At 40.6% G+C, this 144,179-nt stretch overlaps 1 long non-coding RNA gene across 1 annotated transcript; it reads right to left on the bottom strand.

Annotated features, from left to right (window-relative positions):
- Positions 1-53,298: 53,298 nt before the first annotated feature.
- On the bottom strand, positions 53,299-124,407 carry LOC127049081 (uncharacterized). Its single transcript, XR_007773876.1, has 3 exons — positions 124,280-124,407; positions 108,103-108,378; positions 53,299-53,545 (listed from the first exon to the last, which is right to left on the bottom strand). It is a non-coding gene; the product is annotated as an uncharacterized LOC127049081 (long non-coding RNA).
- Between the last annotated feature and the right edge of the window lie 19,772 nt (positions 124,408-144,179).

Below are 144,179 nucleotides of genomic sequence, written 5' to 3'. Positions count from 1 at the left end.
AAAGATGGGGTACCAGCATGAATTCCTCTAAGCTCAATTAGCAGTTTAGTACTTGTAGCGCTGCCACCAACCAGGAATTCCAGTGCCTGGTACACTCCGGTCCCGCCCCAAAACCTTGCCCGGGGACCCCCCAAGACCCAGTCCTTCTGGATCTTAACACAAGGAAAGTAAACCCTTTCCCTCACCCTTGCCTCTCCCAGGCTTCCCCTCCCTGAGTTACCCTGGAAGATTACTGTGATTCAAACTCCTTGAATCTTAAAACAGAGAGGAAAATTCACCTTCCCCCTCCTCCTCTCTCCCCCTCCCAGACTCTCCCTGAGAGAGAAAGTAATCCTAACACAGAGAGAAAATAACCTTTCTCTCCCCCTTCCCTCTTTTCTCCCCACCAATTCCCTGGTGGCTCCAGACCCAGTCCCCTGGGGTCTCACCAGACTAAAAAAAACAATCGGGTTCTTAAACAAGAAAAGCTTTTAATTAAAGAGGGAAAAACAGTAAAATTATCTTTGTAAATTTAAGATGGAATATATTACAGAGTCTTTCAGCTATAGACACTGGGAATACCCTCCTAGCCTAAGTATACAAGTACAAATAAAAATCCTTTCAGCAAAATACAAATTTGAACTCCTTCCAGCCAAATACACATTTGCAAATAAAGAAAACAAACATAAGCCTAACTCGCCTTATCTACCTAGCACTCGCTATTCTGGACATATAAGAGACTGTATCAAAGAGATTGGAGAGAAACCTGGTTGCACGTCTGGTCCCTTTGAGTCCCCAGAGTGAACAACAACCAAACACTAACAGCACACACACAGACTTCCCTCCCTCAAGATTTGAAAGTATCCTGCCCCTTGATTGGTCCTCTGGTCAGGTGACAGCCAGGCTCACTGATCTTGTTAACCCTTTACAGGCAAAAGAGACATGAAGTACTTCAGTTCTATTAACCCTTAACTATCTGTTTATGACAGGCTCACAATAATGTTTTGCAAAATGCTTCTAGAGAGTCTCAGATGAAAGGTGAAATGCACAACAAGGGCCAGCAGCAATCATTATAATAGTTAATAGTGTGGTATACTGTTGTTGCACACCTTTAAAACAGTTGATTTTTTTTTCTCCCCCGCAAGAGGTGATACTGTTCACTGTTGGATAAAAGAACCTTCCTATAGTGTTTGTTATCACATTTGTACACCGCTTTTTTGGGTCTTTTCTGATGAAAGGTGCTATATAAATGTAATATACATTAGTAATAGTAGTAGTGTTAAATATACAGTAATTGCTGAAGCCATACTTTAGAAATTGAAACTATTTTGGACTACTATCCAAACTAGGTATCTCTGAACAGTGTGCACAGGGAATTATGGGGCCTGAAGTAAGTAGACAGAGCACATTATATGTGTTCTAAGAGCTTTGACATGCTCTTCATTGATTGCTGTCCCTGACTTAATGTCATCAGGCACTAGGTGATTTACAACACTCTGGGTAATAAGGCAGAGGCATGGAAGCAAGCAGATAGTGAGGTTTTTTTTACTTGCTTCCCTACAGTTCATTCGTTGTGTAAGGCAATGCCATGGTGATAATCAGCATGTAGCTGAATATAATGAAAAAATGAAGCACTATGGGCAGATTATGCAGAGAAAAAGAAACCTCTTCTCATTGACTTGTAATCAATATTGTGTCAAGCAAACAGGAGCCAGTGTTTTTGAGCTCTCTCTGCTGCAGCTCTTACACTCCATTCAAAAAGTCTGAGATGACTTGATGTTCCATTGATGAAAAGTTACACTGGAATCACAATGAGAAACAACATCTCTTCATTTCAAAGAAACTAGAATTCTATCAACAATGCAATTCATAAGGCAGATCAGAGAGTGAGGCAATAAACTGACTTTTCAGTGGGTTCCGTCATATGCTTGTATACACAGGAGTGAAGTAGCTGATGATCTGGACAAAGCTGGAAGGTCAGAAACACAAGCTGGAATGAGAATGGTTAATTGACATCCTACCAAGGAAAATATAACTGAAATACATGGCTGAAAGATAAAAGATCCTCTGATAGCAATGCATCTAGGAAAATAACATCCAGTATTATGAGAGTGAGGACAGGGCACACTGCTGGAATGAAAATCAATAGAGAAAGTGTCAAGATACAGGGCCGCCCAGGGGGCAAGTGGGGCAATTTGCTCCAGGCCCAGGACCCCACGACCCCTGGCCCGGCGGCAGTCTGGGTCTTCAGTGGCATTTTGGCAGCGGGGAGGCCCTTCAGTCACTCCCAGTCTTTGGCGGCATTTCAGCAGTGGGGGGCTCTTTAGTGCTGCCGAAGACCTGGAGCCACTGAAGGCCCCCCTGCCACCAAAATGCCGCCAAAGACCCAGACCGCCACCGGGTGAGTACAAATGCCACAGCTACCCTGCTTTGCCCCAGGACCCCTGAATCCTCTGAGCAGCCCTGTCAAGATAGAGTCACTCAGCAAGATGTGTTGGGAGTGGGCTTTAACACCTGCCCACACTTTTTTGAATGTAATATTGTAAAGAAAGTGATGCTGTTCTGATTGGACCTTACAAAGGGCCCTGTAAAATTCGTTTTCAGACTTCATGGCCTGATATGATTATGATAGGTCAAGACAAAAACAGTGCAAAGAAAAGTAAGAAACTCCTTTTGAAATGTTGTAGTGTGTTTGTTGCATAAAACTTCTCAAATAGAATTATCAATTCGCCCTATCTGGTATTTTAGAATCCCATAGTTTTTCAGTGTTGTTTACTAGATATCCCCAGTACTCTAGGAAGTTACTTGAGGATGTATGTAATTCTCTTTTTCCCATCCCACATCCTGAGAATTTGTCACTCACTAAACCTGTATGTTATAAATCTGTGCTGGTGTCAACATACAAAGCTAGTGTTAAAATACAGACAAAAAAAATATGTAATATATTTGGAAATAGGAGAAAAGATGCTAACACCAGAAGTGACTTCTGTGATCATCTAGTCTGGCGTTCTGTGTGGCATAGGCCTTAGGACTTCCCCAAAATAATTCCTAGAGAAAATCTTTTAGAAAACCGCCCAATTTTGATTTAAAAATTGTCAATGACAGAGAATCCCCCGCAACCCTCGGTAAATTGTTCCAGCGATTGATTACTCTCACTGTTTAAAATGTATGCCTCATTTCCCATCTGAATTTATCTATCTTCAACTTCCAGTCATTGGACTGTGTTATATCTTTTGTTACTAGATAGAAGAACCCATTATTAAATATTCAGTTCTCATGAAGGTACTTAGACTGTAATCTAGTCACCCCTTAACCTTCTCTTTGTTAAATAATTAAATTAGGTAAAATAAACTGACAATTAAATTTTAAAAAAATTAGGAGAAAGGATCTGATGTATTCACAGCCCATTTTCTATTTCTTAAAGAGTTTTTTATATAGGACCTGCCCAAAAGCCAGCTCTTTAATGAAAGGAGTGAACATGGAAACAGTAGGTCATTTGAGTCTCCAGAGTGAAGTTGCAGACTCATCATTTCTCCAGTTCCTTGCTGGCTCTCAGACTTAACATTACCAAGGACTATGACTGATTGGAATATGTCACCGCAGAACACTAGAAAAATTAGGTTAAACAAGAAAAAATCTCCATTTTAAAAGCTGAGAGAAAATGATAGCAAAATACAAAATTAAACTATTATTAATTGTCTAGCTGTGACACTCATCCCTCTTTTAGGATGAGATTGCCCATAGTCTTATATCCAAAAGAATTACAATTTTCCTTTACCAATTAGATTATAATAATTCACATATGCTGCAAACAGACCAAATAACACACCATGACTCTGTCATAAACAGATTATTAAGGGTTAATGTCTCTTGTACCTGTAAAGGGTTACAAGCAGGGAACGAGACACCTGACCAGAAGACCAATCAGAAGACAAGATACTTTTAAATTTGGGTGGAGGGAAGCTTTTGTGTGTGTTCTTCGTCCGTTGTGTGTTCTTCTCTCGGAGGGTCTGAGAGAGACCAGACATTACTACAGGCTCTCTAAGTTTCTTTTCAAATAGTAAGTAAAAACAAGCGGTTTAGGCTTTTTGATTGTTTTACTCTATTTGCAATTGTGGATCTGGCTGGTTAACTTTTATATGTGTAGTTGCTGGGAATATTTTGATTTGTATTGGTACTGGGGAGAAAGTCTCTTTCTGGTGTCTGTAAGCTATAGGACCCTGTATATTTACATCTTGAAGTTACAGATAAGTCTTTACTTTTTCCTTTCTTTTATTAAAAGATTTCTTTTATTTTAGAGAATCTGATTGATTTTTTTCCCCTTGTTTCCCTTGTGTTATTCCAGGGGATTGGGATAACTCATCAGGATGGATGTAGGGGGGGAGATGGGAGGGGGAGAGATAGAATCTCTCTTTGTTTTCCTTGAATCTGTTTGCCTCTTTGAGGAAGGGAAGGGAGATGCTTCTCTGTATGGTGATTTAAGAGGTTGGATCAATATCTCTCAGGATAGCCCAGGGAGGGAAATTCTGGGAGGGGAAAAGGTGGGGGAATGTTTTATTTCTCCTTGTTTTAAGAATCCAAGGGATCTGGGTTCTTGGGGTCCCCAGGGAAGGTTGGGGAGGTCAGAGTGCCCCAAAACACTATATTTTTGGGTGGTGGTAGTGCTATCAGATCTAAGCTGGTAATTAAGCTTAGAGGATTCAGTGCTAGTATCTCATTTTCTGAACTCTAAGGTTCAGATCTGAGAAAGAATGCTATGACAGACTCAAACTTCCCCATAGTAAAACCATATTTTTAAAGTTTCCCAATCACAAACTTCAGATTTGGGTATACAGTGCCTATAGCATACTGTGGGCCTGATCTGGAATATAGTCACCCCTGTAATATAAAAATTATGAAGTGTTGCCAACATCTGGTAATTTTATCAAGTCTTGTGGTAACTGGTATTTTTCTTAAACCCAACATGGAGGCAGGTTATTATATGAGAGCCTCAGTTTTCATTCATAGCCCTAATGATGGCAGAGAAAAGTTGGAATATGTGAACCATTAAAGACTCAAAAACCAGAATACAGACAAAGAGAACACCACATTAATTATTTTAAAAATTTCATTATTTTTAAACTAATTTCATGATATTTTAGGCCTGACTCATGACATTTTGGACTTGCCTTGCGATTTTTGGTAGCAGCTCCAGGCATTGTCTGCAGGGGCTGGTCCTGCAGACAGGGCCAGCTCCAGGGGTTTTGCCGCCTCAAGCAGCTCCCCCACCCCACCCCCCTCAAAAAAAAGCCGCAATCCTGATCTGCGACAATTCAGCGGGAGGTCCTTCACTCCGACTGGGAGTGAGGGACCCTCCGCCAAATTGCCGCTGAATAGCTGGACTTGCCACCCCTCTCCGGAGTGGCCACCCCAAGCACCTGCTTGCTAAGCTGGTGCCTGGAGGCAGATCAGGGAGCTATCAGAATCTTCACGGGGTCCTTCCTGTCTCCTGCACTGAGTGGTGTTTTAATGCAGGAGCGAATCAACCCCCATATATACAACAAGCATTTAGACCCAAAACAAATGGTATGTAGTTAGCATTTTAGAAGTCCTGATGTAAGGTGTTAGGATTTCCCAAAGCAATATGTAATCATTTACATTTTTATATGTTCTCACTAATAACAGATTCAAGAGGTTGGGTTTTTTTGTTTTTTCGGGGGCGGGGGGGGGGGGGTGTTGGTACATAATTAAATTTGAAATAAGGATCATTCTGCTCCTAGGTGGCTTGCTTTTGATCCCAACCAAGGGGAATAGTGCAAAATAGGAATTTAAAATGCCTTACCATTGCATGTGCTGTTTTGCCTTGTTTGTTTTCTTGTTTTGCATAAGTAGTAACGTAGTATCATTATTCAGTATGTGCATCATTTAAAAGAGGGTGGTTCACTGGTTACTTACTGGCTGGAAGGCAACTCCATCACAGCAGACTAGGCATTACATGCAACTGGAATAGGGCATTGATTAACATAATCTTCTAAATTTTTATCATGTATTATAAAAATGTTGTTGAATCAAATGTTTTAAATTGTCTTACTTGTTTTATATAGTTGGCTGTACATTCTTTACATCAGTTTACTTCCTTTTTCTTTTCTCATTGATATTCTAACTCAGGCATTTTATGAGTTCGTAAAAACATATCCTCTGAATTTCTCTGTGAGTTCATCACAGAATGTAGAATGTGTTGGTGTAAATGTTTATTTTTTCAGATTAAAGAGGGATATACAACTATTCTGCTTGGTAAGAAATATAATAACCATCTTAGCATGTTGCTTAGCGTACTTGTGAGAAAGAGGATGTAGCTAACCTGAAGAGCAGTATTGAAATTGTATTAAGACATACTGCAGATGGGTATAGGAAAATGTTCCCTTTTATAATATCAGATCCAACATATAAACTTTTTCAGATGCTTTCAAGATTTTCTATACTTAGATAAAATAGCAACTATTTCTCCTAAAAAGATGTTGGGGGGGGGGTGGTGAGGAAGTATAAGGACAAGACAATCCAGGCAGTCAGAAATCAAACCTGTAATTATCTACAAGTCTCACTGTCATGACTCCTAACCTCTGGAATGCCAGGAAACCAAGAGTCATTACGTGAAGAATGCCTATAATGTTCATATAATGTAGGACTCTCTGACCTGTGATTGCAAATTTATTGAGAAAATGGAGGAACAGAAATGATTTTGCCAGGGACTTACTTATTCAAATACATTATTGTTATGCATCTTTTTAGTGCTTAATTATTTTCAGTAAATATGAATTTATATAGCATCTGAGAATAAGGAGTAACTTTCATTTCAATTAATAATCTAGGCTTCAATTTTATTTTATTTTTTACTTTACAGTACATGTGCCTAAGAATAAGATCGATGGGGAATTTGCCAGGAGAAAACAAATATTTTCCATTTTAAATATTCGGAAAATTGGCAAAAAGAGATAATTTGCTGGTTTATTTGACTCTTGTCATATGGCCTTATTCAGAAAACTGCAATTTACTTCTGCTTTAGTAGAGCTTTGTGTAAAGATCATGGAAGTTAGCAGGATGTGGCACTCATACGGAACATTGTTAAAAGGAAAGTCCAATCTCTGCTGGCTGTATGGAAATCAAGTCTGTATATCTCAAACTTGGGAGGAAAGCTCTTTTCCTTCAAGGACTGTGCACTGTAAAGGTAAACCCCAAATGTGAGGAACCTAAACAGGACCTGGGTGCCTTTCTGGGGGGATATGCTCTAGTTAAACACAAGTTCAACACAAGTTATTGGGCTCGATTCAGGGGGAACTGGGTGCAATTTAATGGCCTATGATCTACAGAAAGTCAGATTATCTAATGATCCCTCCTGGCTTTAAGATGTATGAATTTTCCTGTTTTTGCTGTCAGATCTCATGGATGTAGGGCTATACTCACGTGGAACTGCTTGCATGATTATGGAGAATTCAATTCAATGGAGAACAAGAACCTTAAACCAGAAACTGCTGTATTGACATAACATGGTGAATCACACACGATACTTTCAAGAGTTCTTCAGTGTACACAGAGAGAGGGGTATTCAGGACCCCTTGTTAAATTGCAGCAAACAAAGGACCCCTTGGAAATTCCAGCACAAAAACTGTTTCCCAGTTGCTTAAAGTTGCTAAATGTGAATCTGTAACAACATTTATGAAACCAAAGCAGTGGAAACAAGTCTATGAATAGTTAAGGATATCATGCATCTTATATTTTCTGGAAACCCATTATTCTTATCAAGTATAAACAAGTACATACCTCCTCACAATGCTATAAGTTAAGAGGGCTTACAATGAGTGATGAAAGTTTTGCTGGATCTCTTAAGTGTTCATTTCCAGACTTGGCAATGATTGATTTTTTTTTTCAAGTGTTCAATTTTTGTAAAGACTGTGTATGATTTGGTAGATGTTACCTAGACTCCATCAAAAAAGAATAATTGAAAGCGATGACATTTTTTGTTTGGGATGGGTATAGTATTTGTATGAGTTTTCATTAATCTATGTGCTGAATACAATAATATTGGTATTTCTGGCTTAAATGTAAGCAGTGTATTGAAAAATTACAGACAACAGAATAAATGACGATTTATGTGAAAAAAATCAAAATAATTGTTCAGCAGGTTTAGAAAATGAAAGATTTTCCATTTATTCAAGATTTAGAGTTATTTCTCTTTCCTATTTTTCCTTCCCCATTTTTCCTTTTTTCCTCCCATTTTTTTTTTCATTTTTCCATTTGAAAAAAGGGGACAAAGGGAAAGAAGTGTAGGATGAATAACTAAAAAATTAAACATCTTTTTTTCTGATATTTGTTGGGGAAACAAAAAAATTCTAGTGAACAAAGAAAAGTACTGATTTAAAAAATCATAATTTTCCATTGAATTTGTTTGTTCAAAAATTTTCTACCATCTCTTGTCCCAAAAAAAACATTCTCTTGTGGCACCTCCATCCCAATATTTCTGATTAAAAAGACTGTGATGGTTTTAATAAGGTTTGTAAAAATTCAAACTTTTGCTGCTTAACTAAACCAAAACTTCAGAAGTTCATATATCATCACTAATCAAAACACCCTGAATATTCAGAGACATCTGTCCTCAGATGTATTGCTTTCACGTCTAAACTATCAGCAACAATGAGGTTGTCTTTATATCTTAGGTCTCGGTTTACACTTACAAATGAGATTGATGTAGCTGTGTCACTGAGGGCTGCAAAAAATTTAGTGCCCCATGCAACACAGTTAAGTCGATTTCAGCACCACTGTAGACGCAGTGTGGTCGATTGAAGAATTCTTCTATCGACTTATCTACTGCCTCTTGTAGAGATGGATTAATTACATTGATGGAAAACCCCTTCAGCTGATGTAGAAAGCATCTGCACTATGGCACTATAGGGGCACAACTGCAGTGCCAGAGCTGTGCTGGTGTAGCAGCCATAGCATAGACTTACCATAGACTGCAGTAGAGCTGAAACTCTTCAGCTTTGGATTCATTGTGCTAGGCACTATGATCTGTGCTCTTGTGGTTCCCTGTCCTCAATGCCATTTGTCACTTGTAATTTTTAGTATTCTCTGTTCTTTGACCCTTCTACTCTGTAGTGTATTCTCAATGTGACCTTTTTATGTCTGAGATTTCCACAATGTATTCCATTTAAAACAGGCACAAGACCCTCTACTCTTTTAGTCTCATCTTTCACACACTTCCTCCAGATGCCCATTCAGCAATTTAGGACCAAATTCTGCCTTTGGCACACATGGCTATTTTGAGTTCAGTTGCATCTACAAATGTGCATCATATTTGTGCAGATGTGACCATTGGAATCTGTAGTTGGTTTTCCCATCTAGAGAGCCATAGCTACTCAACACTTGTTTGGGATCCATGGATTTAATCTGTTCATGGATTTAAAAGGTCTTTTAACAAATTATTTGATTTTGGAACTTAATTTCAGGTGGCTTAGATATTGAATGCCCTAATGGAAAAGACATGTATCTGTTTCAAAGAACGAAGGATAGCTGCCTCGTAATCAAACAGACATCACAACATCCACCTCTATTTCTGATCTGTTTATTTCTTGCAATGCAATGATAATAGCTTTCATTTCAGCTGTGCAATTCAAGCTGATATATCCCAGACTAATGCTCTTTCTTGTACTCTCTCCATTAGGACACGAGATGAAGATACCACCATTCTTGAAGGATTTATCTGATGAAACATCAGTATACACGTCTTGTAACTGATACTGTTGGTTTGTATTTTCTGCAATTTTCATTAGTATAGTCAGGTCTGTATGTTCCTTTGAGCAAGGTTCCAAAAGGCAAGAGACAGTTACTAAAGTAATACGTTCACATCTTTCAAAACAAGATGATTGTTTCAGCCTTGATTTGGTGTTCCAATTTCTAAACAGACTTAAACAGCGATGACATTCAGATAGGGAACAAAGATTTCCATACCAATTAGTTGTTCTTTTCTATCATTCTCAAGAGGTTGAACATCAGACACTTGTTCAAAAATTACTATTAAAAGTGGATCTTGCAGCTCCTGTTATTGTGTGAACTGCAAACAACTGTACAGTGTCAGTCCTGGCCAGGTTACTGGAAGCAGTATGTAACCAGACATGATGCATATTCAGGTATTAGGTGAACTGTCGATCAATATGTTGTTTTTAGTGTCTTAGTACATGAAACCTAATTGGGGTCAGCGATACATTGTTTAAGTTTCGGTCTCTGCTTTGGCTGCCGTCTCTCTAACTTGTGGTCCAAACCTTGTGGTCCATGGTCACCCCAAGATACGATGGGGTTTCAAAAGCAATACCTTTTCCGTGCAGTATCAGTTTCAAACAGTAGTTGAACTGCTTGTGGTTTGTGATGAAGTAGGTGGACTTTTTGCTGATTTCAACTGAAATTTGTCACTTTTCTTAATCTAGTTGCAGTTCTAAATATTCATTTAATTCATTCTCCAATACATCTGTTTAATGACTTGTGATATCATATGCATATGTGCATACAGATGATTCCAAGCTGCCTGAAAATCCCAAAGAATACTGCAGGAAAAGAAGAGGAGTTAAAACTGAGCCCCAAGGAACTACTGCCCTAAGTGGCCTTGTCTTTGAGAAAGTATCATTTAGTCTTGCTGTTATTTTTCTTTACCGCAGGAAATTTTTTTTTATCCAGAGGCATATTTTGCCACAGATTCCCACCGAGTTTCTAAGACCTTATCATGCCAGACTCGATCAAATGATACACTGAGATCCAAAAAACTCCTGTTGATGACTGTGGTGGCTTTTGTTGGAATCTATCAACAATAGGCTGATGGCAGCACACCAATAAGTCTGAAATTGAGTGTAAGTGCCTGTATGCAATTTAGGTAGATTATGTCTTCCCTTCTTTTAGAAGTCACCATACAAATCTTGATTGTACCATTATTTTCATTATCTTGCAAAGGTGACCGGTTAAAGATACAGGCTGACAGCTGCCTAGAAAAGAGGGATCCCTGCTAGTCTTAAGAAAAGGAACAATAACTAATGACATCAGCAATTAGGTACCTTCCTTTTTATCCAGGATTCTCTTATGATGTCCAACAACATCACAATGTGGTGGATTTAGTTGTATTCCCAAAGTGCTTTTATCACATAGCCACAGATGAAGTCCAGCCCTGGAAACTTGCTTTGTTCAAGCTTCTTTATTGCATCTTCTTGCTCATATATGAGAGACATCTTTCTGAAGCCAGGGCACTCCGTTGGATTGGTGTGCAAGTTTTTCAGTTCTCTTTGTCTTTCATCTTGACTACTTCATTTTGTGTATTTTGCAACGATTCTACCCTCTTCTTTATACATGAGAATGCTAGTCTTAATATAATATTCAACCAGTATCTTTGCAGACTCTTTGTCATCTAATGCTTCTACACCTCCATTTTTCAGAATATTAGTGTACTTTTGACTGCAAGTCTTTGTCAGTTTACTTTCAATTTGTTTCAGCATCTTACGTTAATCTTTACGTCTGTTAGGATCCAGACTTTCACAAGTCTTTCACAAGTCTTTGTTGTTCAGCTATTTTCACAGCAACCTCTTTCAAGACTTCGCTCTATTTTCTTCTGGCCTCTTTGTTTCCGAGGTTCCATCTAAACTCCAATCTAACTTTATTTTTAATAACACTTAATAACACTTTTTGTACCAATATCATTCCAAAGTGGAACCCATTTCTTCCTCTTACCTCTTAGGATGCTCTCTTTTGCTCATTCTGGACAGCAGATTCAGATAAGGGAAGATACCTAATTGTTGGATGTCATTAGTTATTGTTCCTTTTCTTAATTTCAGAAACACGTTGCTACTGTGTACAGGGAAACTGATGTATCATTTCCTGTGCTTTCTGGAGAAGGTATCAATAAATATGCTAAAGACCCTTTTAACGCCACATATTTGAATATAATTGGTATGTGGAACCATATTAGGGAAGTTGAAAAAGTTTGTTGTGAGAAAAATAGCCATGTTGCAGCCATACAAGAAACAATGTTTTCTAAGAGACAAAGTATATCCGTTGTAAGTTTTGACTGCTGTTTATTATCAGGAAGACACTCAAATATGAAAGATAATGGAAGTGTATGAGATGCACACAGATACCGAGTTGGACTGCATCACTATCAAGATTGGAGTGAGGAGGGGGGAGAAGTGAGGAGCTAAGAGTTTTAATGTCTACCATTTTGATGTTAGCTCAATTGATAAAAAGAATTTTGAAACAGCATTTGGAAATTGCAGTCAAACAGTTATCTGTGGAGATTTCAATGCCAAAATTGAATTCTGGGGTTACAGAGCCATTGATTGGAATGGAACTTTGCCACACAACTTCACTGCTGACAATGATTTAGTTGTCTTGATTAATGAGACCGTGATTATACATCAAGATCATATGGCACATAGTTGGCATTAGATGCAACTCTGGTGAGCAGCAGCAAGTCTGAGCTTCACATGGACTGTGTTGGAGGATGATGGAAGTGATCATCAACCTGTTCTCATGTGTTGGAATAGGAAGATAGTGAGCTTTGACTTGAAAAATAGGAGGTATAATTTTCATAAGGCTGATGTGTCTCTGAAATAGGACCAGCCTGAGAATATTATTTCTCAAACACCTAATCAAGTAGGCTTGGATCAAGGGAAGGGGGAAATGCCACACCGGATAAGCAGTTGAGTGGGGATATCTGCTGTGTAGGCAGTGGAAGAAGCCCTCTGAGTCAGAGCTGTTAAGAGATCCAGGTGGCAGAACCTGGTCTGATTGACTGATCTTAAACTTTGATTATGTTTGAATGTTAAATGCAACCAAGGGGAAAGGACATGAAATAATGACGCTGGTGGGAGTTACATTTACACAGCTGACCAATGAGTTGGCCCATTGACTTGCACAAGTGGGGAAGCTGAGGCAAAGTTGGGTTTTGATGCCAGGTTTGGGAAAACCATGTTATATTAATATGCAAAGACATTGGAAAAGAATTTCCAACAGCAGACGCCCACCAGCAGGAAAGGGCCAGGGGAGAAAGTGAAGAAGAATATTCATAATCCAGATGCTGTGGACACTCTCCAACTAATTCATCATTGGAGTTAATGGGACCCTTTCCTGAGCAGATGTAGATCCACTAGAGGATAGAAGGAAAAACTGTCAGTGGTATCTGACTTTAGCATCTGACTTCAAACAGCTACTTCAACATTAGTTCTTTTGCCCACTGTATTAAAACACAAACATAAGTGCAAGCATTACAACAGCATTTACACCAGGGATCAGCAACCTTTGGAATGCAGCCAGTCAGCAAAATCCGCTGGCAGGCTGGGCCGGTTTGTTTACCTGCAGCATCCGCAGGTTTGGCCGATCGCAGCTCCCACTAATGGGGGTTGCAGGAAGCAGCGTGAGCTGAGGGATGTGCTGGCCACCGCTTCCCGCAGCCCCCATTGGCCTGGAACGGCAAACTGTGGCCAGTGGGAGCTACGATCGGCCAAACTTGCGGTAAACAAACCGGCCTGGCCTGCCAGCGGACTTCCCTGACGGGCTGCATGATTTATTCCCACATAGAGACTTATCTTTCAAAGATCTTCCCCTCATCCAAAGACAGACACAAACACCCTTTCAAAGTCACTCCCATACCTAGACAAACACTCTATAGAAAGGCACATGCCACAAAACCAATGAAAGTAATATTCATACTGCTGAATCCAGGAAGACTCAATGACAAATCCCCTGAGAACCACAAACAACAGCAACATCTATTTTATTTATTTATTTATTTAAATTCAGGGGAGAAAATGTCCCAAACATCTAGGAAATGTTTCTATACTAGTCCTCAGCATGATCAAGGAGAGATTTCTTTTTATTGCTAGAACCATCCAAATCTGTATCGTCTACCTAACCGCTCTGTAAGTGTGAATTAATTGTTCATGTGAACAGGTATCTGTCATACAATTGTCCCACCCAATCAGCACTTACAAAGGTTACACCTGGTACCCTTTAAGATCTTTCCATAAAGTATCTTCAGTAAGGCTAGCCCATGAATTACACATCATCATCATCATCATCATCATCCTATATTTTCTCTGCAAACAACATTTTTATATCCTGACTTGTAGGGTCTGATCTAAAGCCCTTTGAATTCAATAGGATTCTTTCCATTTGCTTCAATGGGCTTTGAGTCAGGCACTATGTGGTGAACAATTTAAAAAGAGCTCCATTTTTATGTAGTGTTTCTTACTATTTATTACTTCTATCAACATCGCAGCACGTGTTGTAATTCTTTTATTCCTTGTTTCCTTTCCTTATACATAATTTCCTGAGCCAACTTTTCATTTATTCCAAAACTCCCACAATTTAGACGTCATTAACCTCAGATGTGTAACTTTGTCAAAAATGCTTTCCTAAAGAAAAAATAGCCTTTGTCATTTCATTAGAAAATTTGCACTTGGGTTCAGAAAGAATTCTTACTTTAATCCTCTTTTAATCATCAAGGTTGCACTGTCTTCCATCATAACCTTTGTTTTCTGAGAAGCAGCTAAAATAATTTCCTTTGCACAAAATTCTGACATATGAAGTCCTTGTCATGACATTAATTTAGTTATTGAACTCATGATGAATTTATGTAGGTGGACTTTTCTTTTAAAAAAACTTTTCCCCAGAGAAATGCTCAGAATATATTTACATATTCTTCCCAAATAGATTACTTTACACCTTGTTAAGGGTTTAGAAATAGTTTTGGGTTTTTTTTCATTTCCTTTCATATTTAGACTCCCCTTCACTAATAGCTGGTTTTCACAGAATGATGACCTGGTCCAAATTATGAAGATGTCCCTTTCATTATTTCCTAGGCTACCTCACTCCTCCCCATGAGGTTTCTGCATACAAGAGCAAACAATCTGCATGTTTCAACTCACTCTTTCCTTAGAATTCTTCCTCTGGGAGATGAGATGAGAACACTGGGCTTTGCCCCCTATCAAGATACTTACATGTTTACTGTTGCATTTGATCATCACATCACATCATTAACATATTTGTCTTCACAACAGCCCTGTGAAGTAAGGACCATTTTACAGATGGGGAAGTGAAGCACAGAGAGATAAAAGGTACATCTACACTGGAGGTGTAATTTCCAGTTCAGGTGGACATAAATGCACTAGCTTCGATTAAGCCAAGTATGTACCTAGGATCTCAGACAGAAGTGTAGCTGGGGGCAGCTAGCTCCCATGCTGCCACAGCTACCCTGCTATTTTTAGTGCACTAGCTTCCTCTAGTACAGTTCTATCTGAGACCCTAGGTATATACTTGGGTGGCTAGACAATCCCACCACCTTTGCTATGTGTCTACACTGCTATATGATCAAGCTTGCACTCTAAAAAGCTAGTGCGTAATTATACTTTCAGCTCCAGTGTAGTCGTAAGTCCTAAGTGACTTGCCCAAGGTCACACAGGAAGTCTGTGGTACAGGAGGGGAATGGAATGCAGGCCTCCTAAGTCCCAAACGTTAACAACGGGACTATCCTTCCCATGAAAGGAGCCAAAGATTACCCTCTCTAAACCTATGTATTTGTGGGTACTGCTGGTCAAAAATTTGCCTTCAAAACTGTTTTTGATAGAAAATTTAGCTTCTAACTAAACAACTTTTTTCACAAAAAAAGTGCCCACTTCCTGCAGATTAGGCCTCATTTCCTGGCCTGTCATATGATATGAATCAGTATTATTACAGCAAACATTTTGGAACAATCCATATGCTGAAAGGAAGTTTGCATAAAACAGTAACAAGATAATTTTGAAGTATGAACAAATTTGTAAAAATCTAAATCTGTACATGGAAATTTGTAAACAAAAAAGCTAAATTCTATAAATAAATTGTTTGCTTATAATTTTGCCAGTTCTAATGCTAACAAATAACTTTGCTGAGAGAACTAACTTAACATGATGGTTTAAGAGATTTCCTTTCTTCAAAAACAAACATTCAATAGTAGTTATCTTAAAAAATAAAACATTTTAAATGCTTTTTCCTGGAATTCATATGCAGATAATTCATATTATAAAAACTTCAGACAAAGGCCAGTATGTGTATTATATTCACATAAAGAACAATAGAGGTGGAAGGTTAGCGATCATATTAAAACCAGATTGGGGACTTTGTTTGCAACACTTTAAATGAAACTAATAAATATGCAAATTAGATTATTATTATGTAAATTGAACAACTTCAATATTCTGGTGAAGAGCCATATCAACAATTTCAATTAAAAATTACAGTTGTCTACGTATTACAGTTTTTGAGCAGGAATTACTTGACAGCATCTGAAATGTTGAGAAATGATTATTTCTTTATTACATTCCATTTTACATCAACTCCAATCAGAAGCTAAATGCTATTACACAAATGAATGTAAAAGCTTTACTAGACAGTTATATTTCTTTCAGCTTCATTCATCATAGAAAGTGTCTTATGAGATGAATCTCTTGAAGAAGTCAGGAACTTTACTGTTGTCCTTCTGGTAAATTCTCCTTCAAGGCAAACATTTTCTGTCTCTTAGAAAAGTTTTCATTTCTTCTTATTTCTGTTTGAGAAAGAAATGCAAACAGTAATAATCGGGATGATGTTTTAATAGGATCTTTCTATTCGGTTATATTCAAATGCATTTTAATCCCACTCACAATGCCTCAAAACATTTTCATAACAAAATGGGCTAGTCTTCGCACCCACTGAGAAGTGTTCATCTAAATATTTTCATGAAATCTTTAGAATGTTGAAGAATTTCATATTGATGGCTGTGCTATGGTAATTAATAGCAATTAAGGCATAGTCTGTAGTGGAAATCAAGTGATACAGTGAGCAAAGAATACCAAAATTGTATTGATAGGAAGGTGACACTGAATCACTGGCGGAAGATAGTTTATTATTTAATGGCAATATGAGTCTCTATGTTGCCCTCTGCTGCATTATGTGCACGGTGAACAAAAGCGTGGAAACATTATGCAAAATATGAGCGGTAGGCAAGGCAGAGGAAACTGTTTGTTTATTATTTCTCCACTCCCACCAAGTAACCTCATGCAGGGTCACTGCTCCATTTCTGCAATAAACTGGACGCAGTAGGGAAAAAGATGAAGAGAAAGGGAAAGGATCCATGGAATATTCTGTTCTACAAGTTATAGTCCCATTAGAAATCACTAATAGGATCACAGTAGGATCTGCTGGCAAACTATTTAAATTACTGCTGCTCTGAGTAGCATTAATTCACCCTATGTGCCACTGGTGGGCTCATATGATAGTAGGTGGTCGGACAGCTAATGGTATCAGTTTGATTTTAATAACCATGCTGTTGTTGCTAATGATGGGATTAGGAGGGGTTCAGAGGCAGGGAACTTGTGTAGATAATCCAATATACAAAGATCTTCCTCCACTTTTTACCTCAGCCTAATGCACATCACCTCGGCCTTGCCTCACTATGGGGATGGTGTGGAAAAAGGAATATTTTGATCTCCTAAGGCCAGGCGTTCCCTTCTGTGCATTTTGAAATGGAAAGGAAAGATATCTCATGACAATTTAAAAAATGTTTGTGAGATCTGTGAGGCTAATGTCACATGTTTCAGTTCTCATGTTCTACATACCTAAGGGCCAACCTCTTTCAGACTACATACCCACACAAGCTAAAGAGGGAGTAAGAAAATCTGCATGAGTTACCTGGAGATTAGGTTCAGGCATGAAGGAATGAGTGTGAGCTGGGCTCTGAGCCAAATTCTCTCTTAGGGCTACTGTGGAGAGTGGTATAGCTTATACAAAACCCCTTAGTCCAAATTATACCTAAGGTCAAATATCAGTCCACTCTTCTGAGTATTTAGTTTCAAAAGATCATGGTAGGAATAGTGGCTCTGGAATAAACAAGTTAATTTGCATACTGATGTGTAAGTGTTCACTGTCAAATCTAGTTGCAGTTTAACGAGGGCATAATAGTCATAGGTTCAGTTAGCAGGCCAGTTAACTATATGGCTTTGCTATGTAAAGTCCAACTCATTGAGCTGTATGTGGGGCACTGTAGTAATAGTTCAGGGATATCAAGGACATGATAGGGCTTGGTATGACTAGCAAGTGTAGCTATTGAAGATAGATTTACAGTCATATTTGCATAAGAAAGAGACAGATGCAACAGGAGCAGGCAGATGAGATTTTAGGTTTAAAGGGTGTTAGTAAAAAAAAAAAATCATTCCTTTAGTGAAATCAGCTTGAATAATACAAATGTTGATTGGTCACTACACTTATCTGGGACAGAGGGAAGAGATTGTATGAGCTAATGAGTGAAGATTGTTATCAATGGCTGTAAAGGTTTTCCAGAGATTGCTTTTTTCAGCAGCAATTAACCCTGAGTGTAAAAAGCTTTGCCCAAATGCCACTCAGATAAAGGTGCTAATACTCTTTCAAGGAAAAATAATGAACTTAAAATACAGAGATCCTTCATTGCCACTTAAGCTTTTGACTAGAGGTAGATGCTGTAAGATCATTTGTATGTTTTCAGAGAGAAATGCAGGACAAAAGCACTTGGAAAAGGAACAGCGTAATCAGTAATATGAGTGAGATTAATGTAGTAAAGATAATCAGCAGTTTCTGTCTGTTGACCAAACCAGTGAGGATTGGATTTTACTGAAGAAAAAAACACCAGAAGGACAAAGAGTACAAAAATAACGGCTACTTAGAAATGAAAATAGAAGGTATAGATCACGATTGTCTGATAGGAATTTATACAAGATAAAGAGATTGGCAGCAAAAGAATTGTGAAACTGTACAAAACATGAAGATGACTGAAAAAAAAGCATGGAAAGTAGGTAAAGAACAGAATGAACAATCAGCAGAGAGTCCTGTGGCACCTTATAGACTAACAGACATACTGGAGCATGAGCTTTCGTGGGTGAATACCCACTTCATCTGTTAGTGTATAAGTTGCCACAGGACTCTTTGCTGCTTTTACAGGTCCAGAGTAACACGGATACCCCTCTGATACTTGACAGAATGAACAATGTGTAGCTTACTTCCTTCATTTCTTATGCAAATATGGAAGGGAAGGATTTTAGGATCCAATTTAAGAATATGTTCTGAAACCTACTGGTGACATGCAGATGCAATGACAACACTAATCAATTATGAGTTTTATTATTAATATTATGCATATCAAAGGATTTAAGTTCCAACTCTAGACACAGGAAATCTGGATTTTCTCTGCTCTGCCACAAACTTCCTATGTGACCACAGCCAAGTCACTGAGGTTATGTCTACCCAGCAGTTAAACACCTGTGGCTGACCCATGTCAGCTGACTGGAGCTCACAGGGCTCAGGATATGGGACTGTTTAAGTGCAGTGTAGATGTTTGTCCTTGCGCTGAAGCCCGGTCTCTTGGATTCTCCCCCCTCACGGACTGTCAGAACTTGTGCTCTCACCCAAGAACAAACTTCTACACAGCAATTAAACAGCTCCACAATGTGAAGCCCATGAGCCCCAGTCAACTGACACGGGCCAAACGTGGATGTTTAATTGCTGTGTAAACATATCCTTAGGGTAATTTTTTCAAAAGGTACATAAGAGCCAAGTGATACTTGGGTTCCTAAAGTCCTAAATCACTTTTAAAAATGGAACTTAAATGCTTTTGAACATTTTACCCTAATTCTTTCTGGGCCTCAGTTGTTAATAGTGGTGATAAGAGCCAACAAAGTACCTGGATAGACAGAACCAAAATATTTTCAGTGAATTCTAAGTTCATTAAAGCATGCATTTTGGGGGGCACAGAATTATCGCTGAATTTGGGTTCGATTCAGAAATAGTTTCAGCCAAAAAATACTGAAAACAAAAAAATTTGAAAATATCAAAAGTTTGTTTTGAAAAAAAATCAAAACAAACTGTTTCAAAAAGGTTGTTTAAAAAGTCATTTGACTCAACATTCAAAATGTTTAATTTCGACTTAAATGAAGATTTCAGTTTTGCATTTTGTCCAAAAAAATCAGTTTCGGTTCAAAACAATACATCGCCCTCCTCTACTTTTTTTTTTCTTTGGCCACAGGACAAAGAAAAATCATATTGTTTTGTCTGGTCTATTCCCAACAGAGCAAATAGAAACCACTTCCTAGGCTTCACAATTTCAGATTGAGACACTGCTACCATAAATTCTCACATTTATGAAAGAGAAACTTCTCTTTTCCTTTTCTGTGGTTTGGTTTACACTGAACTAAGGAATGATGATTTCAAGTTATCATATTTAAAGTGCGAGGAAGTAAGAACTCCAACATTATTTTGAAAAAGGATTAAGAACATAAGAATGGCCATACTGGGTCAGACCAAATGTCCATCTAGCCCAGTAGCCTGTCTTCTGACAGTGGCCAATGCCAGGTGCCCCCAGAGGGAATGAACAGAATAGGTAATCATCAAGTGATCTATTCCTTGTCGCCAATTCCAAGTTTCTGAAAAACAGAGGTTAGCGACACCATCCCTGCCCATCCTGGCTAATAGCCATGGATGGACCTATCCTCCATTATTTAGTTCTTTTTTGAACCCTGGTATAGTCTTGGCCTTCACAACATCATCTGGCAAGGAATTCCACAGGTTGTCTGTGTGTTATGTGAAAAAATACTTCCTTTTGTTTGTTTTAAACCTACTGCCTATTAATTTCACTTGGTGACCCCTAGTTCTTGTGTTATGAAAAGGCCTAAATAACACTTTCTTATTTACTTTCTCCACACCAGTCATGATTTTACAGACCTCTAACAAATCTCTCCTTGTCTTTTTTTCTAAGCTGAAAAGTCGCAGTCTTCTTAATACCTCCTCATAATAATTTTGTTGCCCTTTTCTGAAGTTTTTCCAATTCCAATATATATATTTTGAGATGGGGCAACAACATCTGCACACAATATTTAAGATATGGACGCACCATGGATTTATATAGAGGCAATATGATATTTTCTGTTTTATTATCTATCCCTTTCTTAGCAATTACCAACATTCTGTTAGCTTTTTTGACTGCCACAGCACATTGAGTAGATGTTTTCAGAGAACTATCCACAATGACTCCATGATCTCCTTCTTGAGTGGTAACAGCTAATTTAGACCCCATCATTTTATATGTATAGTTGGGATTATGTTTTCCAGTGTGCATTGCTTTACATTTTTCAACAATGAATTTCATCTGCCATTTAGTTACCAAGTCACCCAGGTTTGAGAGATCCTTTTGTCGCTCTTTGCAGTTTGCCTGAGATTTAACTGTCTTGAGTAGTTTTGTGTCATCTGAAAATTTTGCTGCCCTGCTGTTTACCCCTTTTCCAGATCATTTATGAATCTGTTGAATAGGACTGGGACACCACTATTTATCTCTCTCCATTCTGAAAACTGACCATTTATTCCTACCATTGGTTTTCTATCTTTTACCAGTTACTGATCCATGAGAGCACCTGCCCTCTTATCCCATGAAAGCAAATTAAGTCAAATGTCAAAGAGCAATTAATATTATATTTCAACAATGTCTAATTTAGAAAAGAAGGACTTTTGCTTCCAAAGGCTCCTAAATATAGACTAAAATTGTACTGGATGGAAGGAAAAAAATCAGTTCTAAATGCCAACAATATCATTGGGAACCTCCTTCCTATGTAAACTTTAAAGTGTCAGGTTTCAGTTGCTAGGTGTTATAGGGGATTGTTATTCTATCCTGTCCTCTGAAAATAGCTGATCTTCTATTTGGCTTTTCAATATAATGTAGTAGGAAATAAAATTATAGAGAGCCCTTTATAAAAGTTCTGAGGGTGTTTTAAATAAATAAAAAAATACCATTGCAGTATTTATTCAACTTTGAAGGGCTCTGTCTTACTCAGTTTCATCTAGGAATGGAATCCATAATCAGCAAGCATAATTATTACCACAGGTGTGAAATCATTTCATAATATTTAGTATAGTGTATTAATAATTCTTTAGGTATAATTAGTATACTATTGAAAATGGTCTTAAATCAGTAATGAGAACGTGACAGATAATCAGCAGTAGCAGATCTGTGAGAATGGATGGGGCAAGGGAAGGTCAGAGAGGAAAATAAAAACACATTCTCAGTGGAGGTTTTGTAATTAAGTAAAAGCACCTTAAAATCAACATGGGATTTCACTGTGCACCTATGGAGAGATGCAAGGCCAAGAATTACATTAGTGCAGAATCAAGACAAACGTAAATTGTCGTGTTCATTTGCTGAAGCCCATAGATGACATCCTCTGGGACACATGCAATGCTAAAATCTGGTAGTCAAACCTAGAGATGACACAGTTACATAAAGTTATGTGACTTCCAGAATTATACATTATGGAGGCCATTATCTAGGATAGAGACTGCAGTGTAGGGGTTGAAAGAGTGCAAAGCAGACTAAGCTGTCATAGACCTAGCCATGAAAACCAGAGTACATTAATGAAAACTCCATCAAATGGCAGTCTATCAGCATTGAAAAGCATGGGATCTACAGCAGCCTTGTGTGTCATGTCAAGGCACAATTAGTATTGATCAGACGTAAACTTACTCTAAATAGAGGTAAATTAGAATCAAACCAGACAACAGCTGCACCAGCAAACCCCACGGTGCGTTGAAATGTGGAAAATTCTATGGCTGACAGCATCAAATGCTGCCAAGAGAAACAATGGAAGCTAAAGACAGATAAAGAAGCATTAAAAACTTGGGAAGTGGCAGAGGAATCTTGAAATCAAATCTTTTCAAGTAAGCCACAATTTTAAAAGTTAGAATAACTTGGAAAAGGGGACCCAGATTACCCTTGAGGACATTGTTCTTCCTGCACAAACATACATATGCTTCAGATATTGCTATTTCCAATTAATCAGAAAACACCAAGGACCAGATTTAGGGATTTAGTCACCTAAATAGGCATATGGGTGCCTAAGTCCACAATGCAGGTGCCACTAACATTTTCAAAGCTGCAGTTCAGGTGCTACCTAAGCCCCCTAGGTGGCAAAGTTTCCACCAGTCAGCATTTGCAAAGGAACTTGTGCCCTGCTGCCACTCATAACAAGCTGCTCAGAGTCCTAGCTCAAGCTGCAGTCCCAGAGGCTCTGAACCAATATTTTTTAAATTAGGGTAGGGTATGCCTATCTCACCCAGGGAAGAACCTGCCGCCAAAGAATTAAGCGGCAGCGGTAGAGCTGCTGCTGAAGTGCTGCCGATCACAGCTTTTATTTTTTTTTTTGGCTGCTTGGGGCAGCAAAAATGCTGGAGCCAGCCCAGGACACCCTACAGCCAGAGGGCAGGAGGCAAGCTACTGATAGTTGAAGGGGCGGCACAGCAGCACCCTCACAAAAGACAGCTATGGACACAGGAAAATATAATGCAAATGTTGGAGAGGTATCAAGTCAGAGCAGGAGTTATAGAGAGATGGTGTGACTCTGGGGAGCCCCTCAATGCCAACTAGCAAATAATTCATCCTCCCATACTGTAACTCACATCAGGCCTGGCAAACTCATTGCTCCAAGTGCATGGTTGTCATAACAAATATATCTCAAAAGTATCACTTGTAAACTGGTGATATGCTGGTCCTGAAAATCATTACAAAAGGTATGTATGGGTTCTGTGAAAAGAGTCATAGATGTATGCTGGAAAAGTGTTCTTCACTTGGGTTTGGGAGGCATAGACTCATAGACTCATAGACTCTAGGACTGGAAGGGACCTTGAGAGGTCATCGAGTCCAGTCCCCTGCCCTCATGGCAGGACCAAATACTGTCTAGACCATCCCTAATAGACATTTATCTAACCTACTCTTAAATATCTCCAGAGATGGAGATTCCACAACTTCCCTAGGCAATCTATTCCAGTGTTTAACTACCCTGACCACCCTGTCCCACACAAAGGACTTGGCTACACTTGCAGATGTAGAGTGCTTTGGGTTAAACCAGCCTTCGGAGAGTGCACTAGGGAAAGCGCTCCAGTCTGTCCACACTGACAACTGCAAGCGCACTGGCCTGGCCACATTTGCGGCATTTGCACCAGCATTGGGAGCGGTGGATTATGGGCAGCTATCCCAGCATCCAAGTGGCTGCAACGTGCTTTTCAAATGAGGGAGGTGGCATGAAGTGTGTTGTTTGTATGTGGGGGAAGAGAGACAGTGGGTTTTTGGAGTGCTGAGAGTGTGTCTACACACTGTCTTGCAAGTTCAGATCCCCCTAGCCCCTGCCTCTCACTCAGTCACTCAGTATGTGTTTGCTTTGCCCTGTTGCAGATAAGCAGCGGCTGTCTGAAACAGAGCTCTGAAAAGGCACTTTCACGCTTCTCAGCCGATTTCACAATGAAAAGAAGAGAGGCCACTTGGCTTAAGGGAATTATGGGGCATTTCTGGAGGTCAATCAGAACACAGTAACTTAACTCCCCATTTACACTGACCCTGAAGCGTCTCACCCAATACACTACAGTTGATAATCCTCTTGGAGAGGTGAAGTACCAGGAGTGCTCCAGCCAGGGAGTTCGAGTGCTCTACGTGCCTTGCCAGTGCGGACGGGGAGTAAGGTAGAGCGCTCTGGGAGGATTTATTGTGATATAAAGTGCCAGTGTAGCCAAGCCCAAAGGAATGAATGTTTACTTCTCGGACTAGCTTGGTTACAGATGGAGAACAATGGAAATACACATGCATATAAGTGAACAAAACAAGAGGGGGAGAAGACCATTTAACATTCACACTGGGGAACAGAATCTGCACCCCAGGAAGCTGTCATAACATTTTTTCCCAGATCTGGACCTTAGCGTCCAAAATATGGGTGTTAGCATGAATTCCCCTAAGCTTAATTACCAGCTTAGATCTGATAGTGCTGCCACCAATCAGGAATTTTTAGAGCCTGATACCCTCTGGTCCCCCCAAAACCTTCCCTGGGGGACCCCCAGACTCAGATGCCTTGAGTCCTACAACAAAGGGAAATAACCCCCTCCCCTTGTTTCCTGGTTACTTCCTCCCAGGCTCCCCTCCCTGGACGACCCTAGGAGATTCCCTGCTTCCAGTCCTGGAAACACAAGTACCGAAAGAGCTAATCTCTCTTCCCCCTTACCCAGAGGGTATGCAAAGTCAGGCTTAGTAAATCTAACACAAAGAGATTTTCCCCCTGACTTCTTCCTCCCACCAATTCCCTGGTGAGCTGCGGACTCAATTCCCTGGAGTCCCCGCTAAAGAAAAACTCCAACAGGTCTTAAAAAGAAAGCTTTATAAAAAGAGAGAAAAATACATTAAAATAGTCTCTGTATAAGGTGAAAATATACAGAGTCAATTGCTTAAGAAAAAAAAAAGTGAATAAACAGCCTTATCCAAAAAGAATACAATTCAAAACACTCCAGCAACTACACACATGTAAATACAAAAGAAAACAATATAAACCTATTGTCTTACTATCTTTGTACTTACAACTTGGAAACAGAAGATTAGAAAGGCAGGAGATAGAAAAATCACTCTCAGAGCCGAGAGGGTCAGACCCAAGACAAAGAACAAAGAACTCACACCCAAAACTTCCCTCCACCCAGATTTGAAAAAGTCTTGTTTCCTGATTGGTCCTCTGGTCAGGTGTTTCAGGTTACTGGTGTTACCCCTTTACAGGTAAAAGAACATTAACCCTTAGCTATCTGTTTATGACAGAAGCCTTCCTGGCTTTTGAGGCAGAGACAATAGATTTTGGATAGTATAATAAGGAGAGTAAAAAAAGACATTTTAGTTATCTATCACTGAGGAGACATAGGGTATAACACCCACCGAGCCTGTGGAATTTAGATTCCCTAGTCTGGGGGCTAGGGGTACTGATAACTTGATTAAGTAAGAAAACTGCTTAGGCAAAGATTGTAACTTGCTAAGATTTAGTGTTAGTTGTTAGTCTTGTTTTGTTTTGTTTGTAACCAGACCTGCCTCTTTTTCTCTTGCTTAGCAACACTTAAGTCTCTGTTCTTTGTTAATAAACTTTTTTACAAAACTATCTCAGTGCTGTGCATTAAAGTGAAGTGTGACTCTTCAGCTAAACTAACAGGCTGGTGTGTGGGCAGAGAACTTAATAATTTCTGTGAGCGTCCAGTAAGAAAGACTGGATACTGCAGGGAAATGTCTCTGGGACACTCAGGAACTGGGGTTCACTGATTATTATTTGCAAGGCAAAGGTTTGACTGTCAGAGTCTTGAGGAGTTTGCTTGCCAGGCAGACAGGCTGATACAAAGATCAGCAACCTTCAGCGTGCATCTCGCCAGGGTAAGCATCCTGGCGGGCTGGGCCGGTTTGTTTATCTGCTGTGTCCACAGGTTCAGCCAATTGCGGCTCCCACTGTCCGTGGTTCACTACTCCAGGCCAATGGGGGCTGCGGGAAGTGGTGCAGGACAAGGGATGTGCTGACCACCGCTTCCCGCAATCCCCATTGGCCTGGAACAGTGAATCGTGGCCAGTGGGAGCTGCGATCGGCCAAACCTGCAGATGCAGCAGGTAAAGAAACTGGCCCAGCCCGCCAGGGTGCTTACCCTGGCGGGCCGCGTGCAAACCGTTGCAGATCCCTGGGCTTCTATGACAGGGAACTGACACACAGCAAAGCACCCTCTTGCTGAGGTAGAGAGGTAAAACAGTGGCTCATAGTTCTGGGTGTCCTAAGTACTATGTCATAGATGGTTTTGGTTCCAGGGGCATGGACTCTCAAAGCAGCTAACCTGGTTTATGTGGTTAATTGCATGAGATGGTTTGCAGCTGAGGATCACGAGAGAAGAGAAGTGTCTTTCTCTGGCCCATCAGCCTGGTGAATCAAATCAGCCGCTTAGGCACTTAAGCTCCTCTCCTCTCCCTGCACCCCCGCCTCCGCATTTCATTCCTAGTTAGCATAGGTGGCTCCTCTCTCAGCTGGACCGGTTTCTGAAAAACCTTTTATTAGGCATTTAATTGTCCCTGTGCACGTTACAGGGAGCCAAGGAGGCACAGAACTATCTAACTCAGGGCTGAACATTACACTAAGTGGTGGGGCAACTAAAGGTTCAACATTTCTCCCTAGGCTGCCTATAAGAGTCTACTGAGTATATATTTCTGAAGTGCACATCTGCAAACTTCTCTCACAGCTCGCCCACAGCTAGATCTATTGTTAACAATACTCTGCTCTTAACAGTTTGCCAAGTTTATCATAAACAGAGGTTACTGCATTACCTGCAGTATTCTCAATGTTTTCCTGCAGATAGCACCTTAAATATTGATATAATATTATATATTTATCTGAGACAAGTGACAAGATTTTAAGTGACCGTGGTAATCTTTAGACAAGATTATAAACTGTTTTCAAGTATTAAGCTTCACAATACCTCTGTGAGTAAGTAAGCGAATAAGAGATATGTAAGTTTTGCCACCCTCATATAATTTTAGAAATCTGATGAAAATGTTCTCAGAAGCCAGGACATTTAGGTACAAAAGCATTAGCTGGAAGGGATTACAAGGAGAGCCATGTATCACCAAAAGTGCAGAAATTGATCCAGAAGCCAGCTTAATTGTTTTCTAATATCCAACCTGAGCGACTTCATACGAGTTTCTTCTCTGTAAATGAACAAGCTGTATCAGTAGGAAAGGGCATTCCATCATGAGCCATTTAAATTTAAAGATGAGAAGAACAATAATGTAACACGGAAGAAGTTGCAGAAAGGAAATCTTTATCTCACCATCCACATGGCTGGAAATGAAGTGAGGCAAAGACATAGGGTCTGATAATGGTAAACCATGTCTTGAATGATAACTTTCTGGGTCTAGGTGATCAGTAACTCACAAACTACATTAATGAAGTGATAATGGTATATCTGTGAGGCAAATCTGGTCCATGGTCATTGAAATAAAAAAGTATAGCTTGTAACAAATTTTAGATGTGCCAGGCTTTGTTTAAATCATACTGAGAATACCTTCTATACCTATTCTTACTAGAAAGGAAATGAATAAAACCTAAAAAAATCAAAAGTTTTTCCCCAAATCTTGTTTGAAAATTTTGTTTTGGAAGTCACAAGTACTGCTGAGGTCCACTATCATTCATATAGTCCAGGCAGGACCACTCAGTATACAATGATCATGGTCAGACAGTGGTGGTAACGGGGGTAGGGAGACATTCGTAGTGCTCCACTCCAGTGAAAGAGTCGTAAGTAGGGCCCTATCAAATGCAAGGTCCATTATGGTCAATTTCACTGCCATAGGATTTTTAAATTTGGTAAATTTCATGTTTTCAGACATGTTAATCTGAAATTTCACCATGTTGTAACCTTGGGGGTCCCAACACAAAAGGGGATTGTGAGTGGGAGGGAGCAAACCTGCTCTGAAGGGGGTCATGGGATTGCCACTCTCACTTATGTGCTGCCTTCAGAGCTCAACTCCGAAGGCAGCAGATGCAGAGCTTCCTGCAGCCACAGGAGGTTCCCAGAGGTGGAGGTAGGTCTGAGCTCCCACCAAGAATGGCTGTGCAGGGAATGGACATGTCTTGTCCCTCCCCAGCCCAGCCAGAGATAGGAGCCTCCTGTCTGGGGCACTCCTAGTAGCAGAGGGAGATTGGACCCACCTCCACGAGCCTCTTCCAGCTTCAGAAACCTCTAGGGCTGCTGCCCAGTCCCAGAGCATCCTGCAGCAGGGGAAGGCATCTGGAGATTAGGAGGTGGGTCTGAGCTCCTTCCCCCTCCCCCCACTCCTGAGAGCGGCTGTGCAGAGGATGGACAAATCCTTCTCTACCCAGCTCAGCAGAGCTAGGAGCCCCCTGGCTGCAGTGCTCCTAGCAGCAGGGGGAGATCAGATTTCATGGGGAAGGCATATTTCATGGTCTGTGATGTGTTTTTCACAGCCATGAAATTGGTTGGGGCCCTAATCATATGGAATACTTCAAAGATCAGGGAAAAGGGAGGAAATAAGTGGCTTTATAAATTGTCTGTACAATTATATTCTTATAGTACTACTTTGTCAGGACTTCAGTTCTAATGAACTAATCAAAGAAGATATCACACATTAGGCACCAGCTCAGACAGGATGTTAAAATATAAAATATAGTAAGATTCTGCAGTATGAAATTTCTCCAGGTTTATTCGTAGAACTAAAGCAAACCAAGTGAAGACACCTTGCTATATTTGTATGCATCTTTTAACCATGACAGCTGGTCCTGTGTCTTCCAAGTTGTTCAATATTTAAAAGCCATCAACACCTAAAGTGTTGGAATTCTAGTCCTGAAAAGCTTAACTTGGTTTGTTCTTTCTGCAGTCATAACTATCAAGAAAAGCCAATATTTTTTTCAATCATGTTCATTATGTGTGCAACAATGACATGATTCATTGGCATGCTTCATGACTCATGAAAAAACAGCGCCTGTTTGCTTCCACCAGGCAATTTTAAACTTCTAGGGTATATTAGTATCTCTATTGTTTATTTGGAATAGATGGAGCCTTCCTTGGAACGACAAACCATATAAATAAAATCAGTTGATGTACCTGCAATAGAGTGTAATGACAGATGACAACAATCATACTGGAATTCAGTATCAACAACAAATAATCAAACACTGAATGAACCTGACAGAAAACCTTTAAAATGTTGCCAAACTCTATTTGGATAAGTTGAATGTTTACAGCAAGCCTAATGATTTCATCAGTCTTAATTATTACTGTGGCTTGGTGAAAGACTCACATGCTCTAAAAGTAATGAAGAATGTGTCAAATGTTTGAACAGGAACAATTAACTTCTGCCCAAATGTTTATTGTTTTGCAAATAATCAGAAACTGGGAGAAATGATGGTAATTGCAAGAGAAAGTCTATTCTATTGTCTGCACTATGCCAAAGTGATTCCCTTACACAGCAGGTTAGAGTAATACATTCTAGAGTTATAAGCATTGTGTGGTCTTTTTCCAGCCTAGAAACTTATGTAAAGTAAACTTTAATAACTCTTATATAATTAAAATAGAAATAAAGTGTTCAAAGCTGACAAGCTCACATAAGACATTTTACTTCCCATGACACATACAAGTGGAAGCAGTATGTTTTGTAAAGATGAGGAAAACTCCTTTTTGTTTGTCTTTATCTATGATCTCATTTGAAAAAAAATAGTGGTCCAGTTTTTATTGCTACCAATCCTCATTTTCTGTATTAAACTCCTCAATTCTTATGTTTTCCTCCTCGTCACTTTTGTAAAGGTAGTGCTCAGGGCAACAAAAATAAGTCTGTGCACGTGACTGCAGACTGAGAAAATGCTGCTGTATTTAATTTCATCACAACCCATTTCAGGCAGGGAGAGAACTTCCACTAAACAAACAGGAAGTAAGGGTTGAGGAGTGGAGCCTGGCTCCAACCTATAATATTCTAAGTAACCCCGTTAACCCCTTGATCATTACTATAGTATGGAGCACATTTGGAAGGATTCGACTTTTGTAAATTTTGATAAATATTGATTTCACAATACACACAAATCGATGAAAAAATATTTTAATGTATAATAATAAAAACTTACAGATAGGCACAGAAAAATGCTGTTTGAGAACTTATTGATTTGATTTAAAGATATTTACTTTGTGCTCTTTGATGTAATCTTGACAATTTATTGTTTAACAGTTATAAAATTTTTACTTTTTGAATCTCAATGGCAACTGTCATTAAATAATTATTTTCTGACCCCTTCCTGTTGTCTGACCCCACCATAATTTCCTGCAAGTGTGAAAATTTAATTCAATAAAAATAGAGAGGGGGAATAATTAAAAATAAACTACCAGGAAACTAGTACCATGTGGATGAAGGTTTCTCTATGTACTATTCTGATCAGGTGAGGTGTGTCTGTGAGTATGGACAAAAGTCCATCTGGGAGAACAGAAAAGAAACTGGCAGAGACTCAGAGATAGAGGAAAAAGCTAAGCCACAACTTGTAAGCATGACCCTGGGAGAAGCTAAAAAAAGAACTTTTGGGTTTGGTGCTAACTAAAGAGATTTGAGGCTGTAAGCAAAGAAGCTATCCCCTGATTTTAGTTCCTGCTGTGCATGATGAAACAGGTCTTTGTACGTGCCTTCAAAATAAACAAAATTGTATCATATAAAATACCAGACTCCATCATCAATTTCTATTCCAAACTGGAACATTCCCAAGGCCCTGAACTTTGACGCGGTGCTTGAGTCAAAAAGGGGCAAATTTGTTAATAAAGCTGGAGGAAATATATTAAATTTGCATGCACTATTAAAAATACACATTCACGCCCTAATTATAAAATTAATCTTCTTCCTCAGGCAATATAAAAAAATGCATGATGGTTTGCTGTGGTACCAGCATAAAGGTTTTATCAGCATGAGTTTAGATGGCTCCATTATTCACCTTAACTCATCTCAGCTGTTGGGAAAGAACATCAGGAAAGAAAAAATTTGTCTGTTTTAGCTTGTGATTATCTTAACACTGGAATTCAGTGCAGACTACAGAGAACAAATGTAATATTTCCCAGGCAAGAAGCTTTGCTACATGAGTGAATGTGACATTCTGCATTAGATGAAGATTCCAAGTAGACATCAGGTATAACTCTGAATAGAAAAGATTTAAGTAATCCAAGATGAAGGTGATGAAGGTATAGATGAGTATGAAGTAATCTGGACCTCAGAGAAATTCACACTCTTTTTGACAAGCCCAGATGGAAAAACAAACAAATACACTGTGATGGGTTCGGTCACAAAGACCCCCTTGGGACTGTCACCTGATGCACTGAAATTACCTCTGAGCCCATTTTCCCTGCTAGCTTGGGACGTCCAGAACCCTGTCTTGTTGAGCCAGAGACGCTAGCTTGCTGCCACACAGACCCAGGATCTGGTCCACGCCCCCAAAGCTGCAGACTAAACTGAAAACAGCTCAGCAGGTTACCTGCCTCCAGCATTCAGACACCCAGTTCCCAATGGGATCCAAACACCAAATAATTCTGTTTTATTCTATATAAAGCTTATACGGGATAAATTCATAAATTATCCACCCTCTATAACACTGATAGAGAGATATGCATGGCTGTTTGGTCCCCCAGGGTGTAATCACTTGTTCTGGGTTTATTAATGAACAAAAGTTATTTTATTAAGTATAAAAAGTAGGATTTAAGAGGTTTAAAGTAATAACAGACAAAACAAAGTAAGTCACCAAGCAAAATAAAATAAAAACACACAAGGCTAAGCCTAATATATTAAGAAACTGATTACAGATAATATCTCACCCTCAGAGATATTCCAATAAGCTTCTTTCATAGACTAGACTCCTTCTTAGTCTGGGCCCAATGCTTTCCTCTGGTACAGTCTTTGTTAGATTCAAGAGACATCTCAGGTGGCAAGCAGGGGTTTTCTCATGACTGGTAACCACTTTTGTCCTGCTCAATCCCTTTTTATACCTTTGACACAAGGCGGGAATCTTTTGTCTGTGTTTGTCCCCACCCCTGCCTCATCAATTGGAAAAGTACAAGGAGTAAGATGGATTCCAGTATCATGTGACATGGTCACATGTCACTGTAAGACCCCTAGTCTCCATTCTTCCTGGGTTGACCCACATGTACACGAGAAGGTTTGCAGATAAATAAACCATTTACAACCAATTGTCCTAGTCAATGGGAGCCATCACGATTCTAAACCACCATTAATGGCCCACACTTTGCACAATTACAATAGGACCTCAGACTAATAATTCATATTTCTAGCTTCAGACACAAGAATGATACATGCATACAAATAGGAGGAGTATATTCGGTAGGTTACAACCTTTGTCATGATACCTTACAAGAGACCTTTTGCATAAAGCATATTCTAGTTACATCATATTCACATTCATAAGCATATTTCCATAAAACATATGGAGTGCCTCATGTTGGATCTCTGCACAGAGGTAAATTTCACCCATTGGGGTTTGCACATGCATATGAGCTAGCAGAATAGGGACATATCTTTTATGTCTTTAAGAAACATGGTGAGAGGCAGCAAAGGAAATATAAGCCACCATTTTTCTAGTAGAGGCTTAGCTATTGCAATCATTTATAAAGCCATAAATCAATACATACAGTTGTTGCTCTGCAATGCAGATAATAAGGCTACAATTCTGAAAGGAAATGATTTGTGCTGTTAATATTTAGCAGTTTATATTCAGTTCAACATCCATGCCTCAACTTCATTTTATATTTTTACATAGAATATTGCTTTAACCCTTAGAACATTTCCTGAAAGCAGAAAATATTTTCCACAACAAATATGGTGAAACTGAAACTCAATTCTATAAACAAAGACAGAAAACATGACTACATTAAAACAAAAGCATGTGATAATGACTGACATGACAAGCAAACGTGAAAAAAAAATGCTGTAGAATAACCTCATACCACCAAGAAACCCCTAGAGCATTTTTAAATGTCTGATCAGTATGAATTACGAATGTTTGCTGTTTTTAGTCATTTCTTCTATAAGACTGATCAATGACCTGCCTAGCAAATGGCTAGCTGTGTTTGCACAAGGAAAATCTAATCACAAAAAATACGGATGCAGCATTTGTACAATCCAAACCCTTATCGAAGCTAAAGGAGAAAGGCTACAACTTCCCTAGTGGAAAAATTTTAAACACTTATCAGCCCTCTGCAGGAGAGGACTCTGCTGCCTCCACATTTGCTAGAAAAGTCATTCAATCTCAGCTCCTTTAGTTGAGCTGTGTTCATTTTTCTATATAAAAATAAAAGGCTACAAGTAAACATAACAGTGCAAGTCAGAAGCCAGGCAGTAGTAAGCAAACTATTCATGATGAACAGAACTTCATAACAAATATAACTGAGGGAGTTATAGCAAATTAAACACCAGTTTGCTATTGCGAGCCACTTTTCAAATGCAGACAGACACAGACAGGAGCGTGTGCAGGATAGTGGTATATAAAAACCAGAGAGGAGGAAGACTCCTTTCCACTGAATATAAGAAATACTGAACACTAGGTCAGCAAATAATCCCCTCTAAACCAAAAATGAGGATACCAAAATAGAAAAGTAACTGGCAAACTCATGGGTGAGCTACCTACTCTCGTTCCTCTCTAACAAGCATAATGGTAAGGCAACATGACTGTTCATGAAACAATCTCTCTGGCTAAGTATTTCAAAGGCCCTTGCTCTCTTTAAGCAGTATGGCAATAGGGACCCATGTTGTAAGTAGAGTGTCCGTCGGTAGGGCAACAGGGCACAAAAAGCCTTCTTCTGTTGTGCCCTTTTGAAGCACAATTGCAGTCCCTTTGAAAACCCTCCTGAATCCTAACCATCTCCAAAAAGGTGAGGAGAGATTGGCAGCAGACTGGGACATACCCACTCTCTACACTGGAGTGGCATGCAGGGGAGAGAGTGCTGAATGCCTTAGAGGCCTGGATCAACCTGCACACTCTCCCCGTGTACAGGAGCACATGAGGAGATATTGTTTCTCACTGAAGCACATTGCTTCCTGGTGCTCCCATGGGGTAGTGCAGCTCTGTGCCACACACAGCAAAGCTGGTCACATCAGGCACAGCTGAGCCCATTATTAGCATTTGAATACTCTTACTTGGCAATGGCAATATTGCCAATCTCCAAAATCATGAGTTTTAAAAATAAATACACTTGGGGTTTGTTTTACTTGCCTTCTGGTTTTTGAGCCTTAAAGTATACCAATTCATGTTCCCTACCTTTTCACAGCCATGAGGGCTAGAAACTTACTTCTTTAAATCAAAGCTTAGAATGCCAAGCAATCACCTGACTCCATAAGCTGGAACTTTAATTAAAACAACAAATATTGTGAAACTCACCAACTCGCACAATTTCATTGCAACCCCTCATTCGCAATATACAAAGGTATTTTAAACACAAATCCCCAAAATTTTAGAGCCTTAGAAATTGGAGGGAGATTCCCTCAATGGGAACAAATTGGAAATAATGGCTAGCAGAAGACTGCCACAGCTTTAGAGGCATTTAAAAGAAAAAGCAAAGATCACACCGTTCTTCAAACTGCTATGAGGGCTTCCTGGCAACTTATGTTGCTTTAATCATTCTAATCCTTGTGTATTTTAGAAGCTTTTGAAATTTTGTTTGTAATATTTTGCTCAGGGTGTTTTAAGCAAAAAAGGAACAGAATTGTGATGAAATTGGAATGAGTTCAAGAAGACTTTTCTTTTAGAATTTCTAAGTGGTAGATTTTAATATATATTTAGAATCTTGAATTCATTCCCCATGAAGCTATACCAGTTTTAAGACAGATCATAGACCTTGACTTCTTGATACTGTTTTTAAATATATATTTAATTTTACTGGATTTAATGTTTAAAATACAAAACAAGCTTTCACTTTGCCTTTAAACACCAATTAAAATATCAGACCTGATCTGATATATTAATAAAACCTAAAGAAATGTGAACATTTTAAAGAAGCAAAGCAGTAATTTAAAGTGGTGGTTATAGCTATTACCATAGCAACAATGACAAGAAAAGGAAAGCTACCTCTTCACTTCCCATGTTGGCGTGCTTATAGAATTAGCTTTAATGGAATACATTATGGTTTATTTCACTCCATTATAAAAAAAGAAAGAATGCAACTTATGTTCAGATCCTACCAATCTTTGTTCCTTTTTGAATTTCAAAACTATACATAAGTACACTAATTCTAAGCTGTAAGGTGCATCTATTATATAAGGGCTTACTTTTTTTTTTAACAATAGCATTGAAGATATTGATCATGTTAGAATGCATAATTAAAGGACATAAAAGGGAAACTGTTAATGTCAGGTTATAAGTTCACTTGACAAGCTAAAGCAACACTAGAGGCCCAATAGCTACCTGCATGCTGAGCACCCTCAACCACCAATGCACATCCACTCCCAACTGACATTTTATAGATTCATAGACTCTAGGACTGGAAGGGACCTCGAGAGGTCATCGAGTCCAGTCCCCTGCCCTCAGGGCAGGACCAAATATTGTCTAGACCATCCCTGATAGACATTTATCTAACCTACTCTTAAATAGCTCCAGAGATGGAGATTCCACAGCCTCCCTAGGCAATTTATTCCAGTGTTTAACTACCCTGACAGTTAGGAACTTTTTCCTAATGTCCAACCTAAATCTCCCTTGCTGCAGTTTAAGCCCGTTGCTTCTTGTTCTATCATTAGAGGCTAAAAGGTGAACAAGTTTTCTCCCTCCTCCTGATGACACCCTTTTAGATACCTGAAAACTGCTTTCATGTCCCCTCTCAGTCTTCTCTTTTCCAAACTAAATAAACCCAATTCTTTCAGCCTTCCTTCATAGGTCATGTTCTCAAGACCTTTAATCATTCTTGTTGCTCTTCTCTGGACCCTCTCCAATTTCTCCACATCTTTCTTGAAATGCGGTGCCCAGAACTGGACACAATACTCCAGTTGAGGCCTAACCAGCGCAGAGTAGAGCGGAAGAATGATTTTTCATGTCTTGTTTACAACACACCTGTTAATGCATCCCAGAATCACGTTTGCTTTTTTTGCAATAGTATCACACTGTTGACTCATATTTAGCTTATGGTCCACTATGACCCCTAGATCTCTTTCTGCCATACTCCTTCCTAGACAGTATCTTCCCATTCTTTATGTGTGAAACTGATTGTTCCTTCCTAAGTGGAGTACTTTGCATTTGTCTTTATTGAACTTCATTCGGTTTACCTCAGATCATTTCTCCAATTTGTCCAGATCATTTTGAATTTTGACCCTGTTCTCCAAAGCAGTTGCAATCTCTCCCAGTTTGGTATCGTCCACAAACTTAATAAACGTACTTTCTATGCCAACATCTAAATCGTTGATGAAGATATTGAACAGAGCTGGTCCCAAAACAGACCCCTGTGGAACCCCACTTGTTATACCTTTCCAGCAGGATTGGGAACCATTAATAACTACTCTCTGAGTATGGTTATCCAGCCAGTTATGCACCCACCTTATAGTAGCCCCATTAGTTTATCGATAAGGATATCATGCGAGACCGTATCAAATGCCTTACTAAAGTCTAGGTATACCACATCCACCGCTTCTCCCTTATCCACAAGGCTCGTTATCCTATCAAAGAAAGCTGTCAGATTGGTTTGACACTATTTGTTCTTTACAAATCCATGCTGGCTATTCCCTATCACCTTACCACCTTCCAAGTGTTTGCAGATGATTTCTTTAATTACTTGCTCCATTATCTTCCCTGGCACAGAAGTTAAACTAAATGGTCTGTAGCTTCATGGGTTGTTTTTATTTCCCTTTTATAGATGGGCACTATATTTGCCCTTTTCCAATCTTCTGGAATCTCTCCCGTCTCCCATGACTTTTCAAAGATAATAGCTAGAGACTCAGATACCTCCTCTATCAACTCCTTGAGTATTCTAGGATGCATTTCACAGGGCCCTGGTGACTTGCAGGCATCTAACTTTTCTAAGTGATTTTTAACTTGCTCTTTTATTTTTATTTTATCTTCTAAACCTACCCCCTTCCCATAAGCATTCACTATGTTAGACATTCCTTCAGACTTCTCAGTGAAGACCAAAACAAAGAAGTCATTAAGCACCTCTGTCATTTCCAAGTTTCCTGTTACTGTTTCTCCCTCCTCACTGAGCAATGGGCCTACGCTGTCCTTGGTCTTCCTCTTGCTTCTAATGTATTGATAAAAAGTTTTCTTGTTTCCCTTTATTTCCATAGCTAGTTTGAGCTCATTTTGTGCCTTTGCCTTTCTAATCTTGCCCCTGCATTCCTGTGTTATTTGCCTATATTCATCCTTTGTAATCTGACCTAGTTTCCATTTTTTATATGACTCCTTTTTTTGGTGGTAATGTCATACTGTAATGTCAGACACTTTCCAGGATTGCGGTACAACAACTTTTTTCTTTTTAACTACATGTCTAATCTTAAAAGGAATACTTCTACAAATACAGTTGTTACCATGAAAAAGTCAACTCTGGTTCCTCAATGATCACGGTTGTGTTACCCTGGGTTCTTTCAAGCTCTTGGTAATTTTTACTCTGTACTAGGTGGTGTCAGGAAATAAATCAGGGGAGACATGGCAGTCCGACCAATAGATGGCTGGCACAAACAAGACAACATAAGGGTTCTTTCACTTAAAGCTAAACTTTACTCAGTCTCAAGCACTTACACACATCCGCAACAGGTTAGTAAAACACCCCCAACCCTCGATAATTACTGAAGGTGAGTGGCTCGAGTGGCACAGCAACAGCCTTCTGGTGGCCAAATCTTCCGTCTGCCGGTGGAGACCGCAAGATGTATGCAGAGGGAGAGTCCAGTCCTGAAGAGTCTAAGTACCACAAACTTTTCCTCCTTATTCATACATTAGTAACACAGTGACATGTCCCTTAAAGAAAACTTGTTAAGCAAGCAGTTTCAATGCTCAAGCAAGAGGTTTCCTTCTGATTATTTATTAACCAGGTGTGGGTTTTTCCCAGAGTTTGCAGCCTTGAGGTCCTAATAGACATTCCTGAGAGCATATCCTGCTCTTCTAAAATGCATGTATCACCAACTTCAACACAATTCTTATCAAGAAGGATGCGGGCTCAAGCTGCCCTTTCTGTGGCACCCAAAGCCCCCTCTCCTCCTGCCTTGGTTAAGCTGAGGCTGCTGCATGGCCACTTTACAGCCTACTGACTTGACTGCTTTTAATAATAATCAATAATGATTTCAGGCATTTTACTGGTTGCTGAAATCTCCCATACAGTTGCAACCATGGTAAGAGTTACAGTTGAGCTGAGAAAGAAAACATGTTTCAGAGAGGATTCTGAGACTTCAGAATTTGTTTTTCTTTTGATTTGGCATGAAATTCAAACATTGTTAAATTCTCCATGAAATGAATTTAAAAAAAAATCCTTTCAGATCAAAATGTTTCATTTCCATTTTGACTTTTTCATATTATACTGTGGAATGTGATGTGGATGTGATTTGTTACCAAAATTGTTATATTGGTGCAACGCCTAATGTGGACGCAGTTATATTAGTTTAAAGGTGCTGTATACAAGTGTAGTTTATTTCCCTTCCTGTATAGGAATAGCGATGTACCAGTATAACTAGCAGGGCTGTACTGCTTTGACTATACTCTTGTAGTCTCCATTTTATTTAGCTCTTTGATGGTAAACATCCAGAGTCACAACAAACATCTCATGTATTTATTCGAATGACTTTCTCAGACGAAGACTACTTTTAAAAATTAAACAGAAAAAAATGACTATGCTTTGTCGTCACAGTTTTCACTTACACCAAGAAGAGCTGACAGCAATGTTATCTGCTATGTACTTGTGTTCTGCAATGCCATTTCCTTAGCCTGAATGCATAACCTACTTCCCTGCCTCCTCAGTTCTGGCTCATCAAGGTGATCTCTTCTCTTTTTCAAAGATATCTCGTGGCAATACATTGTATTTTTTTAAATGCCTTTCCACTGCATAGGGTGTAGTTATTGATATTTGTATTGCAGTAGCACCAAGAGGCCAGGATCCCATAGTGCAAGGCACTTACAAACATATGTAACAAAAAAAGAATCCCTGCTAAAAAAAGAGCCTATAATCTAAAGTACATACAAGGATATTCCATTCCCCTTTGTAGTAGCAGAAAGCGTAAATAGGAGTGTTCATCTGACTTTCTCCATATCATTCATTATATTGCATACTTCAGTAATATCCCCTTTTATTCAAGTCTGATCTAAATTTCAATCCTTCTTCATAAGGAAGTCTTTCTCCATGTAGAATATTTTTGTTATCTGCAGTATCAAGCTCATTGTTGCAACTTTCACAATCCTGGAGACGCTGCCTGCAGGAATGTCCACTTGCATGTGGACTACTGTAACTTACGCAGTAGCTAACGGCCCCAAGAGGACAATACTATAAACAGAGATCAGTGCATCAGAAGGGTGTCATGGCCACACCTCCTTTTCTCTACCTCTGCCTTCTGTGCTAACAGCAGGGATAAGGGTAGCATGTGAGTCTATAGGTTTACCTCTCTACACTGTATAGCCAAGATCTTCCCCACAGTGACGGAAAGATAGTCTGCCACCTCAGAGGATCCGATTCACAAAAATTTATTATACAGCATAATGTTTTCCTTATGATACTTTATCTCCCTTGGTCTGTGTATGTGTATGTGTGCGCCTGGCACACTCACATGCTTGGGGTCAGGAGGCCTCTTGACATGTGGCTGTGGTACCAAAGGCGACTGAGACAGAAATGCAACCCTAGACACTCAATTTCAGGTAATTTTGTCCTGAACATCTTACCCTCACTTTTTCTAGTACCAAAATATGGGAATTACATGATTCAATGTGGGTATGTTGGTGATAGCCATAAATTAGAGGTTTCAGTACTACAGCTATACCAAGGGCTAGTTTCTTTCTTTCCTTTCCCTTCCAGAAATAAATCCCAAACTTATAAATGTTTCTATCTTATTGATTCAACTTGCCTTTCAATTCTGCACTTCAAAATAGCATAGCAGGCAAACTAACCTCTAGCTGCTAGTTTGGACACCTGGAGGAAATTGACATTGTGGCCACCATCGTTGGACTTTGCTTACTCTGAGATGGTTCCATGAGATACCAAGCACTTCCTATTATGCTCGGCGTGCCCTCAATGCACGTTGATTTTAATGGAATTGAAGGTGCTCAGCACATTACAGGACTGGGCTTTTTCTGCTTCTGCCTGAGGTTTTGTAAAATAGATTGAAGATAATCTCTTCAGCCATTTTCAGTTCAGTAGGTGTTCATCTCAATACTGCGCATGGAAGGCACTAATTCAATCCCATACTCTGTGGAGGTAAAACTTGTGGATTTTGTCCCGCTGGTTTTGTATCCAAGCTGTTGTTTTCCTAGCCTAGAGGTTTATTTTAACTGCTTCATGATTTTTTAATGCCACTTTCCTCTAATCCTCCTTCAATAAACTCAGCAGGTTAGCCTCCATTCAAGTAAAAATCACAGCAGTCCAGAATTTCTGTTCAAACTCTACACGTTCAAAAATAAGCTTTTCAAAATTCATAGTAGAACTAGATTTGGACTGGTGGTTTGGGGCACATTATTCAGTACTTACTCTTGAAAGACAAGTATAATTTAAAACCAAAATAAATTCTGGAAATATAATCATTGTCTTTCTTTTGGCATGTCTGTGGAAAGCTGTTGCTTTTCTATTACACTTTTGCAATACTTTTATTGAAACTCCTATATTTTTGTACAAAGAACACTCTTAAACAAAGGCCTTATAGAAGAATAAATGTGTTCACAGAACAAACTTTCTGCATTTCTATTTCTGCTACATTGAACTGTGTATGGAACTACCAGGCATAATTTAACTAATGGATGGTAGAATAGCTGCCTATCCATACGAAACATATCTATTTTATTATTCACTGGACTAAGGCAATTCATTTAAAGAGATTTCCTTTTGCCTGCTCCTGCTCCATACCCTCTTCCAAACACTGGTGGAACATAATTACTAACTCTGTCTCTTTTAATCTTTTGCTGAGACCTGAGCTGGATTATGGCTAGGTCACAATAAGCACAGGTCAAAGGTCCAGACTTCCAGAGTCATGTGACAGCATCAGGATCTAAAGCTGTAATTGTAAAGAAATTGTTTCTGGCTCTTTGAAACTGTGTCAAGTGTTATTGATGCAGTTATGTACTCCTTAGCAATTTCCAGGAGAAGGAGGAGCATCACCTACTAGAGCCATGGAGAAAGCTCTCTGGCTTGACACCCTGCTCCAGAAGACACCAGAACCCCTTTATGGGATGGGGATGCAGTTTGCTTCTGTTTGGGGGTGCAAACACTGTTGGCACTAGTGGGAGTGTCAAGCTGTCTGGAGAAGCATATCAACATTAGTGCCAACCTCAGGGAAGACTGTTACAAACCAGGGCACAAACCCCAAATTGGTTATGTGTTTTGTAATTAGATTTCATCAATCAAATATCAAGTGTGATCTCCTGAAGCACTGTAACAGCCTTAACATGGAATCACAGACAGTCCCTTTGGGCACTTACAGTCTATCTTGCTACCAAGGCAACTTACACCAAAAAGTCACAATAATATTTAGGTTACGCTTTGTCCCAAAGGACCAGTTACTTTCTCAAGGTCAATTGCACCTCAGATCACACACCAAAGATAATGTTTATAGCCAGTCCTGTAATAAACTAATGAAAGATTAATAATTAAGAAAAAGAAACAGGAGAGCTATTTACAAGGTTAAAGCACATAAACATACACATGCAAATGAGTTACTCTCTTAAGTTCCAAAAAGCAGTAGAAGCTGCTGTAATGTGCAAGCTCTATATGTCCTTTAGAGCTAACACAGCTTGGGGATCCCTTGCTTATGCTTAGAAATATTGTGCTCTCCAAATTCAAAGCAGCATAGTGATACAGTCCCTTCTGGTCATGGATTTTTATTCTCTTCCCCCTAAAGTTCAAACTGTGATGGGATAAAGGTTTGTGCACATTCCCTCTTCCTGGATGTACAGAGAGAAATCAACAAAGTCTTTTGTCCATTGATGTTTCATAATGGTTCATGTGGTGTTTATAGGCCTTCTTTTGCTGGGCAGGAGATAATACTGTGGTGAATTAGCATTTCACACTTGGCAATGCTTCTTTCCTGACTGAGGGGATTTCCAGTTTCATAGAAAACACTTATATAGTTACAAAGAAAACACTTAAATATTACCTTATAACATGGAATACAGTTATAAGTGAGATTAATATATGCAGCAACTCACAAGCATTTAATCAAGTCCAAACACTTTCTTACACACTTAACATATATTTTAAGAATGCTAACACACAAGTGAGCAAGAATGGTTTCCAGCTGTGTATTTGTCAGTGTTCAGTGAGGCCTAGGGGTCTTAGCATGAGGTGGCACTAGGTCTGTCAGTGTCACAGGAGAGTACAGAGGGCCACCACAACTGGTCCATTTTCTGCTGGGTGTAGCCATGGGAAGCCTACATGTTGCATGTTGTGAATCAGTGCCCTGTACTCTCCCTTTGCCTGTTCCGTCCCTATAAATAGGTTTACCTGTGAAATTGCAACAGGTCTATCATTCATTTACAAGATTGAGAAAACTGTGTTTTTAAAACACTGTTTCAGTAAAACTTCTTACTATTAGTGCTTTTAAACTATCTCACTAGCCACCTGTACTTGTATGAAGAAAAAGAAAATTCATTTACTGTTTTCTTTTCCTTTAGTAAATTGGCCTTTAATGTAGAAAAAGGACAACAGAAGTATCCGGTTCAGCCTATAACTAAAGATTTCCACCCTTCCCATTGACTGAGAAATTCTAATCTCTACGTTCATTTTAGGATATCATTCGTTAAAAAGATTAAGTTTGGTTTAATATCCCTTATGGTTTCCTGCAGTCACCCAATAATTCATTACCTTGCCGAGCTTTTTTGTGATTGATGCTATAACGCACAATAGGCTGGATTCATCAAAGAGATAATGAGGAGAGTTTGACTTCTGGAATATTAATGAATACATGGATTTCCCATTCATTAATTTCAAACACTGATAACAAACCAGTAGCTGTAGTGAGAAGTAATGGACAACTGGCATCCAGTTTCTGTCTTGCAATGGAAACGAACACATTTCTAGATAAGAGCACATTTTGATACCTATTAAGTAAGTGATGGGTGTTTATTAATAAGCTATATTCAACTATATGAAAAACAATTATTAATATAACCATGTACCTGTTTTCAGATTTTAATAACCAGAAACACTATTTATACAGTAAGGGTCAGTGAGTGACGACTAGGCACTGGCCGGCATTGGCACACAATCCTTCCTAGAACACATGCAGGGGAGTGTACGTGCCCTATCTCTTTCTAAATGGCTCACACCTCAGAATGCACTTGGAGGGATCAGTCCCTGTGCTCTGGTAAATGTTGGAGGTGGGGGAAAGAAGAGGGACAATGTGAAGTGATACATTGCACTCATTGTTTCCAATTTGGGAATTATATCTAGATCCATAATTAAGCACCTATATGAGGCCTGGTTTTCAGAGATGCTGACTGCCTACACTCACACAGTCTCCAGATTAAATCAGGGGGAGTTGGGGTTGCTCAGCATTGCTGAAAATCAGGACAATGTGCCCACTCCAACCTTTATGCTTTGACTTTGGCAAGTGAGTCTTTGGCTGGCTAGCTGGAAGAAAAGGAGTGTTACCTCTTTCAGGGCTCCCTCACAGCAGATGGGGAGAAGGGAGAAAGTTTACAGAGATGGGCAGGATAAGGAAAGTTGGGGCAGGTTAGGACATGATCACTGCTTTACCCTTCTTGATGACCAGAAGAGGGGGAGGATATTTGTACCCCATGCAGCCCTATAGAAGCCCACTTTAACAGGATCAGACTAGCAGCAAGAGTATCTACAGTAGCAAGGATTTGCAGGCTTCCAGAATCAGCAGCTTCTCCATGTGAAAGCAGCCTGCCAGCAGTAACAGATGGTGTTGTCCCCACTTGTTGGGGTAGGAATCATTAATATGGAGGGAAAAGAAAAAGTCAGATCCCCCTCAGAGAATGTTAGTTCATGGGATAAATTTGCCATTTGGGAAGTATCCAGGAGGCTTCAGGACACTGAAGGTTACATGGAGGTTAGTTGGGAATGTGGTTATGTAGGAGTGTGGTATTCATTCGGTGTTCACTGTCTCTGTAATACTAAAGATAAGATATTGAGAGGTGAATACATAGACTTTTATCACTGCTACACAGGGATGCTATGGCAAATAGTAAGATGGGACAGGACAAGCAATGCAATGACAGCCAAATCTCCAAGAGTGGTTAGATCCTGGGAAAATTGGGAAGTTATAAGATTGGAAAGATATAATTACATAGGCGTATAATATATTTGAGGGCAAAGCTTGGTTTAACTATGATCAGCAGTGTAGACTGAGGGCTGCAACACAGGCTGGAAGTCAGTGGGACATCCTGCATCACTTGCTTTGATTAGAGTGTATGACACCACAGGAGGCAGGTGTTCACGCTGACAGCAGCCTATTTATTACTCATCAAGCCCAACAGAGACCCTGTGCTCTGAATAAAATTTGCTGGGCTTTTAATGAGGATGGATGTTTTCAGAGCATCTGTAAATTTAATAATGCCTGGGAGATGTGCTTCGGGGTCCACACAGCCCACAATTGCTATAGCTTTCAAGGGAGGCCCCTACATGATGGAAAATTTGTGGGGTAAATCTAGCCCCCCTTTGCCCCAAGGTACATGGACCAAATGGAGGTCAGGGCACAGGAAAGAGGGGCAGAGGAGCTGGCAGCAGGAGTAATCAGAAAAACTTTGTCTCCAGTTAATATCATAGTGGTTTGGGATTACCCCAGCAAGACAGGTGGAGCATATTTATGGGAATGGTTTACTTCGGGGCATAGGATTCTCTATATTGGGGTAAGAGATCATGTAATGTCAAAAAAATTGAAGTCAATAGAAGGGTTTGTGCACATTGTATAAGGAAAAAAAGGATTGCACAGGAAATAAATGCTAATAGAGTTGCAGGGCCATTCAGTCATTTACCTAAGAAGAACTTCTAGGTTTCTCCCCTAAGCTTGGTTTCTAAGAAAGCACCTGATAAGTATTGCTTGGTCTACTACCTGTAATATCCATGGAGTAGTTCAGTTAATAATGCGAATGACCCTGAAGTATGTATAGTTCACAATTCTGCCTTTGATAAGGCTGTGTGCATGATTAGGAACCATGGCACAGGTGCATGATAAGAACACATGGCCTGGGAGTGCTTTTGGCAAAATATGACATCAGGCTGGCTTTTTGATTATTGCCAGTGCATCCTCCTGACTTTAACTTTTTGAGTTTCTGCTTTGATGGTCAGTTTTATTTTGATAAGTCAATTCAAACAGGATTGTCCATCTCCTGCTCACTGTTTGAAAAAATCAGTACTTGTTGATGTGTAACTCAACTCAACAATGTGCATCATGACAGGAACTCTCCAGCCGACTCATCTTCCATGGCTTCTAGTTCAGCGCCACATCGCTCCCCCTTACATCAGGAGGGAGATTGCAGCTGGCAAGCTGCTTGAGAAGGTATGTGACAACTCAAGCTTGTTCTTTTTCAACAACCGTTTTAGCCCACCAGCTACATGTCTTTCACCATGACACCAATTGTGGTCAAGGATGCCATGCCAGGACATGACAGTAGAGTCCCTGTGGCTGGAAGACCGGTACTTAACATCAACCACCAATCAGTTCCTTGTCACAGACCCCACTGCACTCCCGCCCAGCTTCGAACCTGCCACATCATCAGTGCCCACTAACCAAATCCAGTGGCAGGCTCCAAGAGCTCCACTTGGCCACTAAGAACACTATTGTTGCCTCAGCGAATATGCAAATGCTAAATAAATAAAATTGAGCATCTTAACTTTGTATGATGAGAGGTGTTCCCTGGGGGAGCAGGAGGGTGCATTTTGCACCAGTTGTCAGCTGTCACTGTAGGAGTAGCAAAGCCCAGCCATTTTATAAAGGTTACTAAAGAGGTGGAGGATGATTTGGGGGGTTGGGAACAGTTTATGAATCAATCTAATGGAGCATCTTTTTGGAGAAAGGAATGGATGATAGAGGCAGATTTAAAGATTAATTCAGAGTCATCAGGAGGAAAGAGGTTTTGGAGTATTTTGCAAAGACAGGTGAAATGCTCAGAATTGGCCCTCAGATTGGATACAGAAATGTATAGGAAAGGGTATAACATTACTGGAATTTTTTTCCTTTTTTGGTAACAGTAACTATTTGATAAACAGATTTTGCAAACAAAAGTGTGTATTTTTGGAGTTGTCGTGACTGCACATAAAAATAAGGTATTTGCACATGTTGATGGAAAGTTATACATATACCTTTGTGAAAACATACATTTTGCATGTGCAGCTGCAGTAATTGTGTTTGAAATTTAGTGTAGCCATAAAACAGAATGTATGTTTTTACTTTTGTATTTGAACGGTTGATATTTAAACATCATGTTTTAAAAATGAACAATAAAAATAATAATAGTTAGCTTGTACTATAAATAAAGTTTTAAATAATAAAAAGACATATCAGGTTCAAAAAACAGGCTCAGATTTTCATAATCAGTGTTGTTCTTTTTAGGCTTGTTTTTTGGCTTTGCCTAATATTAAAATTTAATACAGTTTAAAAAATATAGACAATATAGCTTTTTCTGCTTCAAAAATCTCATTATGATAATTACGATGTGCTGTTGGCCAATAATATTGTGTATTCTATATTGAGAATCCTTAATGCTTATTTTACTCCAGTCTCTTCAAGCTACATATTTGCTGTTTTACAATATAAAATCACGAGTCTCAAGCTTTATGACTAGTCTCCATTTAAAATATTTGGTAGTTATCTTCTTATTTTTATATTTAAAACATTAGACTCTAGACACTTAAAATGATATCTACAATTAGGCATTTGAATTGTGATAGAATATAGTTTCAAAATCCATTTTGTGGGCTAAGATTATGTTTGGGACCTTATGGACTAAATTTTGTTTGGTTTGCATTTTCTTCTAAATGGGACTTTCAGTGATAAAGCAAGATGTCTGCTCTGTGAGGTGCATTATGAAAACATTGCTTAAAAGCACAACAAAGTCAGGAGGATAGGGATCTGATAAGGAGAAAGCTCTGTGAAAGCTGAGGAAAGAAGCAATGAATTATTGAATGTAACTGTGGGTGGTAGATTTACAATGAGTCAGCCTGGCAGGTGATGAAAAGAGCATGGTTCGTGATGTCACTATAACACCGTGAAAATAGCTCCTCCAAACTTTGATGTGGCAGGGCACCAGTAAGGTCTACGGCAAGCACATAACCACTTGGGACTAAGGAGCAGGTAGGCCTTGAAAATGCTGAAAATATTTTTCATGATAAATAAAATTTGCTATCTAGGCAAATTTTCCAAAGCTCACATATATCTAATTTTTCTTCCGTCATCAGTCATTTCAGGGCTCTGATTGGGTGCGGCTCCAGGCACCAGCACTCCAAGTGTGTGCCTGAGGCGGCAAGCTGCGGGGGGCACTCTGCCAGTCGCCATTAGGGCGGCAGGCAGGTTGCCTCCAGCGGCATGCCTGCAGAGGGTCCGCTGGTCCCGTGGCTTCAGAGGACCTCCCGCAGGCATGCCGCCAAATCCACGTGTCAAGGTTCCTTCCCTACTCTGAACTTTAGGGTACAGATGTGGGGACCTGCATAAACACTTCTAAGTTTAATTACTAGCTTAGATCTGGTACCACTGCCACCATCCAGAATTTCAGTGTCTGGATCACTCCCTGTCCTCTCAAAACCTTCCCCTCCTTGGGTAGCCTTGAAAGACTCCTTCACCAATTCCCTGGTGAGTCCAGATCCAATCCCCTTGGATCTAAAAACAAGGAAAAAACATTCAGGTATTAAGAAAAACGCTTTTAATTAAAGAAAAGAAAGGTAAAAGAAAACCCTCTGAGAGAGATTAGCATACTAGCTACTCTCACAGACAACAGATTCAAAACACAGAGGATGTTCCCCTGGGCACAAATTTAGTTACACAAAAAAATACCCAATTTGATTCTACCTCTATTTGCATAAGACAGGTCACAAAGAAATAAACATAAATCTATTTATTCCTTTCTAAAACTTACTACTCTGATAAGAGGCTGGTTCCTTGATCTTTTTCTCTCCAGCTGAAACTGAAACTCTAAACAAAGGGAAAACTTCCCTCCTTCTTTTTGAAACATCTTGTTCCCGCATTGGTTCCTCTGGTCAGATGTTAGCTAGGCTAGGTGAACTTTTTAACCCTTTACAGGTAAAAGAGGCATTAACTCTTAACCATCTGTTTATGACACTACGGGACCGGGGACCTCCCGCAGGCAAGCAGTAGAAGGTAGTCTGCCTGCCATGCTTGGGGCGGCAAAATACCTAAAGCCACCCCTGGCTCTGATTGGTTTGAACAATCTTCTCGCCTTGTACCCTTCACGCTCTCTGCTGCAGTTAGCTTTCACGTCATTAGGGCTGGTTGAATAATTTCAGATGAAGCATTTTCCATTTGAAAATAAGATTCCATTTCAACAGAAATTTTCCATAGGAAAAAATCGATTTTGAAGAAATTTGACACTGGGAAACTTGAAACATTTCAGTTTATCACCCAAATCAAAATGTTTCATTTCTGCATCTGACTGAGTCACCACAGTGCCTCATGGTAGTTGTATTCTTAGATCTGTCATGCCTCCTTTCTCTTCTATGGGCTGGGTTCCCCAGCTGGACTGCATTTCTCATGATGCAGAATGGTCTCTCCCTTTTCTACAAAGTGTCAAGGAGCCTCACCTACTATGCCTTCAATCTGTTGTGCATCACTGGAAATACAATCTGACAAAGAGAACTGTGCTCAGAGGTGAATGGGGACTTGAGAGACTTAGAAGTGTCAAAAAAAAAAAAAAAAAAAAAAAAAGGAATTAGCTACAGGAAGGAAATTACCTTTTCCAAACAGCTCTACTACTTAATTTTCTCTTTTCTGCCTGGGAAATAAGAAAATAAATGCACATGACAATATAAATTTTCTACCATTAAAATTACGTGTTTCTTCTGTTTCTCTATTATTTTATTTCCTTCTATTTTCTCTCCTTCCCTCTCCATGCAATTTACTCCCATATTTTGTGTTCCCTTCTTATACCATTTTCTCTCTTTCCCTGTGATTTTCCTTTTTCCATTTCTCCAAGATCTCACCCACTCAATGTCTCTCTTCATGACTTCCTCCGTACCCGCATTCTCATTGCCTTTCCCTTGCTTGCCACATCCCTCCTCCTTTCTGTATCCAGCCCCCAACTCTCACTTTCTTCTAAGTCTCTGTTCTTGTAGTTGATGAGAGTAGGATGTCTTCCAGGGAGGTAGAGAAAAAAAAAACAGCCCTGGAATACGCCACTGTTATGCCAGGGAGAAAAAGACCAAAATGCATGTAGAATTCAAATCAAGCATGGATACAGCAACGCAAAGAAAAGATTAGATTATTTAAGTGATGGAATGGATGCTCTGGTATTACAATCATTGATAAATTCAATCATTAAGTCAGATATAAAGTGCTGCTTCACCATAAGGATTTTGAGATCTTTAGAGAATATTACCACTCTTCACATTATCTGAGATCATATTATAAGTGGGAATTATTAAAATGGATAGGTTTCTGTCTAGCAGACACACTCAACATGTCTGGATTTTTTTTATTGATAGTGATTAACAAACTGTATATAAGAAAAAATTAGACCAGTCCTCCTGGATTTTTCACACCCCTGACTGACATAGTGATACTGATATAAGTTTGAAGTATAGATCTGGCAGGGTTCCTGCTTCTGATGTAGTGAACTTAAAAAAAAAATACTGCTAATTTTTGTGTCTTTTGCTAGTTGCTCTTCAAATTCTTTTTTGGCCTGTCTAATTAAACTTGCATGCTTGATTTGCCAGAGTTTGTTCCTCTCTGTTTTCCTCGGTAGGATTTGACTTCCAATTTTATCTTTTTTTCCCTCTAACTGCCTCTTTCATTCTGTTATTTAGCCATTGTGGCTTTTTTCTTTCTTTCTTTATTTTTGGTCCTCTGAATGTTGTTGTTGTTGTTTTTAACTTCGGGATACATATTTAGCTTGAGCCTCCATTACAGTGTTTTTAAAGTTTTAATTCAGTTTGCAGGCATTTCACTCTTATGACTGTTCCTTTTAACTTCCATTTTATTGACCCCTTCATTTTTGTGTAGTTCCCCTTTTTGAAGTTAAATGCTACTACAGTGAGCTTCTTTGGTATTTTCCCACATACAAGGATGTTAAAATTAATTACATGCGTAAAGCCAATTAAAACATAAGAATGGCCGTACTGAGTCAGACCAAAGGTCCATCTAGCCCAGTATCCTGTCTACCGACTGTGGCCAATGCGGGGTGCCCCAGAGGGAGTGGATCTAACAGGCAATGATCAAATGATTTCTCTCCTGCCATCCATCTCCACCCTCTGACAAACAGAGGCTAGGAACACCATTCCTTACCATCCTGGCTAATAGCCATTTATGGACTTAGTCACCATGAATTTATCCAGTTCCCTTTTAAATGCTGTTATAGTCCTAGCCTTCACAACCTCCTTAGGCAAGGAGTTCTACAAGTTGACTGTGCGCTGCGTTAAGAACTTCCTTGTATTTGTTTTAAACCTGCTGCCTATTAATTTCATTTGGTGACCCCCAGTTCTTGTATTATGGGAATAAGTAAATAACTTTTCCTTATCCACTTTCTCCACATCACTCATCATTTTATATACCTCTATCATATCCCCCCTTAGTCTCCTCTTTTCCAAGCTGAAGAATCCTAGCCTCTTTAATCTTTCCTCGTATGGGACCCTTTCCAAACCCCTAATCATTTTAGTTGCCCTTTTCTCAACCTTTTCAAACAAAAAACATTTGACATGTCCAGAGCATTTTTTTTCCTGAAATGTTTCTTGATGGAGAATTTTGGACTTTTCAGTTTTCTTTCCAACTGGAAACAAAGTCAGATTTTTAAATCTTGAAATCCTTCACAACACAGAATTCTCATCTTCTACCCAACTCTATTAGTGACTTTTATTTGTTGTGTTGTGGTGAGAATTTAGATTGAAAGTTCTTTGGGGTAAAGATTGGTTTTGTTTGTTTTTCTCTTTGGGGGAAAGACTGTGGTTTTATTTGTTGTGGTCAAGTGGTAGCTAATCAACATGATTTTTGACCTTCAGTGAAAATGTACTATGTATGAGCCAGATAGATTCTAACTAGCCTTGATGTAAGTGTGCTTTAGAGTAGAGACATGGCTCAAGAAACTTGGCCACCACAGAGGATGGTCTATCATAGCCTGCACTCCAAGAGATAGACTGCTCCATACCTACTCCTTTGGAGGTCTGTGGCACTCCAAAAGGAGTAGGAAGTTGGCAGGGCCATCTCCTCTTCCCAACGTATTAGTTTATGAGGCCAAATTAATGTACAGAAGGGAACCGGGATGTACTTCCATAGAGAACTATAGTAGTAGGTGAACTCTGGACACCAGGGATGCCTCACTGTGCTGCCCCTTTGGTGGCATAATTCTGCATATATCTTAAGCTGAGCTGTGTTTTAAAGTCATTACCTGGTCCTTTATATATATATATGTATGTTTCTCAAACATATTTTGCAGATATACATGCATAGATATGTATACACCTGATTTCTAAAAGTGCTGAAATACCTGCTAATCCTATTTACTTCAATGGAATTTGTGCATGCTTAGCCCTTCTGAAAAATAAGCCTCTCTATATATTTAGGCTTATTTTTCAGAAGGGCTAAGCATGCCGATATATATATATATATATATATATATATATATATATATATATATATATATATATATCTTAAAGAACTAAATGAGAACATTAGTCTATTGAATTGTGTAATCTGCTCCTCACAGCTGTTAGCAAATCGTGGTGAGATTATGAGAATTGCACATTAGAGTGCAGATATTTTAGAAATTGCAATTTGATTAACCATAAGAATGCTAATTTGTGTCAGTTACCTAAAGATAAAATACTTGCCAATAGAATTCAATGATGCTTTCCTTAACAAGATTTCATGATTATATAATGGCTAATTAACTGATTATTACAACTATTTAAAATACAGACTCTGCTATACATGTAAAAGTTACTTAACATGAGGAGCAAGGCATATTTTTTTTACTTCCTTAAGATATGGCGTACTTTGTACAATGTTACACTACAAAATAAAACAAATGTCAGGCACTTAAAGCAGCCAAATGGTGAAATTCTTACACTGCTCTTACTAAATGGCAACCTCTCCAGGATATTAAGCTTACAGTAGTATTTCTTGAGTAAAGAGTATGAAAATTATGCTTTCTTGAAATGCAAATCTCAGGGGTTCCCCCCGCCCACCTTGACTTTTTTTAAAGGTGCTGATAGCACAATTAATGAATCTATGGGAAATATTTGAGGGTAGGAGTTGTGTATAATAGGCCAAAAATCAGCTGGGTTTAAGTGGACATGACCCCATTGGCAAGAATGGAATGCATTGACTTTCATTTGACCTAGTGCGTTTATAGCACCAAAACCTAGCCTTAAAGAATGGCAGATTAATTTTGCACCGGCCATGAAATCTGGAGTGATTTCCTGGAAGACATTGTGACAGGATGTGATTCTGAAAGTCATTATTTCCAGTGGACCCATATCTATTTCAGCCACTGACAACTGATGACACACAATAGGTCCTAGAGGAATAAAATGCTGTGGACAGACAGTTTGAAGAAACTTAACTGTCAGAAGGCATTGCTTACCCACTGAGCAATTTTGCTGGTGGCTGCTGATCAAACAAACAGCAGAAAGGCATCCAAAGATTGTAGAGAACATCAAGAGAGAGTCACCACAGGGCATAGGAGCTGAGACAACGATGCTTTCAGTTTCTGAGAACTTGTCATGCAGGCAGGTAGCTACTTCGCTGCTGCCATGATATGCACCATGGTGGAAGAAAAGGCTTGAAATGCATCTGTTCATTGGTATGTATCCATGTTCATTTAATGCCAACCTTGGGAAAGGGAAGTTGCTGGAGCTTTAGCTGATTTCTCTAAGAAGAGGAAGAGAGACGGGAGCAGAAAATAACTTTTGAATTCTGCAATGTCAAGTATTAGTCATCGTGCGAAATACCCGAGGGCCAGTGAGGCACAGGATTACAGATGAAATAAAGTAAATAAATAGTGACTAAGAGCCTGGACCACTATTTTGTTGTTTCAGTTTTAGACTGAATTTTGATTTTACATTGATCTGTGTCGCCCTGCACCCACATGATTTCAGTGGGACCGCCCATGAAAGGAATCCATGAGCAACTCATTGCAACATTGAAGTGTTATATAACTGGAGTAACACAGTAATGAATCAGGCCCTAAAATGGTAAAAATCATAAAAGTTTTTAAAAGGCTTAATTTTACCCAAATACATTCCATATGTGTGCATGTATACATAGGAGAAGCAACTTTGCTATGCACTTGTCTTTTGACAATGAGCAGTCTGGAATATACTTGTCTCATGCAATGAAACCATTCCAGTCAGTGAGATAATTATCTGACATATGTATATGTGCCAATAAGATGAGATTTGGTTCAGTGAATGTAATATTTTACTGCAGTCGTGTTTTAATAAATTTGTTGTGATCAGTTTATGCTTGGTGATTGTTATTTTCTTTCCATTTATGCCTACATCTTTTGACAAAACAGCAGTTTGGAAGGCTATCTTTTAGTAAAACACATTTCAGTAGACCTTGCTGGGCGGTGGCCCTGCATATTTGCAGTTACCATACAGATTTTAGCTATGCGTTCATTGTAGTTTAGGAGTGGTCCCTGACATGTGGGATGTTTCCCACTAATTTCTACTATGCTATCTAAGGCCGTGGTCCCCAACCTTTTTGGCTGGCGGGCGCCAGCCGAAGGACCACTGTGGCGGTGGAGCACCTGCTGAAATACCGCCGAATTTCAGCGGCATTGTTGACAAGCGACATCAGTGAGAGGCATTGATGTCAAAATTTGGAAGCGACGCCTCTCAATGACATCACTTGTCGACGGCAAGCAGCGTCATCGAGAGGTGTCGCCGCAGAAATGCCGGCGGGTGCTCTCCTGGGGGCCAGGATGTGGGCGCATTAAGATGCCCCCGCGGGCGCCATGGCTGGGACCACTGATCTAAGGAAAGGCCTTTGTGAAAAACTAGAATTGCCAATAATGAACTTTAATTTTAGGTAAAGTATCTGAAATTATTTTAAGCAACCAAGTCATGGCAGAATTAAAGAAAATGCATTGTTGGCTGAGCCCATATGTATGATAATGCTCTGAGTTGTCTGTATCTCTGCCAATTGGTAATAGGACTTCTGACAGAATCAAAGTCTGAATCAAACTCTCCTTTTATTCCTATTCAGGATAACAATTAAAAAAATGAAATGCATGTCTGTCTTACTCTCTCATATATATCATTTATTTCCATTGTAAGAGCTGATAACAAGATGAATTTAATGCTAATGCCCTCTCATTTTTCCTCATTAGGATTGTTGGCTATTTTATCCTTACTCTTGCTAAAGAATTACTTTAGGGATATAGCCGTCTTGCCATTCCTCTTCATTAAACTGGAAGAGGTAGAAGTATGTAAAAATCACATTGTGTCAGCAGTCTGGATGAGGAGTTTAATGGTTATAAATGGGCTATCTCATAAAAATCTTTCATATTATGTAACCTAGCACGGTTGTATATTGCCTGCTTTTGTTTACATGTTGATACACTGTGTTTCTAAATGAGTTAAATGTGTCTTTAATTTTATCAAGATGCAAACACATTCACCCTTTCAGTTTCAAAAATATGAAATGGGATTCCATTCCAGCAGAACTGACTGATGAAACAACATGCGACCGAGTCTTCAAAAGTGCTCACCATTGGCCTAATTGACTCTCATTGGAGTAAATGGTAAATTTCCCATTAACTTCAAGTAGTTAAGTGAATGCTGAGTGCTCTCAAAAAACTTCATCCTAAACATTTATAATTTAATACGATCTTGTATTTATACTAATCAATTAATTGCAACTGAACATCCTTTTCCTTTTATTGCTGACCTTCAAATCAACTTGTGCTACTGGAATAATGCATTATACACATGTTCTGAACATATATTTCCCAGATCTATGTCAACAAAATAATCCAGTTCCTACAAAATGACTCCACTAAACACTCTCCCTTGATCATATTTGTATCAGTGTGGCCGTCCCTCTTAGGGCCACAGACCTGAGGCTAGTCAGCTCTGTTCACTAATCAGATGCAGCTGAGAAGAGGTAGCTATAAGGGGCTGAAGTAAAGAGGCTGGGGGAGGAACTGTAGAGTGAAGCATCAGGATGAAGCAGTTTCCTGGAGCAGTACCTGGAGGTGGGGAAATACCAGGCAGTATGCCCTTCAAGTTGTGATTGTGTAGAAAGCCCCAGCTGGAAGTTTGTTTTTCTTTTTTGAGTTTGTGCTTCTTTGAACAATACATTGATCCTGAAGAGAAGGACTTGGGTGGCTGATAATTCCCCAGTCTGGTGAGGAAGGTTGCCAGTATGCAATATTCTTATAACTTCAGTGTCCATTAATATTATTACATAAAATGAACAATAAATAATGTGAGATAAGATGTGTGAGGTAATACCTTTTATTGGACCAGCTTCTGTAGGTGAGAGAGACAAGCTTTCAAGCTACACAGAGCTTTTCTATATATAAAATGCACTTGTGACCAAGATGGAATCTTCTCTGAAGGCAGCTCCGGCCAAGAGAAGGTGCACGCAGGAATACAGCAGGAAAGTCCTTTCCATCCCAGGGGCACCTGTTCCAACCCCCGCAGAATGAACACACACACGCACACAGGAAAAGTACAATGAACATAGGCAAGGAAAATATTTATTAACAGAGGGATGAAAGGAGAAAAGCAATAGGGGAAAATATAGGGGGAGTGGTAAAACAGGGTTGCATTCAACTCACAGCCCCACAGGCCCAGTGGTAGCACAGTCTGGAGGGGCAGACACTGAGCAATGTGTCTGCACACAGAGTTCAGGAGTCCTGACCAAACATCCAGTCCAGTGGTGAATCTTGGGTGTTCCTGATCATCTTCGGCACCAGTGAACTTTCCCCAACAAACCTCTCCGGTGCCCTCTTCTGCCACTCTCTGCAAAGCCACAGAGGGCGACAACCTCCCCATTTAACTAGCTAACAGCCTCCCTCCTTATTCCCAATGCAAAGTCACAAGCCCCAGGACGCATGGCCCCATACAGCTCTGGGCAGCCATGATACTGAATCCAGATCTGGCCTGTCCTTGTCGGGTGATTCCTCCCTGGCACAGTCCTGCTTCACTCTGTGAGGAGCTCCAGATACATACACCTTCCTTCTGGAACAATCAGCACTTCCTCCACTTAGGAAAAAGATTTAAAGGAGCCATGCTCATTAAATCCCAAACGTTTATATATACATACATCTCTACCCTGATATACCATGAACTGATATAACATGAATTCGGATAATAATGTGGTAAAGAAACGCTCCAGGGGGGCAGGGCTGTGCGCTCTGGTGGATATAACGCGGTTTCACCTATAGCAAGGTAAGATTTTTTGGCACCCAAGGACAGCGTTATATCAGGGTAGACGTGTATATATATATAACTTCATAAACACTATTGTAACAATATTTTACCAAAAGAAGAAAAATTCAGATGGTAACATTTGAAGAAAAGTAAATCCATCCTTTAGCCTTTTCATGTATGTTACCCACTGTTATAAATTATGTCACTATTAAATATAGTGTGCTATAATAATCTGTTATTTCATCCCAAACTTTATTTGCATATCCCAATTGCACATTTATAATAGTTATGTTCATTCTTCACTTTTATTTGAAATGTAATTTAGTTAAAGGCATAAAACACAGATAAGAAGCTAGCTTGAAATATAGGAGTGCTTAAATTAAATGAATCAGGATTAAAGGGATGCAGAAAAAAATCCACAGCATTTTCTCTCCTACCCCCTGCTCCACCCAGAGACACACCAAAAAGTGTTCCAAAAATACAGATATGCTGTGAATAGCAGTGGACATCACTTTTTTTTTTTGAAGCAGCACTTCAAGAAATAACATTGCAGGGTCAGCAGTGCCGACCGACCAGAAGCATGTTTTACAACTACTTTCTTCTGGTGGGGCTGAATCAAGGAAATGACATCACAGAGACAATATATTTAACAGAACTAGGTCCTTTGGGAATACCTTGTGACATTGAAAGCACATATTTCAATTCTGACTTGTTACTATTAGACTTTTCTGAAGAATGATAAATATACTAGGGCAACTTTTCAAAGTTGTATTTTAAGGTCGCACTTAGGCACAATATCGTACAAATTTTTTTTTTCAGAAGTGTAATCAAGCATCTAATGCAGCTAAATAAAGACGTTCCTATTATCCAGCTGCACACTTAGCATCCACTGAGGAACCTCTCCATTGACTTCAGCAGAAGTTGGATTGGGATTCATATAATATGATCTTTGGAGATCTTCAGATGTCATGGAGTTTAGCATAATAAAAATGAGAGCAAAAGAGATACTGAGCACCAGGGGCGGCTCTAGGCATTTTGCTGCCCCAAGCACGGCAGGCAGGCTGCCTTTGGCGGCTTGCCTGTGGGAAATCCTCGGTCCAGCGATTTCAGCGGCAGCCTGTGGGAGGTCCGCTGAAGCCGCGGGACCAGCAGACCCTCCACAGGCATGGCACCAAAAGCAACCTGTCTGCTGCCCTCGCGGCGACTGGCAGAGTGTCCCCCGCAGCTTGCTGCCCCAAGAACGCGCTTGGCATGCTGGTGCCTGGAGCCACCCTTGCTGAGTACTCACTATTTCAGGTTTTTGGAGCCTCTGGTTGTCCATGAAATTTATTATCAGTTTTTCAACAAATTCAAAAGTTTGGGGTTTGCGAACACCTTGATCCACATCATCTTATTGATTAACAAACACTTCCACTCCTATCTCTGCTTATTTTCACGCTGTAAGCAGCTTCTAATAGTTCCTTTTCCCTCTTTGTTTAAACAAATGGCAGCCTTTGAAACAAAGGGCGTGTCTATTTGGTGAGTTAGTGCATACCAAGCCAGGGTGTGAACCTACAGCACATTAACTTGCTGTGTACTAACTTGCAGTGTGAACCCTGCTACCACACACTAAAAGTTCTGTAGTGTCCTTTGATGTACTCTGTCCACATGGGATCACATGGCAAGTTAGTGCATGGCAAGCTGCTGCACCATAGATTTACATCCTGGCTTGCTGGATGTAGACAAGCCCATGAAGAAAAATTACAAGCAGGTGAAAGCTTATTTTTAAGGCTGCTGAGCCAGATTTACAAGAATAGCTGGGTCCCTAAAGATACAAGTAGGTGTTTAATGGGATTTTTGAAAATGCCTAAGTAGGATAGGCAACAAAGGGAGTCAGCCCCCTTTCCTATTTAGATACCTAAAGGAATTTACAAAAGCACCTATCTATGTGTTTAGGCTCCCAAGAAACTTTGTAAATCCGGCCCATTGTGACCAAACTAACATTTAAATAAGCTTGTTTTCATCCATCTCTCTTTTATTCCTGACATACATTAATTACGTTTTCTCATGCTTGGTTATGGAATTCATTTCTGAACCTTATCAGCTGAGCTAGGTAAACATTTCTATTTTTTCCATTACATATGGAGCCTGACACTGATCCCCTTGAAGTTGGAGGCAAAACTCCAGTTAGGCCATTGATGAAAACATAAGAGGCCAGATTTACTCCAGAGGTTCCATGGCTTTAGTATCGCAAGCATTCAAAAATGTGACCCCCAAAATCACAAGATGTTTTAAAATAATAAATGTTACATCTTTACATTTAGGTCTTTGAATTTGTTTTCTTCTTCTTGTTTTTTTTTAAAAAGCCTCTAGCAGTCACATTCGCAAGCTTTTGCTTATGTTTATGCCAGCCAGCTTTCTTCAGGCAAAGCACCTGCTAAGGAATTGAAATAAACACTGGATAATCAGTAGAATATAAGAATTATGCCTTTTCTTTTCTTTTGACTTTGATCAGCATGAATAACCATGCTGAAAAGAGAACTAAAAGGATCTTTAGTAAATTATACACAGTTTTGGAGGCTACTGTTAAGTGCCACGTTCTCTTTCATTATGTGTTCATTTAGAGACAAATACACATCAGGATTTTATACTGGAAAGGCAATTATTCTTATGAGGTCAATCCAGCTCCTATTTCCATGTAGTGGAGATTCCAAAAGTTGGAAAACTGCTGCACGTTTGCAGTCAAAAGTGGGGGTTAGATTATGCATGTGGGATGCAGCCCACAGCTTTTTTGGGAGTGGTCATAACTGAGCTAGGGGATACACTAGTTACTAGTACATAGATTCTCCCGTCCTCCTCACCATAGAGATGCTTCAAAAGAACATTCAGAGTCTACACTGGTAATTGACTTGAGCAGACTTTTCAGAGCAGCTCCACATCTACTCTTTGGCCTGGGATTGTTCCCATCTGTCCTTGAACATCTTTTCAGAGCCCAGTCCAGCAGTTTGAGCCAGCCAGGGACTGGGGTCTGGATAACATACTATGGATAACATTTTCAAAAGTACCTAAAGTGACTTAGCCATCTGAATCCCAACGAAAATTTATAGGACTTGGGCTCCTAAATCACTTAACTGCTTTTGAAAAATGTTCCCCTAGATGCTTGATTTTCACAAACACAGGCATGCAATTGCACACACAAATCAGATACCTTCATGTGCAAATGGCCAGCCCTTAGAATTTTTGGTTGAATTTTCAGATACCTAAGGAAGTTAGGCACCAAGGCCCAGACCCTCAAAAGTATTTAGATGCCTAACTCTCATTGATGTCAGTCTCTTGGGCACTTTGAAAATCCCACCACACATACTCACAGTTTACGCACCTGACTTTTTTGACTGTCCTCTCAGTGTGTACGTATAATGTATAATATTCTTCTTAAAATGGCTAAGAATCCTGAATCTAGTCTGAGTTTAAAAAAATGCTGTGTTATATAGCTCCTAATTTCAAGACTGAATTAGAATGTGAAATTGACTAGATTTGATACGCTATTAAAAACAACATCATAAATAATAATACAGTATGCAAATCAACATAAAAATACTTTAGATACAAAATGATTACAGTACTTGTATAATGGAGCTCACCAATCCAAGAGCTGTGGTTGTAAGTTGTCCGGTTATCTATCAGGTCCTACATGTGACATGGAAGTTACAGCCATTCTCTAACTGCTCCATTCTGCCTGGATTTGGCATAGTTAAAATAAAATAATGTGGCAAACAGCTGGCATAAATAACAACTATTATTCTTGTTAAACAACATGAAGCAAGAAAGCAACTTTTCAAATTTTGTTTCTAAACCATAATTACACAGCTCATGCTGACAAATTAAGAAGCAAAAGCAAACAAAGCCTATTCACATTCAAATAATAGGTTTCCAAACTGGAAATGTCACGCACTTCCTTATGAGGAACACTTCAGCCAGCAACTGCGTTTGTCAACTCACATATTTTTTCACTAATATAATAGGAGGACATGCCAACAGTGCAGCACACAGTCTTTTTCCCTTATAAAAACCACTGAAAAATATATTAATTATCTTATGTGTTGAAGTAGACTTTGCCATTGAGTGTACACTGTTGGGTTTATTAAAAATAAACCATAGTAATTATGTAAATGTAATTATTAATGGTCCTTTTGCGTCTTGACCTGACAGGAGCTAAACACAATACAGAGAGATCTTTGGGGCAAGGGCCATTTATTTGAAAATATTGGTACACTGTTTACACAAATAGGGTTAGATTTTGTCTGGGGCCATAGATATAACATAACGATTAAAATAACAATTTAAAAAAATTCCCAATAAATTGAAAGGGAAATTTATAGGAGCTGAATTCCACAACTATTCAATATTGGAGCTTGGTGACATTTTTTGACAATCAACTTTAGCAAGGGAGCTGAAATGTGTACTAAGGTTAAGGGATGGATACTGCATAAATAATCTCCACCTTCTAGTCCCCTCTCATTACCACTACAGTTTTCTGTGTGTCACTAAGCCAACTTCTGCTCTAAATTACACCTGTGCAACAGTGCTAAAGGCAAAATTTGCCTCACTGATTGCTGGAATATCCCCCTTCACTTTTCAAAATACCTTTAAAAGGTGATACTAATTGCAAAATGAATTCTAAATTTCAGAGGGGAGAGGCTAACATCAATGTCTTAATTCACCTAGTTTATGCCACTTCCTACCAGCAATAAACAGGGTGCAGGTTCCCTATCAGCAAAGTCCATCAGGTAAAAGTTGCAGCGGCACCTCCCATCCATAGCAGAGAGTCACTGCTGACCATAGCTGTAGCATGGCTTGAATGACCAGGGAAAGTACTGGATCAGCAAACCACCTTGGCAGCCTTTGATGCTGGACATCCTTGGAGCTGTTAACAGAACTCGAGAGGGAGCAATGGAAATAATTGCTGTTGTTCCCACAGGGAGAATTTCCATCATATTGCAGAGGGCCTAGCTGATGCAGGGATAGGTAATATGCACCTTCCTGTGCCAGGGAGAAGGACGTCAGCCATTTTCTCTTTTAAAATGCAAAACAGTGTGAGGTATTTATTTTAGAAAAGACATATTGTAAGGATATACTTAATGTTCATGTGTATCCATAACTGGATGGAATCAGAACTGACCCATTGTGTGTCCGATGTCCAGCAGCTAGAGGAACTTCTCTCCTGCTATGTCTGTGTCCTTAAAATAGTCCCCATTCTCCCTGAAAGACTTAATATCCCAATGATTTTACTTCATGAAATTCATTTTCTAAGGGTTTTTCTAAGTCAGTGAATCAGGGAACACAGACAGTACCTTTGACTTAATCATAATTTGAGACAACATACTCACTCAATACAATACAGGTCTCCCCCATTAATCATTATGACACACATCCACATCAGTACATTAACACCGCTAATAATACCATCTTTAACTCATTCACTTTCAATTCTCTAGTACTATAACCATCAGTGCACACATCAAGGAAATGAAAATCACATGGCAGTGCAAAATCTGTACCTGTTATGGTTTCAAAGAAAACTTCACACATAAGAATCAAGTGTTGCTGATGCAGAGAAGTCTTTGTAGCTATGTCTACACTGCAGCTGGGAGTGAGCCACACTGCAGCTGGGAGTGAGCCTCCCAGCCCAGGTACATAGATTTGTGCTAGTGGGGTTTGGACAAGTGTTGGCTGGGATTGAGCTTGAGTCCTAATAATGATGGTATGGATGCTCTGGCTTAGGCTAGGTGCAGGTTCCCTAGCAGCAAAGTCATTATGTGGGTTCTGAAGGCAAGAGGTCAGGTGGTTTTGAGAGGCAAGACTTCTGCACAAGTTGGAACATCCACATTGCTATTTTTAGCATCCTAGCTTGAACGCTGCTAGCTCAAGTCTGTCTACCTGGGCTGAGAGATGCAGCGTAGACATCTTCTGTGAGATCTGCAGAGTCCTGGAAAAATAGCTCTGAGAGGTATGTACTGCCCCATTCACTTCATTAACTGAGATGCTCAGTAATCAATTAAATGTCAACATTATTAACTATTTCATCCCTTATATAAAAAAGGAGAGGAGAGAGCAACTCATAGATTTACTGTGAGCAATATCTCATCTGGTGAAACAAGAGGGTGATGCTCACTCCCTCCCTCCCTAGCCCCAGCCCAGCCTCCATCTCCATCAAGAAGGAGCAAAGTCCAAAGAACCTGTCAGAACCATGAACATATTGAAGTGTCACTGAGGAGAAGGCAAGATTAAGGAAGGCAGATAGCTGCATGATCATATTTTTAACATCTGCACAATCTGTTGTGAGTGGTGTTCCATTTTGTCAACTTACATGGGCAGAGTTTAGTTTGTGGGCAATGCTTAGAAAAGCTCCATCACCTTTTTATCTCCCTAATCTGACCCCTGAACACACTCCACTAAACAGAACCATTCATAAATACTGTTGAAATGCGCATATGCACACTGTTTCATATGCCTATTCATAATGTGATAACAAAACAACACATCACCAGCTCCAAACCCCATCCGATGCACCACAGAGCCAGATTTAACCCTCACTTTGAATACCTCAAGAACTACCTCGCCCTCTGCAATCCAGTGAGAGTGCTATGATCTATAGGTTTACTCTGGCTGACTGAGTCTGGAGAAAGCTCAGATGGGATGGGTGTCAAAGACACAGTTTTCTTGGTGGAGAGCCTGTCATAAACAGATAGCTAAGGGTTAATGTCTCTTTCACCTGAAGCACCTGACCAGAGGACCAATCAGGAAACCGGATTTTTTCAACTTTGGGTGGAGGGAATTGTGTGTCTGAGTTTTTGTTTTTCTGGCTGCCTGCTTTCTCTGAGCTTTGGAGAAGTAGTTCTACTTTCTAATCTTCTGTTTCTAAGTGTAAGGACAAAGAGATCAGATAGTAAGTTCTATGGTTTCTTTTCTTTGGTATTTGCATGAATATAAGTGCTGGAGTGCTTTGATTTGTATTCTTTTTGAATAAGGCTGTTTATTCAATATTCTTTTAAGCAATTGACCCTGTGTTGTATCATCTAATACAGAGAGAACATTTGTATGTATTTTTCTTTCTTTTTATATAAAGCTTTCTTTTAAGACCTGTTGGAGTTTTTCTTTACTTCAGGGAAATTGAGTCTGTACTCACCAGGGAATTGGTGGGAGGAAGAAGTCAAGGGGAGATCTGTGTGTTGGATTGCTAGCCTGACTTTGCATTCCCTCTGGGGGAATAGGAAAGTACTTTTTGCTTCCAGGACTGGAAACGGAGAGGGGGAGTCACTCTGTGTAGTTTCACAGAGCTTATGTCTGTGTATCTCTCCAGGAGCATCTGGAGGGGGGAAGGGAAAAAGGATTATTTCCCTTTGTTGTGAGACTCAAGGGATTTGGGTCTTGGGGTCCCCAGGGAAGGTTTTTCAGAGGGACCAGAGTGCCCCAAAACACTCTAATTTTTTGGGTGGTGGCAGCAGGTACCAGGTCCAAGCTGGTAACTAAGCTTGGAGGTTTTCATGCTAACCCCCATATTTTGGACGCTAAGGTCCAAATCTGGGACTAAGGTTAGCCATACACTATAGAGCAGGGATAGGCAAACTACGGACCGGGAGCTGCATCTGGCCCTTCAGATGTTTTAATCTGACCCTTGATTTCCTGCCAGGGAGAGATATCTAGGGTTTGCCCCGCTCTGCACAGTTCCTGCAGCAGCATGTCCCCGCTTCGGCTCCTACGTGTAGGGGCAGCCAGGGGTCTCCACATGCTGCCCCCACCCCAAGTGCCACCCCAGCAGCTCCTATAGGCCGAGAACCAAGGCTGATGGGAGCTGCAGGGGCGGTGCTTGCAGATGGGGAAGCACGCAGAAACTCCTGGCTGTGCCTCTGCATAGGAGCTGAAGAAGCGACATGCCACTGCTTCCAGGAGCTGCTTGAGGTAAGCGCCATCTGAAGCCTGCGCCCCTGATCTCCTCCAGCGCCCCAAACCCCTGTCCCAGCCCTGATCCTCCTCCCTCCGAACCCTTCAGTCCCACCTTCTTGCATTCCAGAACCTGTCCTGGGGGCAGCTGCAGCCCTTACTCACCACCTACACCTCAACCCTCTGTCCCAGCCTGGAGTCCCCTCTCACACCCTGAATTCATTTCTGGCCCTACCCCAGAGCCCGAACCCCCAGCCAGAGCCCGAACGCTCTCCCATACTCCAACTCCCAATTTCGTGAGCATTCATGGCCCACCATACCATTTCCATACCCAGATGTGGCCCTCAGGCCAAAAAGTTTGCTCACCCCTGCTACAGAAGATTCTTCGACTGGAAGTCATGTTGGGCTCATTTCTCATCTCATTCAGGACACAATGCAAAACTTGTCACAGTAGTGAGGAATGCTGCAAAACGATCTGTAGCATTCTTCCTTGGAATATAATGTCTATACCTAATGTAATGTAAACAAGAGCAAAGAATGGAGTCCTAGTAGCAATGATGTTTGTATTAAATGCCTAGATACCATGGTAATATGTATGGTAGGCATAGATAGATAATCATAAAAGCTTATTCTATACTCACATTAAACATTTACTTTCACTTTGCCAATATATGTTAATTATAATAAATATTCCTGTAGTAAAACAAGGAACAGGAGCAATCCAAACATTTAGAAACAGTCAGGTTAGCACATATTATTAAGGTTGTGACAATACTCTAAGTATTTATCTTGTCCACTGAAGTGGAACTCAGAATCAGCAGTTTGCAAGTGCATTTGTCATTTGTCATCCTTAAATCAATCTGAAAACTACCACCACAATAAGAACTACAAGCACAGTGCTCAAGATGTGACATTCCACATTGTGAAGACCCATTTATAAACTCTCCAGGAGTGCAAGAGCAATCACAACCACTTTTAAACCTACCTTGTAAAGCCTTCAACAATAACCAACTCACAGGGTCACCCTTGCTGTATGGATGCCATGTGCTGTAAATGGCTGTGGCATTCTGAAATGCAAGCGAGGCACCAAGCAGCTTTTGCTATTTAATTGAATGGATGGATACTGAGTGAATTGCTGCTGGCAATGTTGAGCTATCGAAGATGGCTTCTGTCTAGCTATGCATCACTTTCAGCGTAACACAATCTCTCACTACAAGAGAACAAGAGCATGGCTTTTCTAGTTGACAGCTGAAGAATCTGGGAGCTAGATGGTGCCAAGTCCCACAAGGCTGAGCAAGGTGGAAGAGAGAGGGGCAAGCAATGGCTATATGTTGAGGCCAAGCACAGTTGTTGTCTGTTCACATCCCTGCTGCAAGGATTCTGCATCTGCCTTACACATAATGTCTGCAGCCTATCGGAATCATTGTACCCGCCTGCTGCACAATGGTTCCAGGGGGTTAGTGCAGGGCCCCTGCTACATGGATATTCCTTAAGGTCACATCTCAGACATAAATTTACAGTACAGGGAAAAGAAGGAATTGCAGTTGTGATGTACAATGATGTAAGTATTTTCCTATTTTGCTCATGTGTTAGTCTCTCAATAATCCCCATCTATTCAAAATGTATTTAAAACACACATTTGTTTCACATGCTGAGATTTTAGGTCACTCTATATCTCAGAGGAAAAAAATCTTGAAGTTTGTCTAGAGAATTCTGAAATTTGGAAACCACTTGCATTCTAAGCACACAGGGCCACAGCACCTGAGGCACTCGAGCAGTGCAAAAGGGCCAGAAAGCTGGCAGAAGTAGCCAACTGGAGGAGTACCCTGGCATGGGGAAACCCCAGGTGATGTAACTGCTATGTTAGAGGCAGGAAGGACTATGGCTGTAGTGCGGTCTGGAATGGTTCCTTGGGAATCTTGCAGCTGAGTGTTATTTAATACTAAGGATGCTCTAAATTATGCTGAGGGATAGATTCTCTCTCAGCTCCAGGGACTGGGGAAATGCAAAGATAGTTTCAAGCCACCTTTGCTTCCACCACCAGCCCTGCTCAGCTACTGCAAGCAGAGATTTGGCACAATTAAGGATCTGGGCCACAAACTTATATTAGAGTGTCTCTATTGCATGTTTTAAATGCATTTCGCACCTCCAGGCCATCCTCACAGCTTCATCAGATATACACATACTTTTTTCACAGTGAATAATCAGGGAAACTGGAGAAAACCCTCAGTAAATTCTTTCAGTCTTTGAAAAATATGCTGCAATAGCTCTGATTAGAGGATAATCTTACTCAACATTGGATGATTTTGTGCATTTCAGATTGCAATTGATTTTCAGCTGCCAGTAAAGGTGGTGGTGGTGGAGTAGCAGTGGCTGAGATTGTAACAATCACATCATAATCATTCAGAGTGGAATCGACTCCTTCCTCCACAGTCCTAATAACTGGGCTTGCTGATGGAAACTCGACAGGGGTGAGGATGGTATTCATCCCACCAAACAACAGATGAACTGTGGGGCTGCAGCATAGTAACTTCACAGCTGTTAATCCAAACTATTGGGCACTGTCTGGGGTTTTTGGCTCGGTGTCCCCTCTGGATCCCTTATTATGACCCTGCAACCCCCACACCCATCCCTGTTTATTCATTTGTTGTCCTCTGGATTCAGCTGAACCCCTGATTCAGTAGCTCCACCCCTTGGCCTTCAGGTGTGGGGGGGCTTGTGCCCGCCCTCCTTCTCAGGATTCAATAGGTGTTAATCAAAACTATCAGGTGAACAGCAGCTGCTGTCCTCTGTAGTGCTGTGGAGAAACTGAAATTGGTTAAATTCAAACCCTATGATTGCTAAACAGCGCATGGTCTACACTACAAAATGATACTGTGTTTGAACATGACTGAAGTGCTAACACAATCCTGACCACTCTTGATCCTGCTCTACGCTGACCACAAAGTCATGGTCAGCATCATGTTAGCTAATTTGCCTCTTTGCAATGAGAAAAAGGTTAATATTTTGCACAAGCCCACAAAGTTCGAGTGATACAAAGAACTGTACATAGACTGCCACATGCAGGTGAATTTTACTCTTACAGCTTTATCTCTCCAAATAATTCAGTCCTGATCTCTCCATGAGTCAGACAAAGTTTAAAGAAATACAAACCTCTGAACCATAATTTTTATTTAATCTCAAAACAGCTGTACAGAGAGAATTTCATACCGAGTTTTTACTTCAGATGTTCAAATTATAGTCAAATCAATTCCACTCCACCCCCCTTTGTCTTTACAAATTAACTCCAACACTTGAATGCCCAATTGACTGTATATATTTTCTTTCCTTTACAAAGCAAGTCATTTTCTTAAGTAAAAGAAGGAACAATTTTTATAGTGTTAGAAATAATGACAGTCTTTTAGTTATCAATAAAGAACAATGACAAAGACAAGAATTATATGTTTAAAGCATATACTAATCTGATTCAATATGATATAAATTAAATTCCACCTTTTTGGTTTAAATGTCCCCACATCAAGTCAATGTGTTGAGATTTGCCAACCAAAAGCAAAATTTTAGGGATTACATTCATATTTCTATAGCAAAATTCTCTTTCATTTCAAAATTAGAAATGCAAGTTGATTTTGTATATTGAAATTGCTTTTTAGAACAGCTATGCAGAAGTTAAGACATTTAACTGTATAAAGTATTTTTAAAATAAGTTTACATATATGAAATATCAAGAACATTTGCTAATGTGGAATCCAGTGTTATCTAAGAAGTAGGCTCAGTTTGTCATTTACAATAGCCTCCTCATAATTATGGATTAGCAGACTTCACTCTATTATCCATATTTTAATTGAAGTGTCATTCATTAGCAGTTGAAACACCACGTTGACTTGATAAAAAAACTAATAAAAAACTTAATTATTCCAGTTCTGTTTAAATAAAATCCTTTCATGACATTTCCAAACAGCACTGCACTGTTGGTCTCCAAATTCTTTCATTTTTGCTAAGAATGCATTTTCAATTAAAGTCTGTTAAACCAATTAATTTACTCTTTATAATGAAAGTAGACCAGCAGGCACAGCTGTAACACAAGGGTTTTTTTCCACTGGTAGATCCAAATAAAGATAAAGTAAGTTCCAGACCTTCTCAAACTACCAGCTGCTAGCTGCTTCCCTGAAGGGGCATACATGCTGTCTAGAAAGCAGGGCTGGCGCTTCCATTTAGGTGGCCTAGGCAATCGCCTAGGGTGCCAGGATTATTGGTGGGCGGCATTTTGCCGGAGGGGGCGGCAGGCGGCTCCAGTGGAGCTGCCGCAGTCGTGCCTGTGGAGGGTCCTCTGGTCCGCGGCTCCAGTGGAGCTGCCGCAGTAGTGCCTGCGGACGGTTGGCTGCTCACGCGGCTCTGGTGGACCTCTCGCAGGCACGATTGTGGCAGCTCCACTGGAGCCACGGGACCAGGGCACGGGGCGGCGAAATTGTTGTGCACCTCGGACGCTAAAACCCCTAGCGCCGGTCCTGCTAGAAAGGAGTGATCAGTAGCAGAGTTGTGCAAAACTTGTATTACAAAACTCAACCCCAATGAATATTTGGGCTTTGGATTTTGTTAGAAACTCAAAGCAAAGCAAACTTTTCAAAGAACCCTAACAATAGGCTTGTGGAATTCATACTGGGGCCAATTTAAATAAACATAGGATTTTTCAAGGGAACTAGTATTGATTTATAGGTTTGGGTTTTTTGGTTGTTTTTTTTAAAACCATGGGAATCTCTTCTTTATTCACTGTTTTGACATGAAACCAGGTGTAGCTTGGCTGCTCAAATGAGGAAATGGTTTGAGTTTTGGAGTTCATTCAAACCCATCTTTCAAACTGAAATTCAGGAGATATAAACTTGGGCAAATCAAAGCTGAAATAATTGTTTGCATGAATTTCAGTTTTCCACAGTTTTCACCAATAGCTTTTTATGAGTAGCAGCTGTGAATGCTTTGTTCATATTGTGGTGGCATCTGCAGGAAATTTGACCAGACTTCCGAGCTAAATATAGGGTGTCTGAGGTAGTTGCAGTGCTCTGTAAGTAGTAATCAATTTCCAACCCCTTTTCTGGTACTTGGTTCTTACATACCAAGCTAAAATGTCTCCAAGATTTCTATTATCCATTGAAACCAGCAAGTGGAGAGATATGTGGAAGTTTTATTTAAACTTTCTACACGGAGATAATCAAACATTTTAATTCTAAATAAATAGGTAGGAATAGCTTTTTCTTTCTGAAACTAATTGAATTCACTTGATAGTATGACTATGCAGAAATTCTATTGGTTTCAAGGACCTGCTAACTGTGCAGGTGCCTACAGTTTGTCACTAGCCTACTATACATATAAATCTTAGGCTACATTAGCTAACATATGCGGTAAAATCAATTGGACTATTCTTGCCTCCCTTGTACTTCTGCAAAAAGAGAGAAAATGGAAAAAGAAGTCAATATCAATTAAAATCTATAGTTGGCAGAGAATAGCAGATGAGTTCTAGTGAGATGTATGTAATCCTACATGGATTTAGAACATGGATCAGCAACCTTTGTTTACCTGCCATGTCCCCAGGTTCCGCCAATCGTGGCTCCCACTGGCCGCGGTTTGCCACTCCAGGCCAAAGGGGGCTTCAGGAAGTGGTGCGGGCCAATGGATGTCCTGGCCGCCACTTCCCGCCACTCCCATTGGCTGCTGGTAAACAAACCGGCCTGGCACCTGGTGGACCATGTGCCAAAGATTGCCAATCCCTGATTTAGAGTATGGTAAGACTTGAAGATGAACATATTCTTGTGTTTTAGTGCTGATCGCTTCCTCCCACGCCTATAATGCTAACATGCTATATATGGTTTTGGAAGGAAATCTAGAAGACCAGTTTAAACTTGCTGGTATTTTTATGAGTAAAAATACAATAATTCCTTAACTTTCAAGTTATAGGACAAATTCTGTCCTCAGTGCGGATCAACTCAATGTAGCCAAGGGCAAGACCTAATAATGTTGTTAGATGCTGAGTGCCCTCACCTCTTCAAAAGAGGGGCTATGTTTTCCCTTGTGTTTGGGAAGCACCTAGAACATTTTGGGGAAAAAATCCTATTGACTTCACTGAAGGAAATCAATAGGAGATTCAGGTACTTAGCATGCCATAGGATCAGCCTTTAGGGCTGTTTAATTTCACCCTGTTTCTCCCAACTGGATTCAGAGTGAAAATGTATGGTTTGGTTTTCCCCGTGGAAATGTAAAAAGAAACAAGTATAACTTTAGAAAACATATGTAAATGAATGCAGTTATTGTGTTAGATGTGAAACCAAGTCATAAATTCACCTAATTTAGGCATAACCAATTTTCACCTTAATGTATACGTTTTCAGACAGGACTATTGTCACTTATAGTTTCTGAACATATATTTATTTCACAAAAATAAATAGATAAGTTGGAACAGATAGGGGACCCAAGTTACTGAGATCCTTAGTACCAGGAAGCTCTCTTGCACTTTATGTGGGACATATCAGTCTCTGGTCTGGTCCTTCAGTTTCCAGTCCAGTCTTCCTCTAACTTGGACCCTTGTTAATTTAGTTTCTGTTCACATTGCAGGTTGTCATAAACAGATAGTTAAGGGTTAATGTCTCTTTTACCTGTAAAGGGTTAACAAACAGTGAACCTGCAACACCTGACCAGAGGACCAATCAGGAGACAAGATACTTTCAAATCTCGGTGGAGGGAAGCCTTTGTTTGTGTTTTTTTGGGTTTGGCTTTGTTCTCTCTGGGTTCTGAAAGGGACTAGACGTGCAACCAGGTTTCTTGCCAATCTCCCTGCTGCAGTCTCTTATATATTCAGAATAGTGAGTATTAAGTAGGAAAGGCAGTTATAGCCTTTTGATTGTTTTCTGTATTTGCAAATGTTTATTTTGCTGGAAGTATTTTAAATTGTATTTTTGCTGGGGGGAGGCTTCTCTCTAGTGTCTATAAGATGAAAGACCCTGTAACTTTTACCATCTAAATTACAAAGACAACTTTTACTTTTTTTCTTTCTTTTTATTAAAAGTTTTACTTTTTAAGACCTGTTTGATTTTTTCCCCTTGTTGAGGCTCAAGGGAATTGAGTCTGTACTTACCAGAGAATTGGTGGGAGACAGGGAGAGAGAAGGGAGGGGGGAAAGGTGGAATCCCTTTGTTTTAGATTCACGGAGCTTGAATCTGTCTATCTCTCCAGGATAGCCCAGGGAGGGAAAGCCTGGGAGGGTGAGAGAAGGGGGAGAAAAAACCTGATTTCTCTGTGTTGTGATTCAAGGAGTTTGAATCACGGTGATCTCCTAGTGTACCCAGGGCGGAAAAGATCTGGGAGAAAGAAAGGAGGGGAAATGGTTTATTCCCCTTTTTTGTGAGACTCAAGGAATTTGGGTCTTGGGGTCCCCAGGGAAGGTTTTGGGGGGGACCAGAGTGCCCCAAAACACTATATTTTTGGGTGGTGGCAGCTTATCAGATCTAAGCTGGTAATTAAGCTTAAGAAATTCATGCTGGTACCCCATCTTTTGGACTCTAAGTTTCAGATTGGGGAATTATACCATGACACAGGTTAACTAGCTTTCCTCCAATCAACATTAAGCATGTCTGACATAACTCACACAATATTCACACACAAGCTTCAATTTACATAACTTTCGCTGCCCACACTATTTTCATGTCATTATGTCCTCAAGTTACCCTATTTCTGTTTTTCCTAACATAGGGGCTTTTAACATAATTTTGTGTGTGTTTTATCTTCTTATCTGTGTCTTTCAACACAGTAACAAAACATCACCTTTGTCCTGTCAGCTCTGAGCATTATCTAACTAAGTCTAAGAAAAGAAAGATTATCAAGAAAAACAGTCATGCAAAGCAAGAGTTAGACCAAAGCCTGGCATAAATATTACGAATCCAAACTCATTCATAATCCGTAACTGTAAACTATTAAATTAGACTAATAAGACACTTATTTTTACCATTCCACAATTCTTCATCTTTATTTTTCAGTTTATGAGCATTATATATATCATCCTAAATTAGCCATTAACCTTTATTTTTAGTTGACCTTTAATGTCAGCATTTCTTATCTTTTCCAAACATGAGTTTTCATGGAACTTTTTGCTGAAAGTCTAATATCACACTTGTAAATTATTAAAAAGCCTTGTTAGTAATTTTGCGTGTTGCATTTTTGAGGTGCTTTTTAGTTTGACCTAACCTCATATTAAGCAGGGGGGTTGTTGTTGAAGCAAGGTGTGTACCTCTTTAAGGAGTTACAGAACCATGGATTGATTTTATGGAAATTGCAGAGCAAGTCAGGGTGGGGATGCTGATCCATCCTTCCCCTCCCCAAGGTAACCGCAAGAGAGGAGGTACTATATAGGTCCATGATGGGCAGGAAAAGCCCTCTTTTACCTGGACCAGGTGGAGGAGCAAGGACTCCAGCTCTGCAGTCTTCATGGCACCACATGCTAGCAGAATAGTGAGAGTGAAGAAAGGAAGGCAGTGCTCTCACTTCCTGTCCACAGAGGGAGAAGCAGGTGTTTAGTAACAGGAAGAGAGGGGAAGCTAGTTTCAGATGTAGCTCAGAGCTGTAACAGATCAGTGACAATGAGGGAGGACTCCCAGCCCCCGGCTGCAGAAGGAGGCAGTTTGTGGGAAAAGGGGAAAGGGATCAGATTTCAGGCTCTTCTGCGAGCTGTAGCAAGTGGGTGAGAACAAGATGGGGAGCTGTCTCCCCTCTTCCAGCCAGGCAGAGTAGGCAGGCTAGAGCAGAGAGGGGAGGGATTTTCAAACCCAGCACTGGTAGACAGAGCTACCAGTGGGGCTAGAGGGCCATGAGGGACCACATAGTGGGATCCTTGCCACATGGGCAAGGGGTTGGACCCAAGACTGGAGTTGCCAGTTCCCAGGTGATCTGTTTTTTTATCAAATGGATTCTCCTAGGCTGAGGGGTGATGTGGATTCTGTGGAAGCAAACACCCCTGGTGGTGAACTGTCTGCTTTTGGGGATGGGACAGCCAGCATAGACTTGATTCAAGTGGCTGCTTCTGAAATTGTTCCCACAGTACTGCAGGGCTTGCAAAGTGTAGTGCAGTGGGTCACCCACAGCCAGGGCATTCAGCTGAACAGATTGCAGGAGAGGAAGGCAACACTGCTGGCAGGTGTGAGTTTGATCAGCACCAGATGAAAGTTGCAGGGGTAGGGTTTTAACGTGAGCCCCTGCCACACAAAACAGCAATGGGTGTCTCTAGTGGGAAATCCAGTGGGGTTCAAGGACCTGGCCCACTTTTCTCCTCAGGATTTATATGGGAGACTGAAGGGTGGACCTAGTGGGGTAACAAATATGCTATGGGGAGGATCGAATGTCCTGGAAGCTGTATCAGAGATGTCTGTGGTTCACACACATTCTATGGGTGCTAACCGTCAATTGTTGCATCAACTCAGGAGCATCCATGGGTGTGGGTCTAGAAGGGGCCCAGAGGCCACACAGACAGTGGCCTGTTCATTCCGCAGCAAGTCCTCAAGAGGCCTGAGACGTGTAACAACGTTTGCCTGGCATACAATGAAAATGGTTGTTTTCATAGCATCTGTAGATTTAGGCATGCTTGCAAAATGTGCTTTGGGGTCCATATAGCCCATTCTTGCTAGAACAGTACAGGAAGGTTGCAGTGGCGGAGCAGAATGGGGAGGTATGATGCTGAGGGGGGCAGGAGCAGGGTATGCGGGACAAAACATAGGCAGGAATAGGGGGAAAGTTGAAAATGGTGGGTTGGACAAAAGCACCATCCCCAGATAAAATGGAGGTGTTAAGAGTGCTTCTTTGGGATTATCCTAACAAGATAAATGGTACATATTTGTGGGACAGATTTAGTGTGTGGTTTAGAATCCCTTTTATGGGGAAAAGAATTCATGCGATGTGTAAAAAATTAACGTCCTTAATGGAAATGGGCCATATTGTAAAGAAAAAGATTACACAGGAATTAAATGAGAATATGGCAGCAGGATCATTCAATCAGTTACTGAAATGAACTTGCAGGCTTCTCCCCTAGGCTAGGTCCCTAGAAGGCTTCAGGTAAATATTGCATAATTCACCACCTGTTCTAACCACGGGGTAGCTCAGTTAACGAGGAATAAACCGGGCTTTGTGTTGTGTGTGCTACCCCTCCATTGATGAGGCTGTGTGCATGGTTAGGTTTTGTGGCCTAGGGGACCTGATAGCTAAGTGTGATATCAAATCTGCTTTTCAATTGCTGCCAGTGCATCCGACTTTAACGTTTTGGATTATCTCTTTCAAGGGACACTTTTATTTTGATAAAGATATGCCCATAAGATGTTCAATATCCTGTTCAGCATTTGAGAAATTTAGTACAATGCTCCAGTGGGCAGTGCTGTGGGAAACTGGTTTATGGCAAGTAATGCATTATTTAGATTTTTTTTTGTTCACACTTTTTGCATATTACCCTGTTTCAGGCCCTTGCTAAAAAGTTGGGGGTAACCCTAATGGAGGAAAAATCACAGGAACCTTCCAGTATGCTGACCTACCTGGGTATTGAGCTAGACACATGGGCTGCTATATTGCGACTCCCTCAGGATAAGCTTCAGGAACTACTGGGCTTCATTAGAAGAGGTAGAGGGGCCAAGAAAGTTACACTCCATGAGCTGCAATCTTTTGGCTGCCGGGTGGTAGCCCAGGTGCAGGCATTTTGCACCTGGCTGGCAGCAGCCACTATGGGCATAGCAAAACTTCACCATCTTATAAGAATTACTAGATAGATGAAGGAGGATTTGGGTGTGTGGGAATGGTTTCTGAGCCATTTTAACAGGGTGTCATTATGGAGGGAGAAATGGCTATGGAGGCCAATTTAAAAATCCTCCAATAGCCATTTCTCCCTACAGGTTTTGCAATATTTTACCAAGGCATACAATGCATCCAGAAATAGCCCACTACCTGGATGCAAAACAGATGCAGGATATAACATTTCTAGCTTTTTTTCCCCTGTTTTGGTTGCAGTGGTCATTTTGGGAATGGATTTCCTAAAAATAGCGTGTATTTCTGGTGTGACAACATGGCGATGGTACATATTATCAATCACCAATCATCCAACGTACACAGGGTTATGAGGGTAGTAAAGGAATTTATACTACAGGGTTTAAGATTTAACTTCTGTTTCTTTGCCAAGCATGTGCCCAGGGTCGATAATGGCATAGCAGATGCATTGTCTCATTTTCAGATGGACAGCTTTCACGAGCTGGCCCCAGGAGCCTGCAAGGAACCCAAATGGATGCTGCTGGCACTAAGGAGCCTTGGTGTATGATGGCTGTCAGTGTAGCACAGAGGGAGGTGGCTACACAAACATAGTGGAGTTATGACAGAAGTTTTAATGATTTTCTGCATTTTCAGGACCAGAAAGGCCTTTCCCCAATATGTCTAATTATAGCGGAATGTGTGTTGCAGTATATGGTGTTATTAGCAAGCTGACGATTTGTGTCCGCAACTATTGCCAATCACCTGACAGCCTTTACATTTGTCAGTAGGTTGAATGGTTACCCAGATCCTTGCAGCATTTTTTTAGTTCAAAGGTTTCTAGAAGGGTGGTCACAAAGCAGTGGCCACAGAGAGAATATGTCATCTCATCACTGTTAATACACTTAGGAATCTGGTGCAGATCCTGAAGCACATATACTGTTGTGGACAAGAGTTGGCCTTGTTCAGGCATTATTTGGAGCATTTATGATCAGTGAGCTAGTACCTGAGTCCTGGAGGGATTCTTCTGAAAGGGTCTTGGAATTGAGGGTTATACGCTGGGTGGAGTGAGTGGTTATATAAACCTTGTGGAAATCAAAGACTGATCAAGGAAACTGGGATGAATCCATTATTCTATGGGATGATAGTGAGCCCAGGATCTGCCTTGTGGAGGCTGTGAGGGCATACATGAAGATAAGATCAGGGAAGGATAGGCCCTTCTTTGTTCATAGTGACGGAGTCCCCTCACAACATACCAGTTTGCGATAGTGTTGAGATGGGGACTGACCAGTTTGGGGCTCCCAGCATATAAGAACATAAGAACAGCTACACTTGGTCAGACCAAAGGTCCATCTAGCCCAGTATTCTGTCTCTGACAGTAGCCAGGTGCTTCAAAGGGAATGAACAGAACAGGTAATCATAAAGGCATCCATCCCCTGTTGCCCATTCTCAGCCTCTGACAAACAGAGGCTAGGGACACCATCCCTGCCCATCCTGGCTACTAGCCATTGATGGCCTTGTCCTTCATGAACTAATCCGTTTCTTTTTTGAATCCTATTAGTGTCTTTGCCTTCACAACATCCCCTGGAAAGGAATTCCACAGGTTGATATGAATCTGGTTCCCACTCATTCAGGATCAAGGCAAGAACAGCAGTGGCCCAAATGGCTATGGAAGCTAAGGCAATTCAGACAATTGGGCATTGGCATTCTGAAGCACACAGACCACAGGTGGGGAATCCATCTTAATTTTCCATTGTGTTTTTATTCCAGCTGTGGGTAGACAGGCCAGGAAGATGTTGATATGGAACTGCGGCACAGTATTGCTTACTGGGTGCATAAGTGGGCTTTTAAGTTATCTAGAGGTTCACAGCAGGGCCTCGGTGGTGAAGCAGGCCTGAGCTGGCACAGGAAGACAAGTATGTTATGGGACCAGCTGATGCCCCTTCTGTATTCCAGGAGTGGGCACCAGATATAACTGTGTTTCATCTTGGGGGAAATGATTTGGGAACATGTAAAGGGGTAGACTTAATGCATAGAGCTAAGGAGGACTTGGGACAAATCTTGGATTTTTCCCAGAAATAAAAATTGTGTGGTCAGACATGCTGCAATGGAGCGTGTGTTGGGAAGTTGGGAAGTCCCCTCGGGTCAACAAGGCTAGAAGGTATGTGAATAGGGAAGTGGCCCAATTCATCGCAGTAATGGGGGGCAAGAAATTTCACATCCGGACATAGTATATGGGGCACAAGAATTATCCAGGAAGGATGGTATTGGGATGGTGCTGAATTATGATGAACTACTGTGGTTAATATGAGTCTAGTAAAGCTTGGTAAGTCTTAATTTGCTTGAGGATTCTGGGAGCAGGGTTCTCTTATCATCAGACAGTGCTCACGGTGCTGAAATTGCACTCTGGCACTGATGCAACTATGTATTATGAATGTTTAAGTGAGGTCTCTGTGTATTTGTGCTGATCTGGAAGAACTATGGCCATGGCCTTCAGTCTGTCCGGTTGTCCCTTACAAAAATATTAATCAGAAAAACAAGTTACGAAATGCCAACAGGGCATATTTCAGGGACACATGACTCCTTTGAGGAAAAGGATATAAGTGCTGAAAAACATCATACGCTTTTGCCCAACCCCAATTAACATCTCACAAGACCTGTGATGCTGTAAGATAAAAAGCCTCAGGGTAGCCAACCAGGCTACAAGAGACTTTTGCAGGACTATTAATCTTGAGGATTTCAGGGTAGCCAACACCCTGCCCCAGAGGATATTAGACAGATCAAGTGCTTGAGAAGAAGAAGAGAAATAGAGGCCTTCATCTAGAACTGGTAGCTATACCTGCTTTGTTTGCTAATCAGGATATCGTGTAGGGCCAGTATAATTACTGAGGGTTTATGCTTGGGGAATTAGGGCTTATTAGGAAGACGCATTTTGTAACCTTTTTGCTGCCTGTCTCTGATTCAATGCAAAAAACTGAATCTGGGTTTTCACTGATGCTAATACTGTAAATTCTTCCCAACTGTGGGTCAGTAAAGAACCCAGCTCTTCAGACTTGGGGACTGACACATTTTTGGCCAATATTAAAGGGGGCATTAGGAGATGTCTGGGAACCCAGCCAAGCTAATTGCTGGCATATACTTGTGGCAGATGTCCAGTGCTGGAACTCCAAAGGGATTGATATAGTGGTCACATGAAATAGATTGATAAAGGATTTGAAGGAGGTATTTGTTAAAGGAATAGAAACAGATGAGAGGTCAAGGAGCTACAATGACTGGAACATCAGGGAACCAACCCCATGCTTTACAGTCCCCCTCATTGTGGGAGAGGGAGATGGTCAGGTCCAAGAATGGATTGGCAGGGGTCCAAAATGAGGTAAGAGGAAGGGCTGATAGATACCTCCCCAGGTATATGTGAAAATGATCATGGAATTACCTATACTGTACACTGTTATCTGCTGGGTACTCCCAGAAGGTTAAGAATAAAGCTTTTGGCCTAATAATTAAACCACAGCCTCCTGTCATTCTTCTAGAACAGCCAGACAATAAGGCCTTGATTATTCCTAACCATTAGGATCAGGGATTTTTTTAATATTAGCAATTTTTATGCTGCTATAGAAATAAGTAATTCAGAAGGAAAAAGGACTGAAAGAATGAGTATTTAGTAACTGATAGTATGTGTAAATAGGAAGGAATTTATCAGTTCAAGAAGAGGAGCAAATTGGTATTTCAATTATTTTGTTTACAGAATTCCTTGGTGTATAGTTCTTCTCATCATTAGAGAACCTGAATTAATTCAGTTTTACTGGAATTATATTGAGGGGTAAATTTTCCAAGCAGTGTGTGGGGATTTAGCCATAGGACTCTTATTAAGGTTGATGGGCATTATGTGGCTAAATTCACTGCACTGTGAGTGGGATTTACCTTCAAGATTTATTTTTTTAATGTGCTGAGAACTGCTGCTTGAAAAGAAAGAATCAAATCTGAAAGAGACAACAGCTCCCAAGTCAATCACAAACAGTTAGATTTTTATTATGATGATAGTTTGTTTGCTCAGAAGTGAAATCTAACTTTAATTCAAATGAAGATTTTCTGTTTTGTTTTACATAATAAAAATTAATCGATCAGTTTCTCTTTAAACTGCACCTCCTATTTTGTGAAAAATGTCAGCGAGAGACACCCTTTATTTTTCTGCAGAACTTGCATTACATAAACATATCTGGTCTTCTCTGAATTTCTAGAAGAGTCTACAGCAGATCTTGATTTACCTTCCTGTAAAGCGATCATAACAAGAATGAAAATTAATTTTTGGAAAAACTAAAATGATTTTCAGATTTTTTAAATCTTTCAATATAAAGCCACACTTATGGTAAGCTTTTTTCCTCTTGAAAAGCACTTTTTAAATCCTTTAACATAAAAAAAAGATTATTTCCCTATGCTGAAAACATACAGTCAAAACTCTTTATAGGAGAAAACAAAGGCACAAGCTTTTCAAGCTTAGAGGAAATAGGATTATACATTTGCAATGAGTTTTCAGTACTTATAGCACAGAGATATACAGTAAGCAACTTCATAAAGTCCCTATTCTCCAACAATATATGCAACCTTGAAAATGAAAGGGATTTTGTCATTCTGTATTGTTGCAAATTAAGGTCAGCTTTCTTATTCTTTTACATTGAAGTGACTCTGAGCTTGTCTTCCATATAGAGAAAGTGAGCATCTTAGAACACATAAGAAGTAAACAAACAAAATAAAACCCCAGAAAGAACAATAAAATGCAACAGCAAAGGCAACCAGCAAAAGAAAAGCATTCATATCTCCAATGGCTTTATCTTCACATATTTCTGTTTATAAACTGCACAGTATAGCTGTGCTTTAAAAACTTGAACAATTCAGCTGCCATGGTTACAGGGACAGCGGCACTTTAGACCCATTTTGTCTGTCTAATGCATGCTTCAGGTGACTGGTCTGGCTTCCTCTACCTCTCTCAAGGGTGGAACCACACAGTCCAACCACTCTGAGACATGGTCTCTGAGTTCCAGCCCTCATTTTCCAGCTGTGTTAACCTGACAGGCCCAAGTGGGTTTGGCACCTCTATGCCTTTTTTCTCTGAGACACTGTGACCAGCAAGCCAATGAATGTGACTCAAAACCAGCTTCTTCAAAGCAAAGTATTATTTATTCACCCAAAGGTACATAGCATGCAGAGCAAAAGACAAAACCAAGAAAGCCTATATGCATATTCCCCTTAACTCAGGGCTGCCCAGAGGATTCAGGGGGCCTGGGGCAAAGCAATTTTAAGGGCCTCTTCCATTAAAACAAAATTGCAATACTATACAATACTATATTCTCGTGGGGCCCCTGTGGGGCCTGGTGCAATTTGTCCCACTTGCAAATTGCCCCATGGGCAGCCCTGGGAAAAATAAACCTTCTGCATCTCAGCACAAACCCAGTTTTGAGAAAACTTCTTTACAAGGTATCACTGGTTCTCAGAATCAGCTAGTGCTAAAAGGTACTAAAGCTCATTAAAAGGGTTGGACAAATATTTTCCTTCAAAACTTTTTCTTGATCGAAAACTAGGGTTTTTTAAAAAGCAGAAAAAAATCACGGCCAATTTCTGCTTTCCTTCAAAATTTGTTGTGGTTTTTTTAATTGAAAAGCTGAAATTGGTCTGCCAAAACCTGAATATGGTTTGGGGTTTCAGAAGTGTGTGGCCAAATATTTGCTGCTTGCTGTGTTTGATTGTTTAAAGAAACAATAAAAAAATTCCGCTTAAAAAAAATCCAAAACTTTTGAACCACCTCAGCTTGTGACCAAACACCTGAGTCCATCCATTCAGAGATTTTTCCAGGTTTCTGATACTTTGCTTGCTTCCTTGACTCATATCTGTCTCCATAACGTTGGGTTCATTTAGGTTAGAACATAAGAACAGCCATACTGGGTGAAACCAAAGGTCCATCTAGCCCAGTATCCTGTCTACCGATAATGGCCAATGCCAAGTGCCCCAAAGGGAGTAAACCTAACAGGTAATGATCAAATGCTCTCTCTCCTGCCATCCATCTCCACCCTCTGATAAGCAGAGGCTAGGGACACCATTCCTTACCCATCTTGGTTAATAGCCATTAATGGACTTAACCTCCACGCATTTAGTTGTTTCCTAGAGACTGGCTCCATGGGGTCCCTCACAAACTGGAGACGGTTACTGTGGGTTTGTCTTTAGTATAGCTTATGTACATATTCCACGAACTCAGCATTTGAGCTTGTTCCAGAATCTGGGATGAGCCTAGGTTGTGAAAACTGAAATGCTCAAAATAGCACATGCATGTGAATGGACACAGAGTGCTAAAATTAAACTAACCCAGGGTTTCTCAAACTGGGTATCAGGACCCCTCAGGAGGTCACGAGGTTATTACTGGAGGTTGCGAGTTGTCAGCCTCCACCTCAAACTGCGCTTTGCCTCCAGCATTTATAATAGTGTTAAATACATAAAAAAGTGTTTTTAATTTATAAAAGGGGGGGTGTCACACTCAGAGGTTTACTACGTGAAAGGGGTCACCAGTATAAAAGTTTGAGAACCATTGAATTAACTCCTCTGGAGCCTGAGAGAATGCAGGGGAGTGGGGTCTCCCTTGATAGGGTTGGGAAGTATATTGCTCTTCTCATGTGATCCCTCCCCCAGTGGCTAATTTTAAATGAAGCTATCCTCCCCTGCCATGAATCTCCCTATGGCACTGAAATTAAATATAGACTATAATTTGGCATTTGAGACGTGAAAGGGATGGTAGCCCTAATGGAAATGCTAACAACTTGGCTCTTCTGCAAGCCTCAAACTGCTGAATGAGCTTTAGGGTAGGGAAGGCTGTGCCTCCCAAACAGCCTGGCCCTGCCCCCTATCCGACCCCCACCCACTTCCTGCCCCCGACTGCCTGCCTCCGTCAGAATCCCCGACCCATCTTGCTCCTTGTCCCCTCACTGTCTCCCAGAGACACCCCCCGCTCCCTGTCCTGACTGCCTCAACCCCTATCCACCTGCCTCCCCTGCTGAGTCCTGACAGACCCCTAGAAGACCCACGATCCAACCCCCCCACTCCCTGTCCCCTGATTGCCCCTCCAGCCTCTGCCCCCTCCCTATACCCTGACTGTCCCCAGGACTCCCTGCCCCTTAGCCAACCCCCCTGGTTCCCTTATCACCCGGAGCCTCAGCGTATCCAGGAGCTTCGCTCGACAGTGGCAGCTCAGCCTGGAGCTCGCAGCCCCGCCCCCTGACTATGCGGCTTTGAGCGGGGCGGAGATCTGGGCCCTGCCGGAGACACGCTGAATCGCTGTTCAGGGATGCTGCTGGATGCGCTGAGGCTCTGGGAGAGGGGTGGGGACGGGGTCGGGTCGGGCTGGGGCTGGGGAGGGAGCCTCAGCCATTCTTGTGGGGGCCCCTGCAGAGCCCGGGGCCTGGGGCAAATTGCCCCACTTGCACCCCCCGGGTGGCCCTTCCTTAACTACACTTTTCCTTCAGCCCAGTTCACTCCAGCTCTGGCTGGGAGACAGACTGCCTTGTGCAGCATACTCTGCGACTCTCTCTCTCCCCCAGTGTGTGTCTGTCAGCATGCCACCAACCCATTCATTCCCCAGTCTTTCTTGCCTATTACTCTTGGGGGAATTCTGCATCACTGTGCATGCACAGAATTCATATCCCCTGCAGATTTCTTTGTTTCCTCACAAAAAAATGAATTCTGATGGAAAAGCAAAGAGAAGCCACAAGAATGGTCACACGCCCCTCCCCAGCAGCAATGGCAGATCAGTTCGGGCACGTGGAGCAGCCACTAAAGATGCTGGGAGGGGTGGCTGGGCAGTTGTGCATATGAGAGATAGAGAGACACTCTGTCCTTCTCGCTTGTATTGCATTGTTCTTGGCATGGAGTAGCAGGGCATCAGAGTGTTTCTGAGGAGGTAGGCATGAGGCAGGCTCTGTCTCCCGAGGCAAAGGACAATGTAGCAGCCTGCCTGCTTAGTAAATTGTTCTCATGGTCTTTGTGAATTCCCTCAGAAGTATAAAAAGGTGTAAAAGTTTTAGGATCCTTTACATTGCCAGAATGGTGTAAAGAACAATGTGGTGCTTATGCTTATGATGCTTTAGTTATTAGAACTGAACTAAATTTATGGACTGAAAAAATTTGCTATCAAAATGTGTTCCATGAACTGTTTGCTACTAACCTTTTGGGATATGGTCAATAGCCAATATAAATTATGAGTTTGATTCCCTAGCCCTCACTTGCTCTTCAGTTCCTATGATGTAACACTGAGAATACGGCTGCATATATTTGTTGACTAATAACTAGAAATAAAGGGTAAAACCTAGCTATATTACTATTAGTCAAGCGGGGTTGGGAATTTTCTTCAAAGCGCCCCACTCATTCTCTATTCACTCTTCTGTAGTTTAAATAAATTACCAAAATAATTGAAAGAAGCATGATTATATTGCTTTATTTTGATAAATAAAATACGCAGAATTTTGAAAATTTAAAAAATATTGTGTACAGAATTTTTGTATTTTTGGATGCAGAATTGCCTCTGGAGTAGCCTATGCTAATATCTTTAAAGTTTTAGTTTAACTTTTGATTCTAGGTTCAGCCAGAAGAAGTAAGCTGGATACTAGGCCAAGGGGGTGCTTCCCACTTATATTTTCCCAAAGACGCTTGGCATTACCAAAGAAAGCATCTTATTCCCATCCACTAGTGGGCAAAAGGGGAAGGAGAGTGGCATTCTATGTCAAAAATAGCATTACCTGTTTCAGTCACTGATAAGTATTTAAGATCATTTTCTTCAGAGTTATGGATCAGTGTCTTAACAGATAAAGCACAAGATGGGGTACTAGTTGGTGTCTGCTACACACCATCAACTAACAGTAGAGAACAGGATGACCACCTCCTTACACCCTACCTACAATGTGTAGGAAGCAACACTCTGATCCTGGTGAACTACAGTTTGAGTGATGTATGCTGGACATCTCATGATGCTAGTACTAAGACATCCTTGGAATGTCTTAACTCAATTTCTTAACTCAAAAAGTGTTACAGCCAAGATAGGAAAAGGTCTAATAAAGAATTCCCCTGACAGATAGGCAATGATCACACAACTAAAAGTTAGTGGTAGCTTAAGTACAAGTGATCATAACTTGATCACAATTATAATATGCAAGCAGAAAAGAGTCTGGACGAGTAATATATATACTTAGTACTTTCACAGGGCCAATTTCACAAAGCTGAAAACAATTATTAGCCAAATCAGGTGAGATGAAGAACTTAATTGGAAAAAATGTGAATGATACTTGGGAATCATTTAAGAATGCTGTGCTAAATGTCCCAAACCCTATAGTCTCTCAATTGAGGAAGAAGGCTATGCTAGTTAAAAAACCTCCTTGGTAGAGTGGAAGAGAAGGCAGCTGTAAAAAAATGAAAAACATATATAAAACAAATGGAAGAAAGGGGAAGTTGATTGTAGTGAATATATCAATTTTCTACAATTCCTAAGGGAAGCCAAGGAGAAATCTTTGGCCAGCAGAGCTAAGGAAAATAAGCAGTTTTAAAAAAATATGTTAGGAACAAAAAGAATCCTGGCAATGTTGTTGGTCCATTACTACATGGAAATAGTAGATTTATCAATAAAAATGTAGAAGAGGCAGTAGTGTTCAATAAACATTTCTGTTCTGTATTTGGGGAAATAAGATGCTATAGTCTTATTGTAACAATTACAAGACTATTTCATTCCACCAGTATCGCTGAAGGATGCTAAACAAAAGCTAATAAAATTAGACATTTTTGTATTAGCAGATCCAGAAAACTTACATCCAAGAGTTTTAAAAGAGCTGGCTGAGCTGCTCACTGGACAATAACACTGATTTTCAAGAAGTCTTGGAGCACTGGGGAAATTCCAGAAGACTCAAAGAAAGCTAATGTGCCAATTTTTAAAAAGGGTAAACAGGATGACCTGGGTAATTATAGGTCTGTCACCTGACATCGATCCCAGGTAAGATAATGGCATGCTGATATAAAACTTGATTAATAATGAACAAAATAAGGGTAATGTAATTAATAAAAATCAACATGGCTTTATGGGAAATAGATCTTATCACATTTATATCTTTTTTTAAACTAAATTACAAATTTGGTCATAAAGATAATAGTATTGATGTAATATATTTTGACTTCTGTGAGGCCTTTGACTTGGTACCATGTGACATTTAGATTTAAAAAAATAGAAAGGGATAAAATTAACATGGCACACATTAAATGGATTAAAAACTGGCTAACACATAAGTCTGAAAATGTAACTGTAAATAGAAAATCGTCATCGAGTGCGTCTGTTTCTGGTGGGGTCCCACAGGGATTGGTTCTTTGTCCATGCCATTTAACATTTTAATAGTGACCTGAAAGAAGACAAATAAGACAAACTCATCACTGATAAAGTTTTTACAGATGACACAAAAATTGGAGGAGTGTTAACTAATGAAGAGGACAGGTCACTGATTCAAAGTGGTCTGGATTGCAAACATACATTTTAATATAGCTACAAAGAAAAGTATACATCTGGGAACAAAGAATGTAGGTCATATTTACAGGATGGGGGACTCTATCCTGAAAAAAAAATTTGAAGGTCCTGGGGGATATTCAGCTAAACATGAGCTCTTAATGTGATGCTGTGGTCAAAAGAGCTAATGTGATCCTTGATGCATTAACAAAGGAATATTAAGTAGGAGTAGTGAGGTTATTTTGTGTCTGTATTTGGCTGCTGGAATACTGTGTAGTTCTGATGTCTGAAAGTCAGGAAGGATGTTGATAAATTTGATTTGGTTCACAGAAGAGCCATGAAAATGATTAAAGGATTAGAAAACATGGCATATGTAGCCTTTTATTATATTTAAGGTGAATTTAGTGAATTTAAAGGTTGTATTACACCCCTGTGGGTTCAGCTCTGGTGGCTACAGTTTCAAGCTCAGAGTTATCTCTGCCTCTTGTTCAAGATCTAGAGCTTCTAGGAACACATGAAGACCAAGAAAAGTAACATACGTTCACAAGAACAATGTCTAATATATTTTATAAATTTTATTAATGTTATCAAGAGCTATGAATATCTGAGCATAGATAAATCCTACATATATTCATGCACAAATTATAGCTACAGTCAGACTCACGTCTTCTTACCTAGTGTTAGGGTTTGATTGGTCTCTCATGGATTGATAATGAGCAGAGGGATGGTTCCGGCCAGAGTTTCTCCTAGGAATCTCAATTTTCCTAGTCTGGACACATTCTTTTTATAATGTGATTCTGACTATACCTCATACCCTGTGCATGTGCATGAAAATGTCAACCCTCTTTTTCCTTATTTGTATTGTGTCTCCCAAGAATATTGGTGTACCTCATTTTCTATGGGTTGTGTATAGTTCCTTTTATTCTCATTAGCATTGATGCACAACCTGTACCCTGTGGTTAAGGCATGTATTAGAAAAAAAATGTGTCCTGTAAAGCATTTTGTGATCTAAAATTAATTTTACAGCTAATTTTTTGCAATACCACCTCTTGGCACATCTTTTCCTGTAATCTTATGGTATCAGGTTATTCTTCAGTCACTTATTTATGTCCGGCATTTCTTAATTCTAACGCCTAACATGGCTAAGCTAAAATCTTACAAGTTTCAGCCTGTAGGCCTTGCATTTCAGCCCTCCCTACTTAGATACCTAATACATATTTATCCCTTCTAACTACCTATCAAGTTTATACTTCTATAATCCTATCATCACAAAACACATAATAAATAATAAACTAAAGAAATTGGCTACACATATTGATGGATTGAGCTCCTTCAATCTATCTAGTTAAACAAAAAAGAAAATTAAGAGTTGTCTTGGGTACAGTCTGTAAGTATGTATATGGGGAGCAAATTCTAAAAATGGGCAGAGAATGTTATGACATGATCCACTGGCTGAAAGTTGAAGCCAGACAAATTCAGACTGGAAACAGTGAGGGAATTAACCTTTGGAACTATTTACCGAGCATCATAGTGGATTCCTCCATCACTGGCAATTTTTAAATCAAGGGATTTTTTGTTTTGTTTTTTTCCTAACAGATATGCTCTGGGAATTATTCTGGAGAAGTTCTATGGCCTGTGCTATACAACAGGTCAGACCTGATGATCAGACTAGTCTCTTCTAGCCTTAGAATCTATGAATCATTGTTTGGGTTCCTGCTTGCTTTCTCCCTTACAGCCTCTTTTGATTTACCTATATGCACTCAGGCAGGATAAAATCACACAGATTAATTGAGGGGTATATGTATTTATAAAAACAATGCACCTAACTTCCTCATTCTCCACAGTGACAAATGACTCCAACAAATCAAGGCTGACAGTGTTACTGTGTCAATATAAAACACCCATTATCTGAGTAAACTAATGTTCTCAGTTTTAATTGATGTAATATATTTAAATTGTAATAATTCACTGTGAAATATTTTCAGCAGTTTCTTCTGGGGGAGAATGAGATTCACGTTAACATTTGTAATAATATGGGGGAACCCTTTTTGTACTGAAAAATCTGGTATCATATGTCTGAGTACTATTTATATCCATACACTGGCTCTCTTTCGTTTAGCTGAAATACTATTTTTTTTATCTTCATTACCACAAAGCTAGTGGAGATAGTGAGAGGTTTAACTGTTCCCAATTACTGAAAAAACAAAAGACTAAATGCACAGGCAGTACAGACCAATACTCTGACTGATTGACAATTCATGTAGAAATGTCCAAGGTATCAATGACGAAATATTGACTTTGGTTACTGAAGTTCTTCCAGTAAAACCATAAGTGTCAATGAATCATAGAATATCAGGATTGGAAGGGAACTCAAGAGGTCATCTAGTCCAACCCCGTGCTCAAAGTAGGACCAATCCCCAGACAGATTTTTGCCCCAGATCCCTAAATAGCCCCCTCAAGGATTGAACTCACAACCACTGTTCCCTCTAAGCTATGCCCAAGTGTGCTTGCACACAGATCCTGAACCCCATGCACATGATGAAACACTGTGTGCACAAAAATTTTCGCAGAAGCACTGCAATTTGCACAGAAGAATTTTTTTGCCAACATGGCCTGCCAAATCCTGGGTTTAGCAGGCCAATGCTCAAACCACTGAGCTATCCCTCCCTTCTACATTTAAAAAAAAAGAAATAATAGAATATCAGGGTTGGAAAGGACCTCAGGAAGTCATATAGTTCAACCTGCTGCTCAAAGCAGGACAAATCTCCCATTCCCTAAATAGCCCTCTCAAGGTTTGAACTCATAATACTGAGTTTAGCAGGCTAATGCTCAAACCACTAAGAACATAAGAACAACCGTACTGGGTCAAACCAAAGGTCCATCTAGCCCAGTATCTGTCTACCGACAGTGGCCAATGCTAGGTGCCCCATAGGGAGTGAACCTAACAGGCAATGATCAAGTGATCTCTCTCCTGCCATTCATCTCCATCCTCTGACAAACAGAGGCTAGGGACACCATTCCTTACCCATCCTGGCTAATAGCCATTTATGGACTTAATCACCATGAATTTATCCAGTTCTCTTTTAAACACTGTTATAGTCCTAGCCTTCACAACCTCCTCAGGTAAGGAGTTCCACAAGTTGACTGTGCACTGTGTGAAGAAGAACTTCCTTTTATTTGTTTTAAACCTGCTGCCTATTAATTTCATTTGATGACCCCTAGTTCTCATATTATGGGAATAAGTAAATAACTTTTCCTTATCCACTTTCTCCACATCACTCATGATTTTATATACCTCTATCATATCCCCCCCTTAGTCTCCTCTTTTCCAAGCTGAAGAGTCCTAGCCTCTTTAATCTTTCCTCATATGGGACCCTCTCCAAACCCCTAATCATTTTAGTTGCCCTTTTCTGAACCTTTTCTAGTGCCAGTATATCTTTTTTGAGGTGAGGAAACCACATCTGTACACAGTATTCAAGATGTGGGTGTACCATGGATTTATATAAGGGCAATAATATATTCTCAGTCTTATTTTATATCCCCTTTTTACTGATTCCTAACATCCTGTCTTCTTTTTTGACTGCCTCTGCACACTGCATGGACATCTTCAGAGAACTGTCCATGATGACTCCAAGATCTTTTTCCTGACTCGTTGTAGCTAAATTAGCCCCCATCATATTGTATGTATAGTTGGGGTTATTTTTTCCAATGTGCATTACTTTACATTTATCCACATTAAATTTCATTTGCCATTTTGTTGCCCAATCACTTAGTTTTGTGAGATCTTTTTGAAGTTCTTCACAGTCTGCTTTGGTCTTAACTATCTTGAGCAGTTTAGTATCATATGCAAACTTTGCCACCTCACTGTTTACCCCTTTCTCCAGATAATTTATGAATAAATTGAATAGGATTGGTCCTAGAACTGACCCTTGGGGAACACCACTAGGTACCCCTCTCCATTCTGAGAATTTACCATTAATTCCTACCCTTTGTTCCCTGTCTTTTAACCAGTTCTCAGTCCACGAAGGGACCTTCCCTTTTATCCCATGACTGAGCTATCCCTCCCCCCCATGGCCCTGATACATTGAACTCCTCTGTGTGAGCAGGACCCTTGTGCCTGCATGGAGCCCAATTCACTTAAATGTGACTCTCCTCGTTCAAAGTAGTTTTCAGGTTAGCTTTCAGGCTAATAACATTAGTATGACAACAAGGAGTTGATGGCACCTTAAAGACTAACAGATTTGCCCAAATAAATGTTAGTCTTTAAGGTGCCACCGACTCCTCATTGTTTTTTGTGGATACAGACTAACACGGCTACCCCCTGATACTTGACACAATGCAAGGCATTATTATGACAGTTCTGTATAATTTCAACACTGTAGATTTTCATCCTGCTCTTAATGTTGAGTCTTACTATTCACTACAGTTATTAGTGTAGCCTATATTTAGGTTGAAATGATATAGTAATTAATAGTTCTGTATTAAACCACAGTATCCCTAGTGAGTAAGTCCATTTCCCATGCTGCTACAGTTTTAGAATCAACAGGATGATAGTTATCCAGAGGAATTTTCTTTGGTCTGAAGCATGTAGAAGAATGAATGCAGTGGCCACAAACACAGCTATAAGTAAGTAATTTTGCCTGTAACATAAGGTTCACTAAGCAGATAATCAATGTCACAAACACATACACAAAACCTGAGGGACCAGTTACTCACACTCATAATCCCAAAGATATCAGAGTCAGGTGGTTCTCTCAACAGATGGAGATCTCCTGATGGGATCTTCCCTCACTATCCACCAGAAAACCCATTTTATCTTGTGTGATGACACCACCCACCACCTTATGCATCTGTATGAGGGTTCCAATTCCCTTATCTGTACTTCCATACCCCATAAATTTTTGGGGTGCCCTGCTTTTGATAGGTTGTTCTTAATTCCACTTATTTTCATTAGCATCTACGTAAACAAGTCCAATGGTAAACAGTGGCGACAACAGAGTTTCCCATGATGTTACAGTTGGGTATCTTGCAGTCTAGATGTGTACATTGTGGCATATTTTCCCCAAACTTCATCCACTGGCATATTCTTTACAGTAACCTTCTAACTTCACTGGTACAAGGTTACTCCTGGGTCACCTGCTTGTGTCAACCCTCCTTGGGCCTGAGGCCTAATATGGCTGAAATATTACAGGCCTCAGCCTATAGGCCTTGTGTTAAAGACTTACTCTGCTTATAGGTTTAATATGCACTCACTCATAAGTGTGTATCAATCTATATTCCTATGATCCTATCCTACTTAAACCAATCCATCACACATTAATTATACTTAACCACAACAATAAATCCTTTTTAAAAATGATTAAATAAAATAATTGGCTACATTAGGAGTAGTCAAACTGCAAAAGTTATATGTCTACATTGCAGCTTTGAGCAAGCCTCCTAGGCAGACTCATTCCAGTGGAGGTTCAAGTTACCACTCAATAAAACAGTATGGATTTATGGCTCAGGTGATAGTTCAGGCTCTAAAGACTGCCCATTCCCCTGGGCCTGAGGTCAGGGTGCCTAGTCCAAGTCTCTGCTGGAGCTCCAACGTCTACACTGCAGTTTTTAGTATGCTAGCTCAAATCCCGCTACTGTGAGTCTCTCTATCTGAATAAAGAGTCTCTCTCCCAGCTGTAGTGTAGACACACCTGGAGTTCTAAGTCCAGTCCCAATCCTGAAAACATGCATGGGCAGGACATAGCAACATTATGAATATATTTCTCCTGAAGTTACTTTTGGAAGCTGATTGCTCCTTTTGTTTAAAACCCCATATTTTTTCTTTGTTCAGTACTTCAGGGGCAACTGAATCATACTAAATTTTATGTCATACATTTCCCATCGCAAAAGCAAAGACTGGAATCAGCACTTTATGAAATTTAAATACCCATTTTCTGAGCAAAACTGAGGAATAAAAATCTTATTTATCCTTAGGTATGTTGAACAAGAAAAAAAAGCTTATTTTAACAAACAAAGACAATATATGGGAACATAAGAATGGCCATAATTGGTCAGACCAATGGTCCATCTAGCTTCTGGCTTAGGGACATACAGAGCATGAGGTTGCATCCCAATCATCTTGGCTAATAGCCATTGATGGACCTATCCTCTATGAACGTATCCAATTCTTTTTAGAATCCCATTATAGTTTCAGCTTTTGCAGCATCCCCAGCAATGAGTTCCACAGGTTGACTGTGTGAGAAGTACTTCCTTCTGCTTGTTTTAAACCTGCTACCTATTAGTTTCATTGGGTGACTCTTAGTTCTTGTGTTATGTGAAAGAGTAAATAGCACTTCTTTATTCACTTTTCTACACTATTTGTGATTTTATATACTTCCTTCATATCCCCCCTTAGTCATCTCTTTTCCAGTCTGAAAAGTCACAGTCTTATTAATCTCTCCTTATATGGCGGCCATTCCATACTCCTAATCATTTTTTTTTGCCCTTCTCTGTACTTTTTCCAATTCCAATATATCTTTTTTGAGATGGGGTGACCAGAACTGCATGCACTGTTCAAAGTGTGGATTATCATAGATTTATGTAGTGACATTATGTAATGGTCCTCACTCAGGGTCTGTATGGGAAATGTGGCCTAGTGGTTACAGCTGCAACCCCTGACTGGTAGCCCAAAGGCCCTCCCAGTCCACCGGACTCCCACTCAGGGCCTTTGGGCTACCAGTGGTCTGGCAACCCTTCTGTTCTCCCTGGGCCTCTTCCTTTCCCTCTCCCCTGTTCTGCCTGGGTGAACTTAGTCTAAGGCTTTTCCCTGGTGGGAAAGGCCAAACCAAAATAAGTAAGCAGGAGTTACCAGTGTCCAGGACCCACAGGATACTTCCCTCTCTGATTGTCTCTGTATTGGGCCCCTTTGGGCAGCTGTGTTAGAGTCTCTAGGCTTCCCTCTGCTCTGTGCTACTAGAGCTGCAGGGTGCAAGTCTGCTCACCTCCAGCTCTGCCACCCAAATAAGCCAATTCCCTGTCTTTTAATGCCTCTGGATGGAGCATATGCTGCAACTGTGGCAGGGTGTGACCAGCTGAGGCCAAAATTAGTCCTTAATCCTTTGTTGCCCCAGTGTGCAGTTTGTATACCTCATCACACCTTATGATATTTTCGGTCATTATCTATTCCTTTCCTAATGATCCCTAACATTCTCTTAGCTTTTTTTGAATGGCACTGCACATTGAGAGGATGTTTTCTATCCACAATGACTCCAAGATCTTTCTTGAAATCAGCTAGTTTAGATCCCTCATTTCATATGTATAGTTGGGATTATGTTTTCAAATGTACTTTATTTTGCATTTATCAACATTGAAATTCATCTGGAATTTTGTTGCTCAGTCACCCAGTTTTGTGAGAACCCTTTGTAAGTATTAGCAGTCAGCTTTGGACTTAACTAGCTAGAGTAACATTGTATTGGCTGCAAATTTTGCCACCTCACTGTTTTCCAGATCATTTATAAATATGTTGAACAGTACTGGTCCCAGTACAGACCCTTGGAGGACACCACTATTTACTTCTCTACATTCTGAAAATGGACCTTTTATTCCTATCTATTCCTATTTCTGAAAGTCGAAGTACACTATATCCAGATCACCCTTGACCATACGTTTGTTAACCTCTCAAATAATTCTAATAGATTGGTGAAGTATGATTTCTCTTTACAAAAATCATGTTGACTCTTCCCGAAAAAATCATGTTCATCTATGTGTCTGATAATTCTGTTTTTGCTATAGTTTCAACCAGTTTGCCTGGTACTGAAGTTAGGTTTACTGGCCTGTAATTGCCAGGATCAGCTCTGGAACCTTCTTGGGAAAAAAAATGGCATCAAATTAGCAATCCTCCAGTCATCTGGTACAGAAGCTGGTTTAAGTAACAGGTTACATACCAGTTAGCAGTTCTGTAATTTCACATTTGAATACCTTCAGAACTCAAGGGTGAATACCATCTGGTCCTGATGACTTACTACTATTTAATGTATCATTTTGTTCGAAAACTTACTCTATTGACAACTCAATCTGGGACAGTTCCTCAGATTTGTCACCTAAGAATGATGACTCAGGTGTGAGAATGTCCCTCACATCCTCTGCAGTGAAGACCGATGCAAAGAATCCATTTAGCTTCTCCACAGTGGCCTTAAGTTCTTCGAGTGCTCTTTTAGTGCTCTGATCACAACCAATTGTTTGTCAGACTTCCTTCTTCTGATGTACTTAATTTTTTGTACTTTTTATTCTTCTCAATTTGTGTGTTTTGCTAGTTTTTTTTTCCTTTAAATTCTTTTTTGGCTTGGCTAATTATACTTTAAAACTTGACTTGCAGAGTTTATGCTCTTTTCTTTTTTCCTCAGTAGAATTTAACTTCCAAATTTTAAAGGATGCCTTTAAACATCCTTTAGGATTTGTGACTAGAATGGACCTCCTGGGTCATCAAGTCCAGTCTCCTGTCACAGGCAACACTGTCATGTAATCCCTTTGATAAATATATCAACTCTGTCTTATATCTTGTTAGGTTTTAGATAAATTAGGTAGCCATTACTATTGGAAGACTGTAAAAGCAGTAAACAGGATGGTCCTGATAATTATAAGATGGTCAGGTTGACTTCAGTCCGGGGGGGAAAGGGGGGAAGGCAGGGGGCAGGGAAATAGTCAAACAGTGATACAGGACTTGAGAAATAAAAAATTAAAGGAGATTAATGTAATTAATACCAGACAACATGACCTTATGGATAATTGATCCTGTCAAACTAACCTGATTTCTTTTTTGAAAAATTGGTTGATAAAGATAAGAGAGTCAATACATACTTGGACATTAGTAAAGCATTTTACTTGGTACTGCACAACATTTTGATTCATAAACTAGAACAATACAAAGTCAACTTGGCACATACTAATTAAAAGCTGAAACGGACAAATCCCAAAATGAAACCATAAATGGGGAATCATCACTGATTGATTGTGTTTCTAGTGGGGTTCTGCAGGGATCCTGGGTCCTATGTTATTTGTCTTTTACGTCAATGACCCAAAGAAAATCAAAAGTCACTGATAAAGAGTGCAGATGATACAAAGATTGTTGGAGTGGCAAATAATAAAAAAGAAAAAGTCATTGCTACAGAGTGATCTGGATCCCCTGGTCAGATCGGTTAATCCGCTGAACATAAACTCTGTTGTCAGAATGACTAATGAAGATCCTTGGATGATGGACTGGGGAATCTTAAGTGGGGAGGTTATATTACCACTATATTTGGCACTAGTGCAACAGCTACTGGAATACTGGTGCTCACAATTCAAGAAGATGATAAATTGGAGATGGTTCAGAGAAGAGTCATGAAAATGATTAAAGGATTGGAAGACATGCCTTATAGTAATAGACTCAAGGATCTCAATCTGTTTAACTTATCCAAATGAGAGGTAAAGGGTGACAATTACAGTCTATAAGTACTTACATAGGGAATGAAACTTTCATAATGGGCTCTTCAATCTATCAGGCAAAGGTATAAGAAGATCAAATGGCTGGAAGTTGATGCTGGACAAATTTAGACTGGAAAAAAGTGAGAGTTATTAACCAATAACTCTCACTTTTTTCCAGTCTAAATTTGTAGTAACTTACCAAGGGTTGTGTTAGATTCTCCAAGTCTGGAAATTTTAAAATAAAGATTGGATGTTTCTCTAACATATATGCTGTAGTTTATACAGACATTAATTCAGGAAAGTCCTATGACCTGTACTATGCAGGAAATCTGACTAGATGATCACAATGGTTCCTTCTAGCCTTATAATATACGAGGTCATCAGACTTCCACAACTCCCTTTGAGATTCTATTCCATAATGTAATAGGCCTCACCTAGATTGAAGGATACTGGATATTTAGTTATTTTTAAAAAGAAGTAGTAGACAGTCTGATTTCTATGAGCAGTCCAAAGCTATTTAAGAAGACTAATCCTTTATCATCATATACAGTAAAAGATGGTGTTAAAGGTAAGTTATCTTGAGAAGTCTCTGCACCAATGACTGTGTTGTAAAAGAGCTACAGAATAAAGACAGTGAAGAAATACACCTAATGACTTTGAGAGCCATTCACAATGTATTTTTGTGTCAGAATATGTAAGAAGAATGCATTGTACTTTTATGAAGTAAAGGAAAGGGAAAATAACGTCATGCTACATTAAAGAAATTGGGGAAATAATCTGTTAATATAGGGCCAAATTTATCACTCGAGTAGTTCTACTGAACTCAGCAAAATAATACCGGTGATGAATCTGGCCTATTCCATCTAATAGCTTTTGCTGAGGGAAAACATGCAATTTAAGGCAGAACTTGATATTTCTCAAAACTTTTGAGTCTTGCAATTAGTAATTCATCAGCTGTGTACATCTTCGACTTTTTGTAAAATGATACATTTATCTTTTGACAATTTAACCTTTATAATCCTCTTACAGCCAAGATAAATATTATGGGATCTCATTGATTTTATGGATTTTGGGAAAAACTTCTTTGATTAATGTTATGCTGTTTAAATTATATGATTTCTAACCAGGCAAGTACAAATGTGCTACTTTAAAATGACTTTGAATACAATACTGCAGATGTAGAATCACCATAATGGGATTACATTTTTTTAACAAATGTGACTTTGGAAATAAGTATCCTGCTTTATTTTCATTTAGAAAAATGTACAGTAGTGTGAGCACCTCTCTGAAAGCATATTAAAGTGAATTTTTACTAGCACCTATTTTTTCTTAGAGGTAAAAAATTAAATATCAGTAGTAGCATGTAGAAAATTACCAAGACAACAACCTCCTCATTTGAATACAAAAATAGTACACAGGTAAGCAATTCTGTTGGTAAGAAAACAAAGCTAAGTTATTCGTTTTATATGTTGATTACCTGAATCTCCTGAGTCTATTGGTTTACTGTCAGTGGGATTAGTTATTTAAAATGCTAACTAAATGATTAAACATATTAAGACCCAAGAAAGCACAATGATATTTACTCATCACATCACACAATGGGTTACATATTCAAAACACTGTATAAGATTTATACAACCAAAAAAATTGAGTTTAGGCATGGTGATATTTGAACCCCTTGGAGAATAGCTGATTATTTGCAAAGAATCTATTCAACCCACTGAAGTTGATTCCCTTTGCTGCTCAGAATTATTTTGGTCTAAAAGGTGGTGGAGTTGGCATGTCCACAGAACCAGCTTCCCACTTTTTTGTGAGGCGGGGTGAGGGAATCAGGGTGGGAAGTCCAGGAGGTAAAGTAGTAGGTCAAGTATTTGAAGCTAGGGAGAAGCCAAAAGGCAGATTACCACTCAGAGTCACAATCTGCCTTACAGTCTGTTCTGCTAGTCCCATAATGAAAATGATGAACCTGAGGAAGATTCTGAAGGCAATATACTGTTTACCCAGTTCTCTCATACTTTATGTGCAACTTAATACATTAACAGTGATATGCAACTTTCAGGCTATTCTGATGTGAGTTACTGCACATCTGGTGTTCTGGCCTCAAGGATGTTACTCATGGTGGTTATTTGTGGATTTCAGTGAAAACTGTAAATATGCTGTATGCTTTGTGTATGTGTAGGCTGAGTCCTACTATATTTTTATGGGGAATATAGATGTAGTTGCGAACTCATGCATTTACCCTTGTTCCTGATGCCCAGTGATCCAAATTTTCTGGACATTAAATATTACGTGACTTCTATGGGATACTGGGCACATAAGGTATTACATTAATGACTCAGCCTAAACTGATGGTTGGGATTGAGCAGTCTTTGCCAAACAACCCTTCATTTTCTTTTTCAGATCATGTAGGTGTCTGAATTGCCCATCTTATATACAGTAGACATTTCTCTCCCCCTCACCTCCTTTAAACTGAAAGTAAGATCATTCACAATTTAGAATACTTACAATTACCAAACAAAAGAAACTCACGACTCCTGATATAAAAGTAATTTGTTTCTGGGGAATAAAAAGGATATAAATAGTTACTTACTCTACTACTCTGTTCTTGGAGGAGAGGTATGAGGAGTAGCACTTCCATCTCCGATATGTGGAGGAGAAAGAAGATAGTTCAGTAGGTTATGCTAAAATTTTGAATACAGTAACCAGGAAAAAGGGTCATCACAAATGTTCCTGCTAATTTATATTTTCAGCCTTTGGAATGGGTGGCTGGCTGAGGGTACACATAATATTGATGAGCACAGACCATTATTCTGCCCACACCATCCCCAGTCACAAACCCTATCTACTCATACTCATACTCCTACTCCCTCATTTGTTCTCACACACTCTCCCCCATTCTATCCTAAAATCAATCTGACTTTCACCTCTCAATCCCCATCCCACTCTCATTTATCCCCATTCAACCTCCCCTCACTGTATCCCCCATTCTCAACCTCACTCATATTATCCTCTCTCCCCTCATTTCCCTCTCTTCATTTTTCTTATCTCTCACCTTTTCCTCATACTCTGTTCCCCTCTCGCATTCTCTCTTCCTATCCCCCTTCTCACCCAACCCACTCCTGAACTTGCGTTCTTTCATTCCTCATACTCACCTTAGTTCTCACTCTTTTCACCTCTCTCATTCCTGCTTTGTCATTCGGCCTCTCAATTTCACACCTTTGTTGTACAAATTTCAATGGAATATGTTGGCCTAAAGAGTCAAAGCTGTTAATGTGACCCTGCCACTTTCCAACATTAAACAGTGTGAAACAAAGTTTGGGGTGTTATATACAGAGACATCAGACTGCTGAGTACCATGGCTACCTCCGTTAAAGATCCTTTTAACTGTTTATTAAAGATACAGAAAAGAAAAAACAGACAAAGCTTTTGAAAAGTATTAAATAAGATCTTCATTGTAATAACATCTTGTTCTCTTTCACTGGAGAGTTTTTAAAAGACCTTCAGCCCCCTCATTTTGACAGTCTTTTAGATAGTATTAAAGATGGCAACTGTCCTTTTGAAAGAAAAGATGTGCTGGACCTGTTGTTAGACTCCAATCCCATTTCCTATAGGACAACACACATAAAAGGAGAAAGAAAGAACAGCAAAGATAGAAAAGCCAGCTTTTGCCTCTGGTGTTGACTTTCACTTGCAACCTCACTGCTGGAAACACATGTACAACACATGGTTTTATCAGTGACTCTGAGACCTGGTAACTTGTAGCAGTCTCATACTGTTAGGGAATTGCTTTTAGCTGCCTCTCTGGTCATAGGCTTACAGCAGTGTTGCAAAATATATAGTCTTGTTCAGCTAAGATAGAAGGAAAAAGGAGAGGGATAGGAAAGAGGAGAAATAAGGTGGGGAAGGAAAAGGACATGGCGAGTGTGACAGTCTCAAATCCTAGATGGTTTTGGGAATTTAGCCAAAGCCAGTGGAGGTGCTGATAACATCTGGGTCCTTTTCTTTGGCCCAGTCTGGTTAAGACATTTCTCAGGATTAGGACAACAAAGATGCAGCAGTGTTACATTGACTAACGAGGTCCCAGGACATGGTGCAGATGGCAGCCATGATGGTGAAACTTGCTCTTTTCTGTTCTCCCATCCTGTAGTCAGGCAGCATCCCTATCCATTTCCCCAAATTTATTTATTTAAAGATCCCCCCAAAGGAGAACGACAGGTAGAATAGCCCATCCTCTCATTATTTGGTACACCAGTTAGGCCTAGTCTCCAACTCACCAATTTTGGTCCATTGATTTTCACACTTCTTTTGTTTACCAGACATGATTTTAACTGTCTTTGAGTTATATTGGTAAGCCATGTGTTTCGACTGATTCACGGTCTCCCCTTTTGCACCTTCCCCACAGCCAGTAATGTTGAGTGTGAAATTTTATAAACTTTTATTTATTTTCCACAGTTAGGCCCAAAATTATTACTGCACCTCTCACCTCTGTCTCTTTCTCTCTTTGTCTTTGTTCATCCCATCCCTCTCTCCTGACATCCTAGCCTTTGCAACAAGTGTGTCTATGAATCCAAATGCCTGTTTAGAAGATGTAATATCAGAAATCTGCTCACTTTAGATGCATACAATCACTGAAAATGTTCAACTAAAAGGATAAAAAGGAGAGAGTATTTTAAGTGAGTCTTTGTCCTTTTAGTTGATAGCTCACCTCTACAGCACTATTTTTCTTGCTCAATGCAGAGATATGGTCCAGATAGATTCTAATCTTGGTATAATTACTCTGAGTAAGTTAGTTTATAAAAGATACCTTGGTTAAATAATTGAATTGACCAGTTACTTCCAGTAAACGTTTCACTGTTATGTATCTGTGTTGATTAGCTAGAGAACAGACTGGATAATTATTATAAATTTATGAGTTTTATTAGCCAATACAGCACTTAAAGATAAGTTACTATAATGGGGGACAATCATCTCTTGACCACATCCTAGCAGGAGGATATGGTATTGCAGTCCTTTTCTCACCCCTAGTGCCTCTTTCAGGCTGCCAGCCAAGCTTGGTTGGTCTTCCTGGCTTGGCCCTCCAGCCAAGCCACAAAGTCAAAATGAACCCCATTCGGGTTAGTAAAGAATCCAATAACTGAAGAGTCCCATTGCCCTCACTAAGGTCTTCAGCCTTGGTTCTGGGCCTTTAAAATTCAGCCCTCTTTTCAGGTTCTCAAATAAGCCATGTCCCCTTCTTGGGTTTTATGCCACTATGGTCAGTGGGGGCACTGAGACCTGCCCACTACTCTGGGTACCAACTGAGGGACTCTGTAAACAGCAACTATGCCCTGCTCTATTTCAGTTAATTGCTGCTTCTTCTCTGGATCTCTTCCTGTTTGGCCTCTTTTAGCTTCATCCTTACATCAGAGTTAGGGCTCTTAGATCCACTCTCTCCCTGAAAACCTATCTTAAGCAAATAGAACCAGAACCAAACTCCAGGTGTCCCTCAAGAGCATTTGACCAGAGAGGAGCACCCTTCCTCACTTCATAGGTCCCAGCCAGAACTGACCTGCTAAGGCCTGATGGGCTCTGATAGGCTGCTTCAGTGCAGCCTCTCTAGGCAGGTCTGTAGGACACATGGTAATAGGACTGTAGGGCCTCCAGAAGGGGGCCACAAAGACCTGGTACATTCCATCATAGTTACAGAAAGCAAAATAAAGATGGTTGGATGATAAACAAACTAGGGAAATACAAACTAGATGGAGCTACTATAAGGTAAGTGCATAACTGTTTGGAAAATCATTCCCAGAGAGTAGTTATCAGTGGTTCACAGTCATGCTGGAAGGGCATAATAAGTGGAATCCTGCAGAGATCAGTTCTGGGTCTGGTTCTGTTCAATATTTTCATCAATGATTTAGATAATGGCATAGAGAGTACACTTATAAAGTTTGCAGACAATACAAAGTTGGGAAGAGTTGCAAGTGCTTTGAAGGATAGGATTAAAATTCAAAATGATCTGGACAAACTGGAGAAATGGTCTGAAGTAAATAGGATGAAATTTAATAAGGACAAATGCAAAGTACTCCACTTAGGAAGGATCAATCAATTGCACAAATACACAATGGGAAATGACTGTCTAGAAAGGAGTACCACTGAAAGGGATCTGGGGGTCAGAGGGGATCACAAGCTAAATATGAGTCAACAGTGTAACACTGCTGCAAAAAAAAAGCAAACATCATTTTGGGATTTATTAGCAGGAGTATTGTAAGGAAGACGTGTGAAGTAATGCTTCCGCTCTACTCTGCACTGATTAGGCCTCAACTAGAGTATTGTGTCCAGTGCTGGGCACTACAGGAAAGATGTGAGCAAACTGGAGAAAGTCCAGAGAAGAGCAACAAAAATGATTAAAATTCTAGAAATGGAAGATTGAAAAAATTGGGTTTGTTTAGTCTGGAGAAGAGCAGACTGAGAGGGGACATGATAACAGTTTTCAAGTACATAAAAGGCTGTTACAAGGAGGAGGTAGAAAAATTGTTCTTCTTGACCTCTGAGGATAGAACAAGAAGCAGCAAGGGTGGTTTAGGTTGGACATTAGGAAAAACTTTCTGTTAGGGTGGTTAAACATTGAAATAAATTGGCTAGGGAGGTTGTGGAATCTCCATCATTGGGGATTTTAAAGAGCAGGTTGGACAAACACCTGTCAGGGATGCTCTGGATAATACTTAGTCCTGCCTTGAGTGCAGGGGACTAGATTAAAAGACCTCTCAAGGTGCCTTCCAGTTCTATGATTCTATATAATATCAAACTTGAATACAATGAGGAAAGTTATAATTATCAAGAAACCATAACAGTTCATTTAGTTCAAGGTCTTATCACAGTCTTGCTACTGAGGCGAACATTGTCCAAGCAAGTGAGGTACCTATCAAACACAAAACTACAGATCTTTATGTATAATCCAATCAGATTTATTTGCCAATGGAAATATGGGACCGATCATGTCAGTTCAACTAAACAGTACTACAGTAGAAATTAAGACAGGTTACCTAATTGTCAAAGAATGTCAATTCAGTTCAAAATTACCTTGCTCAGGTGATACTCATAGCCAGATTTTGCCACTTATATATGCAGGACTATCACATTAAACCCATGACAAAATAAGCAGGTAACTCTGAAACTATTCTAATTTATCTGGAATATCATCAGTACTATAAGATCTTACTACATGTTAACCAAGTACACAACATAGATTTTAGTCACTTTGAGGGCTTTAATCAGGTATATGCCCTCTCAGAAGCATTTAGCTGACAACCAAAACATCACTTGGTAAATGATACATATACAAAATTTATTTAGTTTCTTAGCAATTGGAACTGGTATGAAGGTGATTTCTCCAGCTCTGCTTCATATTTGCAATAACTGTTTTTTGGTGGAGAGAGAGTTCATTCAGGTAATTTACTCAAGTTGTTATGTCAGTTGTGTTCTTATTTTCTTTTTGGATTTCACAATGGTCTCCCTAGATAGGGCTGTAAATGAAAGAGTTAATAGGGTACTTGCAAGAGAGAAAATTTTAGTTGTCACCAAGCAAGAGGCACTCTCGCTGGCCACACCATGACATCCCCACTCCCAGTCGCACATCTAGATCTTTTAGTTTCAGGGATCAACATGGTGAACAATACAGAGAGTTTTATATATTTTCTGCTGAGTGGCACAACCTGTTTTCACTTCTTGGCAAAGCTGATGTAGGCCACTCAGAAACTGACCCATTCTCTAGGCAAAAATTTGAAATGTCCAACCAGGATATGTCATCCCTTATCATCCAACGAGATGTTTGTTTTATGGCTTCTTACAATTTTGTATGGAATATTCCAGGATCTTTGTGCCATACCAGTTTGCATAAGATATGTCGGGTCATACACTGAACACCTACTGGCTTAGATCCAGTGAGCAACCTACTTCTGACAGTTACTTTCCATGGGCCTCTCTGTGGTGTGGTGCTTAGCCAGCTTCGCAAAACTCCATGCTTTTTCCATCAGCACTCCCATCTATCTGCAGAAATGATCATTTTGAAGTTAGAGCAGAGTATTTACAAAAATTCTCTTCATGATCCTGGATGACTCTATTTTTGTTTAAATACTTCATCATACAGCATTAAAGTCCTTTGATTCATTTGCTTGGTCAAACATCAATAAGCATTAACAATTAATGAAAACACAAAATAGTTATATACAACTCTGTACCAGTACTTCATTGCTCCCTGCACTTCAGTGATAAGTTTAGTAAGATCACTTTGCAAGCAAAACCCCATACAACCACCAATCATGAGTAATCAAAGTCTTAAAGCTTTATAACTAGGACCCTACCAAATTCAGGGCCATGAAAAATGCATCATGGACTGCAAAATCTGGTCTCCCCTCATGAAACCTGTTTTTTTGTGTATGCTTTTACCCAATACTATACAGATTTCACAGGAGAGACCAGCTTTTCTCAAATTGGGGGTCTTGACCCAAAAGCGAGTTGCAAGAAAGTCACAAGGTTATTTTAGGGGGGAGGTTGCAGTATTACCACCTTTACTTCTGCACTGCCTTCAGATATGGACAGCTGGAGTGCGCAGCTGTTAGCCAGGCACTCAGCTCTGAAGTCAGTGCCCTGCTAGTAGCAATACAGAAGTAAGGGTGGCAACACCATACCATGCCATCCTTACTTCTGCACTGCTGCAGGTGGCAGCACTGCCTTCAGAGCTGGTCTCCCAGTCAGCAGACATCTCTCTCCAGCTGCCCAACTCTGAAGGCAGCATTACCACCACCAGCAGCACATAAGTAAGAGTAGCAGTATTGCAACCCCCCCCCCACAATAAGCTTGCAACTTCCCCTACCCGCCCCCCCGCCCAACAATTCCTTTATGGGTCAGGACCTCTAAAATTGCAACATTGTGAAATTTCAGATTTAAATAGCTGAAATCATGAAATTTACAATTTTTAAAACCCTACGACCATGAAATTGACCAAAATGGACCATGAATTTGGTAGGGCCCTACTTATAACATTTTGGTTGACTCACCTTAAAGATTTACACTTCCATTTGGATGCTCAACATACCATCTGACTGTATCAGTTTCTTAGATAATAAAAAAAATGAATACTTTGTATATGCACACATTAGATAGCACTGCTCTACAGCCAAAATGCTTCTGAAATAAATGTAGTCCAACTTTACTAATTCTGGGTCACTGAGAATGAAAATGATGCTTAAAATTGTTGATTGGCTCTAGTTTTCAAGATATGCTATTGGGTCAGTATATATGACCCTTGACTTGGGAATGGCGGAGGATAAGTGAGTTATAAAGGGAAGGGATCTCAATTTAAACCAGAAATGACTAAAATACATCTTTGACTGGATCTATGAATAAATCTATGACTGGGTTTGGACAGTACTTGCTTTTTAGGCAAAACAATGAATGATGCAATCTGAAGCTGGTATTGCGTCATACATGATATGAATTGCATCATGTTATTCCTAGAAGTCATGGATGATGCAATCATAACGAAGCTTACATCACTCTGCTGAACAAATTGCCCTAGATCAGCTCTAGAAATCATACAGTATAGTGCTCTCTTCTTTGTCAGTGTTTGATTTTGCAAAGGGACACATTTCTGTTTAGCCAAAGTGAGCAGAGATGCCTGGCACTTGCGTGAACAGTGCAGATAACTTCTACTATGTTTGTGATGAAGTGACTTTTGCATCACAAAAGCGCAGTCTAACCACTATGGTTAAGAAAGCCTATCACCTTTATTTTGGCCGCAAAATTGGAGATCAGGACAAGAGGTGGGTCCCACACATATACTGCTATACTTGTGCAACAAATTTTCGCCAGTGGTTGAACAGGAAAAGGAAATCTATGCCTCTTGCAGTGCCAATGATTTGGAGAGAGCCAACAGATCATACCAGCAATTGTTACTTCTGCATGGTGCCTCCAGTTGGGAAAGGTGTGTCAAAGAAGAAAAAGTGGACTGTGCATTATCCAAACATTCCATCAGCTATACGCTCAGTACCCCATGGAGAAGGACTGCCGGTTCCTGATGCACCAGAATCATTCTCACTTGAGTTAGACGAGGAAGAGGAAGAGGATGAAACTTCTGGTCCTGAACCATCAATGTCACAGGACCCACATTTTCTCCCATCCTCCTCCTCTGAACCACACCTCCTAACACAAAGTGAACTGAATGACCTTGTCAGGGATTTGGAACTACCCAAGAGTAAGGCAGAGCTGTTGGGCTCCAGACTACAGCAGTGGAATCTCCTGGCAGGCTATCTGGGCAAATGGAGCCCATCAATGCTTGCAGACTATTGCTGGACAGTGACAAGAGATGCTCCATTTAATGAATACAAGAGACAAGCCAAGGAGCGCCGAGTAGACACTGAATAGGACTAAACTATGTACAGAATAGTTTTTTGCCTTTTGTTTCATAATAAATTTTATTTATATAACCCTTTTGCTGATTTTTAAAGTGTTACATAAACAGGAGAGGTGAAATATTATCATGTAAAGCAACCATAAACACATGAAAAGACCTAGGTTTACAATTTATGATTAAAACTCTACTATCTACACAATATACATAGACACAAAATGTAAAAACTTAAATATCTCAGAAACAGTAGCCAATCAATTGTTTTAATTGTCATATTTGAATTCATCACATCAAAATACATAATAAATAGCACATTTTATCTCTGAAGCAGATTTCTCAAAAATTGTAGACCAGTGTAATCTAGACAATTCCTGGTCTTTCCTCACTGCCGGGGACTAGACTACATGGCCTATTAAGATCCCTTCCAGTCCTACATTTTTATGATTTCTGTGTGTGTACATACACACACAGACATCTTCATTAAAGATTAGCTATTGTTATGTTCACAGCATACATACATAGAATCATAGAAGACTAGGGCTGGAAGAGACCTCAGGAGGTCATCTAGTTCAACCCCCTGCCCAAAGCAGGATCAACACCAACTAAATCATCTCAGCCAGGGCTTTCTCAAGCAAGGCCAGGGATCGGCAACCTTTGGCATGTGGCCCACCAGGATAAGCACCCTGGCTGGCCGGGGCAATTTGTTTACCTGTTGTGTCTGCAAGTTCAGTCGATCGCAGCTCCCACTGGCTGTGGTTCACCGCTCCAGGCCAATGGGGGGCTGCAGAAAGCAGCGTGGGCCAAGGGATGTGCTGGCTGCCACTTCCCACTGAGCCCATTGGCCTTGAGTGGTGAACCTCAGCCAGTGGGAGCCACGACTGGCCAAACCTGCGCATGCGGCAGGTAAACAAACCGGCCCGGCCCACTAGGGTGCATATCCTGGTAGGCTGCAGGCCAAAGGTTGCCAATCCCTGAGCCAAGCCTTGAAAACCTCTAAGGATGGAGATTCCACCACCTCCCTAGGTAACCCATTCCAGTGCTTCACCACCCTCCTAGTGAAATAGTGCTTCCTAATATCTAACCTAGACCTCCCTCACTGCCACTTGAGACCATTGCTCCTTGTTCTGTCCTCTGCCACCACTGAGAACAGCTGAGTGCTATTCTCTTTGGAACCCCCCTTCAGGTAGTTGAAGGCTGCTATCAAATCCCCCTCACTCTTCTCTTCTGCAGACTAAACAAGCGTTCCGTCAGCCTCTCCTCATAAATCATGTGCCCCAGCCCCCTCATCATTTTCATTGCCCTCCGCTGGACTCTCTCCAATTTGTCCACTTCCTTTCTGTAGTGGAGGCCGAAAACTGGACACAATACTCTAGATGCGGCCTCATCAGTGCCAAATAGAGGGGAATAATCACTTCCATCGATCTGCTGGCAATGCTCTTCTAATGCAGCCCAATATGCCGTTAGCCTTCTTGGCAACAAGAGCACACTATTGTCTCATATCCAGCTTCTCATCCACTGTAATCCCCAGGTCCTTTTCCGCAGAACAGCTGCTTAGCCAGGTGGTCACCATCCTGTAGCGGTGCATGGGGTTCTTCCATCCTAAGTACAGGACTCTGCACTTGTCCTTGTTGAACTTCATCAGATTTCTTTTGGACCAATCCTCCAATTTGTCTAGGTCACTCTGAACCCTATCCCTACCCTCCAGCATATCTACCTTTCCCCGCAGCTTAGTGTCATCTGAGAACTTGCTGAGTGTGCAATCTATCCCATCATCCAGATCATTAAAAAATATTTTGAATAAAACTGGCCCTAAGGCCAACCCCTGGGACACTCCGCTTTATACTGGCTGCCAACTAGACATCAAGCCATTGATCACTGCCTGTTGACTCGACAATCTAGCCAGCTTTCTATCCACCTTATAGTCCATTCATCCAATCCATGTTTTTTTAACTCGCTGGCAAGAATACTGTGGGAGACCATATCAAAAGCTTTGCTAAAGTCAAGATATATCACATCCACCACTTACCCCATATCCACAGAGCCAGTTATCTCATTATAGAAGGCAATCAGGTTGGTCAGGCATAACTTGTCCTTGGTGAATCCATGTTGGCTATTCCTGATCACCTTCCTCTCCTCCAAGTGTTTCAAAATGGTTTCCTTGAGGACCTGCTCCATGATTTTTTCCAGGGACTGAGGTGAGACCTTCTTCCCTTTTTAAAAGATGGGCACTATATTTGCCTTTTTCAAATCATCTGGGACCTCCCTCGATCGCCACGAATTTTCAAAATAATGGCCAATGTCTCTGCAATCACAGAGGAGTTAAATACAAACATAAGATATTGTTGCTGGATGGCTGCAACATAACATTTCTTTATTTCTTGAGATTCAAAAAGATAACATACAAGAACCCCCAAAACAGAGAGACAATGCAGACTGCTCCCTAAAATAGAGAGGCATAACTCACTCCCCCCTTAATCTAGACTATCTGTCTGCAAACTGACGGAGACTAGACCCAGCTCCTATACTTCCCCACAGAGTAAACCCTCTCACCCCATACCCCCGCCTGCAGAAAAGATAACTGAAATCTAAAGACAGAATTTTAACATAGTTCTCAATATATCATAATTCTAAATGTGTATATTATTCATATGAAATCTTATTGATCACATTTCTTCTTAAAATTGACAGCAGGGTCTGAACTATTTCCTCATACGAAGGGATTCTTTTACAGGATGTTTTGGATAGCTTTAATTTTCTAATCATTTGTCTTTGCCTTTAGATTTCTTTGTCTAGTAATAACATTACATCTTATGATACTGTATCATAGTATAGTCTGATCTACTGTATCTTACAAATGTATGGGCAAAAAGCATATAAAATAGAAGAAAAGGGTAAAAGAAGAAGTTACTTCACAGCTTAGCAAGAGTTTGTGGTTAAGCCTAGCAGCTAGTTCACTGTTATAGTTATTCAGCCTACATCTTCTCTGTAGGAGACACAGAAACAGCATCTGCTGCTTGATATGATTTACAGGTTTATGCTGAAATCATGCCAAAGATTCTGGCCTGTGCATACAAGGATGGATAGATGGATAGACCAAACATTATTGTTATTATAAACTCCATACTTTCTGTCATTGCTACATAACATAAAAATGCTTCCCCCCATTTTTTGTTCCCCCCCAAAAAGTTTACTTTAATTCTATAGCAAAACCAAAACCAAACCAAAACCCTTAGCTACAGAAGGTATTCTCGTAGGTATAACTCTTCTGCCATGTACCAGTGACAGCAACAAGAACTGGGTTCACTCTGTCAATGGGGTCTTTTACTAAAGAAATCTGTGGCTTGACCTCTCACCCAGAGCTGTACTATATCTGTGGCTCTGAGAAATTAAAATCTAACCATCCTGGTCACCTATCTAAGTTGTTCTTACTCACTTGCAAACATTCAGGAATTTTTGGGAACATGGAATCACAAATACCTTTACTTGCAGAAAAGGGAGAAAAACAGAAAAAAGAAACATGATAAATAAGCAAATCTAAAATTTAATCAGCAAAACCTAATCAGTATGTCATCCCCATAGTTGATTGTCCAGTTTGATGAGGTCCAGAATTTAGTCACTAAACAATCACCACCCACCTTGAACCCCACACATGCATCTAATCAGACTAAGTGGTGTTATAGGGTGGTTCTTCTCCACTGTTTGCTCCAGTCTCACTACCTACTTAGTGCAGTTCTGTGACAGCAGCTCTGCTGCCACAGCTCTGGTCAGGTCCTGTTGTGAAGTTTTGCCCCCACCTGTCAGAATACTGTGAAGTTAGTTCTGTGCTGCCACCACCTGTAAAGTCAGCATTGAGCTGTCCCTGGTCTTGTGAGTCTTTGCTGATTAGTCAGCTCTGTGCCTAGTCAGACCTTGCAGCAAAGCCACCTCTAGTCTATGTGGTCACTGCTAGTCCAGTTCAATTATCTTGAATCCCTCCACTCAGGATTTACAATCTCCAAGTGAGGAATCCAGGGCAAAACAGGTCACCTGGACAAAGGATCTACCAGAAGCAGCAGAAACTTCCTAAAACTGGGGGGCCACCGGCACCTGAAACATTGTCCCACATCCTTCTTCATCCCTTTCCTCCAAGGCCCCACCCTTGTGCCACTCCTTCTCCCTGAGGCCATACCTTCATGCCAGCATTTCCTCTGAGGTCCAAAACCCTCACTACTCTTACTCCCAATACCTCAACCCCATTCTCTCCTCTCCCTCACCTCTCCCCTTGCTCACCCTTGCAGATGGTAAAAGAGGGAGGACATAGCCCTCCTGCTTTTAAAAGTGCAGGGGCCATGTTCCCTAGCCCTTCCCCTGTTACAGTGCTCCTAGCCTGTACTCCTGGTGTGTATGACAGAACTCTGCTTTTCTTGCTGGACTTCAATCCTTTTCCCTAACCAAATTCTCTACCTGTAAACTCAAGGAGACTCACTTACTTCAGGGCATATATGCACAGTTCCTATGTCCTTTCTGAATAACAATTATTATCATTTATACAGTCAAGGCAGGAGCTAGGAGTGCCCTGATTTAGTTAAGCACTTGAGTATCTGCTTAAGTCCCATTGAATTCAATGGGACTAAGCATATTGTTAAAGTTTATGCATGTGCTTCAGTGCTTTTCCTGAATAGGGATTGTGAAGCTGGCAGTCCAGGTGCCAGCTGTTGCCAAGGCTGTACATGTCAGCTGAGCACTCACAAATGTATAGCTGGAAACCAGACTAGCTCACTTGTATGTTAGTATTGTTCAAGATAGGTGTTAGAGTTGTAAGGATGTGTTCAGTGTTCAGACTCTATAAAATGTTTGAAAATTGCTGCATGCATTAATCTTACTTGTAATGGCTGTACCCCATGCTATTAAGGTGATACATTAAGTTTTGCTTTATAACTGTAAAAATGCCTGGTTTGAACTTGTGAGCCCAAGGCAGGCGGAATGGTTCCCTCACCCATCAAGAAAGACTATCAGAACTAAGTGGTCCATTGTGAGACACCATGATACAAAGCCTGGGCTAATGGCCCTCTCACACTTGTGAAGATGCTATGTGCAAGGAAGCTCATCCCATCAGCTTGAACTCTGGAAGAAAGCAATAAAGGTAGCTGACATGAAAATTCTTCATCTCTTTGCTGTTTGGACTCTCACAGAGCTGGACTAGGAAACAAGAACACAGATCCTCAGTAGCAACCATGCCTAGCCCTAAAAGACATTTAGTGCTGACAGATTACTATGTCTCTGTTATCCTTTGGAACCAAAGACTGTAACACATTTGTGTATATATGTGTTGCCTACTTTAACCTATGAAAGCTCCCTCATTTCCTTTTCCTAGCTAATAAATCCTTAATTAGTTTACTATAGGATTGGTTACAAGCATTGCCTTTGATGTGAGGTACAAATTGACCTGGGGTAAGTGATTAGTCTGTGGAGACTGGAAGCAACCTGAGTATTTTCTGATTTTTGGAGTAAAGCAACCATTTATAACAGAGTAAAGCTTGTACAATGCCTAATACAAAGAGATGCCAATCTTACTTGAGGCTCCAATCACTACACTAATCCAATAATAATAGACCAATAGATCCATTACTTTGTTCCAAAACTTCGTTGTCAGTTGGAACCAATAAGAAACAGTTAACATTTTTTGCTCTGGAATTTCCATTAGGCAGTCTGTGAAAGGGCTACTCATTGTGGAATTGCCTCCTCATATGCTAGGTGTGGTGCAGCAGTTCTCTCCCCATCTGCCATTTCCCTGCTTACAGCTGCTCTGGTCATCTGGTGGTCCACCTCCTCCTGTGACTCAGCCCTCCATCCCTTTTGGAGTAACAGAAAGTTCAATAAACCAGTGTCCCAGACCTTGTATCAGGTCTTCAGCCCTGAGGCTGGGCTCTGTGGTCCTCAGTCCCTTTTGTCAGGACTGTCCGTCATCCTTGTCCCTTCTGAGGGGCTTCACATCACCATCTCCAGTGGCTGGTAGGGGAACCCGGGTCCTCTCACTGCACTGGGTTCCAACCCAGGGACCCTATAACCAGCAGCCAAGGACTGCTCTGTGCAACTGCTTGCTGCTTTCTCCCTGGACTTCTTCCTACCATGGCCTTTCTTGGACTTTCTCCCCAAACAAATCTCTAGGCTCACCCTTCTCTCACAGCTATGACTCTCAAGGTTCCTCCCTGGAATCCAACAGAAAAATCTCAAGCTAAAAGTATAAATTTAAAGCAAGTTCTGACCTCCTCTGGCTTGACCTCTCATCCCTTCCTGATGCTCTGTTCCTCAGTTGAGCACGTCCCAAAGTTATCTCACTGATAGGCCAAATCCTGCCATGTTATCAGTGTTTACCACTGGACCTTGCTCCACTCCCAGTGACTTTTCTCTTTCTTCTGGCCTCTTACCAGACTTCTTTACTCAGGAGAGGATGCCAGGGCCAGTTCAGACAGGTGGGCAGGCTCTCTCTCTCTTTCCAGAGAAACTACACACTCTCCCCCTACAGCCCTCTTTCTGGTCTGACCTTCCTCTGTTTCTAGTGCTCTCCCAAGCCCTCCCCAGATAGCCTTCTTCCTCAGTTAAGCCTGCCTCTCCCTCCAGTTTCAGCTTAGTATGTTAACTGCCTCTGAGGCGCACATAGACCTATTCAGAGCCTGTGTGGGGTAAATGCCCCGTCACACAGGCATTTTGAAAAACCTTCAAGATCAGTTTATCTAAACAAATGCTAAAAATGAAAAATAAATTCTCATCTCCAGTAGACTCAGTGCTTATCTCCAGTAGACTCAGTGCTTGATTTTAGAGCCTTGCTTTTCTGCATACATTCAAATGCAGTACCATACCCCTCAGATGTTATCTCTGCAGCAGCTACACTACAATAGTACCTTTTATTTGGTTTTCTTCAAATTAGTCCCAGATTGCTCACATTTTACAGGGAATGCACTCATTGATTGTTGTAGACCATTAAGATCTTTGGTCATTAACTTATTGCCTCAAGAGATCCCACTGAACAGTTTTTGAAGTGCTAATACTCAACCTTCAGGCCAGTGAAACGAGAAGCCTTTATTGAGGATATCACATTGTCAGACAGCATAGTTTTCAACTGAATAACTTACTGCTCCAGTAGATTTTACATGCTGCTGGGCATTGACTTGGTCAGATGAGGAAGAAATCATATTAAAATAAACTAAATGTAAAGAAAAATTTTTTCTTCGAGTAATGAATCCAAACATCAAATGCCAGCATTAGTACAATAGTGGCCTTCAGTTTCGATCTTTCGGATAATGTTTGTTCTTTTCTTCAAGAAAAAAATATAGTGTTGGTTAAACTCTGCCTAAACTAGCAGACACACAGTTTAATCATTCCATGAGAACTATCAGAGGCACACTGAGCCAGCAAATCTTGTATAATTACCAGTCCTAGCCAATATTCCTCTAACTAACATCCAGCATCAGAATGTAGTCAACAGACTGATCATCAAGGTACAACAAATGCCACACCTGCTGCTGTTCAGGAATATATGAGGTGCACTCCATCATCGACTACATAGCAGGAATCCTATGTTGTACTTGCCATCTGGCTGATAACATCATCAGCTCACTGTGGTGGACAGAATCAGGGAGAGCCTCTGCCACTACCAGGAACTCCTACATCATCAGGTTGCATAAACAATTATCTGGCTTTGGGCTCCCATGCCACACCTGTATCCAGATTAACAGCTGACACCAACCATGCCTGGGGCATCCAGAACAGCCCACTGTGCATCTGTGGTGCTGTGGAAGATGCTGGAGCCTGGGACCTCTTGTGCCTCACAATACATGTGGAAGTGTGCTTAGAGGAGGAGCTTATTTGCTTTATATTGGCAAGCTCGTCAGGTCATTAGGGGAGCCAATTAGTTCTCACAGACCCTCACTCTCTTAATTCAAAGCCTTCCCAGGGAGCATAGGGCCATCTGGCCATTATTTATAACTCAGTAAATGTGTTTACTGTGTTTCCAGGACACTGTACGTCTGACTGATTGCCTGCTTGGGGAGAACTGGGAAGGAATTTTTTCCTATTGGAAAAACTGGCAGGAACCCAAGGAGCAATTGCCTGTCTTGCAGCATGTAGAGGGACAATTTAGGTTAAAAGGAGCAAGACTAGGAGTTTAAATGCTAGGAGGAATATGGGAATGTCAGTTAATTTCAACTTACAGCCAGTGTCTAGTGTGGATAAAAGGGTCAGTTCCCAGGGGTAAGCAGGAGCTGGGATATGACTGTTGGACCTTTGGCCTGAAAGGAGAAAAGGAGACTTTGCAGACTGAAATACTTCTTGGTACCCCTACACTTCTTGTGGGGTGGTGGCAAAAGAATTCAGAAGTGAGTTGGTGTCAGGGATAGGCCAAAGAGGTTCAACCATGAATTATCAGTTGTATGGTGTGAGGCAGCTGAAGCCCATTGGACCCAGTTAAATGCATGGTATGTGACAGAAGGTGGGCAGATAGTACCTCCCCCCATTGTTAAATTAGTAAAGTTGCAGCTTGCTGTTTAAATCATCCCTATGTCTGTGTTTCAGTCACCCATATGGCCTGAGCAATGTGCTTCAGTTTTTCCTCTGTTATTGGATTTTATGATTAGATGTTATTTATACTCGTAGAGAAAATAAATTCCAAAAATAATCACTAAACCCTTGAAAATGTTTTATGAAACACTATATGCTATATAGTGTTTTATACAAATTAACTGGCTCAGGAGGGGACCTAACTCCATGATCCACTATGTGTGGGTTCAATCCCATAAATTCTAATTCACACTAATTGACTTCTTTGCTGTGGCTGCTCACCCAAGAGTTAATCATAGGCAAGATTCGATGTGGCCCATAACCAAGTGCACCATCCTTTCATGACCCTCCTATGATAATTGTTCTCCAAGCCCACTGAAGGTAGGACAAGAAGTAATGGGCTTAATCTGCAGCAAAAGAGATTTAGGTTAGATATTAAGAAAAACTTTCCAACTATCAGGGTAGCTAAACTCTGGAGTAGGCTCCCAAGGGAGGCTGTGGACTTCCCATCATTGTCCTGCCTGTTTACAAAAACCTCCAAACACCTGTCAGGGAAAGGCTAGGTTACTCAGTCCTGCCACAGAGCAGGAGGCTGGACTTGATGATTTCTCCAGGTCCCTTCCAGATATACATTTCTATGATTCTATATAGGCAAGGAAGAACAGCAGCTCCTGTGCTCTGGTTAGCATGAGAAGTGCTCCCTCCCTTGGAGGCACTCAGCACCTTAAAGAGAGGCAGAGAGGAGTAAGGTTTGCTACTCTATGCCTCTGTGCAGAGCTGACCAGTCACACAGGGTGGACAGGGATAGTTTGTTGAGCTGACAAAGCACTAAGGCAGTGTAGAAGTGGGCATGTAACCTGTGCATTGTAGGGAGAGCTCCTGCAGATACTGTGCCTCCAGGTACACTCTGTCGGAAGGTGCAGCTCTAACCATCCTTTACTTTGGGCTGTACCTAAATGGCACATATGTGCCCATGTGATTGCAAGAAAAGGCCTTAATGGCTGAATTCTGCCACCCTTATTTATAATGAGTAGTATCCCCAATCATAGACCATTAAAGGGGAGAAAGAATCATCTAGTGGTTAGGGCACTAGCCTGAGACTTGAACGACGCAGCTTCAATTGCCTGCTCTGCTACAGACTTCCTGTATGACCTTCACCAAGTCACTTAGGACCAGATTTTTAAAGATATTTAGGTGCCTGAAGATGCAGACAGGAACCTAGTGGTATTTTCAAAAGTACCTAGGCACCTAACTTCCATAAGTTGATCCCTCCAGAAACATGTGGGATAGTAAATCGTTCCTGAACTAGTGCCCAGGAAATGTCTGAGAACTTTAGACAAGACAAAAAGCAAAATAGGTAGCTTCGGACTGCACTAGCACTGTGATCCAAATACAGACTAGATTAGATATTCGTGACAGATTTTGGATAACCCTTCTCCCTTCTCCTGATTTTGGAGGAATAGTCTCATTGAGACCCAAATGTGAGTCACAGCTGTCTTAGATATTACTATAATGACAATATGTTTACTTTTATTTGAAGCAATCTAGCTTCTGCTCCACAAAGTTGATGCCTTATATTTATCAAGGGGATGACGGATTGCTAAGGCTGTGTCAAAAAGGTGAAGTTTTAATATGTAAGAAATCAACAGAATTCTAATCCAATCTTCTTCAAATGTTGGCAACTAAGGTTTCCCTACTTTGAAAGTCTTGTTGTGGGAAAGGATTCATTAGAAACAAGAAGTGTTGTCTTCCCCTGGAAGCACATTCTTTTCTTGCCACCTGAGCTGATCAATAGAGCTCAATTTTGGTCAACGTTCTGAAGAGCTGTGTACTTTGCAGATTCCATAGTATAGACAGCATTGCCTATATAAGAACAACTGAAATAACAGAGATGCTGGAGAAAGTACAATCTTATTTTCAACATTGAGAGGAAATATTTTTAAATATATTGAAACCTATGTCCACTTAGATACTAACTTGCTCTTTAACAGAAAAAAGTTCATCTTCTGCAAACTCAGATTTCAGAGCTTTTTCCTGGTCTTGCTTGCACAGTAGGTCACTCCGTAGCAGTGGCAGAGCTAATAGGAGAGGTCAGGTGGCAACCGCCTCCTGCTGGCCTAGGTATATGTGTGAAGCCTTTCACATGGCAGTGGAGAGAGAGGCTGCCCTATACTCACCCACCAGTGGTGGCTTCTATATACCAGGAGGTCAGACTAGATGATCAGATTGGTCCCTTCTGACCTATGAGTCTATGAGTCTATGAGTACCATGGGGCTGGGCCTGGCTCCCTGCCCTGGGTGTTGTGACATCGCACACAGGGTCACGCTGTGACCCAATGCACCATGGCACAACACCATTCACTCACATTTGCCCAGCTGCCCCTCTGTCATGATGAAGGGTTGGCTAGGCCAAACCTGAATGGTGCTTTGGGTTCCCAACTTTGGTTGGACAAATTCTTGGAGATTTCACCACATGACATGATCTTTAATTAAAGATTAATCTTTCATTCCAGGAGACTCCAGGGCAATCCTGGAGGTTGGCAGCCCTAATGGTGCTGCAACCCCAGGTGCCAGGTTGGAACTCCTGGGAGTGGTGAGTTAGGTCCAGCCCCACAGCACAGGGGCTGTCACTGCCAGGTGAGTGTGGAACAGGCTCACTCTCCAGCTCACCTCAAAATATCCATGCCACCCCAACTGCAAAACCTGGCTCTGTCACTGCTTTGTAGGGAAATGTGTGATCTGTGCCTAGCAGCAGTCAGTTTGCGGACAGACCGCATTTAACAATAGTAATGTGGGGTGAGCTGTGCCTCTCTGCTTTAGTCAGCAGCCTGCTTTGCCTACCTGTTTCCAGGTTACTGGGTATTATTATTCTAAATTCTAAGAAATAACGTCATGTTATATTGCAACCTCCAAGCAAGAGTCTGTATGGTTTTATCTAACTTCTCTACGTTTATGCTATAAACATAACAGGAATGTTATAATTACTAAGTATGATAAATGCCCTTGCAGGCTTCAGTCACTCTGCATGGGGAAAGATCAGTGTGAAAAACAAACATCAACTTCTTGCCACATATTTATAGATCCAACAAACTCCTAAATTTAAGATAATGATATAATTACTTCTTATAATTATGATATAAATTGGGGAAAAAATCAGGAAATGAAAAATATTAATCACATCTCATGATTTAAAAAGAATGTACAGGTAGGGCAGGTCACTGAGGACTAGATCTTTGACTGGTGTAAACTGGTGCAGCTTCATGGAAGCTAATAGAGCTATGTTGATTTACACCAGCTGATCATCAAGCCCTCTGCACCCACAGGTTGAGAAGCATTTGTTCCCACCAAAACCTTCAAAACAAACACTGTAAATTACACCTGGCAGCTCTGAACCTCCTACTTCTGACGACAACCTTCTGAAAACATCATTTGTAATGCCAGCAGAATGAGACCCTGCATCATCCAGGATGCTATTAGGGAGATTATCAGGAGGAAGGAAAGCCAGAATATATGGATGAATTCAGATAAATTTTGTATCAAGTATATTGCTGCTCTGGAGATTAGGAAGCCTGAAATTTCCCCCAGCTGCATAGGTCAGGTAGCCCAGAAGGACATGGGCAGCTATAAGAAAGATTTTCCTGCCTGATCTGCTGCCGCTGGTACTCAGCAGTGGCTTGAGATAGAATTTTTAATATCTCCATCCTCCTCCAATCGACTGTTCCTACCCAGGTGCAGAAATGATATCTGCTCCCTACTGAGGGCAGGAGGAATGAAGGAGATCAGACGCCTGGGTACCAGACTATATGGGCAAGAGTACAGGCTTTGTCATCTCAATTTCCACCTAATCATAGGTGGTTGGAGATAGGAGGTGTTCAGTTAGCCTGGCTGTGGCTAAGGAAGGAGCATATCAGCAGCCCTATCATGGTTGGGAGAAAAAGATGTTTTAGGATTGACTAAGAAGAGATGTAGGAGAAAAGAAAGGTGAAGTGAGGGAGGAATAGGAGTATGGAGATGAGAAAGTGGGAGGTAGGGATGGATTTAGGGGCAACAGCCTAGGATGCTGGGCTTGGAGATGCCAGGCTCAGGGTGCTGTTTTTGTCGTTAGTGACAAAAGGGAAAATAGAACGTTTGAAGAAAAATGTTTCAGGTATTCTTTATATGGATTCATTTTTCACTAACCTTCTAGAATGTTCTCAACCTTTTTAGAATCTTGTGGAACCTTTCAGACTTTCAGGGAACTATATTTTCCTTTAACCTCCTAGAATGTTGTCAGCCATGTCCTCATGGGTATGTAACCCCTTTGGGGTTTAGAGAGCATGGCCCCTTTAAATATTTTTCCAAGGGGAGAGGGGGACATTAAGAAAAAAGGAGGGAAACTTAGGGGGGTGGCACTGGAGTACCAGGGAGGGAGAGAGGTGGTGAGAGACCCTGGAAAAGTGAAGCAGGGAGAACCTACCAGAGGCCTGAGCAGGACAGGCCCAATCGGGAACAGCCCAGGACAGGAGCCAGGAGGAGCACTGTGCCAGGGAGGAATTGCTCGAGAAGGACAGACCGGAGCTGGACCCAGTATCACTGCTGCCCAGAGCTGCATGGGGCTGTGAATACTGGGGCTTGTGACTCTGCATTGGAAACAAGGAGGGAAGCTGCTAGAGAATTAAGTGGAGAGGTGGTCGCTCTGTGTGGCTTTGCAGAGAGCAGCAGAATAGGGCACCGGAGGGGTTTGTTGGGGGAAAGTTCACTAGCACCGAAGACGACCAGAAGCACTCAAGACTCACCACTGGACTGGAACTTTGCTCAGGCCTCCTGAACTCTGTGTGCAGACACGTTGCTCAGTGTCTGCCCTTCCAGATTGTGCTACCACTGGGCCTGTGGGGCCTTGGTTTGAATGCAGCCCTGTTTTACTGCTACCCCTATATTTCCCCTTGTTGTTTTTCTCCTCACATCTCTCTGTAAATAAATATCTCCTTTTGTTATATCCATTGTACTTTTCCTGTGGATGGGTGTGTTCACTCTGGGGGGTTTGGAACAGGAGCCCATAGGGTGGAAGGGATTTCTCCTGCTGCATTCCTGCGCACGCCTTCTCTTGGCCAGATCTACCTGAAGAGCAGACTCCATCTTGGCCATGAGGGCGCTAAAGTTACAGGTAGCAGGGTGTCACCAGTCATTCAGTGAGATATAAGAATAAACTTAGAGCCCAGCTGTGATATTGTGAGCCTTGTTTTATTGTATAATTGTGAAAGTGTACTTGTGATGTAAGACTTGAAGAATGTAAGTAGCAATTAATAAAGGACATATTTAATGAAATGCCAGAGATATCTTTTGAACCCCTATCTGTGCAACAATATAAAAGAAATACTGTTAAGTCTTTTGCCATATATAATATATAATGCTTGATTACTTTCTAAGACTGCAGAACATAAACTTTTGCTTGCCCTAACACGGTCTGTTTTCCCACATAGAAAATAAAAGATATCCCCGAAGAAGCCTTCAGGGGCTCAGCATAAGAAGTGAAAAGCTCAATTCGAATCTAGTTTGAAGCAAGGGGAAAATTTCATAGGAAAATATCTGAAACAGAACAACATAGACCGGATTCTAGGCAGTAGCGATTGTCCCAGTGCAGAAGAATTTGAGGAGTGAAGTGTAAATGACGGATGTCCTATTACTAAGGAATTAGCAGATTGACCTGAAGATAAGGAATGGAAATGAGAGGAAAGTGACAGAGAACAGTCCAATTTTCCTGGTGGCGTAAAGAAGAGTGATGATGAAGAATGTGGGTCACATGAAAAGGTGAGTAATGACAAAGAAAAATTTGATTTACATGAAAAGGAGAGAAACAGCCTCGCACGATGATAGAAACAGCAGTGAGAAAAATTGTACTCCACAAACTGATACATCAGATCCTGCTTGCTGGCCAGTGATCCTAAATTCTGCCAATATTGATTGTAAAATTTTGAACGGACTGGCAATATCATGGATATGATATTTCCAGTAAATGAGCAGAAGCAACATTTCTCAAAGTCACACTGCAAAAGAGTGCTTGAGAATGGTGAGAAACTGAATTGCTGTTAGCTAGTTTACTCTAAATCAACTGACAAAGTGCTCTGTTTTTATTGCAGAATATTTGACATGAATGAAAAATCTTTGCTTGTGCTTTCTGCATACAATTATTGGCATCACTTGGTTGATGCTCTGCAGCAACCTGAAAAGTCAGCAGGGCATTTTACAGCCTACTCCACATGGATGGAGGTCGAGTCCAGACTCCAGTGGCTAAATGCATAGACTCAGAAAACCAGTGCATTATTAATGTAGAAACTCAGTATTAGAGAAATGTGCTTGAGCGTCTGATCTCAATTACCCTCTTCCTTGCAAAGAAAAATTTGGCTTTCAGATAAATTGTTGACTGAACATAATGGTAATTTCCTCAATTTGGTAGAGTTCCTTGGGAAATACGATGATGTCATGCCTGAGCGCCTACGCTGAGTACTTCATAAAGAAGCTATGGACCATTATTGCAGCAAATCAATTAAAAATGAATTGATTGACCTTATGGCAAGGAAGGTGATTGATAACATATTGATGCAGCTTGGCAAAGTGAAATATATGCCATAATAATTGACTGCACTCCTGACATTAGTTACAGTGAAAAGATGTTATTTACAGTAAGATTTATTGACGACAAGAATAGCTATATCCAAGCAAAGAAACATTTTATCTGTTTCTGGTCTGTGGATGATTCTGCTGGAAAAGACCTAATGGAACTGTTTATAAATGTTTTAAATGAGAATAAAATAAAGCTTCAGGACTGCTTCAGCCAGGGCTACAACAACAGTGAAAACATGGAGGGAAGAAACGGTGTTGTTCAGGCAAGGATCCTTGCTCTGAATCCAAAAGCTTTTTTCATGCCTTGTAGTTGCCAGTCCCTCAACCTGATTGTGTCAGATGCAAAGTCATCTTCTTTAGATTGCAGTACTCCAAAGAGAGATACTGTAAGAATATATGTCCTGTTTTCAGCATCAACTATTAGGTGGAAGATCCTCATGGACAATGTTACAAATGTGACTGTGAAGCCACTAAGTGATACTCTGTGGGAGAGCCATATGGATAGCGTAAGTCCAGTAAGGTACCAAAGACTGAGGTTTATGATGCTCTGTTGGAACTGGTGCAGTCGAGTAAAGCCAAGGCTGGAATCCAACACGAGGCTCGAAGCTTGGCAAACCAGATCACTGACTTCAAATTTCTGGCCTCAGTTGTGGTTTGATACAATATCTTGTTCCAAGTAAATGTTGTAAGCAAGGTATTACAAACTCAGTCAATGGACATCGTGACTGCTACTACTTTGATGAGAAGCTGCCTTGATTTCATTGTGGCCTACAGAGGCATTTGAAGATGCCATCACTGTTGCTAAAGAAATGGTGGAAAACTTAGATGTTGAGCCTATCTTCAAGGCAACTTGTTTTCATCAGAAGAAGCATCAGTTTGTTTGTGAGGGCAAAGATAAGCTGATGGGAAGCTTGAAAGAAAAATTCAAAAGGGAGTTTTTTTGCTCAATTGTTGACATTGCTTGAGTGTCCATTGAAGAAATATTTGGACAAATGAAGCACCATGAAAAGACCTGGGGGCTGGGGGGGGGGGAAGGGGAGGGTTGTATGACCTTAGTAAGCTGCCAGTGGACAGCAAAACACTCTTGAACAACTGTATGGACCTTCACTGGACACTGACAAATGGGGAATGTTCAGACGTCAATGATAAAGAACTCTATGTTGAACTGGACAACATCTGTCACATTTTGCAAAATGAGAAGCACTCTCCATTCCAAGTTCATTCATGATGCAGAGCTGAAGGACACTTTTCCTAATGCATGGATTGCTTTGAGGGTTCTGCTCATGCTGCCTGTCACAGTCACGAGCGGTGAGCGCTGCTTTTTGAAGCTCAGGATCATTAAAATATATCTTCAGCTGATGAGAGATTGACATCACTTGCTATTTTATTGCTTGAAAATGTCTTTGGCCAGTCTTTGGATCTCTCTGATGCTGTGCTTCAGTTTGCAAGGGCAAAGGCAAGAAAAGCGACCTTTTGAACCAAAGGCTAGGGTTGACATTCTAAGGCTATTTAATACTGGTCCACCCAATGTTGGTGCACAAATAAATTTCTTGATGTTAGTACATTTCAGTTGCTCTTAAAATTAAAAAGTTTCTATAAGCTTAGAGGAAATTATTTTAATAAAATTCAATGTGGTGTACAATAGAGGTACACCACATTGAAACTTTGACCAGTACTGAAATCAGTTGAGTTTGTAACTTGATACATAATAAATGTATCTTTTAAATATATATATATATATATATATATTTACTTCTATAAAGTGGTAAGATATCAGAAGTGTTAAATCAGGTTACTGTGGCCACATGCTCACCTGCACCATTGAAGGGTATGTTTACGTCCTTCATAGGTGCTAGAACTGGGGGTTCTGGAAGCGTTACCACACCTGGCTTGAAATGGTTTCCAACATATACAGGGTTTACAGTTTGGTTCAATGGTTCCCAGCACCCCCACCATGCAAATTGTTCCATGACCCCTGACAACCTCTCATACACACACACGTGCGCACTCACACCTTCCCACATATGTGTGTGGGCACGTATGCTGTCATTTTGAAGATTTCCAATTAGAAAAATGTATAGCAACTTCCAGCATCAGAGAACAAAAGTGCTTTCTCTGCTAGAATAACAAAAAGGGTTTGCAGATTCTAGGAGATCATGTAATTAATGAAAGATGCCTGGTAAATTCTTGATTTGTTGTTGTTTAAAACTGGGAAACTTGCACTGTTATTTATTGGTGGGTGACAAGCTACTGTAGCACTAGATAAAATGTATTTTTTACCAGAGCTCTGGATTTAAAAGCAATATTAGAGCTCACTGACTCAAACATTTAACCTGATTTATGGGTTGTACTGAGAGAGTACTAAGGCTAAGTCTCACTAAGATCGCTTTAAATGACTTAAAATTAAGTAAAGAAGCAAATGTAACTACTAATCTAAACATGCTGTGAAACATTAATTATGCATTTCAAGTGAAGAGAATAAACAAGAAATAATTTAATCTGTGACATAAAATAAATCCCAAAATGTAACCTTGCTGAAGGCATTTTATAAATAAACACTTGTTTTTAAGTCACAAAGGAACTGGAGATGAAACCATTAGTAACTGAGTCAGAAGCTGTTTATTATTATTATTTTTGCAGTCATCTCTTAAAAACACAGAAGCCAGTTCTAAAGATGAATATGCTGAGAGAAGAGTAAAGTACCCTAACATGACAGGGAAGGGAAGATCTTTAAGTTATGCCTAATAGGGTTTGTCAAAAGTGAGCGTAAGATTTCAGTTGCAATTGCTAAGCCAATATAGAAGCAAATCTGAATGGTGCATGCAGCTGTAATATTTTTGACAACATCTTATGCCCCTGCCAGCATCTGGAGACAGCAATATTTTCCTAAGGAAAGATTCATAACACCTTAGGTGTAAATTCCTTGATGTTTTATCAATATGCAGAAAGTTCTCTGTGTGAAATAAATTGCACACATTACAGTATACGTATTTCATAAACTTATTGAAGCAGTGCACAATGAAAGGGGCCTAATCAATACTAGAAATAAGAAAGACTGGGAAAACTTACCTGGAAAGTAGACATCCCATGTCCCCCTTGAGGAGCTTGCTTTAATCCCTTCATTGTGATTTCTGTTATATCTTAAGCACTGCACTGTAACACACCTATATACTATGGAAGCACCTGGAGCTTCAAAGGTATCTCAGACAAGTGTCACAAATATCAGGCACATTTATTCAGCAGAGAAGCAGTTAAAGTCAGAGACACTAGAAGTTAAATCCTCATGCCCTCCAAAAACTATAGAAGAGAGGAAAGAAAATGAGAACAGAAACATTGAGCTATGGACTGCCTACCTCTTTCTCCCCCCGCCCCCCCTCTCCACAAATAACCCAAGTAACACGGAGTGCTCTACAGGGCGACCTAGCGAGATACATGTACCTCTCTGAATATATAATACAGAAGAGACTGCTAAGATTTCAGGATGGAAAGAGACCAAATAGCCTATCCAGGTTTGTTCACCTATCTGTCTTGTGTTTGCACTCTGTAGTGTTTCCCTCACCCAACATGTGCCTTCCTAACTCTTTTCTGAATATGTTCATAGTTAGAGGATCTCTTGCTGCTTTCAATAAGCCATACCACACATTACTTGCCCTCTATGTAAATGTGTTTTCCTGAACTATTTTAGGGACTGGATCTTTCTTTTCTTCATTATTTACATCACTTTATTTTTATTAATGTGGTAGTGACAAAATGTCTCAGCCAGGGTTGGGACCCATTGTGCTAGGTGCAGATAAGGTCCTGACCTGAATGAACATACAATTTAATTTGAATCAAGATATAACAAGCGACTATTTTCAGTACATATCCTCATGGCTTGGAGATTTTGTTTAGTGAAGGGAGAATCTCCAGAGGCACAGAGGTTAGATTTCCATAAGCATCCAAAAGTCCAACATATTTTTCAAAATTAAGTCAATCTACTCATACTGTGTATATTCAGTTAGGCCTGAGTCTAATCTCACAGTGCTGCAAATCTACATCCACTCCAGTGAAGTCAATAGAATTATGTCACTATAAAACATTGTAAGCACAAAGACAGACAACCTCTACAATCTCTTAACAGTTGAAGAACCTCTCTCTCCTTTAAGGTGGCAGGAATCTGTGAGCTGGAATGTGCCTTATAGGGCACTTGAACAAATTGAGAGTGCTGGGAGGCATTGTGCTAAAGAGAAGACATACTAGAGGAATGGGCTGTTGCAGTATCCCTTAAAGGGGGACAATGTGTTTTCTCCTCCACAGCAAACCAGTTCTGCTGTCCAGTTGTGGAGGGCTTAAGGCCATTATCGCAGTCTTTGAGTTGGCTAGCTGCCCTTAGACTTGTGCTGTGCCTGTGCATCTGAGCACAAGAATTGAACATGTTCTTGCTTCCTATGTGGGGCATTAGATGGGAAGTTCCTTGCACATGCACGTATGCATGTCCTGTGACCCAGAGTGAGCAGACCACAAGCTAGTCCTTTATAGGAAATTGTGCCAAGATTGTCTTGTTAAGCAGATAGGTACAGACAGATTGCAGTGCTGTAACACTAATATCAAAGTCTGTTCAGTTCATGCAGTGCAGGAGTTCAATAGAGCTGGATTTAAGGACTTCAGTATCTCATCCAGAGGTTAGGGGTCTATTACAGGAGTGAGTGGCTGAGGTTCTGTGTCCTGCAATAGGCAGAAAGTCAGATTAGATCAGGGATTAGCAACCTTTGGCCTGTGGCCCGCCAGGGTAAGCACCCTGGCAGGCCTGGCCGGTTTGTTTACCTGCCACCTTTGCAGGTTTGGCTGATCGCGGCTCTCACTTGTCTGTGGGCTGAGGGATGTGTTGGCTGCCCTTCTCACAGCCCCCATTGGCCAGGAGCAGCGAACCGCGGCCAATGGGAGCCGTGATCAGCCGAACCTGGGGACGCGGTAGGTAAACAAACTGGCCCAGCCCACCATGGTGTTTACCCTGGCAGGCCATGGGCCAAAGGTTGCCGATCCCTGGATTAGATTATCATGATGGTCCCTTCTGACCAAATCTATGAATCTATGATGCTATGAGCTTTCCTGTCCCACGAATATTTTCGAGAATTCAATTTTTTCCCCCATCTCAAACTGCAAAGAAAAATCAAAATCTCAAAAATATTTGCAAACCAAAAACTCAAAAAATGTTTTCATTTCTAGTCAATCAAAATGTTTTGTTTTGATCATTTCAGAATATTTAGTTTAGATTTCACCTTTATTAAAAACATTTTTTTCAGTGCAATTAGCTTAAATTTTGAAACATAGTCATTTCTTTCAAAAATACCAAAATGAAATGATTTGACAGTTTAGAAACTTTTTACCTCAACGTTCTTTTCAAGTCAGGAAATTCACCGAACTCAACTCTGTTTCACAAACAGTTTTGGCTTTCACAGGATGGCATTTTTGATGAAAAAATGCTCAAAAATTCCTGATCAGCTCTAGAGTTCAAGCCAAGGGAGAACTCATTTGGGTCAAGAATATTACTAGTTATTCTACCATGGGATTTAGTACTTCTATCATTTTTTTCTTCTTTTACTGGATTCTGCACTATTAATACTGAATACAGAAAACTATCAGCCATATCCGATCCTTGACACTTGCAAATCACAGAGAAAATGACTGACTGAATTTACATTGTTTCAGCAGATGTGTGTCTAGGATATGGGCACACAGGACCAAATTCCCAATTGCATTTCAAGATCTTTGCACTACCTGAGAATTTCCCAGGCTGAACTGGACCTTGTCACCACTCAACCCCCAGCAGCATGGCCAGGGGTCCTGGCCAGATCATTCTGCATTCCAACTGTGCTCAACCAGCATGTAGTCCTTTATGATCTTCAGATTGCTCTAATATATGCCAAAGCTCAGGGCAGCACAGAATCAGATCTTAGAATCCTGGCAGCCCCACCTCTCCCACTCACTGCACAACACTCAGCTCAGCAGACTAGGCAATAACATTTTGAAGTAATTCCAGCAGATTATGTATGATATATAAAAATAATAATTCTTCTCCAGTGCTCAGTGATGACAGCTTTGTAATCATGATTGTGCCTATATGTTTGTTCTGTGTTATAACCAAGTGCACATTATTCAGCTCATAAACATGCACTGTGAGAAGCAGATCTGTTGAAGATATCTCTCACAAACAAGAGACGAGGCATTTTTAAAGCTGATTATTCACTTGTTTTCTCCTTCCTTAGAGGTTTTTAAGATCATGCTTGACAAAGCCTTGGCTGGGATGATTTAGTTGGGGATTGTCCTGCTTTGAGCAGGGGGTTGGACTAGATGACCTCCTGAGGTCCCTTCCAACCTGATATTCTATGATTCTCCATTCTAATATGTTATAGGAAGATACATCATATAAGTTAAATTACATATAAGAAAAAATACATTTAACTGAAAGGAATGCACTGGATAAATTTACAACGATCACCCTGAAATCTGAATCTTTAAGGGTAAGAGTTATTTCTGGGCACTTATTTCCCTAGAAAAGCTTTACCATTTTTATTCAAGTTGTGACAAGTGGATGAAAGAGCAAGCATCTTTTTTTTTTAATGCTTGATGATACATTAGAAGATTATGTACACATTGGACCAAAGATATTGCACATCTGTCCACTTCAAGCATTGTTTCAAACACTACTGGGATCCTAAATTGTCTTTTGAGGAGGTGTAAATGAACTTGTGCTGATTTATTTTTCTCCTGTATCCTTAAAGTTGTATTGCAGCTGGTTATTGTTTTAAAAGATTAAGTGCACAATCTCAAAGAAATAAAAACATTAAATTGCATGCTTCTGAAGCTTAATCCATGTGCAGTTTTTCTGACAGTCAAGCCTGACCTCACACTCAGTTCAGATACTTGCACCTATATACAACTCATGCCCTTAGCCTGCTCATGGGGCAGTATGTTCATTGAGAAAATTACCCCATGTATTCAACAGCTCTTCAGGATTCACACTTGGAGTCATCTGAACTTTGGCCAAGCCTCAGTAACATGCTTTTTTAAATCAGATTTCTCATTGCAAGGATGACACACCACTGACGGTGAGCCTGAAAGCCTGGACAGCCCATTCCATCTATGCTTGAATCTTTGGCAAGCAGCTTGTATTAAACATTTATCTTAGTTCTTTTACAATCATAAATTATATTGAGATATTCTTCTGTAGCAGAAGAAAACTTTACCAGAGAGGTTAATAAGCTGCTTAAAATGAAGAATAGCTCAGGATATATATATATATATATAAAGTAATCTGTTACCTCCATCTGCCTTTCCTTTTGCTTTTTGCTTTTACAAGAAGGCTGATTCACAGCTGTTGTAGGAAACATGACTTTGAAATCCCTAAGACTGGTGCATAAACATGAACTGATATTGGGGTGGGGACGGGGGTGGGGGGTTGGTTCATTATTATTATATCTGCCATGATCCCAAGACTGTGTTATAAACATGCCAAACTGCCAGCATTTTTTTAATGTAACCATTTCATATATGGAGTGCTACACATTTCTAACAAGCATGGAAGGATTGGGAGAGCTGCAAGACTGGAGTATTGCCTGACTACACAAATATTTTGTCTAGTGATCAAAGTGGTACAGTTATAAACATGCACCTGTCAGCTGGGCTCGGGTCATGCAATAATTTTTTGCACATGGCTTTGAAAATCTGCAGCACAGCCTTTTATGATAACAACATGTGACAATGGACCCAGGAATGTAGAGAAAATGCAGCCAAGAATGTAATAAATAGTTTGCTACAAACTATAATATCTGGCAGTATCATCACTTAGTAATTTTATAGTGGTCTTAATCCAAACCTGCACAGATGGCTATTTCCTGGATATTTGCTTTTCATCGCTACAGATAAGACAGTGTCACTTCTCTGGGACTTGTGCTGCTTCATCTAAAGACCTTGGTGTTGCATTTTATACATATTTCAGAACTAGTGGCTTACTTATTCTCAGAGAGGCTGCACAGTTTGGTGAACTGAGTGCAAGGCTAAAAGCTGGGAACTGCTGAGTTCTAATTCTGGCTCTGACACTGACTTGCTGTGTGGTTTAAATTGAAACTCTCTCTCTCATTTTCCCCCTAAAAGTTAAAGGAGGTCATATTATTTATGAACCATTAAGAGGGTTTGGACAGACAACTTTGATTATGGTTTTACAGTGTTTTGAAAATGTATAGCAGTAAATCTGTCTACCATGACAACCACAAGTAGCTGGGGTTGAAACAAGGTTTTCCTGGGTATTGGATGGAGGCTGACTCCTCTCACTGGGGAAAGAGCCATAGTTAGGGGAAGATGTATATGTTAGTGGTTGTAGGGTAGGCCATACTGAACTACTTGGGGATATTATTCGTCCTGGCTGGACAAAAAGATGTGTGGTAGTTGCAGCAGTCTCTTAGTTTGTGGGGACTGCAGGCTTGAGCCCTCTGCCAGAGACAGGGTGAGTTCACTTCCATCTCCTTATTGCCCCTCAGCCAGTTGCTGGTAAAAGAGATCTATCCTGAGATGAGAGAAGGCCCTAGGTCACCGGGCATCACAATGTGATTTGAACAAGGCTCACACCTGGGGCAGGAGCAAGAAGGCAGCCAACCCAAATGCAGTGCCTTAGCAGCATGCCGTAAGTTGAAGCATAGCATGTGTAAGCCGGCAGATGTTACTGTTATGTGTTTCACTCTCAGCCTGAGAGCATCAGCAGCTTGAGGTAGCTTTGCCACTTGCTTCACAGACAGATGCTCCTTGCTCCCAGCCAATGACCAGAAGCAGAGCAGCCTCCAGGCTGTCTGAGGTACCAATCCACTGGCCCAAAATCCATCAGCTCAGTCTGGACCTACCTCAGGTCACAGAGTGGCAGAGTTATAATACAGTTACTTCTGCAGCTGCAAGTGAGACTGCAATAGCCTCAACTGTTTCTGTTTCCCTGCCATATAATGTGGGGCATTGGCTAGGGGAGCTGCACACTTCTCTTCCCAATTCAGTGGGCCAGGGACAAACAGCAGATGATGGATGCATGCCTTTTTCACAGAGCTCTTCCCACATAGAATACTCATACTAGCTCTATGTTTCTTGAGCCCTCAGCAATGGTGGGAGTATGTGTGTGATGAAAATATTCCCCTATATGAATGGGGTGAAATCTGGGGGATTGAGGAAATTGGGGCACTGAGGTAAGTAGTGTATAATAATAATTAGCAAATGGTAAGAAACAAGCAAACAAATAGATATGCTTGACTGGGAAAATATTGAATGTTTATAGCAAAGGGAAAAAATTACGACATACTGCAAATGCTTGGTGCAGCTTACTTTAGTCAATTGCATACTTTCCTTTCCATTTATTTTACATTAGCAATCAGCTGAATAGCCTATTTCACTCCATGAGAAAGGTATATATCCTATATACTTGGCTGCAAAAGCAAGCATATTAAAATTATAATTTTAAAAATTGGTCTTCATGCCCTCTGTTCCCAGGCTACATCTTTCTTATTTTACTGGCACCTCAGTTAGATGACATAAACTGATGAATCAAGCAGTCATTTGAGGAATAGCTGGATAATTTCTGCACCAGCATCAATTGCTGTTCTACTTAAAGCTCACAGGGAATCCACATCTTTTAAAAATATTTACATCAAGGCAGGCAAAGAAAGCAATAAGTCATTGCAATCAGAGATTAACTTTCAATGTACCCGTGCTACTGCTGCCCATTCCTACTGCCCTTACTGGATTGTAGGTTCTAGCTACGACAGGTGGCATATACAGGAACAGCTTCGCTGGAACATTCACAAAGGGAATTAGGACAGAAAGAATGCACTGTTGTGGTATTTCCAGTTGGAAATAATTCAAAACAATATAGCTATATCATGTTTTGTTTCCCAGTCAGAAAAATGCAAGGTATTCCAATATATAGGAGAGGATTAGGAAGTCAGCGCAGTGCATATTGGATGTACTGCAGAACAGCAAGGAGGTTACAACATTAACTTTAACAGCTATTAGAAATGTGATAAAACTTTGGTTGGGTATGGGGTGATAGCTGGGTATAGTGGAGGAGAATTAGGTATTAATGACAAATTATTACGCAAAAGGGCTAGAGCTCCTGTCCTCCCCCCCTACTGCCCCCTAAAATACAAACACTTACAAAAGACAGCAATTATGCCACTTTATGCTCCAATCTTGTCAGCTCTCACAGACTAAAGACCATTGACATCTCTGGGGGCAGGAATAGACCAAAGCCTGGTAGACTAGGTCAATATTTAGATAAGAGACCTCTGAGGAACACGGTTCAGGAAGTGGTATAGGTGATCCATGAAATGGCAGTCTTCCAGATGAAGAAAAATTGAATCAAGTATCCTGGTGTAATGTTCAGGGAACATTTCTCTACCACTCTTTGGATGAGATTTAAATGGCTTATTGTCATTACAGAGCCCAAGAGGTGATCAGAGAGCAGAATCTGAATCCATGGTGGTTTATGGCCATGTAGCTGAAATGAGAGAATATGGCACTCTGTGTGGGCATGGGGAGGCAGGGAAGGGTTTTTCTTAAATGGGGCCTTCACCTCCAGACCAGTTCCAAATGGCATTTCAAAATTTACTTCCCCTCTCCCCACAAGATCCTTGTCATCTCTACAAATCTAGCTGGGTAAATGTCTGCTCCTCCTTCCTGAATCTCACAGGAAAGTTTAATTCTGGCAGCCAGTATCTACAGAGAAGAGTCAATGTGACAGCAAGACGCAGAGGTTAAAAGGGTAAAGGCAAGGGTTTGTTCCTACTGGTATTTCCTAGTGTGATCAACTCAGGATGGGTGGAGAGGAAATAGTCCAGAAGATTAAAAGGCTCTCCTCCCTATCAACTGAGGAGGAGTGACTACAAGTCAGTCAGGTTCACCTGAGAAGAGGTGATCCTGTTTGCTCACCAGAGATCAATTAGGATCAGCTGAGAGGGAGTTACCTGAGGTCAGCTAGGATCAGCTGATTCCAACCAAGGGCTGCCTGAGACCTTTTGAAACCCTTCCCTGCTGGGAGAAGGGGGAAGCGAGAGAGAAGGAGTCAAGCTACCAGTAGGGGAGGAGCAGCAGCAGCAAGACGGCGAGCCTCAGCAGGAGGGGAGGTTGCATTCCCTCCCATAGGGAGAAAAACAAGCCCAGAAGACTGGCTGAGAGAAGGAATGGACAGACTCTGCAGAGCCAAGAGGGACTGTTTTACCCCACGCTCGTCTCACCAAGGCTGAAAACAGCTGAGTTTGGTGAGACTGAGAAGGTGCTTTGCCACAGTGGACAGTATCATGGTACTTTTGGAAAGTTAGGCTAGTTGAACTATTTAATTCTGGAAATTCCATTCAGTTCAAGCCATTGTACAATTGTGTTTAAAAAACATTATATGAGAAATGTTAATGAGCATGCTAATTAACAATTGTAAGGGTTTTTCTTTTTAAATTAAATATAAATGTATGAGTTTTGAGCAGGAAGCACCAACTCTTTGTCTTTAGATATAAATACTCTTGTATTTTCCTTAAATATGACTTTACGTTCTCTCCCAGTTATAATGTCCATTTTTATCCATAGGCCAAGTGGTACAATCCTTTCATATATTAGAGCAGGTCTACACTACAGCTGGGATTGGTGCTCTGAGATGGATCCACCAGCAATAGATTTTAGCAGGTTAGTGAAGACCTGTCAAATTGACAGCAGATTTTTTCTCCAGTCGACTCCTGTACTCTATCCCCTACGAGAAGAGTAAGGTAAGTTGACAGGAGAGTTTCTCCCATTGCACCCCCTCTCCCCCAGTAGTGTAGACCCTGCGGTAACTCAGTCTAAGGTACGTCAACTCCAGCTACGTTATTCATGTAGTAGGAGTTGCGTAGTGTAAGTCGACATACCATGGTAGTGTAGACATAGCCTGAGACTTTGACTTCTGGTGACCAGGTTTAAAAATTAGCTTTAAAAAAAATCCCATGGGGACAGTTGTATACATCACAAATTTGCTCACTCTAGTTTGGCATGCCTGGGAGCATAGTATACAGAGTGCTGAATGTGATTAAGGTGTGTTGTTTCTGTAGGGAAACTTGAATACATTTGAACAGGCTTTACCCTGTGCAGTTTCTGTCATGAGTACTGAAATTCTCTGATTTCATTTAAATGTTATAAAAATACCAAAACAATGGAATAATAATGTAGATTACATAGGGCACGTAGCAGGTCAGTCCTGAGTAGGGAGGCCATTCTGGGCAGACTGGCAGAGGCCCTGGGGGTTTTTCACCTTCCTCTGCAGCGTGGGACACGGGTCATTTGCTGGAGGATTCTCTGCACCTTGAAGTCTTTAAACCACGATTTGAGGACTTCAATAGCTCAGACATAGGTTAGGGGTTTGATACAGGAGTGGGTGGGTGAGATTCTGTGGCCTGTGTTGTGCAGGAGATTAGATTAGATGAACATAATGGTCCCTTCTGACCTTAAAGTCTATGATTCATCCAGTTTAATGTTGGACAGTCCTAGATTTGTGCAGCACTGTCCCTGTCCTGCAGGGCCTTAGTACCAAATGTGACTTTTGTCCAGGTACAATGAGAAGAGAGAAGGAGGAGACTGAGTGCAGGAGGATGCCAGAGGGGGACAAGGGGGCAGGGGTAGTGATGATCTATATTTTGGGGATGTGTAGGTGGTCACCTGAGACCTGAGGCCAGATTGCCTAGAGGTCAAGCCATGCCTTCATAATTCTTTGCAGTCTCTTTGCTCTGGAGTGGCCCTGCCAGGTCATAGACAGCAGTCCCAGCCCTTCTCAGATGTCCCCTTGGACTTCTATCACAACAGAGGGTAGGGGGAACAAGGTATGGGGATCCAGGCCTGCCTACTGCAATGGGTCCCAATCCATGGCTCTAAAAGTTACAGGTATCAGAGGGGTAGCCGTGTTAGTCTGGATCTGTAAAAGCAGCAAAGAGTCCTGTGGTACCTTATAGACTAACAGACATTTTGGAGCATGAGCTTTCATGTGTGACATGCATCCAACGAAGTGGGTATTCACCCACGAAAAGCTCATGCTCCAAAACGTCTGTTAGTCTATAAGGTGCCACAGGACTCTTTGCTACTAAAAGTTACAGTATCTGGATCACTCATTGACCCACCCAAAGTTACACTTTCCCCTGGTTCACTTCCTGATGGGCTGGAGCTCCTCCATTTGAGGCATGGTCCCAGTCTTAGTAGCAGTTTAACCTGTTGGGGGAATAGCATCCCTCTCTTGTGTTCTTTCTTGGCTTCCCCAACTCCAAAAGGAAAGAGGAGCAAGAGCAAATCCAGACCACTGCTTCCAGAATGACCTTATCCACAGCTCCCAGTATCAGCCTCTCACTTCCAGATGCAGCCTTTAGCTCCTTTCACTGGGCTGTCAGTGCCCTCTTAAACTATCCTTGCACCTGGAGCCTGCCCTGCAGCTGCCGAGAGGTGGTGCTTCCCTAGGCATACCTTGTTCTGGCTTAGTGTGGGGTCCATAAACCCCATCACAGGGCACTATAATGCCAACATTTACACATCTGAGAAAAGGCTCATAGGTAGGGGTAGTAATGTAGAGCACCTGAAGAGATGCATAAAATGTAAATGCTGCTGGTAAACGAGAAAATATTTATAGCCTACTACTGCCCTCTAGTGTACCAAGTGTAGCTATTTGGAGTCTTTTTGAAGTGATAATAGGGGAAACGATATGAAAAGATTGCTGCAGACACAGGGGCACTTTAAAAATGATTTTAATGTAAAATAATTCCCCGAAAATCCAAGACATTGCATAAAAAATATCTAGTGGTAGTCTTTGATGTTTTTGTACATGCCAGCTTTGTCAAGGTGAAAAGCAATACCCCTCTTATACCTGAGGGAACAGGCATTCTACCTGTAAAATGTTTTGTTTCACAGACCCTTGGTTTTGCAACCTTTTTGCATCATGTGACAACAAAACAGATTGTTTGCTAATTGATATCATAAAGCAAGACAACCCAGTGAAGGATGATAATCTTACTCCAGCTAGCAGCTGACATTGAGCTTGATAGGAATTGTTATTTTAAAACACAAACTATCTAATTACACATATTTTTCCCCCACTATAAAAATACATATAGAAAGATTTTAGAGCAAGCCTAGTAAGCAGTATATTAGCTAAAAGATTGAGCTGATAAATCTGATACAATAGGTCTGAGACTGGTAGCATAAATGGCAGGGTTAGCAAAATTGTTTAAGAACAGAGGACAAGACAGGCACATTTATAAAGAACTGGAATTTGAACAAATGTAATAGCATAGTGAAACGTATATTCACGGAGGAGAAACTGGACAATGGAATCTGGTGCACAAAGAATTAATATTACAGTTTAAGAAAGAGGGAACTGCATGCAAATAATTAGTGCATTAAACACAGAATAGGAAAGAGATGAAAACAGAAATTATCTGTGCTATGTTACATATAGCCCCAAGCATAGAGCAGTGCATAGCTGTATCACCACAGGAGCAGCCCAAAATCACAGTTCTTCCCAGGGTTTACCCCTTATTCCAGGAGTGGGGGAAATAATCTGCTACCACCCTTGACCACTAGCAGATTCGTTCCTCATTTCTCCTGCATACACCTGTGTGCCCCTCTCTGTGTCCCAGCTGTGCAGGAATAGTGACCACATGGAGCCTCCTCTCCAGCCCCCCATGCACACCCTAGAGATCCAGAGGAGTAGTAGGGGAAATAGGAACCCTTCTTCCCCTGCACAGATTCACAGTGCAAGTCCAAATTTTGCTTTATATTTGCCCTAATTCCTAATTAATTCACACCAAGGGGCTATTGATATACATATATCACTGGTACCGGAGACCAATGTTGCCAAATTCCATGTTTATAGTATATTTCTCTTTTCATCCCAACCACGATTAAATACAGGGGGAACTGCCTGGACAATTTACATGATCTGTAGCATCAACACCACTTGATCCACAGGAAGGATAACCCTTGGTAAAAATCTCATTCTTTAAAGTATTCCTATTGTTAATCTAAATTAGGAGAGAACAATTGAAACTATGAAGACAGTATGTTGAATGTCAGACCTGTGCAATTTGATGAACTCAATTGGAATCCCCTCCCACCCCGCAAAAAAATGACCAAAACTAAAGTTTATCATAAGGCCACTGACAAATTCTTAACTTAAGCATTAGTGAAATGGAATTATTATACTGACTTCAGTTGCCATGGCAGATAAAGCAAGTTTGACAAGTTCATTCTTTCAGCAAATCTGATTTGATAACTATTATTATTTTACATGGACCAGCCAGCAGAGGAGCTTAAAAATTAAACAGTCATGTTTTTTTCCCCTCATACTTATTTGTGAGATTCCCTTGTACATATAGGGCTCACAGTGAATAGTATAGATAGACAATTTATTCTTTAAAAAGCAAATTCTCCTGTTAACTCAGTTTTACTGTGCATTATTTTAATTTTGTTTCCAAATTCTTCATAAAAGTTTTCAGAACAGACTGTATTTAATAGGCAAGGTTAACCACTATGTTAATCTGTTTTAACACCAATGTAACTATCAATACTTATTGAAATTATTTGTTATATTGTGCAACGTGGAGTGAATCAGACCCAATAGCTTTATTCCTAGATCTAGCGTGAAGTTCTGACAATGGTAAGACAGCTGCTCAGTTAACTATATTTGTGAGACACACTGCAAGTTGGACTTATGTCAGAAACATTCCAAAAATATAAAAAGCCTCAAAAGCTATGTAGTTGAAATGAGATTTAAGACTACAACCCAGGGTAAAGAACATTGTGAACCTTCTAAACAACAGGAAGTATTGTACATAAGCTCAAATTCAAATAATAATAATGATAATTGTGCAATTCAGTAGCACTAAGAATAGGTCTACAGAAAGAAAAATCGATAGTGTTGAGTCTCAGAGCCTGGGTTAAATGACTCGAGCTTGCACGGCTCAGGCTGCAGAGCCAAAAAAAGGAGTGTAGACATCTGGAGTCTGACTGGAGCCTGGGATCTGAGACCCTCCCTATCAACAGCTTTCAGAACCCAGGCCTGGTCTACACTACACGTTTAAACTGATTTTAGCAGCGTTAAACCGATTTAACGCTGCACCCGTCCACACAACAAGGCCCTTTATAGCAATATAAAGGGCTCTTTAAACCGGTTTCTGTACTCCTCCCCAATGAGAGGAGTAGTGCTGAAATGGGTATTACCATATCGGATTAGGGTTAGTGTGGCTGCAAATCGACGGTATTGGTATCCCACAGTGCACCATTGTGACCGCTCTGGACAGCAATCTGAACTCGGATGCACTGGCCAGGTAGACAGGAAAAGCCCCGCAAACTTTTGAGTTTCATTTCCTGTTTGCCCAGCGTGGAGCTCTGATCAGCACGGGTGGCGATGCAGTCCCAAATCCAAAAAGAGCTCCGGCATGGACCGTATGGGAGATACTGGATCTGACCGCTGTATGGGGAGACAAATCTGTTCTATCAGAGCTCCGTTACAGAAGACAAAATGCCAAAGTATTTGAAAAAAATCTCCAGGCTATGATACAGAGTCCACAGCACAGTGCTGCGTGACAAGCATAACGGAAAGCCAAAGAATCAAATGGATGCTCATGGAGGGAAGGAGGGGGTACTAAGGACTCCAGCTATCCCACAGTCCCCAGCAGTCTCCAAAAAGTATTTGCATTCTTGGCTGAGCTCCCAATGCCTGTACTGTCAAACACATTGTCCGGGGTAGTTCAGGGTATAGCTCATTAATTTATCCCCCCTCGCCCCCCGTGAAAGAAAAAGGAAAAAAATCATTTCTTGACTTTTTTCAGTGTCACCCTATGTCTACTGCATGCTGCTGGTAGACACGATGCTGCGGCAGTGAACAGCAGTATCCTCTTCCCTCCCCTCCCCGGTGGCAGATGGTACAATATGACTGCTATCCATCGTCATCATCAGCCCATAAGTGCTCCTGGCTGGCCTCAGGTGAGGTCAGCCGGGAGCACCTAGGTAAAAATAGGAATGACTCCCGGTCATTCCCAGTAGATGGTACAGAACGGCTGGTAACCATCTTCATCATAGCAACTGGGGGCTGATCTCCATCAGCCCCCTCCCTTTCAAGTGTAAAGAAAAGATTCTGTACTGCCTGGACTATCATAGCAGCTGGAGGCTGCCTCCCCCTCATTTTATCTCACTAACAAGTCAGTGTTTCTTATTCCTGCATTCTTTATTACTTCATCACACAAATGGGGGGACACTGCAATGGTAGCCCAGGAGGGTTGAGGGAGCAGGGAAACAACGGGTGGGGTTGTTGCAGGGGCACCCCCTAGAATGGCATGTAGCTCATCATTTCTGCAGGATCTGACACAGAGCGGCTGTGCTCTCTGGTACACTGGTTCTCTAGTACACTTGCACCATATTCTAGGCAGGACTGACTCTATTTTTAGATACCATAAAGGAGGGATTGACTCGGGAAGTCATTCCCATTTTTGTCTTTGCGCCCCCGGCCGACCTCAGCCAGGGCACCCATGACAGCAGCAGATGGTACAGAATGACTGATAACTGTCATCTCATCGCCAATTTACAATGGCATGGCAGACAGTACAGAACAAATGATAACCGTCTCTGCTATCTTGCAAAGGCAAATGAATGCTGCTGTGTAGCGCTGCAGTACCGCATCTGTTAGCAACATCCAGTAGACATACGGTGATAGTGAAAAAAAAGCTGAACGGGCTCCATGGTTTCCGTGCTATGGCGTCTGCCAGGGCAATCCAGGGAAAAAGGGCGTGAAATGATTGTCTGCCGTAGCTTTCACGAAGGAAGGAATGAGTGACGACATTTACCCAGAATCACCCACGACACTGTTTTTGCACCATCATGCATTGGGGTTTCAACCCAGAATTCCAACGGGCGGGGGAGACTGCGGGAACAATGGGTTTGCTACGGGATAGCTACCCACAGTGCAACGCTCCAGAGATCGACGCTAGCCTCGGACCATGGACGCACACCACCGAATTAATGTGCTTAGTGTGGCCGCGTGCACTCAACTTTATACGATCTGTTTTACAAAACTGGTTTATGTAAAATCAGAATAATCCCATAGTGTAGACATACTCCCAGGTTCTGGCCTAATCCCAAATGTCTATACTGCTATTTTTAGCCCTGTAACCCAAGCCTGAGTCTAATGACCTGGGCTGAAATTCAGTGCCACAAATTTTGTTGTTGTTGTTCTTTTTCAGTGTAGACATACCCATAGAAGCCCCAAATGAGATCAGGGCCCCATTGTGCTAGGCACTGTACATATTCATAGAAAGAGATAGTCTTTGCCATGAACATCTAAGCAGTCGAGACAGAAAAAAATAAATCAATCTTGCCTGTTTTTCTAAAAGGTATGCTCTAATTAAAAAAAAAATTACCTCAGGGAAGTCCTATGGCTTGTGTTATGCAGAGAGTCAGTGGTCCCTCTAGGCTTTATAATCTATGAAAAATGGTGCAAGCTGAAACAGAAGCCCAGAGAGGTAAAGTGACTTATGCGAGTGTAACGCCAACAGACCTTAGCCATTGGCATTGAACCAGGGACCTCTGGAGCTTAGTGCGTGAGCCTCTACAATGTGAGCTAAAAGCCACCTGGCTGTTAGCTAAGGCTGTAGAGCAGACTCATTTTCTCTTTCTCTCTAAGTGGTCTCAGTGCCATTAGATGGAACATAACATCACATCCACGAAGTATGTGGGTTACACAAGGCAACTCAGCATCAGTGGAAGAGTTAGGAACAGAACCTACATCTTATTAGTTGCAGCAGTCTTTTTCTAGGCATCAGTGCTTATAAATCTGCCAAGTCCCAATGCAGTGCCCACATTGCACGGTTGGACAATACTGACCCACTGTCTAAAGGGAACAGTCCAAGAAAACTCAAACTTCAAGAAAATCTAAAACAGAGTCCAACATGTTTTACATCCAATTTCATTTAATTTCAAAACTATAATCCCTGCCAATTTGTTTTCCCATATCCCTTGTGCTTTTATGCCATAGTACCATATGCCACAGTTTGGCGTACTGTCTCCCTCAGTTATCCTTTAATTGGCTTGACCTATGGGAAATATGGCACAAAACCAAGCTAATTATATAAATTCACCTCAGGCTCTATAAAATCTGCTGCAGAATGACATGTGAGGTGACATAATTTAAAAAATAATACAAACGAGCAATAATTTCTGTGTACAGTTTCACAGTATCTTTCCACATGCAGTACTCCATAGACTGTATTTATTAGCAGCCTACTGACATTATTCAAAATGTAAGCTGACTTCAGATCTCATACACCTAAATAAATATATTTTTTTAAATCACAGGGCAAACTTCTAAATATCAGATGTTTTTAAAAAATTAAGAGATTTCCAGAAACTAAAACCCACTAGCAGTATGTCAGCAAGTGCTGAAACAAGCACCTCCTCAACCCACTTATTGGTTACCAATTTCTGAATAAAAAGACTTGACATTTTCTGTTTTCTATTCAACATGCAACAACAATAGATGCAGTGTTGTAAAGTGAAATATCATTTATAAGCATCTGTGAAACTGTGCACTGATGCCTAGAAAAAGACTGCTGCAACTGATAAGTGACATGAATTAGGCAGTGAAGGAGATGCCACAACTATATGAAAGTCACAATGAAAGGCAAAATTATATGTCTCATATGCCAATAAAAAAGCATATTACCCCCAGCCAAATCATGTCCATTTTATTCACTGATGTTTGAAATTATGTGTACTCATAGGACTTGAGAAATGCTATGTCTATCAGATTTCTAGCTACTTGAGGAATGAATCACTGTTTCCACTGACTAGGATTTTCAAAGGTGCCTAAGTGAGTTAGGAACCTACATCCCATTAAAAGTCAAGGTAAATTGGTACCTAACTCAGTTGGGCACTTTTGAAAATCTCTCCCTTGCCTGACAATCTTAAATACATTTTTGAAGAGTTTTGTACTGTTCCCTTAGCGAAGATGAATGAAAATATTGTTTTCTTGTAAATGTAATATTTAGAAGCATTTTAAAAAAACAGAGAGACAATGTTTTCCAACTCCCTTTTGTGTAGAATTGCTCCTATATGACATAGTGGGGGGTATGGTATTATCAGCATGAGTTTAGGAACATTGCATTACTCACAACTGATAAGGCCATGAGTTCCTCTCCCACTCCAGGCCTCAGAAAGGGTCAATTTTAGAGGGGACATTCTACATTCATGGTGATAAAGAAGAGACCTTTCACTGGTTGACTTAAAATGGTAGTGACTGTGTTTGAAGTAGTGACTGTATTTGCATACTTGTGCAATTTATTATATGTATACCATGTTCATAGAAAGATGTTGATAGATGATAGATACACACACAGAATATATTAAAATAATATACACACACAATAAAATACCCTTCTAGAATGTACTCTGATTACAACATTGCTGCTAGAGATGGGAGAATATTCCTAATAAACAAACCCACCTTAAAAAAGAATTCACAGAATAACTGTAGAGGCTTGCTAAGGAACAAAGATGCATTTTTAGAACTAAAATAGAGCTTTTCAAGTTTCAAGCATGGCTATGGCTGTTTTGGGGTCTGATTCAACACCCATTTAAGTCAACAAAAAGACTCCTGTTGACTTCAGGGTGCATTAAATTGGGCCATATTTCCTCAGAGAAGCAATTTATATGATGGCTATTGCAATCAGTGCTACATGTCCCTCACTTCACAGGCTTGAGTGAAAGATTTCATGGAAACCATGAGACTGCCACAGTATTTTGCAGTTTTGGGATTGTACATCTTTGAGTTGCCATAGATACTGCACACAGCATATGTATATTTTTGCAGAGATGCTAGTGTTTCATGGGATGTTCCAAAAAAACATTCTCCATAAAACAAACTACTTAGACAAGTTTTATTTGCCTATCTTACTTGATATCACATTGTGCAAGTGGATATCCTGTAGTCCATTTCTAGGCTGGGATTGTCAGATTATGGGTGGGAATAGGAGTCTGCCAATAGAGTCTTGTTTTAGGAGATAGTGCCTGCAAAAGTACAGGAATGGAGGATGTCAGCATACAGAAAATACATTTCACAGAAACTCAGGTTGGGTTTGGAACTTGGATTGTCTCATCTTTTGCACATTTTACAACAGTTTAAGAGATACCCATTGTCTTTCTCTCCTATTTTCTACAGTTTTTGCCTGCTTTACTTTGCTGTTGTTGTTTTAATACTAGAGTCATTCAAATAAAAAAAAGATGATTTTGTTAGGAATCAATTTACTTCTGCTACTTGTTCCTCACTTATCCTCTTAATCCTTTTTTTGGTGATGCTGCAGTCAGCTATTGCAAAGACAATTAGGATATTACAAACTCCTGATTGTAAGAACAGGCAATAAAAAGCAAAAGCCAAGTGAACTTCTAAACAACTTCTAAGCTGGTTTACATGTAAATATCCTCATCAATTTCAACATAGTCTAGTATTCAGCAGAGTCTTTGGTCTCTGCTATCCACAAGGTCAGATTAGATTATCAGAAAGGTCCCTTCTGACCTGAAAAACAAGAGAAGAAAGAGCTGACAATATGTGTTATGCAAAATAGGAAAATTTGTTTCTTACTCAAATTTTAAACTTTGGGGAGAAGGGACTGTCTTTTTTGTTCTGTGTTTGTGCAGTGCCTCATTCAGTACAATCCTAGATCATGACTGGAACTCCTAGGTGCTATGAGTATACAAATGCAGAGATAATAACACATTTTTCAAACTTTTCCATGTTACTGCTCTTAACGTGAAATTGTGAACCTCTTTGATTAGCAGAATTGGCCTTACCCATAGCCCTATTATACTGAATCTTTTTTTTTTTAAATATCACAGGTTCCCAGAAGGCTTTGAGAGAGGTGATAGAGGGAGGAAACCTCAAATGATTTAGACTCAGGTGAGCATCCATAGTTCATCCAAGCTTTTTGAGATGTGTAAATCATAGGTCTTAAACAATAGCTTAATTAGGTAAACAAAGTGTAGAAGTTATACTGAAAACTATCTCTGGCTGAATTATATTGTAGACATCTCTTAGGAGTCACCAGTGCTGCCTGTAGCCACGAAGTTTATAGTGGCACTGAAGACTATTGGGATGTGAAGCCCATCCTGGGTATATATCCCCACTCCCATAAGGTTGCCTAGAAGTTAAAAGCATGATAAGCAAATGAAAACATAATGATTTTTATGTATAAAGTAGCAGTCAAATATTTTTGATGCTCAGCAACATACAAATTACTGATATGATGAGGAGGTGGTGGTTTTGGAATTCTGGTCTGTATGAAATAGTTACCTTGCATAATTTTGCCTTCCAAATTGAAATTTTCCTCCCCTCTCCCGCTCCCCCTACCCCTTTAAAATAATTTTGATGCCTTTCTAGCATTACAAGAGGAATGTTTAAAAATGCAAACCTCAGCATTTTCACAGCAAAACTAAATATAAGAATTTGCAGTAAACTTCTTAGGAAAATGACATATATAAACCAGCCCTACCACTGCAAATACCATATACAAACATTCAGTAAATTAGTATCATATCAAGATCACATGCCAGAGTATGGAAAACTCATCTCTGGATAAACACATCTGGAATTAGCAATGAGCAAACCTCAGAAAGGTTTTAAATTAGTTTGGTTAAGGATAGGATAGTTTGGATACTTATCCAATCCACTCAAACTTATGGAGTTCCACACCCACCAGAACTGTGGCCTATCAGTACCTCAGAGATTCTTCCCTCTCCATGCCCACTAACAGGCCCCTGTGTCTTTCCCTCATGCCCCAGTGCCCTAAGTTCTGATAGGGAAAAGTGGCAGGTCTGCTTTTCTCAATGGTGTATTTGGAAACATCTCCCTCCTTCAAATAAATGCCTGAATAAGCAAGCCAAATAGCTTCATCTGTGCACATGTCATAGCCAA

The sequence above is a fragment of the Gopherus flavomarginatus genome, chromosome 4 (genome assembly GCF_025201925.1).
Source record: "Gopherus flavomarginatus isolate rGopFla2 chromosome 4, rGopFla2.mat.asm, whole genome shotgun sequence".
In the NCBI taxonomy this organism is placed as follows: domain Eukaryota; kingdom Metazoa; phylum Chordata; order Testudines; family Testudinidae; genus Gopherus; species Gopherus flavomarginatus.
Note: the sequence above shows the minus strand (reverse complement) of the source record. Positions and strands in the feature narration are given on the sequence as shown.